The 125,831-nt window shown below is 34.8% G+C and overlaps 6 protein-coding genes across 8 annotated transcripts; 5 read left to right on the top strand and 1 right to left on the bottom strand.

Annotated features, from left to right (window-relative positions):
* LOC109717345 lies at window positions 4,341–15,223 on the top strand. The gene is made up of 9 exons (XM_020243080.1): window positions 4,341–4,489; window positions 5,874–6,047; window positions 7,947–8,355; window positions 9,026–9,312; window positions 9,856–9,924; window positions 10,026–10,082; window positions 12,782–12,834; window positions 12,961–13,036; window positions 13,881–15,223. The coding sequence occupies exons 1-9, from the start codon at window positions 4,446–4,448 to the stop codon at window positions 14,914–14,916; spliced, it is 2,205 nt and encodes a 734-aa protein (XP_020098669.1). The 5' UTR covers window positions 4,341–4,445; the 3' UTR covers window positions 14,917–15,223.
* On the bottom strand, window positions 17,550–38,396 carry LOC109717344 (mediator of RNA polymerase II transcription subunit 25). Of its 2 annotated transcripts, none has more exons than XM_020243079.1 (15): window positions 38,088–38,396; window positions 36,599–36,629; window positions 35,057–35,117; window positions 34,250–34,380; window positions 32,467–32,661; window positions 32,301–32,366; window positions 30,664–30,859; window positions 26,430–26,497; window positions 25,568–26,332; window positions 24,941–24,994; window positions 22,528–22,556; window positions 20,169–20,237; window positions 19,686–19,770; window positions 18,587–18,673; window positions 17,550–18,188 (listed from the first exon to the last, which is right to left on the bottom strand). In XM_020243079.1, the coding sequence occupies exons 1-15, from the start codon at window positions 38,183–38,185 to the stop codon at window positions 17,745–17,747; spliced, it is 2,379 nt and encodes a 792-aa protein (XP_020098668.1). In that variant the 5' UTR covers window positions 38,186–38,396; the 3' UTR covers window positions 17,550–17,744. The 2 variants fall into 2 exon arrangements, with proteins under 2 accessions (XP_020098668.1, XP_020098667.1); XM_020243078.1 differs by having other exon boundaries at window positions 35,057–35,120; window positions 38,088–38,395.
* Window positions 55,905–70,196, top strand: LOC109717506. Its single transcript, XM_020243328.1, has 11 exons — window positions 55,905–56,343; window positions 57,389–57,732; window positions 61,757–61,834; window positions 62,057–62,159; window positions 63,879–63,967; window positions 65,583–65,694; window positions 66,854–66,907; window positions 67,124–67,172; window positions 68,022–68,122; window positions 68,212–68,324; window positions 69,454–70,196. Exons 1-11 carry the CDS (start codon window positions 55,948–55,950, stop codon window positions 69,815–69,817), a joined length of 1,803 nt encoding a protein of 600 aa, XP_020098917.1. The 5' UTR covers window positions 55,905–55,947; the 3' UTR covers window positions 69,818–70,196.
* On the top strand, window positions 79,798–83,109 carry LOC109716977 (transcription factor SRM1-like). 2 transcript variants are annotated; one of them, XR_002218091.1, is made up of 3 exons: window positions 79,798–80,558; window positions 81,585–82,151; window positions 82,182–83,109. XR_002218091.1 is itself a non-coding variant. In XM_020242610.1 (2 exons), the coding sequence occupies exons 1-2, from the start codon at window positions 80,056–80,058 to the stop codon at window positions 82,036–82,038; spliced, it is 957 nt and encodes a 318-aa protein (XP_020098199.1). In that variant the 5' UTR covers window positions 79,798–80,055; the 3' UTR covers window positions 82,039–83,109. The 2 variants fall into 2 exon arrangements, 1 of the variants encoding a protein (XP_020098199.1); XM_020242610.1 differs by having other exon boundaries at window positions 81,585–83,109.
* Window positions 90,297–103,713, top strand: LOC109716976. The gene is made up of 9 exons (XM_020242608.1): window positions 90,297–90,625; window positions 92,948–93,295; window positions 94,000–94,215; window positions 95,758–96,404; window positions 97,746–97,842; window positions 97,934–97,987; window positions 98,067–98,176; window positions 100,709–100,899; window positions 102,787–103,713. Exons 1-9 carry the CDS (start codon window positions 90,422–90,424, stop codon window positions 103,422–103,424), a joined length of 2,505 nt encoding a protein of 834 aa, XP_020098197.1. The 5' UTR covers window positions 90,297–90,421; the 3' UTR covers window positions 103,425–103,713.
* LOC109717870 lies at window positions 125,570–125,780 on the top strand. The gene has a single exon (XM_020243816.1). It carries the CDS (start codon window positions 125,651–125,653, stop codon window positions 125,774–125,776), a length of 126 nt encoding a protein of 41 aa, XP_020099405.1. The 5' UTR covers window positions 125,570–125,650; the 3' UTR covers window positions 125,777–125,780.

The raw sequence follows: 125,831 nt of genomic DNA, 5'->3' as shown, positions 1-125,831 counted from the left end.
TGAAATTTAGTTTCCAAATACTTTCAATAGTGTAGATCAAGTCTAACGGAGCCGATCGTCGATTTGGAAGCTGCATCATCGAAAACAACTTGGTAGCACGGAGCGCTCCGTGCTACCGATAGCATAGTAGCCAGACTCTATATATATATATATTATCATTATATATATTTTATATATTATCATTATCATTAAGTAATTATAAGAGAGCATAACTACACGTACCAAAAAATAACTGCACAGCAATTTTTTTTTTCCTTAACCGTACGACAGTTTTTTTTTTTTTCTAAACTGCACAATAGTTTTTTTTTTTTCTTAACCGCACAACATTTATTTTTTCCCTAAACCACACAACAGTTTTTTTTTTTTCTTAACCGCACAGCAATTATTTTTTTTTCCCTTTTTTCTTTGATTGTGAGGCATATTCATCTTTCACAGTTAATATCTAAAATGTTACAAATTTTATCATCCATATGTATGTATTACAAGTGAATGCCATTGTTTTATTAATGTTATCATCCATATGTATGATAGATGGAGGCAGACTTATTTTCCACCTTTATGCACCACCTTTCTACAAAAGGCAAGTTTATTTCAAAATTTGAAAATAATTACGTGTAATGATTTGGTCGGTTTGTAATGTATATATTATCTTCTTCTTTTTTTCAGGATACATACCACTAGCTTTGGACTTCGTCATAGTATTGAAATTTTCAGAGCGCATAAGTATTTGCCCTTATCCCAAGAAATATTCAATAATTACTTTTGAGAGGTATGTTTGATATTTATATTTAAATTTTTGATTGATTTGTTGAAAATAATTGATAAACATACATGACTAATTATTCACAATAACAAAGACTTTTTAGTTTAAAGAATCATAATATGTCAATGCTCAAGTGGTTGGCTAGAAAATTACTTTCCAAATTTAGTCACTTAAAATTCTTAAAAAATTAAGTTTACAAAATTAGTCATAAAGAATTGAAATGAGATTAATTATATATAAATAAAATTATAGTTAAATATCTAATGGCATTTTGAACCTTTTTGACTTCTTCATTTTAACTTTTAATTTTTAAATATTTACTTCATTCTATTAGTTATATCATGATAGTATATATTTAATTTGAATTCAGATAATATTTTCTAAATAATAAAGCTTAATATGCTAAAAATATTAATATATATTGATATAAAAGTTGTGCATAAAAGATTATTAGAAAAATATAATATATAAAATAGAATTTGAATAAGATTGAATCTTTCTTCATCATTTCATATGTGAGTATTAAAAAATATATAAATAATAATTATGTTAAATTCTAATTGGATTTGAACCTATTTTACTTCTTCATTTTAAAATCTTTTTATGTTTAAATTATTTAATTACATTTATTAGTATATCATGTAGTATATTAATTATAATATTGATTCAATAATAATTTCTAATAAAGTTAATATGAAAAATTAATATTATATATAAAAGTTGTCATTAAAAAGATATTAAAAAATAATTGATTGTAAAAATTAATATATTATTATTATATAAAAAGATGTAATTAAAAGATAAATTAAAAATCGTGCATTGCACGGCTATTTAATGCATGAGTATATATATATATATATATATAATATTATATATATATATTATGTATTTATATATATAAATAACAGAGTATAAAAGTCAAAGTAAAGAAAAAAAAGATTTCTTTGGTACGTGTAGGGAAGATTACAAAAAAATGTATGTAATAAATGGTAGTGATTGTCTCCCCATTCTCAGCAGAAAGAAAGACAGTAGGCTTAGATCAAATAGGAAAATATAGGTATCCAATAGATAGTTATATCGTATTTGATGGTATATCTTTTTTTTGTATTTTTTGCTTATCGAAAGAAAGGGTAACAAAACAAACAATAGGTCTTATATTCCCACATGATTCCATTAGGAGCATCCTTTGCTAATTTTCAAGGAGAAGGTGGTGTATCGATTTTTTACTTAATATTCCCAATTCTACCAGAAATCCTATAAGAATATGTTACGAGCGCGCTAGAATTCTACTATTCTAATAATAGCTGATGGTTTATAAAATTAGGAGAAGAGCAAAAAAGAAAAAAAAATATCTACTGTTGATCCATTTGTGATAGTGTGAAAACATGGGATGGATTAAAGCCTAATAGATCTATTTTAGTTCGGCGAAAATGCGGGACAAAATTCGTATGAACCTTTTTTCTTAATTTGTTAGGTTCAATGTCTGACGAGAATAATATTTCTACGACTTAAATTCATTTATTTTCAACGATCCAATTTTACTACTAATTATTTGATTTTTAACACACATTAGAGTCCGGTCTATTACTCTTTATAGAGTATCGATCCGCCCTCGTACATAAGTTATTTTTTTTATGTAGGCTTTCGAATCGACAAATCACACCACGTTAAACATTATCTAGAGCATTTTAAAACTTTCTAGAAATCAAATTTCATAATTTAATTTAATATCATTTACTTGACGATCAAAAGCTCAACAAACTTAACAATTTTAACGGCCGGTATGATATTGTAGTTTAACGGCGTAAAAGAATCGCGAATAGCATTGATTTTTGATAGAAAATTCTATTCACTATCTGATAAAATCAGTACTTCGATTTTAAAATTGAAGATATCCGAATTTTTTTTTTTATCCATTTTATAGGACGTCATTCGATTTTGACCGTTCCATTTTATACGCTTGATGAGATTATTATTCGTATTTCGAAATTACAAATTTATTTTTTAGAAAGTTTCAATTTTATATTATATATATATATAATAATATATATATATATATATATTATATAATCTCCGATTCGAAAGCTCCATCAGTGAAAACAACTTATAAGTACGAAGGACTTTATAGTCTTATACCGTTTGGTTCGGATATAAGCAAGAACTGGCTCTTACAATGATAGGTACAAGTATGAGGATAAGCAAAATAGCGTTTGGATAAAAATTAGGTTGTTTCCAGTGATAAAAAAAATAGCGTTTGGATAGATAATATGAAATAAAAAAAATAGTGAATAATTATATATAAAAAATGTAGATGTTAGTGGAAATAATTATACCAATTTATTTCAAAGATTCGAGAACTAGTATTTTAGATAAGAAACCCCCCCCCCCTATCATGGTGATGGCTCGAATTTGTGTGAATTTACCAAATTACCCCTGGACATAGTAATGGTGGGGGGTGAGAATATCATCAATTTGAGCATCATCGCGTCGTCGACGTGGCGAGGCGACAACCGACTAAATCCGTACGTTGGGCGGTGGGAGGGTCGGATTAGAAGCAAAGAAAAGCATCTCCACAATCGTACGGAAACACGCATAATAAATTTATATGCGTACGAAACGATCCACCCTCGACGCGAATCACGACGCGTCCGTGGAAGTGTTCCGCATATATTGGTCCTATGCGGTTAATTGGATAGTTTTAGGTGAAAATACACGAAAACCCCTTTATTACAGGATGTTCTGAAATGAGTGCTCCTTTTTTTATTCTTTTAAAACTGGGTTATTTTAGGAGGTGTTTTGGTTTTCTGGAAAATATTTTAGAAAATAATTTTTAGACTGTAAAAATGATTTTTCAAGTGTTTTATATATTAAAAATAAATTTTCAAATTTTGTGAAAAAAGTAGGAAAAATTAAAAATGAAATTCTAGTTTTTATCCAACAATAAAAAATATTTTTTTTCGAAATATTTTTTTGAAAATAATTTTTCATAATTTTTTGAGGACCCAAACACCCCATTAAAGTTTTAACCCACTAGACCCAAAAAATTATTAATTAATTATTTTAAGTAAATAATTAAATTTAGATAAAAAGAATATATGAAACTTATCTTACTATAATCTTAATCTAACTATCTAAATTTGAATAATAATTTGTGATTTTGATACTTAATATTTTAGTTTCTTTGATTTAAATTAATTTGATAATTTTTTATTATAAAAAAAGTACACATATATCCAAATTTTGAATTTCAAAAATCGCCAAAAAATTCAATGCAAATAATTTAAAGATTCAGTTGCAAATTCAAAACTTTTAAATAATAGATACTCACATCGAAATGAGTTATAATTCATTTGAGTTTTGCCCAATATTTATATAAATACTTTAGCCAAATTTTCAACATACAAATATTTCTAATAAATTTCAAATAAAAAAAATTAGAAATTAAAAGGTGCATGTTCATGTATCAATAAGGAGTGAAACGAAAAAAGTTAACGAGCTGATTTCGAAATTCCTATAGTTGAGGGGTCTCCATGCATTTTAACCATTATGCGGTTCCCCAAAGACCAAGTGCCCAACCCCTCTCTCTCTCTCTCTCTCTCTCTCTAAAACCATTTCGATTCCTCGCGTAGAAAATCGTGGGAATTTGTTGGGAATTATTGTTATTTTTAATTTTGTTTTTATTATGTTGCAGCGATTCGTCGATCACGTCCTCGCCGTAACAAAAGAGTAATCCCCATCCCTCCTTTTCCCCAATTTTTCCTTAATTTTTACCATTTTTTCCCGAATTATTTGCCTATTTATCTCGAAAATTTTCGGTTAATTGCGTATTTTTTGGTGTTTTTTATGCTAATTTCTCATGAATTAGGTTTTGGACTCTAAATTAAGGTTATTTTTGTGGGATAGTCGATTGGAAATTTGTTGATTAATGTCGATTTTGATGGATTTTGTTTTGCTAGTTAGTGAATGATGACAACCGGAATATTCCTCATCGAGAACATTTTTTTTTAAAAAAAAAAGCATTTTTTCCGAGTTATTTTGAGGGTAAATGTAGAAATTGCTTACTTAATTACCTTTTCTTTACTTTTCTGGTGTTGATTTATCTCATGAATTTAGTATTGGAATAGGAAATTGCGTAAACTGATGGAAATTTGTTGATTAATGTTGTTTTTTGGTGGGTACGGTGCTAATGATTGATAATAATGACCGAAATATTCCTCATCGAGAACAAATTAACTTGGATTTTGCATTTTTTTTCTGGATATGAACGGAATCAATTAGGTTGTATTGAGTTTGGATCATTAAAATTAGTAGGTAGTGCTTTGCACCAGGTTTTCAAATGATGAATTTTAGGGAAATAGCCCTAAGTTTCGATTTTTATTTGTATATATTTTTCAAACCCTAAATATAATATCTGAGCCTAGATGAATAGTCCTAGGATTTAGAAAAGCCCCTGATATTGTTCATATTTAACTCTCAATGTTTATGTGATTCATCACTTTGCCCTTTCCTTAGCACTTTTCTGTGATAATATGATGCATTAGTGTTTCTATAGCCTGGGTGTGTAATAGACAGTTACTTCGTATCACAGTGTAATCCTATTGAGGAGCTTGGTCGCTCTTCGGTAAAAATGAGATCGTATTTGGAGACAATAGGAAAGTAATAGAATCATTTTGACCATTGAAATGGTAAGATGTGTACTTTTTTTAATGTTAGAGGCGCAAAATGCCAATCGCGAAGATGTTTGGGGGTTTTTATGCATTCAGTCTTTTTGCGAAAATATTCTGTGATCATATTAAGTTTATCTCCTACTAGTAGTTAGTGAGAGAAATGTGGCGGAATGAAGTGAAAGAACGAGGAAGAAAAGGGAAAATTTATATTGGAGAAGTAAGCTATTTTTCCTGAGTTCTCACATGATGCTTGATAGTTCACGTATGATGGGAAATACAAGAGAGTGAAAACAACAAAGTTGGGTTTTGGCATGACCATAGAACCAAAATGTTTGAATTGGGATAGTACAGGGACAATATATATACATAAATAAGTACTCGATTAAGCTCTATTTTATTATAATGATTTTTATAATGTTATATGCGCTCCCTTTGTCCTGCAGATCTGTGAAGACATTCACTTATGAATCCCTGAATAGTATTGCAAGGTTGATAAATGGGGTTTCGGCACTCTTGTTGACAATATTGCCAGGGAAGGCTAACTTGTTAGAGGGAATCCATGGCTGGGAGCTCAGACCTACATTCCGAGGACCTCGCCTTCCTCGGTGGATGGAAAAGTAAGTTTGATGTCTTTTCTGTATTCTGTTGAGCTATGTATACAGTTATCCTTCTTTATTCAGTTTTGTTTCCGTGAAGATGCAAATATTCATATCACTGTTATCATCCTATTGATGAAACTAGAATTACCGTTATGTGGAGACTGAAATTTTCGCTGTTTTTCGCAAAATTATAAATTACTTTTACCAATATTCTGGAGTCCTTGCCTTGCTATCTGGATGGGCAAGAAATTTTAAAATCTGTTCGTTGTTGTTACAACGATTTATATTATATCCAGTTATTACTGTAGTCCCCTTGTACATCTAAATCATTTTTATTGAGTATTATGGAGTCCGCATCATTCTGATATCTAATTTGTAGTCTCTATTTATGCTTTGCATGGTTATTTATTCAATTAGCAGCACTAAAAAGAATGGCATGGTATTTTTGGAAGATGCCCCTTCTAGGTGTGATGATTTCAAGTGGGTATTTCACTAGGGATCAGCTTTACTTGTGGTCATATTAAAAGTCGCACCTAAAGCTCAGGAAATCTCTTTCTACTCTCCTTTGTATTTCTCTTAGTATGTATAGGTACATGAGAACGTTAACTAATACTTTTAAACTTTTCCTTTGATGAAGAGGACAAAAGTATCCAAAGGAGCTATGGTGATTGATTTTCCAAAAGGAGCTATGGTGATTGATTTTCCAAGTAATGGGAGGCATATCATAGTTACTTTCTTCTGTGGCAGTCAATACGTAGTATAATAGATGCTGCTTTAGCTACAACATTTATCGTCACATTCTTGTGCTCTTTGCATAAAGATAGTAAAAACTAAAAGCACATTTTTGATTGGATAAGAAAGAATGTAAAATGTGTTTAGCATATCATTTCTACATTGTGTTACTTTTTGATGAATACAAGATTAAGGGAAAGCCTCAAAAATCACCCTGAAGTTATAAGAGTATGGATTGATTGTGCTCTGCTATGTTGTGGTTCAAGGTGCTACACTTTGAACACCAGGTCACTGAAGTCCATTAGCTGTTGCATGCAGTTGACCAATGGACAGCAGCCAACTTCATTGCTACTTATTTCAACACTTTGAAATCTTTAGCCTGGCTTTGATGATGCTATTTGTTTGGTTCTCATTGTCTCCTTTGGAGCAACACTTTTCTTTCAGTTGAAAAGATTCCTCTGGTTTTCTCCACTCCGGACATGTTTGATTCGAGTTAACTAGATGTCATAAAGTTCTTTTCTGAGTGAAGTGACTTGATCCGTGTGTTTGATATTAGTTTTGTTGAAGTAGTGCGAAAGTCTAGTTAAATGCTATTTTGATTTTGACGAGTTCTAGAAACTATATTGCCTGTCATAAACTTCCAGTCAACCATACAGTCCTTGGAGGAGAAGGGCCTTTGACGAGTTATATTCTGCATCCTCCACAGAGTCCAGTAAACTCTATGGTAGGGATGTAATATCCTAACCTGATTACTAGGCTTAGAAACTATTGCCACTATTCTCTTACTTTTTGTAATAACTGAATATTTGATGTGGTAGAAGGATGACTCTTCCTAAAATCCTTGTGCTGCATCAATATGGAAAAGGCATTTCGTGCAGTGTGTCATGTAATGGTGTTAAAATCTTTATTTTGTAGGGATATGTGGTGGTGTCATGTACTGTTTACTCTTAGTGTGTAGTATTGATTATTAGACAGTATGGCTATGGCTCTATTATCTGCATTACTTTTCGTATTTGACAAAATCAGTCATGTAAAGCTAATTGGTACAAGGATTGCCAATGATTGAGTGGCAAGTCCTTCATTTTGTTGTTTCAATTGATTTTCTTTATGTAGGGAACTTGTTTTCATTTCTTCCATCATGCATAAGAAGTTCCTGCCTTTAACTTTGTTTTGTTGTGATGACAGTGGCGTTTCATCATTCAATGAGTTCATTCATGAGCTTTCTGTGGATTCTGACACTTCATCGACCACTGGTTCCATATCTAGTGAAGATGATAACGATGATAATATTTACCCTGCCTCTCCTTTGTCTCAGTCTTCACGTTTGTCTCATTCAAGCAGTATCACCAGATATGATAGACGCTTAATACGCTCTATACGACGCATACTTTCCTGGATTCTGTGGCCTGCCACAGTTGTTCTTTGGTTGCCATTTATCTTATTCCAATCTGCCAGATCTAGGAGACGTGAATCAGTTTCTCCTGGCAACCCAGAAACTCACCAGCTGTTAGGTCGTCGCATTGCTAGAAGGTCATTTCACATAAAAGACCATGTTGTTCAGCGTACTACTGACAGACGGCGTGGAGTTTTTGAGGTACTTGTTATGTCCAAATTGAATACAATAACGTTTTCTGAATATGTAGCCTTGAAAAATCATTCATCAGGTTTAGCTAAAGAGTTTGCTTAGGCACATGTTAAGAAACATTTGATAAGTGGTTAGGTACACTGATCAGGAATTCATATCGGTTTACAAGTAGAAAAATAATAAATATTTTAGATTCGTGTGGGAAAATTTTGATCAACTTAACGCTCTAACAATTCTAAACAATCTTTTGTATTCCGCATGGCAATACAGAAACATATATATTATCCCGTAAATTAGTATTGTCCTCTTGAAAATGTTTCTTAACATGGGAACTGGTTAGATAAGTCCTCCTATATTTAGTATTTATAATATGTATAAACATCTCTTATGTCTAATTGAATCCCCAACTTAAGATAAGGGTATTTAGTAAGAAACTATACATTAGACAGTATGTCTGAAAATCCAGGTTTGTAGGGGTTATAAATGTTAATATATAATTTTGAAGGGATATTGTCTAAGGCCCAATGTATATTTGTTCTAACTGTTTATTTAATGGAAACTCTTTCCCACGTTGTGCTTTTCTATTATTTTGCAAAATATATTTGTGTTTCTTGGCTGATTTTTTTTCAGAAGACTAAGTTACTTAAAGTTTCTACATCTGTGATTATGCCTCTCCCAGGATCTCCAGCTGGCAATTGAGATATTCATTGAATCAGTTTTCGAGACGGTTCACAATGCAGCACACCTTGTTCTTTCTCCTTCTGAGGTTTGGCAGAAATTATATTCTTTGGTTTCGCTTCGTGGAAGCAGTGGGAAAGTTACCTATGATAGTGATTCCGATGAAGCTGTTGTTCCAACTGCTACCGTTGGCAGTGTTGATCCAACTCCAGCTGAAAGACGGACTACATTTCACCATTCTTTAAACACAGACTCGCGGACATGTGAAGATGTCATAAGTGAGCTTGGGTAAGGACTATCTTTTTGCTATTACTTCTTTGCTTGTACTCTTATAGAGAAGGTATTAGTGATCCAATTACATGAATGAGATTTGATTGTATCAAGATTCTCTTGATTATCTACTGGCAAATTAGTTTTACACTCGTTTAATTTGTCTTTGTCACCGAGTTGTTATAGAGGTAAACTCCACTATTGATCATTGAACTTATTGGGGTGTCTCACTTGGGTCGCCAAACTTAAATTTGTTGCAGTTGATGTATGGGGTCCAATTTCTGTTTAATTAGGTCACTCTTGTGATGGCATGGCTGCTACATATCGTGCAGCTAAATGAGCTGCCATGTTGCTCCTCAAAAAGGAAAATTAAAGGGCCATTGGAAACAGTATCTAAGTTCAGTGCACAATTGTGACAAATTGAAGCTCGGTGACCAAGTATAACTTTAGCAATAAGCACTATGACTGGTGGTGTAATCTACCTGTTATTAGAATTTGGAATTGGCAAGAACCAAAGTTCAGATGAGTTTAACTAAATCTTTTACTCTTTCCATATCTCAGCTATCCTTACGAGGCTATACGTGTGGTTACAGATGATGGATATGTGCTTCTTCTGGAGAGAATTCCTAGGTAAGATAGATGTTTTCTTTAGGTTCACTTTCTCGTGAGCCTCTCAAAAGTATTCTGTTAAATGTTTTTAATGTGTGACTCGTGATACATTTATGTCGCAGGCGTGATTCTCAGAAGGTTGTGTATCTACAACATGGGATATTGGATTCATCGATGGGGTGAGTTGACAAATGACAGATATATTCTGCAAGTTAAAGTTTGCTATTTGACTACAAATAGAATGGTTGCCATGCAACTGCCATACTTGAAAAATGAATAAACACCATTTGGCCTATCTGCAAACAGCTGCCTAAATTCCTAATTTTTTAAATCTGATCCCTGAACTTAACGTAGAGATGTATTTTGTTTTACAACCAGGTAATGTTAGTTTTTTAATATCTCTGTGTTGTGTCTAGCATCAGAGCAATATGACGAACAAAACGAGTCTTGCAAGCTGGATTTTTTTTTGAACAATGTGCTTCAGAGCTAAAATCCCATTAATGGTAATTGTTGAACTTATAAAAGATGAAATGTAGCAAGGTGTTTGTAGATTGCACCTCTATTACAAAGCAGCTAGTAGCAGTTCGATCTTCCTTCTTGTTTCTTGAGTTAGCATAAAATAATACAACAAAAATTTGTGCTCAATTTTAGTTGGATTTTTTAATCGTGTTTGATGCTTTGCTTTCTTTCTTTTGGCGGTTAACAGAAGAGATGGACTTTACCGAATTATAATACATACTTTGGATCAAACCCATATACCAGTCATGTGATGAAAAATGAAGTGGTAGGGGTTTAGGGGCCTATTTGCAAATGGTCAAAATTCAATAACTGTTTGTCCAGTTTTCCTAAATTTTGTACTAAACTACCCAATGTGAAGAAGTTATTTTCTTTTGCAGTGTCTTGGGGAATTCGATGATTTCCATTTTATGATTCAGCTAGTGAATTTCCTATGCTGTGCTGAGTTTGTGCTACTTGGTACCTCTTTTTCGTAAACAACAACAACAACAACAAAAAAAAAAAAAAAAATCAACAAGCTGTTGCAGTTCATTTAGCCAATCCTTCTTTAATATATTGTGAACTTTCCTAGAGCTTTGGAGGGTTTCAGCTGTAAATCAAGTTTAGAAAGAGTGAAAACATAATTTTACTACCGACCTCAATGAGGCTGAGGAGATCCCCAGCCTTGGGGTTTCAATTTCTTGAAAACAATTTCGCTTTCTCCTATATAATGTGCTTTCCTAGAGCTTTAGGGGACCTTTGAATTGACGTAATTGCGATTCAGCTATAAATCAAGTTTAGTAAGAGTGAAAACATTAATTTGCCATCGGCCACAATGAGGTGGAGATCCCTTGAAAACTATTTCACCTTGGGAAGGTCCAAAAGTCATCTTCCATGGAAAGATCCAAAATGTAGACCACGACAAGGCGGCGGATCTTCTTGTAAGCGCCGTGGTAGATGGCATGTTGATGTTTGTACTATTAATAAACTGACTTACAGCCAAACTGCAATTACGTCTATATATTAGCACGATCTGTCAAAGTTGAGCTGTCTCCACATAATAAATGATAATTCGAACTCATTTTGGACTTAACACAGCCCTTTCGAAAAACAGAGGGGGAAGTGATTTTTATAATTACATCTGCCTTTTTTGTTCCAGTTTGTTGTCACCTGCTGCCAGTGAGAAGTTCACCAAAGTTAGTGTAGAAACTTGATTGGTTGAGAGTTGTTGAGACAAACATGAAATTAGTCTTTATTTAAGAAAAATTTTCCAATCTTATACCTTAAATTTGAATTATTCTACCAATATTAAGTAGGAGGTTCCAATGAAAAAATAGTAGCCAGTTCCTTAGTAATAGAGTATATTTGCTGATAGAGTTTTATAAAGTGCTACCTTTTAGTGTTTTGCACAACACTATCTTTGATTAATGAGTGTATCTTGTAATGATTCTTTCGTGAAGTCAATGCTAACTATATTCGTAAAATCTATTTCTCCAGAAGCAATAGTCAAATTATTAAATAATTTGGTCATTCATGAAAACCCAATATATTCCTTAATCATGATCTTCTCGAAGCTAGCAAATTATAATGATTGAACTGGTCAAGAAACACTCACTTCCTTGCGCGTACATTGTCCTACAAGTTAGCAAAAGCATGTGCTGTTATGAGATTTAAATATTGTGCTTTGGTTTCTACTTCCCTAAGGTGACATGATATCTAGTGCATACTTTACGACGCCTTGCCTTGCAAACCTTGTTTCCTTTTTCATTTGCCATCTGCCATCTTTGACAGTGCATGAAATGACATGAAATAAGATGCAGCCAGCAGTTGCCTTTCATTCTTCTGGGCTGTGTTTTCTGGACCATAGCAGCATCCATGCTACTCGCAGCACAAATCAGCACTTCAAATTCTAGTTTATATCTTACGCTTTAAATTAGTCCTGTTCATATATTTTCTATCATAATCTTAAGTGTACTTCTGTATATTCAGTTCATACTGGATGACTACCTTCTTTTACTTCTCTTGATCTGTTTAGAATATGGTTTCCAACAGTTAGTTATAATGTTGAAATATATCTCTCATTATGCTATACAGCTTGCTTCTAATTTTACGCTGTTACTTTTTTCTTTTCCTCCACTTGACACTTGTGAAGATGAATAAAAATTTGTGATTTCTAGATTGCAGGCATAACTAATGATCTATATATATAAGGGAATGGAACTTTTTAAACATCCCTTCGCATTGGCTTGACTACAAAGCATTAGCCAAACGATTTATTAGTATTGTGTGTCTTTGTGCTTGTACGCATGTCTTCATGTCTCTACCGTTTACTATAATCTTCATCTATAATACTTATGTATTGTTATCGTTACTGCTATTGCAGTTGGGTGTCTAATGGTGTTGTTGGTTCTCCGGCATTTGCTGCCTATGATCAAGGTTGGTGCAGTTGTTTCGAAATGCATAGCAGAGACTAAAATTCTATATATGCGTAAAACACCTCACTTCAGTAAGGATCGAGTCAGTCCAGTCAATTCACTATTTTTTTTTCCCCCTTATTTTCAGGTTATGATGTTTTTCTTGGGAATTTACGTGGTTTGGTTTCCAGGGAGCATGTTGACAAGAATATTTCTTCACGCAAGTAAGTTACTCATTTGCAGTTATTGCTGTTTTTCGTTGTTTTAGAGCTGACACTATATGCTTGCTGTCTGAACTTCATTCGAGGAGCCTATGCGAGACTAGATGTCTTGGTTCATTTATCAAAATATTAGTTTTGCCCTTTCGAATCCTTCGAGTGATCTAGTTGTTTGTCTAGCTATTTTCTTAGCTCAAAAAGTAGCTTGAGTTGTAATCTTGCAGTTTCTGCTGCCACTGTGAAAAGGCCTTTACAAGATGCGTATTAATTTTCTTTTTCATTTCTCAAATTTCCAGAAGATTTTATTTTCAATTTTCAACTCAAAAACCCAAAAAAAAAAAGAAAAAAAAAAAACTGATATTTATGTATAATTGGAATTTTGTCAACGAGTAGAAAGAACAGGAAATATTCATATGAAAGGCATGATACCGCCTTCAAGGGAACACATGCCTATGTTGATAAAGAACTAAATACTACCTACCTCGGTTTTGACCTAGTTGTTTGCTACCTAAATGAGCAATTTCCACTAACAATGAATTTCGTTGCTTGCGTTAGCCAACGATCGACCGTTTATGTTTCCAGCTTTGCTTTCAAGACATATCAAAGAGTATCTTTTCCAAGCAAAACATTTTTGTCGGTTGCGTTTGGCTGCTTATCTCCGTTTAGAACAAACTAATGAAGCGTTTTGGGGGAGGGAGTGGGTGGGGTTCCTTTTTTCTTTATTGGTGCTCGTAAGACTTCCCGAGAATCAGTCTCACTTGTAGGTTGCAAAGTGGTATTCGCTTTCTGATCTGTACATATATCAGGGTGTGCCCAGACATGTAACTCCAATTTTTTTTGACAATAACAGGTACTGGAAATACTCGTTGAACGAGCACGGAACAAAAGACGTACCCGCAATAATTGAGAAAATACACGAAATCAAAACTTCAGAGTTAAGCAAAAACCACCAACCCGTTACTGAAGACGACGCCGCCAACAACCAACCCTACAAACTCTGTGCAGTTTGCCACAGTCTAGGAGGAGCGGCGATGCTAATGTACGTAATAACACGTAGAATGGACAGCAAGCCTCACCGCCTATCAAGGTTAATCCTCTTATCTCCTGCCGGCTTCCATGAGGATTCTACCATATTATTCACTATCGTAGAGAAACTAGTACTGCTAATCGGTCCAATACTCGCCCCTGTAGTACCCGGTCTCTATATACCAACTAGATTCTTCCGGATGCTTCTAAACAAGTTGGCTCGAGATTTTCACAACTATCCGGCTTTGGGCGGCCTGGTCCAAACCCTAATGGGCTACGTTGTTGGGGGCGACAGCTCGAATTGGGTCGGAGTTCTTGGATTGCCACACTATAATATGTACGACATGCCGGGGGTGTCATTTTATGTCGCTCTTCACCTCGCGCAAATTAAGCGAGCGAGAAAGTTCATAATGTATGATTACGGAAGTGCTTCTGCGAATATGGAAGCGTACGGTTCACCGGAACCGTTGGATTTGGGGGAGCGGTACAACCTAATTGATATCCCCGTTGATTTGGTTGCGGGGATTAAGGATAGAGTGATTCGGCCTTCGATGGTGAAAAAGCACTTCAAGTTGATGAAAAGGGCCGGAGTGGCGGTGTCCTACAACGAGTTCGAGTATGCTCATTTGGACTTCACTTTCTCGCACAGGGAGGAGCTTTTGGCTTACGTGATGAGTCGGCTAAATCTTATCGAACATCCGCAACAGCAACGAATGAATCCAGCTACCGTGAGGCTTCGGAAATTAAACAAAGCCCAGCCAAAAATCTGCGACGATGACGACAACGGTGCATTGGAAGGTAAGAATGGCACTTTAGGAGGGGATTTACAAAGAAACGACGAAATTACGCCTGATTCATGAAAATTGACACAAATACTCTTTACTGTACTTCATGATGTAGCTTCTTTATGTGAATAGACTCGTGCAACTTTTATCGGTATAGGATGTACCGAGCTGTTGTAAAAGATCTGGGTCGTCAAATGTGCGCGCTGTAAGCATCCCCTTTCAATAGTGGTGATGTCTGCGACCGTAACAGGGGATTGATCTTTTTTCTTGTATCCCTTGAATATATCAGTCATCAGATGTAGTCTTTTGTAAACTTGTACCGAAACTATCAAACACCTTTGTATACGAAGTTGTTAGTGTTCTTTTCAAACATTGTTTATTATAGAGCCGAATCAATACTTGATTGTGTTTTGAGTGTACGTCAGTCGAGTGTTTTATTGTTTAGGGGCTGAGGAAATTTTTTTTGCGGAAAAAAAAAATTCCATGAGAAGTCGTCGTCTTCACTTTTCTTCCGTTTGGTTCTTAAAAAAAACTCAAATCTGGAAAACGAAAAAACTAGTTTTTCATGAAATATAAAACAAAGAAGTTTTCAGAAATACTAGCTTTTTTTTTATGAACCAAACTGGCGAAAAATTTGACGAGAAATTTTCCATGAGAAACTTGTTAAAAGCATCTATTTTTACGTTTTGGAAAGCCAAAAATTTCAAAAGCACTTTCAATTTTCCCTTGTGGGCAATTGCCAATCCAATTTTTATAGCACTCGCGGAAAAAAGATCGGTAGCATTTTTAAATTGTTCTGATCACTAAAAAGTATAAAAACAGATGCGTTCAAAAATACAATTCCAGATTAGGCCTAGTAATAGTAATATGTGAATAGTTAGCCAATTTAATTTTCTAAAATGGTAGATCTGGTGGCTGAAAATGCATGATACAGTAGTTGGGATGTTTGTTTCAGTCGATTCAAGAGAATCTCAGGTCTTCCTGAAAATGACTTTCTGGTGTATGTCTATTTTGATGAAAGACGGAAATTCGGAGGTCAAGTTTGCAGTTTGTTAGCATCCCTTGAACCCTTGTTGCCCAGATGTAGGGTTCCAGTGAACCATGTAATCAATGTCGACTAATTAGTAGCCGATCATTGGTTGATAAAATGACAACATAAGATTTCAAAACTCAAAAACTATGTAGAGCTCCATCCCTTTTCTCCTTCGAAAGATTATGCTTAAGATTATGGTAGACAAAAGTTTCAAAATAGATTAAGCTAACAAAACATACAAAGAGTCTGAAAGACCGAATTACGATGACGACCAACAAACTTAAATAACTTAGGACACTGTTTGTCACACCATACCAAGTATCTTTATTTATATACATGCACTCTTTTAAGACTAGATAAGTTTGATTGAAAATGGATTATAGTATTTTAAGGAAGGAAACCTCCGCCGGGCATGTTAGTCGGCGGCCCTTGCGAGGGCACTTTGCCTTGGGGCATCATCTGAGACCTGCTATGCCCTTGCATGAAGCTCTGGCCCATTCCGGGGCCAACCATTTGCTGCTGCTGCGGCGGCTGCTGCTGCTGCTGCTGCTGCTGCGGAAGTAACTGTGGCTGCTGCTGAAGTTGCTGCTGCTGCTGCTGCTGCTGCTGCTGCTGNTCAAATGTGCGCGCTGTAAGCATCCCCTTTCAATAGTGGTGATGTCTGCGACCGTAACAGGGGATTGATCTTTTTTCTTGTATCCCTTGAATACATCAGATGTAGTCTTTTGTAAACTTGTACCGAAACTATCAAACACCTTTGTATACGAAGTTGGTAGTGTTCTTTCCAAACATTGTTTATTATAGAGCCGAATCAATACTTGATTGTGTTTTGAGTGCACGTCAGTCGAGTTTTTTTATTGTTTAGGGGCTGAGGAAAATTCTTTTGCGGAAAAAAAAAATTCCATGGGAAGTCGTGGTCTTCACTTTTCATCCGTTTGGTTCTTAAAAAAATAACTAAAATCTGGAAAATGTAAAAAAAACTAGTTTTTCATGAAATCTAAAACAAAGAAGTTTTCAGAAATACTAGCTTTTTTTTGTCTGAACCAAACTGGCGAAAAATTGACGAGAAATTTTTCATGAGAAACTTAGTTAAAAGCACCTGTTTTTACGTTTTGGAAAGCCAAAAATTTCAAAAGCACTTTCAATTTCAAAAGCACTTTCAATTTTCCCTTGTGGGCAATTGCCATTCCAATTTTTATATAGCACTGGAGTAAAAAAAATTGGTAGCATTTTTAGATCGTTCTGACCACTAAAAAGTATAAAAGCAGATGCATTTGAAAATACAATTCCAGATTAGGCCTAGTAATAGAAATATGTGAATAGTTAGCTAGTTTAATTTTCTAAAATGGTATATCTGGTAGCTGAAAATGCATGATACAGTAGCAGGGATGTTTGTTTATGTGCCGGTGGATTCAGAGAATCTCAGGTCTTCCTGAAATGACTTTCTGGTGTATGTCTATTTTGATGAAAGACGAAAATTCGGAAGTCAAGTTTGCAGTTTGTTAGCATACCTTGAACCCTTGTTGCCCAGATTTAGGGTTCCAGTTAACCATGTAATCAATGTCAACTAATTAGTAGCCGATCATTGGTTGATAAAATGACAACATTAGATTTGAAAACTCAAAAACTATGTAGAGCTCCATCCCTTTTCTCCTCAGAAAGATTATGCTTAAGATTATGGTAGACAAAAGTTTCAAAATAGATTAAGCTAACAAAACATACAAAGAGTCTGAAAGACCGAATTACGATGACGACCAACAAACTTAAATAACTTAGGACACTGTTTGTCACACCATACCAAGTATCTTTATTTATATACATGCACTCTTTTGAGACTAGATAAGTTTGATTGAAAATGGATTATAGTATTTTAAGGAAGGAAACCTCCGCCTGGCATGTTAGTCGGCGGCCCTTGCGAGGGCACTTTGCCTTGTGGCATCATCTGAGACCTGCCATGCCCTTGCATGAAGCTCTGGCCCATTCCGGGGCCAACCATTTGCTGCTGCTGCGGCGGCTGCTGCTGCTGCTGCTGCTGCTGCGGAAGTAACTGTGGCTGCTGCTGAAGTTGCTGCTGCTGCTGCTGCTGCTGCTGCTGCTGAAGTTGCTGCTGCTGCTGCATCTGTTGTGGCTGGCCCATCTGCTGCTGCAGCTGTTGTGGCTGGCCCATCTGCTGCTGCGGAAGCTGCTGCTGCTGCGGCTGCTGCTGTTGAAGATGGGGGTGTGATTGAGGCTGCGACTGAAGGTGCTGCTGCTGCTGCAGCTGGGGTTGCTGTTGCTGCTGACTAGACACCTGCGGCTTGAATACAACCATATCCTGGACGACGAAAGAATTAGCTTAGAGGAAGTTTTATTGTAAGGAAGACAGTAGGAAAAAAAATGATTCTACAGAAAAGCGATCTTCATTCATCCGAGATGAAATTAAACTAGTTTTCCTTCTTACTGAAAAAAGGTAAACTAGTTTCTCAAATAAGTATTTGTTTCTCGAACAGTAAACTACTTTTTGTTTCCGTAGACAAAAAGAAACGAAAGATCTAGTTATTTGGAAGAATCGGGAGAACTGTTTAATAGGAAATCAAAGTTGTGCTCATCAAAACTTAAAATTAAAGAAAAGACTGTTCTCATAGCTTTGTATGGAAATAACCAGAACCTTGTGGGAGAAGAATCACATGCAAGAGGAAAGAAAAACCAAAAATAAAGTTACTAACAACATACCCCGGGAAAGAGCATTCCAATCAGGCGGCCTGCTTTGTCTGAGACGGACAGTAGTAGCGTCTGGGTAGGTAGCTGGATAACAGCACACTGAAAAAGAAAAATATATATATATAAAATATAAATCCAAATCATGCTATCGATTGTCACAAAACAACTTTAAGATGCCCCAAATCAAGAAATTATATTTCATAGTAAAGATTTGCATATTCTAAGTCTATGCACTCATGTTGCAGTTTCTCACAGGAGCACGAATCAGGAAGTCGAAAAATAGAAAGAATGTAATATTAATCTCGAATTCAACAAGAATCATTGCATTTTCTTAAGCACTGATGTTACCTTCGAACTTTCTAGTCATTGTTTAAGTTATTCGGTATGATGTACTTTGATTATATTTTATTTGGAAACAATAGGTTAGAACATTTTGGCAGAATATTATGAAATAAGCCATTTCTTGAATGGACACTTTGGTTGGTTAGAAGATAGATTGTGAGTATTATATACAGATTTAACATAGGTAATGCCTGATATAACTACAAGGAAAAAAGGAAAGGCAAAAATATACAGAACTTACCTAAACTACGGACTATTTTGATTTGGCTACCCAATCTTTCAAAAATTTGATTTTCTCAATTTGTTTGATTTAAGTCGGTCAATAGCACTTTGATTTCAAAATTTAAATACATCGTTTATCTTTACAGGTTAGTATATTTTATGCAATTTTCGCAACTACAAATTCATTAAAATATTTAGTTTAAAGTTTGAAGTCAAAGTGCCATTGACTGATTCAAATCAAGCAAAATGAAAGGTTAGGTAGTAAGATCAAATTTTACAAGATTGGGTAGCCAAATCAAAATGGTTCATAAGTCTGATAAATTATATACATTTTTACCAAAAAGAAAATCTTTTCTTCAAAAGAAAAAGAAAACTATGAATGCTCCACTTTACTATGAATGCTGCAATTCGCTAAAGCTAATGAGAAAGGAACAAACAATGAAAGGTTACGAAAGTAAAAGTTTCAGCATGTAAAGTGACTTTAAAGTGTGTTACAATAAAATGAAGAAACAATACCCAAAAAAAAGTGTCGAAATATAATACAAACCAGTTTCTTTTCTTGCAGTTGTCCAAGAAAGCCGTGCTGATTTAAGGTCCGAAATACCAGGAAGTCCGCTTTACCAACATATTGCCTGTGTAAGAAAATAAATAATAATAATAATAACAGGATAAATATCTGCTTCAGAGGGATTTCACAAGGAAATAAATCTACATACTGGTTTAACAAAGAAAAGAGAGATTGCCCCTATTTATCCTGGAAGAATTTTGTAATTACATATATTCCCTTCAAAACTTAGTTTATTACACGTATATCCTGGTACTTAAAAAACATCCCTTTAAGGAAATCTATTATATTACGAAACCAACATCTGCCAATAAATCGGCCGATTCTCCAACTTAAGGGTAGTTTGGAAAGAAACAGAACTTCCAAGGGCTATGTATGAAAGTTTGTATTTTAGAAGTGCAGATAATATGTGTAGCGAAGTAAGCAAAATATCCAAAGAAGAAACGGCATATCGTTGAGATTTACTTGTTGTTCATATGCTCTTGAGCTATGAGCCGAACAATTTGCATCGTCGATGGCCAATCTGAGGCGAGCCTGAAATTTGCCAAAACAAAATATCAGCCCCGTGATAGTTCACATAATATATATAGCTTATAAACGTACTATACACTATAGATTTAATCATCGAAACACCAGATAAATATAATGCAAGCTTTATTCAACACAAACATGTAAAGGAAAACATAGCATGCAATAGTATCATAAATTCGACCGATCTCAGATGCAGCTAAGGCAAGGACTTAAGTGCCGGGGCAAGGGATCGTGCCGAAAGCCTGCTAGAACGTGCGTGCCCATGCAGTGATGAGACGTGCTGGTCTGAAAAAATACGTGTGCCGACACGAAATGGCATAATATATTTATTTTATTTGACACAAATATATTCTAATTATTTTTTATATATATTTATTAAAGCTTTTGAACTTTATCGAGGTAACTACTTGCTAATTTCAAATAAAAAAGGGTTGTGGGTCATGCCAACGATATTGGGGGTTGGATTGTGCCGATATATTGTCGGCACGTACGGCATGTTGGATACAGCCCGTGCCGCTGAAATCCTTGAGCTTAGGGAAAAGGAATTAAGTAGTGCGCATTAGCACTTCTCGTCAAGCATAAGGGTAAAATAAACACATTCACGGCAACTATATGCTCTTTTTGGTTTGACTAAAGGGGTCAAGCTTGACCGCTGAAAACTGCTTTTCGATATGAAAACAGATTTTCTACTCATTTTCTCTCAACATAAATAGCGCGGAGTAGTTTCAGTGTATCTAGAAAAAAGAGGTTTCGTTTTCCGTTTTCCTCTACCAGAAAATGAAAAGAAACAGGCCGAAAAAGTAACATGGTGCACATCAATGGGTGACACATGCATGAGATATCATTTATTTGGGCTGGTGCATGGCTTCTGAAGTCTATGTATGGTCTGAACTCTGAACTGCTGCATGTATGGAAAAGAATCAAGGAATCAAAGGCGACAATTGAATTTAGCAACACAGCAACACTTCTTTTTTAACTAATTCTTGATAAGGTCCAATTAGAATCACACAGCTGTAACCATTATCGTGTTTTAATGACATAAGTTTGGTTGGTATATAAATGAAGAAATTGATAATCACATTATACTATTACATTACTACTATATTCATATACTTATATATCTATATAGGTTATGTACCATCATAATATGTACACATACTTAACATATTATACTCTGCAACACATTATATTTTTGGGTAAATTGCACGTTCGGTCCTCAAACTATGAGGCGATGACATTTTAGTCCTTAAAAACTTGCATTTGTTGAAATGTCTAGGTCGAAATTTTAGAATTATTGCAATCCAATCTCACAACCCAGTTTAGTTGACTAAATGTTGACACATCGTAAGTGATGCGACATCTTAATTATTAGCGTATTATCAATCACAACTCTACTACATCACTTTTACATTAATGACACATCAATATTTAATTAACTAAATTGGATTATAGAACTAGATTGCAACAGTTCTGAAAGTTCGTGACAGAAATTGCAACAAATTAAAGTTTAAAAACCAAAGTATCACCCACCTTATAGTTTGAGGACCAAAACGTGCAATTTATCTTATATAATATGTTAAAATATAATATAACATTGTATATTTATACTATATGTACATTACTTTATATCATTTATATTTCAGTTTGTCAAAAAATCAAACTACTGATCGAAAAATGTAAATGGTTTAATATTTCCAGTTCCTACAAACTTAAACTAGTTTGGAAACTGATTTTATTTTTCCAAAAAGCAAGTGTCAAAGAACTAAAACTCCTCCCACACAAAAAACTATTTCACCAAAAACTACTTTCAGCAATTTTACGTGGAACCAAACAATCCCTAACAGAAAAGGAAAATCAAAAAGTAAATAGAGAAGGGGGAAACAAAAGAAAGGAGAAAAACGCAACAACAATTTGGTTGACCTATTTCAACTTTCAACAATTCTAATGAAATTTCTGTAAAAATAGCATGTGGATAATGACAAATCTGAAAAATATATCTGATTTAGCACTGAAAGTTAATAATGATCTTGCTGAACTTCTATCATTCATGTAACATCAACATTTACGGTACCGACCTTTTAAGACTACAATTATTTTTCATCTTGCAGTAATTTGTAGAGATTTCTTCATGAGACCTCACAAATTTGTTCAAATACTTATAAATGTGATCATATTTAAGTTCATGGAAATATGAGGACAATCTACATTGTAAAAAATTAAAACTATAGTGAAAAACAAAAAAAGAACAATAGTCTATATTTGCAAGAAGAACAGAATGTATTGTCCCACTTACGTATCAGCAGCAGATGCACTTCTGTAGCCCTGCAATATGAACATATAAATTCATGATCAAAACAATCAATTAAATTGTAAAATATTGACATAAAATGATCAGAAGTACTTCATGTAAAAGGAGACAACAAAGTTCGATATATAGACAACGAAGTTCAATATACTGCCTATTCTATACATTCTTGCACGCTAACACTATATTAATGCTCTTATATTTCTCCTACCTCAAACCACAGTATTCTTTTTTTTTTTGAGAGATAGGTAGCACGCTACCTACTTCGTTTATTTCATTTAGAAATAAACTTAGCTAGAAATGTGAATCAACTAGGATTCGAACTTGGGTCTCGGGTACCAACCACCAAGCCCTTTGCCACAGTATTCAACATATGCATGTGTAAGAAAAAAGAAAATCTAGAGATTTAACTTCAACAAATGGAAAACAGCATTTGGACATTTATCATTAAACAGGAGAGGTGCATTGTTAGTCCAAGCAAAAATTCTAGAGATCCCAGTGAAGAGTAACATTGGCATCATTTCCAAGCTCATTTGTTAAAGAAAACCCAATAATTAGCATTTCAAAGGGGACTTGCAAAGTAAAACTTTAAAGTTTACAGCTAGAACGGAAGACTTCCAAGCTCACCCATTATAAATTGCCCTTTTGCACTTACACAAAGAAAAATTACTAATTTATTGGTAGTTTGTTCCCTACTTGCTTCCAATGCCTGTTATTCCAAAAGAGGCATGTAACAATGATTTACGAATTTCTAGAAAGGATCGTTATAAATAGAACAGAAAATAAGGCCATGCCAAAGTGCAAATGGCATTCAGATTTGGGGTTTTAATGCCAAACCTTGCACAACTGTTTCGCTACAGAAAAGCCTCCTGAAGTTGATTGTTAATTCAGCAAGTTGCAGAACACGATTCTTTCTTCAAAAGTATATAAAAGAAACATGCAAAGCATAAATATCGACCAACGCATCACCCATTCAGATAGGGTAGTCATCTGTTTTCAGACATCCTTTTTAGACACTCGATCTTTTTCCTTTTAAGGCATGTTTTCACATATCTTGAACACTTTCTAAATCGTTTTTGCCTAAAATCTATACTAATTCTTTCACTAGATGCAAAGCAAGGATTGGCCATGCTGCCGGTGCGGTGCCGCGCCGCGCCGAGGCCGTGCCGGCACGTGGAACGGGGTCGTACCGACATCGTACTGACAAAATAGTTTTTTTTGCATTTTTAAAATCTTTTGAATTTTTTGAGGTGAAAAAGTTTTTGAGAAGGTTTTTCATACTTAAAATATGTAGATCATTTTAAGTCTACTTACATTTGGAGCAATTAATAAGCTCTTTCGCAAATAAAACCAACCTTAAGTTAAAAAATTCAAATAAGAAGATTTCCTCTAATTTGTTTTATCATTTTACATCCAAGGATTCATGGTAGTGTTTTCCTACAAATTTTTATCTAATTTTGATTTTAAGTTTGGTTTCATGCATGTACTCTCATAATATAATATAAAATAATTTTCTTTAGTTCTTATGGTGTCTATGACTCGATTTCCACTAAATAGTGTGAGAAATAATATATAAACTATTTTCTAATCATTAAAGACACTAAACCACTCTATAAAAACTAATTTTCATGATAATTTAATTAAAAAATCTGTGCTAATAACATTGGCACGGCCCATACCGCTGGCACCGCGGCATAAGTCATGCCAGTGGCATGGCAATCCTCAATGCAAAGCACAGAAATTCTAGGCAACGAGGATCGGAACTCAAAAATAAAAACACTCCAAAGGACTTAAAATAAGTTTCGCTGCTTCTCAACCAACATCAACCAGCTAGAAAAATTGATGTGGCATTCCCGGCTCAGGCAAAATCAAAGTATATAGGTGATTGCTGATAAATCTTGGTTACAGACTAGGATCATTTAACACAGATAACTCTCCACAAAAATCTTGGGATATTAGATGGCCCAATTAAGCTACCAAGCCACATCCGAGTTCAATCTAATAGCCAAAGAAATAGAAACACTCACAATCCAAGCTTTCATCATCACCAGTATATAACCCAACTAAGAGGTAATGATAAAGCTCGTTCCATAGCACTTCAAATAGGAACATTGAACAAGTGATTTATCAAAAAATAATGGAGTCGTGGACAGTGAAAAGAACTGCCCAATCAAAGCATGTGGTCACAACAAGATGTCCCAAACTGTAGAAGCAAGTGATCTATTTAACAACAAAGAGACATCGATTGCAGTGAGAGACTAAACATTGTAGGTTTCACTATCATACAAGGAACCAGTAATTAATTTCCCTAAGAAATTACATAAATTTCTACAAAAATGGCAACAACATTTCACGGAAAATTACTTTTAGGGAATGAAATTTAATAAATAAGTAGACTTACTTCGAGTTTACAAATGAAAACAGGTTGGCCCTGCCTTTGTCCAGACAATGTTCCCTGCAGAAGTTGGCAAAGGGAACGATCACTAACGGAAACGTTTAAAAAACATTCCCAAATAAGATCTACCAAGCCAAGCAATAATTTGATATAAAGAGAAGAGATTTAATGACTAAGTGTACCCCTTACAATGCTTCAATAGAAAGTGAAGAATTACATGAGATCGAATAAGCAAAACAATAAAGTTAATTTATTGACTTATTTTCCCTTTTGTTCAAACAGCAGGACAACACAAAATCACGACCCAAATGATAAAGATAAACCAATAACCAATGCTTTTTCACAAACATTTATTACGATGCAATGCTTACAGCATTTATATGCAACAGCTTAATTATGGAATCACAGTAAAGACGCAATTTCATACTACGAAAAACTAATATAAATAGAAAGGAGAGATATCAATTCCACGACTACTAGCTAGGACAGGAATTCAAAAGCTTAAGACTTGCATGTGCCATCATATACTACAACCTTTCTTCTACTGTAAATAATTAAAATTATACTAGATCAACTATCAACATGATAAACGTAAAATCCATAATTTCCTTAAGGATGGCGGCGGTAATGTACCTCCCAAATTTTAACATACTTGGACTGAGACTGTTGAACATTGGGGTGTTGTGTCATAGGCATATTAATGGAGGAATTACCGGTCATGCCTAGAGAATGTACACCTGCCTGTTGAGACATTCCTGGAGTCGGAATCATCGTCCCAGGACCTGTTCCAGAGGAAATACCTGTGGTCCCAAGACCACTCATTATGTTCTGGTTCATGCCAATTCCACTTTGCCCTATTTGCCCTCCTGATGCTAAACTCGCTTGTGCAACATTGGATAGTGACTGGCCCATACTAATATTTCCTTGCAGATTAGCCAACGAAGGTGCAATACCAATATTTGAGTTGCTAGACATATTGGAAGTAGCCGATGTGAATGAACCAAGATTTGTGTTTTGTGTAACACCAGGTAAAGATGATATTCCTGACATCGCAGCTGACGTCATCCCACTCGATATCATGCTCGACATATGCATTGGCAGTCCAATAGAACTGGCTCCTGCTAAAGAGGTCGAGTTCATCATTTGCCGGTGCTGAGAAAGATTGTTCAATATGTTCACATTTGCTGCGGCAGGGCCCACCGGGCGTAATTGTTGGGATACAGGGTTTACTAATGGCTTATGTTCCTGCACATTATCATTAATTGCATTCATTTCTTGTGAAATAGGAGATGGCGAAGAACTCTGCAACGTCGGTATTCCTTGAGAGGTAACATTGCTTATAGCCGGAAGGTGTGAGAAGGTTGGTCCAGGTACCAAAGAAGGTATTGTAGTTGGCTCCTGAGAAGAAACAAAAGTGAGTTAACAATGTTTTAGAGTATGCAAAATAGTCGATGAACATCATATATGATTCACAAATTGAATAAGCGATCCCCACCACTTTAACAGTTGCAGTGGGCATATTTCCACCGGCTAATGCTTGACGACTCATAATAGATCCATTAACTGCAGGAAAAACAAAACAACTGTTAAAATTGGGTAAGATGCAAGATTACAATCTACATGCACCTTAGATAGAACAACCAAATTTAGAAAACGACAAAAACGACAATCTCAAATAAACGAAATTGGCTGCACAACATTGATTGTTTGCGAAATGCAAAAACAACTTAGATATTGTATCTATAATCTTAGCTTCGTTATTACATTTATTATCCTAGTATAATTTCACATTATTATTCACATCCATGGAAAACAAATCAAATTCAGTCTTTAGATATCAAAAAAAATATATTAAATCCACACATATTAAAACAAGTAAAATTACTCCTAGTGTCAGAACCCGTGTTTTGATCTCTTCGTCGAGGTCCCTTTTTAATCAAGAATAACTTTTGAGAGCTATGCAATGTAAACAACAAATTCGTTAGGATCAAATATACATTTATTGTTTGAATGCTCTCATAGTTATGTTTAGCAACATGTTATTTGAAGTTAGAAGGTAAAAATCCAAACCATCAAACATTGAGGGATTGAGTGTGCTCTTTCTTCTTTGAGCTATGATAGCAGCTTAGATAATCTTTACAACTTAAATATAACTTCTATCAGGGAAAAAGAAACTTCACATTAATAACTTTACATTTGCTCACAAGATAACTGATCATCTTTTACGGTGCAAAGGACAATTCCATATATAGACCAGTTATTACCAAATGTAGCCAATGCCACCCCTGCCAGTCGGCAGGAGGCGGCATGTATTATGCCAATCATATATTAATACATTATGGTTGATAAATGTTACTACTAGATTGACGTTGTTGCTCCACCTTCATTAAGACCTACCTACAAATCCTCCGTAACACTACAACCCATATCTTTCTCGATTAAAGTTACCGCTGCATCTTAATTGGCAAAATACAACAAACCCCTTAAAACGAGGAACTGGAGAGCTCCTGTGCTGCAGTACACAATTCCACCCCTTTTATACTTTTGTTTTCCTAGATCTGAGAGCTCTTCAAAGCCCACTTTAATTTTTCTATTTCTTTTTTCATGAAAAGAAGTATTTCCATATCAGCTACTATTCAAAAAATAAACATATTTGCACCAATACAAGCTGCCCACAGGGTGTGCGGCGCAATACACGCCAGTCAGCAATTGATAAGCCCTTGCATCATAGAATACAAAGTTACAAACATTAATTAATTCTCCCAATAGATGCTTGCAGGATTTCCTACATCGTACCTATTACCGTGGCACCTTCAGTTGCCAATCTAGAAGAAAGAATAACATAAAAAACTCCAACTACATTTTACTCTTCAAGATTCAAATACATGCAGAGGATAAATAAGAAACTCAACAAGATCAAGACGTAACAGTAAAATTTGACTACCTCATGCGATCGGTGACCATCTTCTAGCAAGAAATGGTTATCCTTAAATAGGTCTCTAGAAAACTACACCGTTTACGTGGTTAGCTTTATTACCAAAACAATGCGTATGAGCAACAAATAGGCATAACTGAAGTACGTACTCGACAAATCGGGACAGTCCGCCAATAAAGAAAAAATATTGTAAAACACCGGTGACTAAATTTAGTTTTCTAGATTTAGGTAAGTGCAAAGGATAGATAAGAACCTCAACAAGACGTAAGAGCGAAATTGACAAACTCATGCAATCAGTTATAAAATTCTAGCAAGAAATGGTTATCATAATGTAGATCTCTCTATAAAGCTACATTCTTCCTTTATTTACATTATACCACTGAGAAAAGAAGCGTGCAAGCAACAAATGAAACACAACTGCTGTACATACTTAAACAAATCAGGAAAGTTATTCCAATTATTATTATGAGATTTTTGAGTGCTGTACAGGCAGAATTTGTTCTTTGTGCAGTTGCACATTGGTCAATAAAATAGGAGAAGGCATAATAGGTATATGTACTATATGTCTCAATTTACAACATACGGAGTATGGGAAAAGTTATCTATTCCAATTTCAGAGCTACACCTGTTGTACCCTCTTCAAATTCCACTAATTCACTTGCCGTCACTTCATCAAGACCATTAATAGGAGCAATATCGTTGCCTACCTGAGGTATTCTCTATCATATTGTTGCTCAATACATAGATAATATTTCTAATTTCGTCAGCTCTGAAGGTTTACCATTAGCATATCTTATGTTCCTTATCAAAAGCAAACGGAAGTTCAATGGTACATTTATCAATAAAAGACTACTTCATCCTATGAGAAGACGACAGCTAGAAGTTGAATGTCTTTAGAGGTTTACACTGTTGAGCTGAACTTGCGATCATCAACAACATAGTAAGAAATTTAGATTAGCCATGCATTATGCGGATCAAATGCTACGAATTAATAGTCATACTGCAAGAAATTCTCAACAAAACGACAACTAGCAACATAGCAACAGACGTACAGATAATACAGCATAAAATCTGTATAAAAATATTGACTTTTTGATCCATAAAATCTCACATTAATATTGACCGCTGCATAGAACAAACGAGAGCCATTTGCACCAACAGCTCTAGAAATTTTTCTTAGCCTTTAGTACTAAGTAAGGTTGTACATTGTTGCAATATTGCAATAATTTCCACAAGGCTTTCAACATTTTAGGCCCGTTTGGCCAAGTTGTAGAAATAAGTGCGGTTATAGAAGTGGTGTAGGATATAGTGTTGTCCTGTTTGAAAAAGTTTGAGTATTTGATAATTCAGTCGTATAACTGTTGTTTGCAATTGAACCCTATTTGGCAAATATTCGTCTCAAAAGTGGTGTAAAAGATTATAAATTGACAAAATACTACCAAAATATTTTTTTTTTAATAAACTATATTTAGAATATCTAGTAGAGAACACATATTTAAAATAACTTAATTAAAAAAATTCTACTTAATTATTAATTATTTATCTTATTTATTACCTATTAAGAAAATTCAGATTTGCTAAAAAAATAATATTTTGATTAAGAAAATTCTGCTAGAAAATAATATTTATCTTACTTATTACCTATTAATTGTTCTATTTCGATTTGCTAAAAAATTAATTAAAATTATTAACTATGAAGAAAATATAATAATTTGATAATTAAAATTTTTAATTTATTTAATTTTTATTTTTAAAAAATTAACTGATTTTAGTTAAATAAATTAAGAGGTCCAATAACTCTATCAAATTTAATATTTTTTGTTATGATTTAGTGAATAAAATTAAAAATAATTGGTTGATTGTTAATAAAGTTATAAAACTTGATGCAATTGTTAACTTAAATAGTACAAATAATTTAACTTCAGTAAAATCAGAAGTTAATTGAAAAAGGGTAAAGTTTGTTGGGTAATTTCAAAATGGCCTATAGTTGCAGGGCCAATGGACAAGGAGGTGACCTCCCAGACCATGGTCGAAGGAGGTGCCCCTTTCCCTCCTCGAGCTAGACGAGGAGGTGCCCCTCCCCAATGAACCTGAGGAGAAGATAGAGACTAGAGAGTGATGCATATCACCCTCGGGCTCCTCCGGCGAGCCTCCTCTTCTTGTAGAGGAGGAACCTTCCCCCTTTGCAAAGGGGAAAGAGAACAATTTTGCACCGACTTGAATTTTATCATTTATATAAGGACATTACCGTCATTTAGAAAATCTTTTTAAGTTAGACAACTACACTCTGCACCTTCCTAGCCGCAGAAGTTCTGTTCTTTGAACTTCTGTTGTTGGGCTGGGAAAAGCTTATGCGGCCCATTTTAGACTTCTTAAGATGCCAAACAGTATAGTTTAGACCACCGCACTACTCGGCCCAACAGAAGCTGGGCCAAACAGGTACTTAGTTTAATTCTTCACCTTTCCCTTTCCTGGACCTAAAAAGAAGTCCATAAAGTTCATTCAACAAGGGCATATAATCTTTTTTCTCCTCTCACCACCATCCCTTCAACCATACCGAAGGAAAAGTATGAATCTAGAAAAATGTCAAATTTAATGCATTACCTAATGGAAAAAAAGTTTATAGCATAAGTTCATGGTAGAAACCAACGATTGAGTTTTGCATAATTTTAGGATAGAAACCAACGACAGAGTAAAGCATAATTTTATGATAAAAACCAACGACAAAGTAAAGCATCAATACTAAAATTCTACATAACCCGAGCACTGTAAACATCTTTGTTTTGATTATGACCTGAGATATTGGAACTTGTTGGCGCGACTGATGCAGCAGGAGCAGCGGAAGCACCATCCACCTTCACATTGCTTACATTTGGAGGACGAGTTAGAGCAACACGTGCCTCCATGAAATTCTCAGACAGTAAAACAAGGAAATGAGGGTTTTTTGCATGATCCACAGCTGGTTCAGCAGCTCGCGGATTTCTCTTTCCCTATAACAGTACAAAGCTGTGTGAGCACTCACCTCCTATCAAATCAACTCATCTTTGTAAGCAGTTTAGTAAAAGTGCATATAGACCGTAAAGATGACAACAGGAAGGAAAAGACAATCATTCTGTTATTGAACAAAAATGTGGTGGAAATTGCAACAGGACTAGCTAAGTGTATCAGAAGTATTCAACTTTCAACAAAGTTTCAGTTTAGTCCTTAATTTGTTAACGCTTTGCAATTAGGTCCCTAAACTCTGAACTCAGTTGCAATTGTAACCTTTTAGTTGAATTACTCCATTCAATGACGAAGTTCCACAATTGCTATGCAACCACCATGTAAGCAATTGAAAACTTCAATGAAAATTTGACCCCTGGATCAAACTATAATAGCAATAGACATTAAAATATAGGGAATAAAATTTTAGCATAAAACATATACAATTTGTTAATAACTGGTTTCTAACATATATAATTAGAGACAAAATGAACATAAATACCTGGAGGTCCAACTTCAAGATCATCTAATCCACTAAAATAGAGATAATCTAAAATATAATTCTCAGGATACTTGGACAAACTACATAAAATTTGTCAAAATGGTTAGACGTTTGTGAAAGAGTTACACGTCAAATTTTTTACACATTAAATGGTCAATATGGAGTTTTTTGAAGCAAGATTATAAAAAAGGGAACTTGCCAGAATCACATTATCTAAAAATAGTGGAAAGGTAATATAAATAGGATATGAAAGAAGTTTAAAAAAAGGGGTAAACTTCAAATACCACCCCTGTGGTTTCGCACTTTCTCACTTAGTACCCTGTGGTTTAAAGTGTATCAAGTTAGTGTCCTGTGGTTTCATTTTTATCTTTTCGTCAGCTTATCCGTTAATATCTAGTTAAATTATATACAAAAAACTTCAGATACCCCACATAGATTTATCGAATATTCACTTTAGTACCCTTTAGTTTTAACTTTTGTCACTGATTTAAAGAAAAAAAAATTAGTGGAATCGATAATAAAAAGATAAAAATGAAACCACAAGACACTAAATTGATACACTTTAAAGTTTAAACCACATGGTACTAAAGTGAGAAAGTGTAAAACCACAGGGGTGGTATTTGAAGTTTTCCCTAAAAAAATATTTAATGATGTTAACTTTACACTATGAAACAATTATCTATTTATGACATCTTGACAAAAATATTTTAGAACATAGAAATCCAGTAAATACTAAATATCAAATCAATAAACATAAGCACCAGATAGAAAAGTAAATGGTGATATATTTCAAATTGATGAACTTGAAATTATAGGGAAAAAAAAATCCAACAGTAGTCTGTAAAAACATCCCAAGAACTTGCACTATATTCACACTATATGGTCATTGAGAAAAATATGCATGTGAGGCCGAAATATATAGGCACAAAGTTCACTACAAATCTTACCGCATTATATATTGCTTTAAGTTTCGGAAGCTGTTTGGGAGCTATGACTGACAATGATATAGACCACTGCATTCAAAGGAAAAAGGTTAGTATGAACAGAAGAATTCCAGAGCATAATTACATCTAAAACACCATAAACACAAATATGATAGAATTCACATAGGACCTGGCCGAATGATTTTGCTGTTGTTTCAGCATCAGCAAGCCATGATTCTGTCGGCGCTTCAGCATTCTCACTGTGCGGAGGAGGAGGTCGATATACTGGTGTAGGCAAAGGGTAGGGATTACTGGCAGCAACAAGAATGCAATGTTTTTGCATTTCATGATTTTGCTGGCTTGGATTAGGAGGCAGAGGGAACATCTGTTAACAAATTTAACAAAATAATATAATTACAATGCTTAACCTAAAAAGGAATTCCTACACGCTAGGAAATAAAATATCCACAGTAACATGCATAGTGAGAACAAGAAAACAATGGTTGATATGAATAAACTTATATAAAAAGCCAACAACTGTCCAATATCATAATGAACAATCAAGCATGGAAATAATCAAATAAAATAACCTAAACTCAATTATATAACTTCATCTGTTCATTCATAGCCAAATGATCCAGATACATCAAGAAAGAAAACCAAATGTGTACAAAACAGTGAAAATATCAAGTGATGTGACCTCAAGTACTATCTAATCTAGTAATAAACACAAGCCATGTCAGCAAAAGCAAATAACATCATAGATATAAAGAACTTATACTATATTGGTTGTTCTTAGACTTCTGAAATAAAAAATATATATTCTTTCTTGCATTTATTCTGGGAAAAATGGTAAGAGACTAGTTGAAAATAAAAATATATAAACACCGTTCTCTGGAAGCTTAAGCTTTTGGAAAATAATGGTCGTTTCACATTACTTTAACATGGTATCAAAGCAGGAGATCCTGAGTTCGAATCCCGCCAGTCTCCTAACGTCATTTAATTTCCTCTCATTTAATTCAAGTCCACATGTTGGGCCGATCAAAGACTCAAGCCTAGATATGAGGGGGACTTGAATATAAAAATATATAAACACCATTCTCTTGAATCTTAAGCTTCTTGAGAATAATGGTTGTTTCACATTGCTTTAAGAAGACTTTTCTCAAATTCCTCAAAATCTACTACACATGATCAAGCTAGGATTAAGTGCACATCAGCACGAGCTATGCCCATTATGATAAAGAATTTACAATAAGCAATTAGAATATATTGATGCCAAAGAAAATAAATACTTCATGCCATAGTGTATCGGCACACAAAAAATTTTGTCAAAAGCACACATCTGTACGACATGGCTCACACTGTCGTACCATGCCAAGCAGTGCTCGACAAAATCCCGTTCCACGGCACTTAAATAGTTGTGACCAAGCCACTACCAACAAGAATTATCATAAACACAAGATTGAACTGCTAACAGGAAATAGCAGTTCCATAATCTATTAGTAGTCATTAGTAAAAGAATAGCAACATTAGTTTCTACTACATCAATACAAGTAGGGGGAAATACGCATGAGCTCCACAATCATGAGACTAACAAAGAAGCGATAACCAGAAAATGTCCAACAAACAAATTTAAGAACTTTAAGCATTTTAAATTTCTTTAAGAAACATATTAACTAGTAAGTCAGCTCGTATAGTGCACTGGAAAATGCAAAAGCACATTAGAATCAGAAAAAAGTTTACACTAGACAACTTGATGGGCATCTTGTGATCACTAACAATGTACAAAAACAGAGGTTCACCCTTCACTACACTGGTTCCACTTTATGGTCACATTGTTATGGACAGAACCCAAATGGAATCAATGAACATATTAGATATGCAGAAAATAGACACAATTCAAATTAAAATAGTCATTGTTTTCGGATGAAAATCAATAGGGCTACTTTAGTAACCATAATCATATTTCATACCACTAATGCGTCAGCAAGGCCTTCAGCAGTGGCAGTGTCATTGAAACCGCCACCAATAAATGGTATTCCTGACAGCCACCGAAGGAAAACATCTGGATCTTTGGTCCAGCCACTCCGTTGCACAGTGAAAGCTGCATTAAAGAACTTATTCAAGTTTCAGTTCTGGTAGGAAATGTCTATTATATAGTAAGAAAGCTACATAATAAGCTCCCAAGCTAGTACTCCTGTACTGCATATATCTAGGACATATGTCTGCAAATTTCCTAACTTGTTTCCTCCTTAATTAAATAACAATAATCTAAAAACTGTCCTCTTGTGAAATCAACATCATATATGCCATAGAATATCAAAATACTCTTGGCACAAAAAATAATACTGCGCTTCTGATGCTGGGTGGCTTTAGTTTGTGAGAAAAGAAAACCTATTTGTCTGCAAAAAAATTTGTAACTTTAACTAACATTAGTACCAACTCTGAAAACACAAAAATCAAAAGTGAAATTATGCATTCTTCAGAAGAATAGTATTTTGATAGATGAAGCAAAGACGGTCAGATAGTTCCATGTTGGTTCACTATGCTATATCTATATCTACAATGTATAAGATGTTGTCAGGGTATGCGCCATTATCGTAGAATGAACACTACCAATAAGTACAGATCGCTTTGGTCGGTAGCGAGCACTGGTCAACAAACCAAAAAGCAATAGTTGTGATGAGGTTAGAAAGAGCTTTCCAAAATCCAAGATAACGGGGGCCAAAGTACATAATAATTTAGTTTAAGGGGGAAAAAAGAGGAACAATTTGGCATACCACTGAGAGCTCCATGAGTATTAAAGATAACCATAGCAAACTCAGGACCTGCACCAGATATCTTCTGCAAATCAAGGGAAAAAGGTTATCAAATGTAATGCAATAAAAAATGAAGATCAAACTAAAGAAGGGGAAATTGTCTCAACATTGTAAAACATCAAATTTTAATTGAGCATCTTATTTGAAAGGTCAAAATTGCATAGTTACAAATTAGGTCCCAGTTAAATTTGTTTGAATAGATATAGGATAAATACGTATAGTTTAATCCTTCTCCGGCTATAACAATTAGTCTATAGTACTGATGACAATTTTGCATCAGATTGTGTAATGTCAATTAAACTCTATAAGTGTCCGTCAGCATTTCAATCTTATAATTGGTCTTCTTTGTGGATTGAAGCAAGTCATGGCAATTTCTGGCCATTATTAAATCTTGTGACAAGACATCAATAATTGCAACGTAGATAGCTTATAATTGGACTTTTTCTTTACAACTTGAAGCCCACAGCAGCGAAGGGTTGCTACATTTAATGACTAGGTTTCAATGGCCTGTCATATAGCCCGACATAAATATCAAAACTTTCCTAAAAGAGTGCATCTCAATGAGCGAATGGTTTTACTTGTAACATTATGCCTCAATGCCGACCGGCCTTTACATGCCCATAAAACGATAGTCATAGTAAGTAGCAAGATCCTTCATTGGGAGTTATATTCATCCCAAGGAACATGGAATAGCTATAAGTCAGCATGCCTATTTCAGATAGCATTAAACAAGTCTTGACAATATTCTTTGTCAATTTATTTGGATATAATTGAAGATGAATGGTGAACCTAATATGGAATAATGTACATGAAATAATCAAAGCTAATAAAGTCAGTGTGATGTTAGTTGCCGTATGGTTGGTTCCACACTTTCTCACTTCGGAAAGTTTCTTGCGACTAAATATTTAATATGCAATTAATGTCCTATCTTATTACAAAGTGTTTGGCAATACAATCCAAACTAATTAACATTTACAACACTTCCCTAAGAAACATTGTTACTACCAAATCATTAATATGTACTTCATTTTCTATCTCATTACAAATAGTGCCACGCACTACAATCCAAATTAATTAACATTAACAAAGAAAATAGCATGATGAAGAGGAGTAGATTATTAACTTTTTGCTTAACCACTAGCTCAGAGATACTAATATCACTTGTATATATTAGGCTAACTTTAAAAAAAAAAAAAAAAAAAAAAACTTATGCCATAGGGTAAAGAAATTTAAATGCTTCTTGAGAGTGAATATATTCTTCATGCTATTTTCTTTGTTAATGTTAAAAAAAAAAAAAAAAAAAAAACTTATGCCATAGGGTAAAGAAATTTAAATGCTTCTTGAGAGTGAATATATTCTTCATGCTGAAAGAATAACCACCTGCTATTATCAAAACTCAAAAGAGAAAACTAAATTCTCTAGAAAAGGGTCTCAGGCCATCAGTTATCAAAAATAAGCATGCTTTAAAAGAAAGAGAACACAAATAATAGTTGGTGAGAATACCTGTCCATTTAGCTCATTTGCAGAAAAGGACCTACACAAGTTTCATACATTTCGTTAATAAAAGTTTTGTTTAGGACTCATTTAAGCAAACTAATTTAAGCAATATACAGTAATGTCAAATTGAAAAAGAATTTCATTAACAAGAAAGTTAAGGCAAAAACAGGGTCAAGCATGGCGTAAGGAGCATACTGAGCTAGACGCAAAAGAAAATGAAGCATACATACAATGGATAAGAACAGTGGTAGGTATCAGTTGGCATAAGTTGTGCTCGTCTCCAGCAATACTAATGGCAAGTTGACAACTACTGGCCAACTTCTTAATCAAAAGAAATCATCATAGATCATGAGATCCACCTGAATTTCTCCACTAATTCTGTAGAATCAGTATATCACCAGAAGTTCTTAGAGGAAACTAATAAGCTGTTTCGTCTCTAAATACATTACCTTTTAATATCTTATCGACTTAGAGCCTCTTTGGATGCATGAACATCTTGTTCAACTTAGAGCCTCTTTGGATGCCTGAACATCTTGTTCAGCATATTACTCTGTGTTTAATCCCCCGGCATGCAGTAATTGAGATGTCTATAATCACATAGCCTATACAGCATCTAAGTCATTTTCTCCATAATATGATAAATCACATTGGGAGTAAAATGCATTATCTTGAAAAATCCTGATTTGAATACCTTGCAATGGACTAAAATCAAACTTCTACACTGCAATCACAAAAGACATATGCCGAATCATAGGATAACTTGTTCCAATATCCTAACAAGCCCTACAAAGATAATCAGAAAACAATTCCAAAAAGAGGAAAATGGTAGCATTGCCACCTTGCCATAATTTCTCTAAAAACTAATATTGGTGAAATTTTGGGATAGCATAAACCACACTTCAACTTGATTACTGCATATCCCAAACTGCATCCCAAAACTAATTTTTATCCATTTTTATCCAACAAAGGATTACTGTATCCCGAAACTAAAGTTGACCCATTTTGAGTCGACAACTTAAACTTTCAAACTTTTAATTTTGCTACCTAACATACCAATTCATGCTCTTCCATTGAAGAACTTGGATGTGCCATTTACTTTAACGGGCTTAATCGGAGTATTTTACGTGATTCCTCTAACTACATTACCACTAAATCAACCAATTTTTAAAGATCAGGAAGTAAGATAAGTTTCATACATTTTTATCAGGAAAAAAGAAAACGTAAAAAAAAGAACTTTTTTGCTTCTCGATTCGAAAGAACAAACTCTCCCTCACCACCAACAAAAGTTTCTTCTTTAATCAAGTAAACCATTCAATTATCCTTAACCCCCAAAAAAAAAACCCTTGAAATCATCAAAGATTCAAAATCATACGATCCAAACGCCCATGCAAATCCAAATTACCAAGATCACGCGACCTCCGCATCAATCAAACGAAAGGGGACGGCAAAACAAGATTAAAAAAAAAAAAGGATAAAAAAAAATTAGGGTTTTCACCTGATGATCTTCTCGAGGTAATCGGAGAGGATGGTGCTCCAGTAGGGCCCGAGCGCCGCAGTCCCCTCCACCACCACGATGAGTTGCCTCTCCGCCATTGCTCCCCCTCCTCCTCCTCTCCTCCTCCTCCTCCCCCTCTTCTCTCTCTACTCCCCTCTCCTCTTCCGCGCGATATCTGTATAGCGAGAGCGCGAGCGAGAGCGAGAGACTCGTGCGTACATACATATATATAGTGGGAGGGGGGCGAGTGCGTTGTTCTCGTTTCGTTTTGGGGCATGGGAGGGGTGGGGGGTGGGTTTTGGAAAGGAAAACGACGACGAAGAGGAGGGGGAGGGGGATAGTAGTGAATTTAATTGCTTTTAATTTTATAAAAAAAAAAAATTTGAAAAAAAAATTTGAAACGTTTCTGAATTTTGTTTGCGGGTGAAAGTGGACGGCTTTAATTGCTATCCGAGATTGGGTCGAGAGCACTGAATCCACTGAATCTTCCACTGACAGGGCGAGAGGGTGCCCCAAAATAATGTCCTTTTATTACATTGTCTGAATTATTATATGCTCGCTTAGTGCTCGTTTCAAATTTAAATTTTAAATTTTAAATTAAAATATTTAATTTTAAATTTAATAAAAAATTATTATACGTAAATATTAAAAATTTTGCTAAATAATTTTACAAAATCACTTTAGAAAAATCGCTGTTCAATGAACTTTTAATCAAAATTAGGCTTAGTTTGATATTGAGGTCTATCCGACGTTATTAGATAAAATGGAGTTAAGGAAAAAGCATATAGGAATATGCTTCTGCGTTCTCCGGTGGGACCGCACTCGTAACCAACTGATTGCGAAATGCAGAATGTAATATTACGTACGGAAACAAACAGGTATTTTTCCAACGTACTTTCTCACCGCACGTAACGCAATCTCCATGCAATCCTAAACGAAGCCTTAATTTTTCAAGCCAAAATCAATCTTGTAAAAATTACTTTTTCAGAATCTAGAACAAACGGGCCCTTAAAAAATTAATACTTTCAGAAGTGGACTTTTTTTACAAAATAACCCTTTAAAATTTTATAATTTATGAAATAATCCTGTCCAAAATATATTTAGAAAACTAACCCTCTATTCGTCACATAAACGTGAGGGTGGAGATTTCCTCTGAAGAGGCGGTGAAAGATTCACCGTCTTTATAATATAAGTAATGAAAACGGTGAATAGTTCACAGCCTAATGCAACCCTACACTCTTCGAAATCCATTTTTATTCTTATAAGCAAATATATTTGGTGGTTTCGTCTCACCCCACCTCTTTATCGGTAAGTATGTGTAATTACAATTTTACCCTTTCTTTTATTTATTATAGAAGTTATTGAATTTGAAAGTAAATTCTGAAAATACAATTAGTTATTTAATTTCTAATTTGATTTGAATTTGAACTTAAAACTTGAACTAAAGTATTAATTATAAAATTAAGTGTAAATTTTTGTGGTATGAAAAAATTCTAAAAGACATTAAATTTGAATACTGATTATAAATTTAACTTCTAGATATAGCAATTTAATAAAATTTAAATTTAAATTTAAAATTCTACCCTCAATTATACATTTTTGGGTAAACTACAAATGGGCCCCTAGTGCAGAAATTTGATTCGAATTTGAACTTAAAATTTGAACTGTCCGCACAATACACTTCCTGACAAAGTAATAAGTTATTGAATTTGAGATTAAATTTTGAAAATACAATTAGTTGTTTAATTTCTAATTTGATTTGAATTTGAACTTAAAACTTGAACTAAAGTATTAATTATACAATCAAGTGTAAATTTTTGTGGTATAAAAAATTTCTAAAAGACATTCAATTTGAATACTTTTAACTTCTAAATATATAGCAGTTATAAAAATTCTACTATATAAATTTAAATTATAAAAATTAAATTCTAGATATAAAAATTAAATTTAAATTTAAAATTCTACCCTCAATTATAAATTTTTTTTGTCCACACAATACACTTCCTCACAAAATAATAAGTAATAAAAGCCAACATGCACCAGGTGTATCATTATGTGTTGAAATTTGATAGTTAATAGTTTAAATTAACATTTAACTTTATGAAAAATTTCTAAAAAGAATTACAAATACTTTATTTTAATTGTACTTGTTATATTTTTTTCCAATTCTATATTATAAAATATATAGAATTAGTGTACTGTGACCTATACACCATGTACACCGAGTCCAATAAAAGCTTTTCTGAATTTATTTGTGTCAGAGAAGTTGTATACTCCTAAACCCTTCGTGAGGGCTCTTTCCTTGTTTTTTTCCTTTTTTTTTTTTCTCTCTCTCTCTCTAAAGACAAAAAAATAATAATAATAAATCCTATGATAAGATCATAACCCTACTACTCCCATAGGTTCATATGAAAACCCCACCCACCACAGCGACCGAAAAGCCCATCCTTTCCCCTCCACCTAGAACCTCTCTAAATCCCCTGACCCCTCGGAACCCTAACCCTAACCCTAACCGCAAAGGCCGGAGGGCGTGGCACGAGGAGTCGAGAAACGGTGGTTCGGAGCGGAAGCGACGGAGCGGAATCCACGCTTACACAATAAAGAGTTCGTTTTTTAGAGAATAATTGCAAAATTATTAGAGTTTATACACATTTATTTTTCAGTTCTTGGATCATTATTTCAGGTAAATAATTTTCATTAAATTTTTTTATGATATGGGTTATTTAATTCACTAATTAAAGGGTTCCATTTTTAGATAATAACTGCAAAATTATTAGAGTTTATATACAGTTATTCTTGGGTAATTATTCCAGGTAAATACTTGTCATTAAATATTTTTTTTTTCCTGTGTCATTTAATTCACTGATTTAATCTTATTTTTTCTCCTATATAAGAAGCCTTTGTTGCCATGGCCAATGGCATCATTTACCCCTTAAATTTTAACATAAAAAACAAAGGAGGAGGAGATACTAAGAGTACTTTGGCAATTGGAGGCAGAAAAATTTTGCTGTGGGTATTTTCGTTTTGGATTGATCTCTTCGTATAAATACTGAACAATAAGTTTATTCGAATCTGTAATTATTTTTGTCATCTCCTTGATTCTTTTATTTTTATTTTTTTCTTTTAATTATTAATTATTTTATCATTTTTTAAAAGTTAAAAATTAATTTGTTGCATACCTTTGTTGATTTTGTTGATATTAATTTTTTATTACATGTAGTGCAGTAAATTTGAATTTCTATTTGAGTTCATTATATTATAAATAATAAAATAATAAACTAATATCTGCCTATTTTTTTTTCTAAAGTCTTTTTAATAAAAATTGGAAAAATTAAACATACTTCAAAACTTATATGTTACAAATTTTCACTATACAAATCACCAAACTGAATCATGTCAACTAAGATTAGGTGCGTTTAAAATTGAGAGCTAACTTTGAAGGATGGTTAGTATTTTCTCTACCTATGAAGCACATGCATGACAATATCATCGCATAGTATCATTTTTATGACCATGGTTGCTTATATAGCTATAGAGAGAAGCACAACAAGATGGCTGCTAATTCTTTCTCCGCGGCTTTTATCTAAAGTAAATCTTAACTTAAATCTGACAATTAGGCATTTCAAAGAATAACTTCCAAATGTACTACCAATTTTTAAAATTCTATATAATTTTTCCTTAAGGTTTTAAAAAAAGGAAATAAAATGCTACACATTTTTTATTTTATAATGTGCCCAATCCTGCGAATATTCAAAAAACTATTGAAGTGACCACTCAGTTGGCAGCAATTAGAGAAAAAAAAGATCAAAGATTTCTTTTTTATATTATAATTATTATGCAATAAATTTTTTTTATATTTGAATAATATACTCATGCATTTCTGAAATTGAATTGGTTTTCTTCTATGACTTCTGATTTTATAAATTTTTCTATTTCATTTAGAGGATGTCCTTAGTGTATAGTTATTTTCAACATTGGGTTGAGGAGGAGGAAGATGTACGCTTGCCAACTGATATTTTGATGGAGATTTTTACTAGAGTTTCTTTGTCGACTCTTTATGCTTGCCGAGATATCTCTTTTTTCTTCAACAGAGTGACGTACACTTATGAATTTATATTGGGTCGATGTAAAAGATTATTTGGAACTTTCGGACTATTTATGCAACAATTTGACATAAATTTTTCTGCTCAGTTTGTCCCGGCACATAACACCTTGGTTATGGAAGATTTGAATTTAGAATATATTCCAGAGGCAGTTCATGTTCTTTCATCATCGTTAAACGGCTCTCTACTATGTTCAAATAAAAATCTTCAACATCCAAGATTCTATATATGTCGCCCCACTAGCAAAGAATGGGTTAAATTACCGAATCCTAGAACTAGATACCACTCTAAACGTTTTGCTCTAATTGTTCATGGGTCATCACCTCACCACTATCAAATTCTACGATTATGTTGGTGAAATATCCCTAGATCGATTTTGGTTAGTGAGCTATTTGATTCAACGCTATGGAAATGGAGGTGGAGTGGTAAAACTTGCCTAAATGCCACTCATTCTTTAGGATTGGAGGGACCAATTTCATTTGATGGGCACTTATATTGTATGGTGAATCATTCTAAGATCTTTGTGTTTAACTTGCACACATTTAATTCATATTTCAAAGTGCTGTCAAATTGAGCTCGTTATTGTACTACTTATCCTTACAAGAATGAGTTAGCGAGTCGTGATGGAGGTCTTGATTTACTACATACTTGTCTCCATACTTGTCTCCACGTAATGGATATTTGGAACCTACCAACACGCAACTCAGCTTGGATATTTGTTGCTAGAGTGCATCTTAATTTCTTATTGGGAAGTGATATGTTTTACAGTACTACAATTTTTCGAACATATGATAAGATGTTTGTGGTAACTGTAGACGGCATGTATATGATGGATATATATAGCCGTATTGTTGAGATTTTGAGCCTAAGTGGTAATTATCCACTTGGGGCAGAAATTTATATTTACAACTCTGCTTTTTCGGATGAAAGAATTGTTTGGAACGAAAGAACTCCTTCGAACTACAATGGCAACTGGGTTATTCAAGATAATCGCATTCGCTCACAGTGATAAATCAGTCATTGACTCATTGTACCACTGAAACTAATGTCTAGAGAATATTATTATGTTGCTGACAGTTCTTAGGAGTTTTATTTTTCTTTCTGTATGTTTTAGTTTTTAATTTTCTTTTATGATATCGATGTATAAAGAAGTTTCCGTATCAATGGGAATATTAGCTTTGAGAGAAATTCATGCGCTGATTTACTATTTCATTTAAATTGTCATGTTGTATGATCTTATGTGATATACTTTTGCTTCAAAATTAGTTATTAAATCTATTCTCAATAAGGTTAGAGAAATTTGGATTGATGATCTTTAATGCTTTCTCTGATTCGTATGTTATAGCCAGTTAGACTTTTGTGTTAATTTGGTATATATATTTACTAATTTATTTAGTAGCTCAACAACTAAGTTTTATAATCAGTTAGGCTTTTGTGTTTGTTATGTATATTTACTAATGCATTTAGTAGTCCAACACCTCACAAATTCTCCTATATAATATTAAATTTTTTTGTAAATTTTTAAGAAAGAAAATGTATTAGATTATATCTATCAGTTAATTAAATACTAATAAATCTAATTCTGAAGGGGCCAGCACCCTTTCATGTAGTTTTTTACCACATGTAGTGCTTCGGAAAATACCTTGCATGTAGCTTTTTACCACTTGTAGTGCTTCGAAAAATATGGATTCAAAATGTCAAGAGGCGAGAGGCTTATGAATAATTTTGGAAAAGAAATAAGAAACAAAATCAGGCTCCGAATAAGACTTGCACATGAATGCAAGATGAGATATATAGTATTAATATACAGTGATATTGGAGAGTTAAGTTGGAGTAAGTTTTATATGGGGTTTTTTTTTGCAAATAGCCCCCTGAGAAATTTTATTTTAAAATTAGCCCTATCAAATTTGAAATTGCAAAAATGGCCCTGCCCCTGCCATGCGATCGCCACGCGGGCAGGGCTGGGGCCAGGTATGTAAGTTGAATACGGTGAACCATTCACCGTGTTCAAACACGGTGAATGGTTCACCGTGTCCAATGTATTATACGCGCCCCAACTAGTGTGTATAATACATTGGACACGGTGAATTGTTCACCGTGTCTAAACAAAATTTGATAGGGCTAATTTTAAAATAAAATTTTGTCAGAGGGCTATTTGCAAAAAAAGCCCTTTTATATGAAATTTTTCTGTCAAAGATAATTCTGTTTATCAAGCTTTAATTTAGTTCGATTTAAACAGTTAATTTTTTAATATCTAGATGTAATGTTAAACATTTAAACATTTAATCATTTAAAATTTAATTTAGTTTATCTAGATGTAATGTTAAACTCTGCAGTCATGACTCAGTGCTCCAGGATGAGTAAGAATTAATATTTAATTGTTGCATTTAAATTGGCTTGTGATTATTTTAGGCGTTATTTGGTTCCAAAATAAAGGAAGGAAATAAGAAGATTAATGGTCTCATTTCTCTCCTTGTTCCTAAACAAAAAAATAAGGCTTGATAGTTATCTATGTTCGTTTAACTGATTTTTTTTTTTTTTTGTCTTGTTTTCATTGGTGTGGTCCAACTCTCATTCTTTGGTAGAGATGAATACCCCTAATATAAATGCTATGTAAATGTAGTATAGTTATATTTATATCTTGAATGCTATGTTTTTATTCTATTTATTGTCACTCTACAAATTATAAAATTTGTTATGCTACTGGCGGTGTGATTCCAAAGGTGCGGGCGAGCGACCTTGCAATTAGTAAGTATTATTATTTCAAAATTTAAAACTTAATGGTCCGTAGGTCATGATGGATTCTAATAATATCTTTTGACTAGGCTTGCAATGCATGAACTCCCAAAAGACAAAATATATATTGTCCTGTTATAAGTCCTGAGAAAAAAAGGGAGAATGTGCCTTGAGAAAGCGGTGAACTGTTTACTGTTTTCACTAGGTATACCCGACAACCCAGTCCCGACTACTCTTCCTCTCTCTTTAATCTCTCTCTCTTTTTGCCTCTCCCTCTCCTGGAGCACTCGCCGGTCACAGCCACCCCTGCAATCGTCGCCCCTGCGGCTTACCGGTCGCTGTCGCCCCCACCGCCACCCCTGCCAACCCCGTTGCCTCATTATAGAGCCCACATTACTTTTTCTCTCTCTCTCTCCCACTGACTTCGTCGTCAATGAGTGCCGACCTCGCGCTCCTACTGATGTTGGTTTTCTCTCTCACTTTTAAGCAGATAACAATTGGATAAATCAGTATGTTGTGGATTTGACTGAATTCGATGTTAGACGGACCAACACCGGTCTACATATCATTGACAGGACTTGAGTTCGTCGAATCTTTTATGATAAGGCATCTTTATTGGACGCTCTATATCAATGGCACATTGCTCATAATATTTAAATGAAGGTTTTGAAATCCACGAAAGTCCATCAAAATTTTAGAGGGTTATTTGTAAAAGTCCATCAAAAGTATTAGAAGCTTTTTGTATTTCTAAAAAATATATAAATTTTAGAATTCAGAAATTCTTGAATTTTAATATTTAAAAAAATTGATGAGACAAAAACCCATCATTGGGCCTTGGATAAGAATATGTAACATTTACATCCCCATTGCTCAAACAATATATATATATATATATATATATATATATATATATTACTAGTGTAGATACTCGCGATGCGCGGATCACTACAACAAAATTACTTTTTAGCGGCGATTATTTTTAAATTACGGCAATTACAATTGCCGCTAAAATATTTTGTGGCAATTTTAACAATTGCCGCTATGGCAGGGTCGTAAAAGTTTTAGCGGCATTTATTCCGACGGTTGGTAAAAAATCCAAATAAATGCCGCTAAATATTATACAATAACGACTATTATAAATGCCGCTAATAGTGTATGCAATAACAACTATTATAAATGCTAAATAATATACAATAACAACTATTATAAATACCGCTATATTAATTATAATTGCAGCAAAAAATATCATACTAAATGATTGATTAATAAAGCTTATAGCGGCAATTAAATTAATATTAAAATACTTGATTAACAACTAAATACTACAATGAATTGAAATATTAAAAAATATTAGTAACCAAAAAGCATTAATAATTTGTATAACAAATAGTCTCAACTCTCAAAGTACAATCTCAGAATTCAAATTAAATTTCAAACATAAGTTCTAACAAAAAATACTTGTCCAAAATGTAGCAAAAAAATAACAAACACCGCATGTCTTGCTCCCCACTTCAATTTCCGCAGCTCCAGCTGATCTGGATCAACCAAAAAGAAGTCATAAAATTAGTATCTGAAATTACCAAATAAAATCATCATATCAAATTTCTGAAAAATATAGAAGTTAGGTTGTACTGTTCATCAACAAATAAGAAGACAATAGTTAATAATATATAAATACCATAAAGCATATCCGCACAATAATTAATAATGTAAAAGACCAAGTTCTGATTGATGGTTAATCCTATTTGTGCTTGGTTGAGGAATAAAGATTGTTCCGCTATGGGGGATAGTAATAACTGATTACAAAGTCAATTTTGTGGACGGTGCTGAAAGGCAGAACAGAATAGAGCAGCTCTTTCAATGTGAACATTCTGACTTTCACATCACTCGACGTATTTTAGTAATATTTGACAAGATCAAGGGATTGAAGCTTTGAGGTAAACCCCCGCACAAAAGCTTGTAGCTGTGGGCTATGCAAGCTAGCAAGACAGTTCATATTTCTACAATTCTAGTGATAGAAAATTCTACCAATAGTTGATATATTTCTGAAGTATAATTTGCTAATTAAACTTTTTAGATGAGATATAAAGCAATTGGTAAGACTAGACAAACAATTACATCATAGAACTCATTATCTTCAATAAAGAGATACTTGAAACCCACAGGACTCAATACTTCCTCATAGCTACACATAAGACAAGAACAAGGAATTGCTATGCCATTAGATACCTTTGACTCCAATTAGCTAGTTGAAGTTGGCGTGTCAAAGTATTAATATTGAACCTTGTTGCATATCTACCAAACACTCCATTAAGGGCAGAAATATACTTGCTCGGCGACAGTTGTATTGTAAGGCGGTCCTTCTTGCTGATCAGTAATCTGCTGTCCACAATATGTAAATGCTAACATTAAATTCTTAAGGTAAAGAACATAGGGGAAAAGAAACAAGTCTAATAGCCCTTGATCAGAACTGATCTTAGTGGGGAAAAGAAAGAAATTTCATACTACATTGGCGAAGATAATGAGTTTAATCACGCAAGAGCTAATTTTGATAGTTGATAAAATGTCGCCAAACAATAACAAAATCCAGAGAAAAGATCATCATCTTAGCCTAGAACTCAAAATGACATCCTTTCAGGTTAACACTAATCGCTAACCAATTTTTATAATGGGATAAAGGGGAAACGATTTTAAAAGTTAAGCTAGAGAGAGCTTTGAAACCCACAGGACTCAATACTTCCTCATAGCTAAAAGTTGATTATTCCAATCATAGGCCGCACACTATTTTATCTGCCCACAATAAATCCATATTATATCAAGACAAATTGGTTGGCAGATTTCAATTATTTCACAACATATTTGCAAGACCACTTGGATTGAGCATTAATATAAAAAAAATATAGAGCATCTAATAAATCAACTCTGCCTTGAGTCTTTTGAAAATCAGCATGGCAAATAAGTTGATTCCTCATCTGATAAATTAACAACATAAGCACGAGATCCATGGAGAAAGGTAGCATATAAGCATTCGTAATATTTCTAAACCAATCTTCAGAATATCAAATGTCATTTGGCTAGAGTAAAATACTCTCTCAAACAGGGCAATGTAAGTAGAAAGATTCAGACCATAACTAAATCCATGCTTTTGAACTCCATCCTATAATACCAACACCAAAAATCTTAAGGACCAGGACTTAAGCCATGTAATTTTTCAAAGCTCAGTTAGACAAAGCTAACTAACCACGAAGACTAGCAAGAAACCACTTTCCTCTTCACTACGGAGCACATTTCTCAAGTAATAAATTTAGTGGTTCAACATATCAATCTATTCCAACAGCTTTACAAATTCACTGTAAGCAGCAAATTTAGACTAGAGCAGCAATAAGTTCCGTGCTCAAATCTCTTCCAACAGCTTTACAAAAACAAAGAAAGACAGAACGAAAATCCTACAAGAGCAACAGGACTACTGTGTGTTTACCGACATATCTCAAAGCTTATAACAAGTGTTGATCAAACCCTTCCTCAGATAGCTGGAAACTTTAAAATACAACCTGGATATATCAATGAAGGTATATCTCGCAAAAAGCCAGGCTTTTGATGATAGTAAAATCTTCCAATATGTTGAATCCGAAAATGCCAGGCAAAAATAAACGTTTAGTGGTAAATTGATAATACCATTTCCAGAATACCCGTGGTGCCAGTTGATCCAAACAAGTCTAGATTTCTAACAGTAAGAGGAGCAACAAATCAAAAGAAATGCTGATAGACACACCATTCCTCTAGAATGTGAATGCTTAAAATGTGTGAAGAAGCATTATGGAGACTAGATGACAGAAACATCATCTAGTCTCCTTAGGAATGCTTAAATTATAATTGCCGCTAGATGCTTAAATTGTAATTGCCGCTAGAATCGATCCTAGAGGATTTAAATTGACTATCAATCTCATTGCTTGCAATTTTGAGTATTAGTGAGTAAAACTAATAATTTGTCACTGAGTTTCACCTATGCATCAAGTGGTCTCCCAATTGACACTTGACGATTAATAGAGCATGCTTGCTCCTTTAATTGTTAAAGAGCACAATGGAGTTTATTTTCAGATGCCAAGACCAAAAATAATCACTTAACATTTTCGATTGGGAACACCTAAACAAAGCTTAAGAAGGCTATTTAATTTGCACCGTTCATTTTGTCTCCACTAATGCATTAGTAAGAACATCCAAACCAATTAAATTTGGTTTCTAATAATTTCATACACTCTGGATCATCTCCAATGGTATGGATAGTCAATCTAGATCCTCCAGCATCGCTTTTCTGAAGTATTGGAACCCAAATCCTTTTGAATGTGGCCTGGTCGTTCTCTACAAATAAACTGTCGATCAAATATGAAATCCCTGTATATAGAATTACCCAAGAGCACAAAAAATTCAATGTCGAGAGAACAAGGTGGTTCAAAAGTGCTCAACTTCCTACAGGGGCTCTTGAACTAAGCCTAGCAAATCAGCCATGGCCTACAGGTGTGTTCAGTTTATATTAAGAAAACTAAACAGAAACTGACAACAAAATTGCTGAACCCCTTTGCTTCATAAACACACTACAACAGAATTAGGTTATAGGGACACATGTTTGGGACACTTTTGAGTAAGTGTTCAATTTATACTAAAACTTAAAAAAACATCTACTACTGTCTAAATATAAAGCCCAATCCAACCAAAAATAAAAGATTACTCTACTTAACCCACCACACCCAGTCCATTTGACCCGATTACAAACGGAAAAGAAAAAAAAAAAGAAAAATCAATTACCATATTTTCTTCTCTCTTTACTCAATCCACTAAAATTCTAGACGAAGAGCCATTCCTGTCGTTCTTCTCCGCCACCGCAGCCAACGAGATAGAGTTTCGGCGGTTGCTAAATGCTTAAATAAGTTGTTGGTAAATTAGCAGCACTTTTTTAGGTTATAGCGACACTATTTAACTGTCACTATATACCTAGCGACCCCACATATAGTAACACTTTTTAAAAGTGTCGGTAATTTTAGCTAGCAGCATTTTTTTGACATATACCTACATTTAAAAGTGTCGCTATAGACCGTTTTTGTTGTAGTGACATCATCTGATAATACAAAGACCATAATTTCTAATTTAGCATCTTCAATATTGTCACATGCAAACAAATCATTTCATCAGGAGATAAGTTGCAAGTTGAAACTAAGTTCTAGTGAATATAAACAATATTTTCATTTGGAGAAAATATATAGCTTTTTGCTGTCTACGAGGCCATAAAAACTTTCAAGACTTCAAATCAACAAAGAAAACGCCTGTGTTGCAAAAGTTTCAGGAAAGCCAGTCACGAAATGAACTTCTCAAAGTAATGTACAAATATAAAACAATTATTCAGAGCAGCAAACATGTCCGTATAATTACAAAGCCTGTCCATATTACTGTCCGGGTAATATTTCTGTCATCCAGTCTCCGTAATGCTTAAATTGTCATGCTTAAATTTTTTAAATTAGCGGCAGAGGAGTGGCTGAGGAATGGTGTGTCTATCAACAAAATTACAATTTAGCGGCGATTATTATTGTACGGCGTTCTCTAAGTTAGGCCACAAATGAGACAAAAAATGAAAAATAAAAGCCATAAAGAACCCCCCTATTCGCTCTAAACTGGGTCAAACTTCACTTTAGTACCAGAAGCTCCAATAATTCGAAACCGCAAAGTTCCCTCTTTAACATTTCTTGTTCTATTACTAGAGCGAAAGCTCAAAGCTCAAATTACTTTCAGTTTGCACATCAGATAGACAAAATATTAAAAAAGAAGCTTGTATAACTAGCCTAGAACAAAAACTCCCAAAAAACCTACCCTCATCTATTTAGATAATATGAGATTGATATGTCTTTATTACAAGAAATCATTCTAAAGCTTTAGTTAAATGAAAAGTTGTACTCGTTCATGTTAAACATTTCAAACCGGAACCGCAGCTAAGAGACGATAACAGAAACCACAACTAAGAGACGATAACAATCCATCTAGTTGTGCAATAGTTTCATCTTTTCTTATGCAAACTAAAAGATAACGGTAAGACAGAAGTGAAAGAGGAGCGACAGTCTCCAAGATAATTACCTTAACGAGTAATTTGTACATCCATATCGTGATAAGAACTAGAAGCATCAGAAACCTATTTCATGAACATTATGAGAATAAAAAATTAGTTATGATAACAAGAAAATATTAATGATTTAAAGTAATTTGCTTCAAATATTACCAACCACACTATACCAAATAAGTAATTTACTAGTTCAAAAATGACCTAAAAGTATATATAAAAATATTAAAAAGAAGAAGGAACAAAAAAATTTCAAATAGTAAAACTCTTTTACCTTTCCTTGGGATCGAGAACAACAAGATACCGAATCTTCGGGAAATCGTCTACTTATGATCGACCTCATCATTGCAACTTCAGCCTCTAAACGATCTTGATTTTCTTTCATAGTTTTCATCTCCTTCACACGCTATTGCTCCATCAGTTTAATTTCTCTCTCCAGTTCTTTTATTTTCTCAAAATCCTTTGAAGATGATTGATATACGGAACCGGGAGACCATAAGCTAGTTGGCGTCGGACCAAGTCCTAATCCACGCACCTGTCCATGTCTCTCCTCCCCAATTACTTGAGAGTATATATCACCTTCCCAAGCTACGTGTCCTTGATCATTGTGTTCAGTGGAGTTTGGAAGCTTTTCAATCTTCTCCATTATCAAATTATGCACACCATAATGTAGAAAGATGTAGAAAGCCTTAGCATATGGTTAATAAATTAATAACGACTCTAAAATTCTATCTCACCCTTCCATTTCGCCAAGGGAGTATTTGATTCGCAGCATTCATTGGATTGTTTTTAAGTAAAAAGAAAGATAATAGACTTTCCAGATGTCAATAAGAAGTATGGAACTCAAGATTCTATGGAAATCAATAGATAATTTTGAAGGGTTTTTGGGTTATAAGCCTACGGAACTTTTTAATTGTAAGAATAGACATCTAAATTTTTATTTATAAAATTATACATACACAACGAATAATTCACCACTTTCTAAAAACGATAAATCATTCACCGCTTTTTCCTAACTTATATATTTTTTACATCAAAACTCTAAAAGATGTATAATATTAAATACTAAAAATAATATTAATTCTTTAAAAAAAGTAGTGAATAATTTGCTGCATTTAAAAAGAAGTGAGTCATTCATGGCGTAAGCTTAATTTTGCAAATAAATTTTTTAAAATGCCATTTTTATAATTATAATATTTGCTAACTCTATTAAAATTCAAATTTTAATGAGTTCATGCATGCTCTCTAAGGACAATTTGGTATTGAGAGATATATAATGTTATTAAAAGAAAATGAGTTGGAATGAAAACATGTAGAGATTAATTCTTCGTTTTCAGTAAGATTGCAAAAATCATACCTTTATCAAAAGCAATAGAATCGACACAGCATGCTTATCCTTACGGAAAAAATTGAGATACTTGCCTAATGCACTTTTCTACTATATGTAGTTCATACTGTTTGTAATCCCAAATAGAACATCATAGCGCCATGAATTTACTAGTGTATCAACAACTAATGAAAGAGATGTTTTAGAGAATCCAAACTATTATCTTAGCTTCATGCATCTACTCGTATAAATTGATGTTTTCCAATCACTTGTGTAACTCTTCAGAGAGAAAAATCTACTATGTGATACAGAAAACAGTTAAAGAGCAAGTGGCTATATTTTTATATATATTATTGAAAATTGCAAGTAATCGAACAATTAAAAAACGTTTTCATCGTGGCGGAGAAAACTATTAGTCAACATTTTCGAAGAGTTCTCAAAGTTATTATACGTTTTCATCATTTGTCTTCCGCTACTAACGAGCTAGGCTGGTATACTATCGGTAGCACGGAGGCCTCCGTAATACCAAGTTGTTTTCAATGATGCGGGTTCCAAATTGACGATCGGCTCCATTAGACTTAATCTATATTATTAACAGTATTTGAAACTAAATTTCATAATTTTTCGGTATTATTTGGCTAGTGATTAAAAGGTCTCAAAATTGACAATTTTAATGATGAATGTGATGCGTTTGTGAATTTAACAGTGTAAAACACTCTAAATCTGATGAAATTTTTATAAAAAATTCTTTTCACTATTTAGAGTAAGATCAATACCTCTAATCTTAAATTCAAGTCTTTTATCATCATTTTTTATGAGATTTTTATTTTCAGTCGTTCATTTTTAGACTACTTATTTGATAGGTAAAATGAGTAGTCTAAATAAATTTCACTAGTTAATAATTATAAAATTTTCTAGGTGTGTCTTGTAGATAGGCTCAAACGCATACAACTCATTGAGATCTCTCTTTCTCTCACTCTCTCTCCCTTCAATCTCTGCCGTCATTGTTAGCCTCTTTGAGCTCCTTCTCGTTCGTCATCCTCGTCGTCTTCTTCTTCGCCCCCCTCTCATAGAAGCGGATGTTTCAATCCACTCAATTTGGGATGCTCAGGTGGGGTTTTTTCTCTCTCAAACATAGTAAAATTCAATTTTTTTTTCGAAAATTTCACACATTTTCCAGTTTCCGCGCTTACCAGGTTGTAAAAGCCCTCGCCTTAGATCTTTTCCCTAACTTCCCAATTTAATTGTTTAAATTATGCGTGGATTTGTAGGTTTGGGATGGGCCGCAGGGTATAAGCAAGCTAGGGATTTGTTGATTAGGCGTGGGGTATTTTTTGGGAGAAAAAAAGGAGCTCTTTTTAGGGTTTTGAGGAGATGGGGATGGTATTTGTTATGCTTGTTATATCTATATTAGAAAAAATATTATGATTTTATGTTTGAATATAAAATTTTATGTTTGTTTTTATGTCTAACTGCTTCTAAACACAAACTCCTTCACTAGCATATATATGTAGAGAGTTGGAGCATAGTGTCATTAGTATATACTAGTTAAGGACCCGCGCTTCGCAGCGGGTAGGCACTATTAAAATTTATTAATATCGTATTTTTATTGGATGCTTCTCTTTTAAAGTTATTGTAGAATGCAACAGAAGTATTCAGTCGTATCTTTTGCGGAAACGACTCACACTAAAATGCAATGAGCCTAGATTGTAGATATTGATTTACGTGTCCTCGGATCGTCCATGCAGGTCTTTTAAAGCTCCAAACCTGTGGTAGATTAAACTACGAACGATTACGATTTTTAATCCATCATTCAAGACCCTCTATAACAATAAGTTAATAGAGGATGTGGCTTCTCTTTCTCACAAGAGAGCTCACAAATTACTCACGAATTTATAAATATTTTTCTCTATTTTTTTTTGTGTTCTTTTCTATGAGAGAATAACCCGTATAGCAGGTGGAGCCAGCGGAGTTGAGTTGAAATTGGGGTTGAGGGAGGCATGAAGGATGGAGGAGAAGAGACTGCGGATAGGGTTAAGTTCAGGGTTAAGGTGGGGTAGAGTAATTTTGTGTTTGGTTGAGAATTGGGTTTAGTCCAGGTATAAACAAAATAGTGTTTGGTAGGAATAAGTGGAATAAGAAGGATATTGGGTAGTTATAAATAGAAAATAATGATATTGCCCCAATTATTATATTTGAATTTAAATTTTTTATTTTATATTTAAAATTTCAAATTTATAAGATAACTTTTAAAATTAAAAAATTCAAAATTAAAATCTATATTTTTAAATCTCAAATTTAAAAATTTAAAGTTATAAATTTTAAATCAAATCTAACAAATATAAAATTTCACATATAAAATACCAAATTTAAAATTTAAATATAATAATNTCCTCGTGTTTGCCCCTCTATTAATAAATTTGGGAATCCAATATAGATTATGACTTGGATCAAATCGATTTTTTTTTGAATTGTTATACGTGCAATTCCTTCGAAACCTGAGGATATTTTCCTATTTTTTTGTACATAGTTCTTGATACAATTCCGTATTTTTTCATCTTCCTGTAGACCCGCGGAATAATTTTTTGGTTGTGTGAACCAAAAGGAATGATGACTTTGAGTTGTACCAAGTCTGAAACCAAGTGGATTCATTTTTTGTCCCATATTTTTCTATTATATATATATATTTTTTTTTTTTTATATGAATCTAAATCTTAGATTGATCTAAAAATGATTTCGATTTATCTTTTAATACAATTGTTATATGACATGTCGGTCTTTTTATCAGATAACTACGTCCTCGAGCCCGGGGTCTTAACTTTTTCACAATAGTACTCCTATTGGCTTCGGCTTTACTAATGAATAAATCAGCTTCGTTCAAACCCATATTATGATTAGCATTTGCTGCTGCGGAATAAACCAATTTTAGAATGGGATAAGATGCTCGATAAGGCATGAGTTCCAGTATCATAAGTGTTTCCTCATAGGAACGCCCGCGAATCTGATCAATTACTCTTCGTGCTTTTAAAATAGACATACATATATGTTGAGCTAAAACTTTTACTTCTTTACTTGAACTTGAGTTCTTTATCATAGGGTTATTCCCTACCTTTTTGAAATTTGTCATAAATAAGGCTATCCCCCGCCTTTGTTTGATTCACATCTATTTTTTCTTCCCAATTTTTCTATTCAAAATTTCAAATTCTAATTAACTTAATTAACGGCGAGATTTATTATCGTTTCTTGCATGTCTCGCGAAAGTCAGAGTAGGCGCGAATTTTCCCAATTTGTGACCAAACCTCACTCCCATTTGTTTCCGTTTGGGGATAAAAGGGGTTAACCCGCTAACACCTTTTTTATTTTCGAACCAAACGGTGTGTAGAAAAATAAAGGGTAGTTTTTTAAATTACAGAGAAAGAAAATAAAAACTACAGATTTTGACCGAGGGTTTTTCAGTAATTTAGCCTAGAAATTATCCAATCTGACTCACGTGCGTTCCACGTGACTACGCCGACCCATTCCCCTCGAAACGCCAATACCCCCTCCTCTCTCTCTCTCTCTCTCTCTCTCTAAACAACAAGAAACAAAAAAATGGCGAGGGATTTCGAACCCAAGCACCGCCGCAGCACCAGGCGATCCCACTCCTCTTCCCCCTCCTCTTCCTCTTCCTCCGAGATCGAAAACCCTAGCGCTCGCCATCGTAGTCGGAAGCGCGAGAGGTCGAGCGCCCGAAGCAGCAGCCGCAAGCATCGTCACGAGAAGAGGAGCAGCGGTACCCGCAGATCCGAGAAGAAGAGGAGCTCTCGCGACGACGACGACGATCGGCGTCGGCGGCGGCGGCGGCGGCGAAGCAAGAGGTCGTCTAGGGCTTCTTCTTCTTCTTCTTCTTCTTCTTCTTCTTCTTCGGATTGTGATGTATCGGAGCCGCAGGAGATCGTTCGGTCCATCCTCCGCAAGTTCCCGAGCGTGGCCGGGGAGCTTCAACAGGTATGGAGCAGATTTTGATGAGCTGTTGATGAATTGGCCAAATAATTAGCAGTTATTGAAGTGTTAGTTTGGTATATTGTTAGCAAAATTTGATCTTTGTTACTTAGGTCATTGATTTCCAAGCATGTAATTGGATATATATTCTGGGAGAAAATTCTGCTTAGAATGATTCGATATAGGTTGAATTATAACTTTTAAGGCCTTTTGATCGTAAGTAATATGATGTCAAAAGATCACGAAATTCGGTTTTCGGAATGTTTAAATACTCTAAAGTTTGTCTACTGGTATGGATCGTCAGTTTGTAAGCTATTTCATCTAAAACGATTTATGAGTTCAAACACGATCGTACCCATAATAGTATACTAACTAGAATCTATAAAGAGATATATTGATTTCCAAGCATGTAATTTGATATATATTCTGGGAGAAAATTCTGGTTTAGAATGATTCGATGTAGGTTGGATTAGAAAAATTAGACTGTATGGGGTTAAGAATGTTTTGATGAAGGCGAAAATGGGAAATTATAGGAAAATTGATGGTGGTCAGAAGAAAAGGAATTATTCTGGAATATGTAACAAAATTATTAAAAGAAAGATATTGAATTATTGAAGGAAAAGTTGCCATTAATTGAATTATTGAAGAAAAAGTTGCCATTATATTATATGATACGACAAATTTTGCTGATCGCTATAGAGGTATGTGTAGTTGTTCTAACTTGTTGGATTGGTAAAATGTTGTTTATTGCAGAAACTATTGCCTTTGCTACTTAGGCTTAGTTTGGTATCGAGGTATATCTAACGCTATTAGATAAAATGGAGTTGAGGAAAAAGCATATAGGAATATGCTTCTGCGTTCTCCGGTGGAACCGCAGAAAATATATCGTAACCGACTCATCGCGATATGCGGAACGCAATATTACGTATTGAAACAAACATAGTATTTTTCCAACGTACTTTCTCACCGCACGTAACGCAATCTCCCTGCAATCCCAAACGAAGCCTTACTATCAGTCGCATTTTGACAAATGATATACTTACTCTTGCAGCTTCTTCAAATGATTGAAAATGGCCAAGGTGTTGATATAACTGGAATTTCTGACAAGTCATTGGTTGCACTCTTAAAGAAACTTTTCCGGTCAATGAAGCTAAAACAAAATGAAAGTGGGATTTACTTGCCGCGCCAGATGGGTCTTCCTACCCTTGATCTTACTGGATCACCATCTCCACATCTTGAACCTTCAGGCAATCAACTTTCAAACTCTGGGCTTCTACATGAAGAACAATCTCTGCCATCTAATGCAGAATTCACGGAAAATAGAAATGACCATGCCACTGTAGATTTGAGAGGACCTAGTGAGAAAGAAGAATCTCCACGTCCTACTAAAAGAAGGTAAGATCATCTGTTCTTTTCTCATGTTTCCTTTTTAGAAACTCAAAAATGTGATTATGTGGGTAACTTATGAATAGTTTCGTTGCACATATATTTACCTTAATGTGCCTAGCTAAAATTCTTGTGCTTTCTCCTTTATACATACTGATTTTTCTCATCTCCACCAGTGACATTGCTTTCTTCCTTGTTTTGTTATCACAAAACTAGTGTAGCCCACACTATGCAATGGGTGGAATACAGTTGAACACCAATTTGGACAGTTTACGGACAATTAATTATAGACATTTTTTTATACTAGAAATCTTTGAGGTTAAAAATCAAGTAATTCATATTAGTGTAATTTCCATAATTAACTTATTTACAGGGTCCTATATGTAAGAGTGCATTTCACAAATATTATGTCGATGCAGGGAACGGAAGTAATGTATACATGACTGTATCTTAATACTTTAACATAATATTATATGATATTGAGAAAAAAATTTCAAAAAATTGAGAAAATCTATGACTTTCTCCTTTCATATATATCATAGGATTAAGCCAAATTACTTAAAATGTAATATCTTCTTGTTAGCTGATGGTTTTGACCTTTGAAAATAATTGTGAAGCTTTTTCAAGTATACATATGACTTAGCTGATAAGGGCCGTGCTATCAATCCATGGCGTCGCTTGTCACGCAATTAAACTACGAATGCACTCAGATTATCTTAGAGGCGTGTTTGGTTCATGCTATCTTGCCAATATTATGGAAAATCTTGCAAGAATCTTTTTAGATAATTGTATTTGGTTCATCCCGCATGTAATCTCGTACGTAATATAGGATTCCTAATAAAGTAACAATACAGGATTAACCCAAAAATATTACGGGGGAGGTTGGTAGGTATTATTGGTTGCGGGTTATCCTGCAACTTCTAAAAAATTTCAAAATTACCCCTCCCCCCAACCCAAAAAACCTCTTCTTGGCTCTTTATCTTCATCTTAGTTTGAATTTGTGTATCTCTCTATCTCCCGATCCTACTCTCCACCTCTCCATTCTCTAGGGATTTATAGTACTCTCTCTCCATCTCTCTCCCTTTATTTTCCTATTTCTTCTCTATCCCCATCTCCTCTCCCTTTATCTACCCCTTTTTCTCTATCGGACTATCCCCCTTCGGAGTCGGCCAGGACTTGGCCGCGGGGGCCAAACACAGTAATCTTGCATGTGCAATAATCTAAACATTGCAATATTCTAACATTGCCTTCAGTGTTTGAGAAGGCGCCTTGGCGCGAGGCGAGGGCCTTAGCGCCTTCGAGAATTTGAGGTGCAACGCCCTCTTTGAGGTGCCCGCCTAGATTTTGAGGCACACACCTCAGGCCAGGCATGAGGTGCAGTTGAGGCGCGCGCCTCGTGATATGTAAGTTAAAAAGGCCTAGCGTTTGGGTTCTTGGGTCTCGGACTCATCAGTATATTCTAATTCGTAAAGGAATTTAGAAAATCCTAATGAGAACCCTTTTCTTCTTTTTCTTTGTCGTTCTCTCTCTCTCTCTCTCGTTCTCCCTACCTCCCATCTCTCTCTAATGGCAAGTTGGCAACAAAGCAGCAACAGTAGGCGGCAGCGGCAATAGCAAGCAACAATAGTTTTGGTGTGGTCTCTATACTCCAATTCTCTAAATAATTCTATCTTGAACCTTTTTTTTTTTAAGTTCTTTTGATAGGATATGATGTTTTGGTGAGGCTTTTTCTTTTTTACTTCTTCATATTTCTTTGAATTGGTGGGAAAAAATTCTTCTCTTTCTTTCTATCAGATGTACATGTGTGATACCTTTTTTGCGTTCTTTGTGTGATTCTTCTCTTAATTTTCTTTTTGGACTCTTTGAGAACATTTATGCATGTGATTTGCTTTTCATGGTTATTTTACTTTCGTATAGTTGTTTTGGAATCTTTTTTATGTAGCAATCAATTAAACTAGGCTAGTTAAGAATTTTTTAAAATTAAATATGCGCCTCACCTTTTTGAGGCGCGCGCCTCATGGTGCGCCTTAAGCCTAGGCTCTGGGAGGACTGCACTTTTTTGTGCCTCGCACTTTTTTAAAACATTGATTGCAATGATCTAACATACAATTAGTGCATTGAACCGTCCACAGTAACACAACATTAGTAGTAATTTGATTCATAGGAATCATATTCTTGGTTATGTTGAAATAATCAAGAATGTTGCATAGCGCGAACCAAATGTGCCCTAATGGTTAAGTTGGCTAGAATGAATCTATTTTGACCCAGACTACTCTTTATTGATTTTGCATGCATAATTTGAGTTCCCACAAGCTAACACCAGCCAATGAATTATAACAAATGCAGTAATTCTTTTTAACGAAAATGCGCAAATAAAAGTAATACTGGTATTTCAATGTTCAAATTATCGGCATAAGATAATTTAATCGTACACAAAAAATGATTCTTTAGTAAAGGAGAGTAATAGTGCTCCATGCTGAAACTAACGTTGAAATGTCATACATCAATACAAACATTCTATAATATCATATCATGTGGGAAATGGATTTCTCATGAAGTCTCAAGTAACTTGCATTCATGATAACATGGAAAAACATGTTTTCATCTTAACAAAGACTCGACATATCCACACATATTAAAACCAACCAAGATATATCGGCGTTATACATCACTCTTAAAGAACATTTTGTTCTTTCACCATTGTAATAATTCTTCCCCAATCTTTCAAAGAAACTTATCGCTGTACCTTTAGTTTTTCGTGCTTCTTGAAACCACTCATGCTGACTGATTAATTTGTCTAACCTTCCATAGAGTTTATTCTAGGAGGACCATGCTTGAAAACATCACTCATGCTTGAAAACATTTTGCTTCTTGAAACCACTCATGCTGACTGATTAACTTATCGCTGTACCTCTTAAAGAACATTTTGTTCTTTCACCATTGTAATAATTCTTCCCCAATCTTTCAAAGAAACTTATCGCTGTACCTTTAGTTTTTCGTGCTTCTTGAAACCACTCATGTTGACTGATTAATTTGTCTAACCTTCCATAGAGTTTATTCTAGGAGGACCATGCTTGAAAACATCACTCATGCTTGAAAACATTTTGCTTCTTGAAACCACTCATGCTGACTGATTAACTTATCGCTGTACCTCTTAAAGAACATTTTGTTCTTTCACCATTGTAATAATTCTTCCCCAATCTTTCAAAGAAACTTATCGCTGTACCTTTAGTTTTTCGTGCTTCTTGAAACCACTCATGCTGACTGATTAATTTGTCTAACCTTCCATAGAGTTTATTCTAGGAGGACCATGCTTGAAAACATCACTCATGCTTGAAAACATTTTGCTTCTTGAAACCACTCATGCTGACTGATTAACTTATCGCTGTACCTCTTAAAGAACATTTTGTTCTTTCACCATTGTAATAATTCTTCCCCAATCTTTCAAAGAAACTTATCGCTGTACCTTTAGTTTTTCGTGCTTCTTGAAACCACTCATGCTGACTGATTAATTTGTCTAACCTTCCATAGAGTTTATTCTAGGAGGACCATGCTTGAAAACATCACTCATGCTTGAAAACATTTTGCTTCTTGAAACCACTCATGCTGACTGATTAACTTATCGCTGTACCTCTTAAAGAACATTTTGTTCTTTCACCATTGTAATAATTCTTCCCCAATCTTTCAAAGAAACTTATCACTGTACCTTTAGTTTTTCGTGCTTCTTGAAACCACTCATGTTGACTGATTAATTTGTCTAACCTTCCATAGAGTTTATTCTAGGACGACCATGCTTGATTTCATATCCTCAATCTCTCTGCTTGAGAAAGAATTTGTATCCCCTAGGCATTGTGTCTTTCAAAACTTGATGATTATCTACTCCAGTGCTTCCCATTTCCATTTTCGCCTAAATTGCTGTAGTTCCCTAATAACCCACTAAGAAACCTACTTGTAGTACGTCCTCTACTTCTTTCTGAATTGAATTTAGATTGTCGTTAGTACTCTACTTCTCTTATATTGTATGTTCCTGCAGGGTTATTGGTCCTGAAATGCCCTCTCGCGAGTTACTGGCTGCAGCAGCTGAGTTGACTGAGGCTGAGAATTTGCTAAGGTACTTCTGCAAATTTGCTTTAGTTTTAGTTTATAGCATTAAAATCTTTTTCGTGTATCATATTATTTTGTAGATCTTTACGACATTGCCTTTTGTATATTATTAGTTTGCAGTAATGGTTTCTTGTATGTTTATTATTTTAAAGCTGGTAGCATATACTATGAATACAGCCACGATAGTGCATACTTTCAGTTTTGAGGTAATATTGTTTATGATTTCCAGGGATGCTGACTTGGAAGTTGACAATGATTTGCTAATAGGTCCCCCTCCACCTGCCATGGTTGCTGAGGTTGAATCTGCAAATGAAGCTGAGCGCTTTGAGGAGGTATTATTTCCTTTTCAAAACTGATAATTATAATGTGAGCAAATTGCACTCCTTGTAATGCTTCTTTGCATCCTTTATTTCTAGGAATATGAGCTATTACTTTGATTTTTTTTTTTGTCTTAAAACACAATAATCTTGACTCAATGTAGCGGAACTGCTTAAATAGTCTGCCCTTTAGAATTTTGACCTGAGATATTTCATCCTGTTCCGGTGACCAGAAAAGGCAGTTGATTTATATAATTTGTGCATCTCTTTTCTTGAATTTTGTACGATTTTACAGTCTGCCTTTTCTCATGCTTTTATTGGTCCATTTTTACTCCTAACATGAAGCTCTTCTGTTTTTGTGTTTTTTGCTTTGGTATTTTAATGATGTACTTTGAGCCAATTGGTGAAAACATTGGAATTCGTAGTTGATTTTCTTTTGAAGTGCTCTTGGAGAGTAGTTCTACTCATAGGGCCATCACACTTGTGTTTTTTATGGAACTCGATGTGTGATTAGTACATTCCTTTTTTTCCCCCTCAAGTAATTCTACTCTCTGCTCTGTATTCTTCTTACCATAGAGATTTCTTGTGATCTTTTTCTCAACGACAACTGAAGCCATGCTAGGAGTTTCCTGAATTCTTAACCTGTTATAAAAGTTTGCAAGGGAATATTGGTTGCATTTGCATTTAAATCTTAATTAGATTGTCTATTATCAAATACTGTTTTCCGTCCTTTTTTTGCTGGCGCTACCTCAGTCTTAGGAAGTTACGTTGTCAGATGGTGGAACTTCTCTGATTTTATCACTTCATGCTCTATCTGGTTTACATGTTGCATCCTATGAAGACTTATAGTTATCTACCCATTTGTGCCTGTGAAAGGAACACTTCACCTGTAGGAAAAAAAAAACCTATGCCTCAGATTGTTGACGACAAAATTTCTTGAGCATTACGTCTCGGTACTTAGTCACACCTACGTGGCTAAACCTGGAAGTGTCAGTGTGCCACCAATAAGTAGTTCGTGACTTGTAAAATACCCTCAAATGCAGCCTACAGCTTTCATCCTTTTCTTTCTGCTATTTTGAAAGTAGCTTCTTCAACCAAATGTATCTCCGCATTTAATCAAAAAGTAAGTCCCCTATGTGGCGCCAAATCTAGTTAGGGTTCCTAGTTATTATTGTCAAGTTTTTGAAGAGTTCCTTACAGAGTGCATTGTAGCTCTTCTGTTTTCTTATATTAAAAGTAGTTATACTGTAGAGACCCTTCATCTTCATTGTGGTGTTGATAGTAGCGGTGGTTGTCGACTGTTGGGGAGTTATTAAGGTTAAAGTCTAGCTAAGTAGGCATGGGGGCAGAAAAGCCATGAAATTTCTTACCTCTATAATTCATTGTGTTAGAATTAAAAAATAGTAGTTATAAATGGAGTCGTAAAGGCTGGTCAAGTCCTAACTGGATCTGTACTAGTCCAAGCTGTGTGTAAATGAAGCTAAGTGCATCAATTTGCAAGCGTTTTCTTATTTATCCTGATCGAATAAACTATTTTCTCATGGTGTTAGATGTTGTATTTTTAAAGTTTCAACAGTGATTAATGCTGATCATTTATGTGCAATGTGTAAGCTTTTTATTTGACAATTTACAAGAATTGATAAATTGATTCCATTTTCTTTTTCAAATCTGAGACGACATATCACTCGTTAGGGCCTTTGTTTACTTATCAATTTCTTCCCTTGTTTTTATAAGGTAGCTCGAATTGCTGGGGCTGATACTGATTCACCATATGATGTGCTTGGAATAAATTGGAAGATGTCATCTGATAACATCAAGAAAAGGTGATGAATCTTTTATCCTTTTTCTACTTGTTGTCGTGTAGCCATACTCCCTTTTTGTTGTATCCTTAGTTTTAATCTGTGCAGTGTCTAGTTGTTACTTGTCCACATATCTAATTGGTGTGTAGCTTGTGCTGTATCTTATTGTGGATTCATTTCATAGCCTGAGTAACGGTACCTCTTATGAGTACTATCTTAATTCTTGCCTGCTACCATTTTGGTTGATTACTTCTCTTCCATGCATTTAGATCTTTGGCCATAATTTTCATTAAACTTATTAGTTTCTCATACAAATTTTCTTTTACTATGTATCTTTTCCCTTGTTATGGGTCATTATATTTGTTAGATCTTATGTCTTCTTTTATCGTTAAAGGTATTGGTTTCTCATACAATCTCTTGCATGATATGGAGAGATCTGAAATTACTCAAATTCAACAGGGTTAATGATTTGAATTAATTGATATCTTAAAATTTAACTTTAAAAAAAACATCTTTAGCAAATTACATGATTATTTAAACTAAGCAGATAAGGCAACTATAAATATGTGCTTATTCTATTTATGGTATGCAAAGTATCGAGTATGCATTTGTTTCTATCCAGTTATGGACGACGTGAACCAAGAGATTTGAAGGGAGAATTATCAAAACTAAAATTTAATTTAAAATCAGCAAGTAGAATAACCTTCAAAGTGCAAAGCAATTTTGATTTATATTTAGCAACATTTATAGTTATTTAATGGAAAAAGTAATAATGAGTTAGGCCAAATCAGCACAAATGGTCTATTATAAATCTCTTCAGGAGTTAAGTTAAAATGGTAAAATAAAACAGAAAACAAATGGAATTCTTCCAACTAATATTACCCCTAATAAACTTCTTCAATCAATCTAGACCAGAACACCAAGGTCGGTTGTGTAGGGAATTTAGCTGCAGACTTCTTGGCCTTGAGGCTTCAGACAGCGGGTTTGTAGAAGATTATGGAAAAGATATTATCTGATATTTTTTTGACACAAGTCCTGTGACCCTTAATATTTGGGATAATGGAATTGCTTAGTTTAGGAATGCCATCCAATAAATAGCAAAGGGGCAAAGGTTTGAGCTGCCTTGCCTCATCAGTCCATTTTTAGTTAGAATCAGGTAGTATTATTTTTATTGTTAAGGGTAACATTTTATCGCCAATTGGCTGGCAAAGGAGTTAGTTGTATTGTATGGTATATTGGTATGTAGTGCAGGTTAAGCCAGAATTGGGCAGAGATCTCAGGGCTGAGATTTGGATTTGGATTCTACAGGATCCAAGTAAATTTTCTTGGTTACCAGCTGCCAGCCTAGTTGTTGTGATAGTCTTATGCCATCCCGATTGTGATAATCTTATGGTGTACCAAATTAAAGCCAGTTCCTTGAAAATCTTAACAATTCAGGAAATGCTGCATAATCTGGAACACTGTATGTTACTGTCATTATTTTCTGTGTGTATATTGTGTTTTGGCAATCAATCACTTTATTTTGTGTAGTCTGTGATTTTGTTTTCTTGTAACTACTTTGGAATTGTTTATTAACTGAAAATGGTTGTGAAGATAATTCTGTTATTTTCCTTGTTTTCTAATGCATTTGTCGGTACAGGTATTGGAAATTATCTCTTATGGTACATCCAGATAAATGTTCGCATCCACAGGCACACCAAGCATTTGTTATATTGAACAAGGCTTTCAAAGATTTACAAGATCCTGATAAGGTATGAATAGGAAGCAATTTTTGGTTTGGAATTTTCTTAAAAGTGTTTTTTCCAGCTTACCCTATGTTTGGTTCCTTGGAAGAGCGTGGAAAACTATTTTCTGGGAAAAGGTTTTCCATGGAAAACACCCTTTTCCATATTTTTTATTTTGTCGATTCAAAATTCAGAAAACAAAAAACACTACTCCATGAATCCCAGGAAAACTATTTTTCCTAGGATCAAATGGGCCGAAAATACATTTCCAGCTAGAAAACTGTTTTTTAGGAAACCAAATACCCCTTAGGTTTTTTGGCAAAGAAACAATCAAGGACATGTTGCTTTATGCTCTTTTACTATTGCATACTGTTCTTTTGGCAAAGAAAACAAAAGGACATGTTGCTTTTAGCTCTTTTTTAATTACATACATGGTTCATTCTTGTAGGATTGCTAGCAAAGTATAATAACCTAATGTTCGCAACTTCTGAGAACTATGAACATAATGTATGAGACTAGAAAATTTGCTTTATTATGTTTATCAACTAGTAGCATGCATGCTCCATGCATGTCCTCGCATCTTATAAAATACTATGCTATAAAGCATCAAGCTATTAAATGTTTATTGTTTTCTGTCAATTTCGGATGTTCCTTTACCTGACAACCATTTCAGTTTCTTTGTCAGAATTTTTCTTTTTATGAATGACCGTATCTTCGCAATCCGCTAGTCAAGAGCAATAGGAACGATATAGTGGTTCAAATCATGGTCTTAGCCTCATCATTTTTGTCTCTTACTCTACCAAAATCCTGCAACCTCCTCCCATACTAATTTGATTCAACCAAGCCTACCAGGAGAGAACTTAGCATAAGCAGAATACGTGTCGGAAAATAAATGAATGTTCATTGTATATATGTACCACATGCCCTTGCATAAAACATCTTGATCTTTTAGGAAAATATATGAACTCACATTCCAAATAAGCGTAACACTCACAATGGCATGAAACTTATTGATCTTCACTTATGCATTGTTTTTTACTTAGTAAGACTAACTGGGTTTTCGAGTAATACATAAACATGCCAGAGAACTTCACTGTTCTGTCATGGCTATCACACTGTTATTGTATTTAATTATTTCTGGTGTTTTAAGTTGATGAGCTTTTAATGCGGCCATGCTTGTTTGCAGAGAAAAGCTATAGATCAGAAAATTGAAGAAAAAGAAGAGCAGGAAAAGTTTAAGGTATGGTTTCTTGACATTAATGCTTGGTTGTATCGAGACTACCTGTTCCTCTGTTGATACTTAAATGTCTTAGTTACCATTAGTCGATGGTCATGACTTAATGACTAAATACTATATCGAAATTCAGTATTAGATTGTGATGTTTTTTTTTTTTTTGATGTTGCATGTGTCATTTTCGTTGATCATTCTTTTTCTTTCTAAATTACTGTGATGTAGGTGGAACTGAAAGCTCTCCAGGAAGCTGCACAATGGAGGCGGCTGCAAGGTAACTATTTGGAATGATCAGCGGAAAGAAATGGCATAAAGATTCTGTTTTTTGTAGTACATTGGTGCCATATATCCATAGTTCTTATGATATAATCATATCGGGTTTCATTCAATATTATTAATTTAGCTTTTTCACCATCAAATGTTAGACCCTTGACTAGTTCCTTATTAACAGCTTGACTGCTAGCCTGGATGAGAAATTTTTAACTGCACCCATGATATATTAGGACAGCGAGAAGCCATGCAAATTAGGTCAGATTAGTAAAGTTGACAAGTGGTGCAAGCAGTTAACAGCGAACTTTTTGATGTGTAGATTGAATACCCTTCGTTTGGGGATTTTAAATGAACTATTGTAGAATTTCCTTCCCTTTCATACATACGGTGAGGCCTAAAGAGTGAGGTAGTCGAAGTACTTTGTCTGGTAAAATGAGAGATTTAGGTCACTACGTGTTTTATATTTTCACTTAATTTAGGCAATAGCTATCAATGAATTGCCGCACAAAGGATATAGGACTTCATGTTATTCACTTAAGCGTAGTATTTTGTCTTTTTTATTTCATTCCTGTCCTTTTATTTTATTTCATTCTTGTCCTACTATAATATATATGATAATCATTTCCTCAACCCGTTTAGCAGTGATATTCTGAAATAGCATGAAAAATAACCGCATGTCTTTACTCATGGTTGTGGCGTTGTGCTACCTATTTCCTTTGAGCGCTGCCTCCATGTTTTTCAGCTTTTCTTCTCTTAAAATGTAATACCTTTTATTGTTATTTGACATATTTAATATCTTCTTGATCTATTTTGAGTTAACTCATAAGCTTTATCATTTGTTATTACATTACAGGTATATCAATTGAAGGTGATGAAGAGCTTCTTGCGGTCGGAAAAGAGGCACCCAAACCCTCGAGAGATGAGTGGATGACAACATTACCCCCTGAAAGAAAAGTATTTGCCTTCTTTCCACTCCAATTTATTATTTTACTTTAATCTCACTCAACACCCATTTTAACTATTTTCCCCTAATCTCATCTCAGCCGGGAATGACCATGCATTCGACGTCATTTAGTAGGACAGGTAAAGAAGGACGAGGTGATACTAGCATGTGGACCGATAATCCTCTCGACAAAGCACAGAAAGCAAAACAGAAGTATGGCCGTGTTAATCCATTCGTATTTAATGATTTATCTACTTGTTTTAAGCTTAACCACTCATTTATCATGATTTAACTTCTAATTCAGAATGTCAATTTAAAATTTTCCAGTAACGTTAACAATCCTATAGATTGATTGTAGTTATACTTGATCTAAAAAGACCTGTACCCCCTGACTTGGATGATTCGCCCTGTTTTTTCGCTGGTCAGTTTTGATCTGGTTCTCAAATAGACACCTTAAAAAATTCTCTCATACTGGGCTCGTGTCTTTGGTTTCTTTTAGTGACCTGGCCCTGCCTTATAATTTATTAGTTGATTGCCCGGCCCGACCCCTCCTGACCCAACCCAACCTGACCCTACTAGTCCAGCCATTTTGGACCAGCCCTCAGTTGGGACCGTGCAATTATCTCAACCTGACACCTTGGCTGGGCACTATTATTGGCTTATCTGACTATTGTCACTGTTCTGTGGTAGAGCTTTTGGAGAAAAACGGTTGTTTCGTATAATTTAATATGGTATCAAAACAGGAGGTCCCGAGTTCAAGTTTGCCCCCAGTGTTATTTAATTTCCTGTCATTTAATTGAGTCCTCGTCTTGGGCTTATCAAAATATCTCAAGTCCAGACGTGAGGGGCAGTGTTGAATATAAATATTAAAAATATCCTTTTTGTTGGCTTAAACTTTTGGAGAAAAACGGTTGTTTTGTATAATTTAAAGAGTAGTGCGCTACAAGGAGGAAGCAATGCTACATTGCTTCTTCTCATTTAAACTGTACAGTCGCTTGAGCATTCTATTGTTGTCCGAGTGAAACTGTTTGGAGAAGCAGTAACAGTTTTTCCATTAACATCCACAGATGCAGCTTCCTGCTGCAGCAGAAGCAGAAGCTGCATTTCGAGTTTCTGCCCTCAACCTTGAAATGAGCTTCCTGCTTGAACAAAAGCTGCAGAATTTTCATTTAACCAATGCTTGACCCTTGCTTCTTGGAGTTGGAAGCTACTCTAGAAAATGGGCCAAACAGGCTGTAGGGCTGCAATTTATTGTTGCATTTGTAGTTTCAGTTGTTACGCCAAGTTAACACTCATTTCCAATTCTTGAATAAAACTTACAATTAATGTATATGTGGTGCAGCTATATAGAGGCTTACAACAAAGCCAAAGCGCTTGCCGAAGCGGATGACGAAAATAAAAAAACCTCCTCAGATGCCGCATTGGTTGACAAGTATAACTCTTCCAAACGATCTGTACCTCTTGTGCAGAAGCACCGAGAGGAGAGCAGCAGCAAGCAGAAGAATCAGAAGCAGAAGCGGAAGCAGCAAAAGCAGCAGCAGGAATCAGAGAAAGAGGAGTGGGAGGGTAACCACCCCTGGAAACCGTGGGATCGCGAGAAGGATCTGGTGGCGGGACGACAAAGGGTCAATTTCGACCAAGAGAGCATGGTGCAGGGATTGACCTCTCGCTTCTCGTCGGGCTCCGTGCAGAGGAACTTCCTATAAAATCTTGGTGGTGGTTTTATGTCGTTGATCTTAAAAAAAACGCGCGCACACAAAAAAAGTGATTCATGTCATTAGTCTTAAGAAGAATACAGAAAGGAAGCAAGATGCCGGTTTACGTTTCTCGCGGTCTACGAATTATTAAAGCAAGATGCTGGTTGTCTCACACAAGCCGTATTTATAGGAATACAACTTAATACCGGCTCTTCAAATTGTATGAAAAAATGTAGTGACCTCGTAAGTGATCTCGTAATTTCTTGTATATTTTCAAACTCTTTTGGGTTAATCTACCTATGAAATGTGTGCGGCATGTAACATTTCATTTTTGTACTTCCTACAAGCAGCTCTTAAGGTCTAAATCCAATTGTCCTTCATCTTGTACCATCTTCGTGTTATATTTTGTAGTTGCAGGTGATATTTGATGTGTGTAAAGTGTTAAGTGTTGGATCATTGGTGCTAACCATAATTGTAAATGGTAGTGTTGATAAAAAGGGAGCAATCAATTTCCTTAAAATGTACAAACAAAATCACATAGTAGGATGCATGTGGGAATTGAACTTGCGACCTGCTCTGGTGTTAATGTCGGATCGACGGTGCTAATCATAAATTTTAAAAGCTCGAGCTTATATAAAAGGGACAGTTAATTCACTTGGGGTTCGTTTGGTTGGATGTAATTGTTAATATAATACAGTTCGAGATGAAAGTAATTGTAAATGTGGTAATTATAATTACATATATTTTGTTTTGTTGGATATGAGTATAAATTATAATAATTATAAATATTGTTTGGTTATGTACAGTTGACAAGCGTATTTTTAAAATGATGAGATTACGCTCTCTATAAAGAAAAAAGGTATTTTCTATTTGGAAGATTGTTAGAGAAGTAAGTTTACCTTTATTTAATATTACTCTTTTCAATTGTTTTTTGCTTTCGCTTCGTTTATTTTTTTTAGAAATAAATTTAGCTAAAAATGTGAATCAACTAGAATTCGAACTTGGGACCTCGGGTGCTAATCACCAAGCCTTTTACCATTTGATTTGGGACGATCGGTTACTCTTTTCAATTGTTGCAGTTAAAACTGTCGCCGATTTGGGTGGAATTTCAATTGCTACATTTGAGCCTACTCGTGCCGTTCCAACTGCAACAGTTAAATTCAAATGCATGAAACCAAACGACAATTTGAATTTATATGTAGTTACAATTGTAGTACAGTTATAACTATATACAATCAACAATTAAATAGTTCTTTAAAACATACAGATATTGTGCCCACGGATTTTAACTATGACTCTGTCTGCTTCGTCCTCCGCCACCTAAGAAGGATGCAGACATTGCGCCCACAGGTTTTAATTATGGCTTTGTCTGCTCCGTCGTCCTCCATGTCAGCAGGATGTTGGTCTACTGGCCAATAAAAAGGACTAAAGGACTAGGGTGCTTTGCTGTGATATTTTTTGCCCTTCATTTGCATTTTAAGCCACAACTCTCGGTCGGGTACGACCGAATCCAGTTTGTACTAAAATTTGATTTTTTTTTTCTATTTTTTTTTAGGAGTTGTTAGGATTTGGAAAGCCTTCCAGCTATATGTCGAAAAAGAGAACAAAAAAGTTGATTGATCAAATATCGTTATTAGCGCAAAAGTGGTGGACAAGATACATAATATGGTTATTAGTTTGATTCATCAATTTTAGATTATAAAATTCGAATTAGATTCATTCATTTTTATTTTCACTATGAAATGAAAAGACTCCACCCTAGTAATAATAACTGAGCTTAAATATTTTGGATAGATGGTTTTGATCCAACGAGTTATTATTGCCTATTACATTCTATTTCGCAACCCAAAACCGTAAAATTCTAAAGAAACAGATTGGTAGCATTAAGTAGATGGAAATTCAATTCATCCAGATAAATTTGATGGGATTTCTCATATAACAAAATGATTCTTATCCAATTTGCATAATTGGGGGATGGATAATGGTGAGAATTTATTTGCGATTAGTTATACTTTATTAATAACTCTAAAGTATTCCTCATGTTAGCTATAATATCTTGGATAAATTACACGTTTGGTCCTCAAACTATGAGTTCGGTGACACTTAATCCTCAAATTTTAATTTATTGTAATTTCCAGCTTGAACTTTTAGAATTGCTATAATCAAATCCCACAATCCAATTTAGTCGACTAAATATTGACAAATTATCCAAGTAGAAGTGATGCTGTATTTTAATTATTGTTGCATCATCAATTACATTACTTTTATATTGTTTCTATATCAATAATTTGTTAATATTTAGGCAACAAAATTGAGTTGTGAGATTGCAACAATTTAAAAAGTTTGGGCAAGCAATTACTAGAATAAATTAATTTTTGAGTACCAAAATGTCACACACTTTATAGTTTGAGAACCAAATGCGCAATTTACCTAAACTATATAAAGTGAAAATTGAATGGAAAAAGTAATCGCATTAAAAAAATTTCTCATCTTTTAACAAACAATAAATTAGAATACAATTCTATTGAACTTTGATCTAATCTAAGTAAAAAGAAAACATTTATTTCTAATTGAATTCAACTGAATTCTTCTCATGTGAAATCTATTGAGTTCTCTTTTGATTTGCTGCTAGCATGATCTTTATGTTCTTTAAATTTTAATAAATGTGTCAAACTAGCCTATTTTATCACGTGATGTTAAGCTAAGTGACATAAAGATGATGTGGGAAAGCTACATTTCTTTTTTCTCAAATTCCATTCAAAAGTTTCCATATGTTTCCACATCCTCTTTTATAGATATTGAAAAATATAATTGACAAATTCCTATGTTAGGTGAGCTTCTTTTTGACAAGAATAAAGGAACTTAGCGCCAGAGGTTTCATTTTACCTTGTAACGACGGTATTTACTTTAAGGGCTGTTTGGTTGTACGTAAGAGTAACTGCACTGCAGTTGTAACTGTACATAAGAAGTCTCAACTGTAACAGTCGGAACTACGCCCAAATTGAAACTGCAGCACTTGAAAAAAGTACACGTAAGCTTACCTTTCTAATAACCTTTTAAAAAGTTTCACTTTTCACTCCTACATAGGGGATAACATCACAACTCTATATATAAAATGGTAAAAATTCGTTAGTATACTTCTCAGCCGCATACAACCAAACAAAGTATTTATAACTGTAATACTTTCTACTGCATCCAACTAAACAAGATCAATATAACTATAATTGCTGCATTTCTAACTAATGTATCTCCAACTACACTGTATTTATAATTACATACGGTCTAAAGTGCGTTTTGTTCTGATAAGCTTTAAGTCACACCTTTGGTGAATACATGGATTGAAAAAAAAAAATTATTTGCTTATTTAACATTCAAGTTATTTCTTATTTGTAAAATTAACACCAAATTACTGGATGAACTTCATTTGGTATATTTATAGAAGTTTTAGGGGTATTAAGTTCTTTTTCTTTAAAAAAATTAGGGAACAAATTGACATTTTTGTAGAAGTTTGGGGCCATCAATGCAATTTACCCAAACTCTATTGTTCATACATTTATTATTTGTTATAAAATAATAGAACACGGAAAGTGCTTTGGGTAACTTAAAATATTGTCTTTAGGGTTTGTTAATATGTTTGTAAATGCATGCGATACTATGTAAATTACGAAATGCATGTATTAACTAATCTTACTCTTCGAATCTTCACCAATTGTACCTAGTATAGTTGACTAAGTGATTGATGATTGATTCTCAAGATCCCAAGTTTGAAGCCAAGTTACTTAACATTTCTAGCTGACTTTATTTCTAATAATTGTATGAAGCAGGTAACTTACTATCTTTCTCTCTCACTTACTATCTTTCTCTTTCTATATATAAACTAATTGAAACTTTTTATGTTATTAAAGCCAAAACATTGGCAACATAGAAGCCAACATTCTAAAAAACCATACAGACTCATAGTTTTTTTTTTTGTTTTTTTTTTATTTTTATCGCAACACATAATTAGGTTCTAAAGACAGTCTTAAGTAGTACACATTGGATATTGACTTACTTTATTTGCGAGAAATGCTTTGAATTTTTCATACCTGTTCTTTATTATATTGTCGATGTGTTGACACCATAATAAAAAGGACTGTGATTGAATTATATACGTACTTTGAGATATCACATTGATTTGCCAACATATCAACATTACACAAGGCAACATTATGGGGCACTTATAGCGGCACTATTGTTCACACTGCTAAAGCATAGTGCTTAGTGCAGTACTGCTACAGATAGCCAAAAATGTTATCATTATAGGTTATTATATATTAACATATATGATATGAAGAGATTTTTTTAATTGGTTCAGAATCGTTACTTGTTCTAAGGTGCCATATACGATTCTCAGCATACATAGAATTGTTTGTGAGCGAATCCAAACCATTTCTTGATGCAAGTAGTTCAATCTCTACTGCTAATGATGGATGGAAGAGCAAACATAGACAAACAAACGCATTGACAAAGATCAAATAATTTTGCATCTTAGAAAACGAAACCCAAATTTTCTGATAGTTGGTATGTGTTTTTAGATAACCAGAAGTTTAGGCTAGTCCTAAACTCACTATTGTGCGAAGGAAATTGGGTTAATATCTAATATGCTCTTCGAAACTTCAAAATTTTTTTATTTATTTCTGGATGACCAAAGTACCCCTGCTGATTTCAGAATTTTTTTTTTTTCAAATATCCGATTTCCTTATAGGGTTTACCAATGGAATTGGATTTTAGAAAAGTATTTTGAGTATTGAGTAGTAAATTTGAAACTTTTTTGTAGTAGTAAGAAACATGTAAGAAAAAGTCTTACGAATTCATCAACTGCATTTCAGGAGATCTTCTAATTTTTTTTTAATTAATAGTTTTGTTAGGAACTGAATTTCCTGATCCTTGACCTGGTCAAAGATCTCTCTTGGGAAGAATATAGGGATGCGGAATGACTGTGACTAGTGACCCTCGAAGTTTGCGCCCTTCAATTGGATCAAGCGATTTGGCTGATGAGGGATCGGATCAGCCGAGTTCGAGAATTTTTACTACAGATTTGGTTCCGGTGGATGAGCCGACTGTACGAGATACATAGTATTTTGGGTCGGCTGAGGAGCCGAATGCCTTTATATATTGGAATTAATAGGTGAAACTAGTACAAAGGACGAGTATGCTTGAAGGCATACAAACTCGGTTGATCTGACCTGAACTACTTCTAGGAAAAACAGTAAGTACGGGAAAGTAAAAGGTTACAAGTAGACTACTCCTAAAAAATGCGAGAAAAATGCAGAGGAAATAAATGTGGTCTTCTATTTTCGGGAAAAAGACCTCTCTCTTGGGCTTTATTTGGCTATTTATAGCCCACCTCTGTTGATCAGTTATTGCTCCATCCATGATCGGCCACTACCCTATCTTTAAGGGTCACTTCAAGCCGATCAAAACTGCATATAACCGCTTGCGGTTACACCTAGCAGTTACTTAATTATTTTGCCAATGCTCCCGGTGCACACCAAAATCTCTTTTAATCCTTGACCCTAACAATTTGGGTTTAATGGTGCACCGACATGCCACGTGGCCACCCATTATTGGTCTAACAAGTTCATTCATTGCTTTCTTCAAAGCATTATAATTATTTTTACAGTCTAATACTATACATTTTTCAAAATTCGGATATAGAAAGTATATAAGTTTTGTAAAATATGAGAAATCATTCACCGCTTAGACCTATTTTAGAAATAAAAATGTCAGATCCCCATTCTTTAAAAAAGATATAATATCCAATATACCCTTGATTGACCAAAATATCCTCTTTAATTATTAAAAATTCTTTTAAATATGGCTAAACACTTTTTGGTTCTGGGATAAAGCGGGGATAATGAAAGTTATCCCTACTATTCTGCCCAGTGGGGTTTTTTTGGCAGAGATATTTTATCCAGATCAAACCTTGATATCCTCGATTATCCTAGAATAGCTTGGGATTAACTTTTCCATCCTTTCGGCGAAATAGTGCTATTCCAAAATTTAATTTCAAGCTTTATTAAGACTATATATTGAATTAAAACTAAATTATATGGATATAATATGTTATATATTATAATAAATTATTTTTATTAAATTTAAATTTAATTATAATTTTAATATATATATATATATTAGTTTTATTAAATAATATAATGAATTATTTTTATAAATTATTTTACACTAAATTACTTTTATTAAATTATATTTTATATCAAATTCAACCATCACTTTTTTTTCACTATCCTCTACTCTTCCATAAAATTAACTAAACACAATCTTAGCTATTTTTAGTAACAGCAACATTACAAACCAAACACAATTTTATTTTTATTTATGACTATTTTGGAATAGTAAGTTATCCTAGGAATAAAAAAATTTATCCCAATGCTCGTTATCTCCGGACCAAATGGGGCCTTAGTAGAGTTTACTAAGGGGAATTGGAGTTTAGAAGAGTATATTGGTAGTTTCAGAATAAATTTAAAACTTTTGAATAATAGCTAGAGATAAATAAGCGAAAGCCCCTTCTTAAAATTTTTTAAAAAATTATAAGCCTAGTCATCCAAAAATCTCAGTCTTTTGAGGTATACCAAAGATTGCTATTTTGGTAATGGTTGTGGGGTGCATGAAGCATTTCGATCTTCTGGAGTACATGAAGCACCGGAGTTTAAAAGGATGTTTTCATAATTTCAGAATAAATTTAAAAATTTTGAATAGTAGTCGAGAATAAATAAGCCTAGTCATTCAAAAATCTCGATCTTCTTGATGCATGAAGCATTGCTATTTCCTCCGACACCCCCAACAAAAAAAAAAAAAGAAAAAAACTTCAAATACCACCCTTGTGGTTTCACACTTTCTCACTTTAGTAGCCTGTGGTTTAAAGTGTATCAATTTAGGGTATGTTTGGTTCGAAGTCGGAATCGAAATCAGAAATGGAATAGAAATAAGCTGGAATCGGAATCGGAATGACTCATTACCTCATTCTGTTTGGTTCGCCACCTGAATCGGAATCGAAATGAATCATTCCCATTGTTGATGTTTGGTTCAGATAGTTATCAGAAACGGAATTAAATTAATATACGAATTTTACCCTTTTAATATATTTTAATTACTTGTAACTAGTTTGAATAATCTATTTAAAATATAAAAGAAAAAAAAAAGCATGCTTAGAAGTTTTTTTTTTAGAAGGACAAAAGAAAAGGCATGACCTCATAATTACTAGTGTTCATATGACCTTTTGTTCTTCTTAATTTTTTTCTTTTTTTTTTTATTTTTTTTTTGAGAAAGTCCAAAGTTCATGTAACTTTTGAGAATAAAGAAAAAAAATAAGAGAGAGATTCGAGAGAAAAGTTGGCGGGGAGGGGAGGAGGAATTACTTACGGGATGAAGCTTGGGAGGGGAGAGTTGAGCGGCCGCGGAGAGGCGAGCGGTTTTTTTTTTTTTTTCTTTTTTTTAAGTCTAATGGATGAAGGTTATTTTAATAATAAAATAATTAAGTCCGGATTCAATTTTTAATCTGGGGTACGAGGCCCGTTTCTACTCGGATTAGCCGATTCCTATTCCGGAATGGAAACGGAATCGGAATGAGATTACGGCATACCAAACATCTAGAATCGGAATGGATCATTCCGATTCCGATTTCGGGGTTATTATCGATTCCACTAATTTTTATTATCGATTCCACTAATTTTTTTAGTTAAATTAGTGACAAAGTTAAAACTAAATGGTACTAAAGTGAATATTCGATAAACCTAGGTGGGGTATCTAAAGTTTTTTGTATATAATTTAACGAAATATTAACAGAAAAAGTTGAGGAAAAGATACAAATAAAACCACAGGACACTAACTTGATACACTTTAAATCACATGGCACTAAAATGAGAAAGAGAAAGTGAGAAACCACAGAGGTGATATTTAGGGCTTGGCTCGAAGTCGGAATCGGAATCAGAATCAGAATCGGAATCGAAATAAGTTGGAATCAGAATCGGAATACCTAATTCTGTTTGTTTGATTCATAACCTGAATCGGGCTGGGAATAAATCATTCCCATTGTCGGTGTTTGGTTCAGGATCTCAAGTAGATATAAAAAACGTAATCAAATTAATATACTAACTTTATCTTTATAATATATTAATTTAAATTCAAATTCATAAATTAGATTCGAAATACTTAATTAAATTTTAATTTTTAATTCAAGTTCAAATTAAAATTTAAAATTATATATATTTAATTTCTAAATTTAAACTCATATTTTAATTAAAAAATTAAAAAAGTTGAAAAAATAAATTTAATTCGAATAAATATCTATTCCGCCCGGATTCAACTTCCAATCCAGCCTCCTAGGCTGGATTGGAAAAAGAGGTGATTGGGGATTCCCATTCCACTCGGGAATCGGAATCGAAATTGGACTCATGCGTACCAAACACCCACAAACGGATTCGCCCATTCCGATTTCGATTCCAGGGTGCAAAATAGCGAGCCAAACATGCCCTTAAACTTATATTTTAATTAACAAAGTTGAAAAAATAAATTTAAGTCAAATAAATATCTATTCCGTCCGGATTCAACTTCCAATCCGACTTGCTAGGCCGGATTGAAAAAAGAGATGATTGGAGGATTCCCATCCCACTGGGGAATCGGAATCGGAGTTGGACTCCCATGTACCAAACACCGACAAATGAATTCACCCATTCCGATTTCGATTCCAGGGTACCAAAAAAAAAGCGAATCAAACACGCCCTTAAACTCATATTTTAACTAAAAAAGTTGAAAAAATAAATTTAAGTCAAATAAATATTCATTCCGTCCGGATTCAACTTCCAATCCGGCCTGTTAGGCCGGATTGGAAAAAGAGGTGATTGGGAGATTCCCATCCCACTAGGGAATCGGAATCGGAATTGGACTCCTGCGTACCAAACACCCATAAATAAATTCGCCCATTCCGATTCCGATTCCAGAATACCAAAAAAAACGAAACAAACACGCCCTAAAAATTTATTAAAAAAAAAAAAGAAAAGGAAAAGAAAGGTCTTATTCAACATTGGGGAAAGGGACACAAGAGGGTTGGGGAAGTGGGAGGGACCAATGAGCCAACTAGGCTGTGGATTATGTTTGGCAAAATCCCCCCTCGGAATGAGAAATGGAGAATCGCCCACGTTTCCCACCAACTCATTCCCCCTCTCTCCACCACTCATCACCATCTCACATGCCGACTATTTATATACATACAATACACTACCATTTGGACCTTTTTTTTTTTTTTTTTTTTTTTTTTTTTTTTTTTTTAAGCTAAATTACAGATAACCTCCTCAATATATTACACGTTACATTTTACGTCCTATTAGGTAACTAGGTATAATTGCCTATTTACCCTTTAAACTTTTGAAATATTTTACACACCCCTTACTTTTTTTTTTGTTTTTCAAATAAATCCCCTCATACATGCCCACTATTTATAATTTAGGGGCCTATTTCCAAATATTCCGTAGTTTAAGCCGTCATAGTACAATTTTGCCATATATGGGTTAATTGGATATATGTCCCCGTAAACATAGTGAATTGCAAATATATTCCTGTAAAGTTCAACTTTTATAAATTATTTCTGCATAAATTCTAATATTTTTAGATATGTCCCTCTGGTTTGTAATCGTTAGAGAACCGTTAGAAAGCTGTTTATATTTCCAATTTTGCCACACAAATATGTCCCTTCAAAAAGTTATAACAGTATAATATAAGAGATATAAAAATGTCAAAAATTAATCCGGGTGAAGCATTTAACCTATAGTTAACTAAACTTTTCTAAACGGCAGAGATGTATTTGAAAACATTATAACTTTTGCAGAAATAATTTATGAAAGTTAAATTTTACAGAAATATATTTATAATTCACTATGTTTGCAGTGAACTGTATGCAATTGACCCCTATATAAATAAATACACATACATATACAATAATATCTCCCTCCTCACTCTCCCCGAGTCCACAACCTCAATAATATCCAAAGTCGGCGCCGGTGACCGTATTCCGATATCTCCGTTGCCGACTCCTACCTTCGGGTCCCGTCACCTCCCCATGAATGTATAGTAACTCTCACCGCCCAATATTTAGTATATATATATAATTAGATCGATTCGTTATGGAAACGAGCGGTTAGGGTTAGGTTACCTTATCCTGCGCCGGGACCCCCCTTATCGTGCGCACCACCGCCATGGCCGGAACTGCGGCGGCGGCGGCGGCAGCGGCGGCGGAGGAGGAAGAGGAGGTGGCGGGGTGGAGTCGGGACGACAACAAGGCGTTCGAGAACGCGGTGGCGGCGGTGGCGCCGCCGGAGGTGGCGGGGGCGGAGCGGGGCGGAGGAGGAGGAGGGGGAAGCGAGGAGGGCGGCGGAGGGGACGGGAAATGGTGGGACATGATCGCGGCTAGGGTTCCGGGGAAAACGGCGGCGGAGGTGCGGCGGCACTACGAGATTTTGGTGGAGGACGTGAGGGCGATCGAGGCCGGGAGGGTCCCGATCCCGCGCTACTCCGGCGAGGAGGCGGCGCCGCCGCATCCTCCGGCGGCGGGGAAGGAGGGGCACGGGCACGGGCACGGGCACGGGCAGGGGCAAGGGGTTGGGGAGAAGAAGGGATTAGGGTTTGAGGTGGGGAAGGGTTGCTCCAAATCGGAGCAGGAGAGGAAGAAGGGGATCCCGTGGACCGAAGAAGAACACAGGTTCGTCCCAATTATCTAATCTCTTTGTAACTTTTTGAAGGGAAAAATTTGGAGATTTTTTGGATGAAATTGTGATTAAATATGGAAGTAAATTGAAGATTTTGAGCTTAAAATGAGGAAATTGGGATCAAATTGTAATACGGATGATATGTTTGAAAAATGGATGTAAAATTTAGTAAAAATCTGTAATTTATTCAATCGAGATGAAATGGTATGTTTACATAGTGAGGTAATAAATTCACGGTAAAAACGTACCGAACTTACGGAAACTATAGACCATTTTGAGTTAGCTATCGAACTTTTCAAAATTTTGATTTTACTATTCAAACTTTTAATTTGTTTGATTTGAGCCAGATAAAGACACTTAGACTTCAAAATTTGAATGTATCATTTATCTTTACAGGTTTCGACTGTATATTTTATAAAATTCTCGCAACTATAAATCAAATTAAGTAATTAGCTAAATTTTTGAAGTCAAATCACCATTGACTGGCTCAAAATCAAACAAATTGAAGAGGTGGGTGGCTGACTCAAAATGGTCCATAGTTCTGGTAAATTGTGTACATTTTTACCTAAATTCATTTGTTATGCATAGAATTTGGAATGCTTAATACCATATGATTAAATAACTGTATGATTCAAGCATGATGGTATTTGTGCAACAAGCTAGCATATTGAAATTGTGAAGAGAAATTTAAAAGAGAGATTTAAATTCTAATTTTCCTCTTTGAGGTGTAGGTCTCAGTTAAAATTATTGTTTCTATTTTTCTTTCATAATTGTTTCTGCGAGAATTTTACATAAAAACTCTTTTAGTTGTTGCAAATGGTTTAGAATACTTCTTCTTCCACTTAGATAGGCTTTCTTTAATTTCCGTTACCCGAATTTGGCTTGGTGAATTCGCGTGGTGAATCTCGGTAAGCCGATATTGCTTGAGAAAAGTCTAAATTTGAATCTACACCGCAAGTGAAATTGAAGCTACTGATGTTCTTGAGATGTGGACTTATGATGTTCCCGATATTGTGCAGGTTGTTCTTGCTTGGCCTCGACAAATTTGGCAAGGGAGACTGGAGGAGCATATCGAGAAACTTCGTCATCTCAAGAACTCCGACCCAAGTAGCGAGCCACGCCCAGAAGTACTTCATCCGCCTCAACTCGATAAACAGAGACCGCCGGAGATCGAGCATCCACGACATCACGAGCGTGAACTCCGGCGAGGTCTCTTCTTCACCACAAGGCCCGATCACCGGCCAGGGCAATGGCACCCACCCTGCGACCATACGTCCGCCTATGGCTCACCAACCTCTCCCTTCTCAGCCTCCGATCCCGGCAGTCGGAATGTACGGGCCGCCGTTAGGGCATCCTGTGCCCGGCCATATGATATCTGCAATTGGAACTCCGGTTATGCTCCCTCCTCCTGGACATGTGCCCTATGTCGTGCCGGTTGCCCACCCGGTGCTCTCCCCAAAAATCCACCAATGACAGTAATAGCCTTCTCTCCAGTTGCCCTTGATTTTTTTTTTTTAGCTTCCTCAAAACTATCTTGGGTGAATTGCACTAATGGTCCCTAAACTAATTGCTAAGGTCTTATTTGGTATTGTTGCCGTCATTCTTTTTGTTCTTGCATTTGTTAATTCTGCGCGATAGAATGCGCGTGCGGATGGTGGACTGCGTGCAGTCTGTACATCTATACTGTGTCTGTTTGGCAACAAAAGGCAAATACTTGGAAGTAACCTTTTTTTCAAGTTCTTTGCTTGTTTGAGGAAGACACTACTCTTAGCGTCCAATCAGGTCACATTGCGAGCTAGCCAATGATGACCATAGAAGAAAAGTCCATCCGCAGGCGTATCGAATCACATAGAATTTTAAAAAAAAAAAAAAAATAACGGCATCAATACCAAATAGGTCCTAAGTTTCAGTTTTAGTACTTGACCTTCGAATGTAAGCATTTTGCCTCTGAACTTTTATATTTAATCGTAGTCTTTCCGTGTATGATACACTCGAAAGCCACATCCAAATCAAAAAATTCGACCTCGTACACAATTTTCTTGCTTCAAACATTCCCTTTCAAATTTTGGTAGATACTCTCAGTATCATGACAAGTTGCAGTGAAGTTGCTTGTAAGTGTTTCATAAATAGCGGCGTAGTTGGCCTTTCGGTTAATTCCACTAAAGGTGATTGATTAGAACGGTTACAATGAGAAATTCAATCTGCTCAAGATGTTGAGCGCGTAAATTTGAAGGTCGGGTACTCGTAATGTTCCAGGATCATTTGTGCAATTCAGCAGTTGTAAAGGTTCAGTTTGAGGGCTATTGATTGTTTTTGTATCTGTCGGCTCAATAAGCAAGGGAAGGTGAATGTTTATTGTTATTGTAAATAGCAAAGCCTCCACGATTTCGAGTTCTCGAGTGTAAGGATGTAATATTTTTTTTTTTTTTTTGCTATTTGGTCTTGCTGTTGTGGATACTCGCCTTTTTGGTTGCTTGTGCATTTGTAAACTTTTCTGGAGTAAATAATACCTTAATGTCGGCTGTTTGCTTCTTTTTTTATCAACTTTTTCTGTTCGTTGCGATGTTGCTTCAAACTATCAACTGACAATGAAAAACCATGTCCATCTCTTCCTTTCTCTATAAGATCTGATTCGAGCCCGTCACTGTGGTTCTCTATGTTCTGTAGTTGTTAAATATGAGGTTTTTATGATCTGCAGATCAGCTAATTCCTGCTTTTACATGTTCTCTTTTCTGATCTTACGATTTTCGACTATGATAAATTCATCTTTGGGTTGTTGTACTTCGACTCTCTTGAGATCTGTTACTAGCTACTGTGTTTGCAGGTATCCAGTGTCTTGGTGCAAAATTGATCCTGTAATTTTTCTAATTAGTTTTCGCATGTTATAAACTGCTAATTAAACTAGTTTTTCTGTCAATTCATGTAGAGTTGTTATTACTAGTGAGTCTGATCGTTATATTTGATATCAGAGCCGATTCTGGTTTACTGGCCGAAACTGTGAGGTAGGCCTCACATCGTCTCGTGATTTTGGACTGTGTGTGTACTCACCGAAAGTGTGAGGTAAGCCTCACATCGTCTGGTGATCTTGGACTGTGTGTGTGATTGGACTGACGAAGATGTTAGAATCTAAAGGGCTGTTTGGTTGCATGTAGTTGCCTGTACGGCAGTTGTAACTGTATGCAAATGCAAATTCGGTGTTTGGTTTGATGTATTTAAATCCAATTGCTGCAGTAGGAACTGCAGGAGGAGGTCCAACTGCAGCAGTTGGAACTACGCCCAAATCGGCCGCAGTTTCAACTGCAGCAGTTAGAGAGTGCAACTTTAAACAAAAGGTAACTTTACCTCTTTAAATATTTTTTAAACAAAAAATAAAATTTTTTTACATTGGAGGTAATCTTACCATCATATAGATATATAATGATAAAATTTTAAAAATTATTTCTCGACTGCATGCAATCAAACAAATTATTTATAGTTACAGCGCTTTCCACTACATCCAACCAAACATGATGCATGTAGTTGTAACTGCTCCATTTTCAACTGCATGCATCTTCAATTACACTGCATTTGTAATTACATTTAACCAAATGGCTCCTAAAAGGATTAAACAGATTTTGCTTATTTACTCTTGGCTACTATTCAAAATTTTCAAATTTAACCTAAATTATCTAAGTACCCTTCTAAATCCCAATTTCCATTACTAAATCTCAGATGTTTGGATTTTTGAAGAAACTTTTGAAAATTAATAAAGGTATTTTGATTAATAAGATATATGTTAGATATTTTGAAAGTTTTGAAGGGCAATATTAGATATGAATTGTGCTCATCTATAAACATATATTATTTTCCAATAATTTTGCTGACATGGCGCAACATCTATAAACATATATTATTTCCTAATTATATATAAACATATATTATTTTCCAATAATTTTGCTGATGTGGCGCAACATCCTTGCTTTAAGAGTTTTTTTTTTCTCATTTAGATGGCTTGCTTACCCTCTCTCTCTATGTAACTCCCGTGACTCCGTCTTCTCTTTCCCTCCCTGTGTCACTTCATTTTCCTCTTCTCTATAACTCCTCATTCTTCTCCACAACCATCTATATAACTCATGTGTCATCCCCTTTCCTTTCTTCTTCCTGTGTCCCTTCGTCTTCCCCCTTTTCTGTAACTCCCCATCTTCCCTAACCACTACGAGTCTTTGCAAAAGAGACACCACACATCAGTTTTAATCCAAACCCTTACAATTTTCAATTGAACGATCGATATAAACCGATCATTTCCTCATCAATATATTCAATGGTCGAGACCATACGAGATTTGTTGGTACTTTTTCCACACGTTTTTTATAAACCCTATCTTCTTTATCTCTCACACTCCTTTTAGGATTTTTGCCTCTTCTGTACCCTCCAAAGCTATACTCAAAGTGGTGTTATGGAATGATCCTCTTCGGGATCGACAGAGCTCTCTAGCTGAAGAGGGACTTCATTTGCTTCGTGAAGTGGCCGAAGGTGGTGCGGATCCAGTGACAAAGTAGAATTCTCAAGCAGAGGTTGAAAGTGCTCCCCACTTTGAACCAGTTCATCAAGACTCTTGATAAAAACCTTGCTAAATTACTAATATTCTTTTTTTTTTTTTGTTTTAGAGATTTTGTTAATATAATTGTCTCATCTCTATTGAATTATTAGTAATATTTATCCGTCACTAATCTCTCTCTCTACGTATGCTCAAGAAATTTTGGCAAATCTTGCCCACGGTTCAAAATCGCCTCGAATTGGTAAGGTTTCGCATTATTTTCTATTGATTTTGTCTTTGATCGATCTAATTTTCGACTCTATAGATCGGATCCTTGAGGTGGGGAACAAGGTGTCAAATGTCGTTTGGGAGGTTCTTTACAAGTATTTTCGCCAAAGGTTCAACATCATCGACAAGGAGGATCTCAAAATTTTGGTACCCTTATTGCTCCTCTACACAAGGGAGAACCCATAAATTTTGGACATATTTTGTGATTTATTTGTATGTACGATTGTTTACGTTATTCATGTTTCCTGTATACTGTTTAATTCTAAAGATTTTATATCTTGCAGACGTGTATTTATCTTTTTTTTATAGTTTAATCACTTTCTTCACTTTGAGTTTAATTGTATAGATTGTTGAGTGAATACATATAAAAAATTATTTTTAGTAGTTTTTTACCAATTCTTGCGAACTATTTAAACTAACGTTCTTCATTTCATATTTAGAGTATTATTTTCTATATATTTGATGAACTGTATATTTTAGGCTTACTTCTCTGAAATATTATCGATGATCAACAATGACTAAAAAAAATAATTATTTTGATAATATCTACCCGTCACATCGTGCGGGTAACTACACTAGTGTACTTTTAAACTAAAAATATCTGTGCTTGTGATTTTAACCGTCGAATTGACTCAAAATTTTTATAGTACTATTAATTGTGTATCCTATTAAGATTTTTTTTTTTACTAGTACTGTACGAATCTTGAGACGATTCAACGATTAAAAAATTATAAGCATAGATGTTTTTGTGCTTTTAAAAGAATTTTTTTATAAATAATCCTATCAATTTTTATAATTGTAAAAATAAATTTTTTTAAAAAATAATTATAAAAATAGACCTCTAAATGCGGTGAATGATTCACCGCATTCATAACTCTTCTCACCGACCATCCCTAGAGCAAGTGGCGAAAGGCTTGATGGTTGGTACTGAGGTCCCAAGTTCGAATCATAGTTGATTCACATTTCNAGATAAATAATTTAGTAATAACTGGCCAATTTGCATAAAGAAGTCACTGGTCTTGCGTTTCTGCAAAAATATATCATTTTTTTGGTCTTGCATTTCTGCAAAAATATATCATTTTTTTAAGTTTTGCAAATTAGAATTGAATTTTAGTAAACTAACCAAAATATATTTATTCCTCTTTTTCTTGCCTTTCTCTGTAATTCGTTTTTCTCTTGCCTCTTCGCTGTTCCTTTTTCTCTTTCTCCTCCCACTTCCCTTCCCTCCTCCACCACCTCCATGTTAATGCCGTGCTTCTCTCTCCTATTTTGCCCACACCTCCGCCGACGCCGGAGTTAATGCAGTATAGATTGTTGAGGTGAGACTTTGGTGGAGGGCGTAGCCATGAGCGGTGGCAACGACAGTGATAGTGACGGTGATGAGGGTGTTGCGGTATTTGAGGACGACGGTGAGAGAGAGAGAGCACGTCTGGATAGGGGCGGCAGTTGTGGCAAAGGGCAAGGGAGGGGTGCAGTAGCAGAAAAGAATGCGTATAGTGAAAGAAAAGAAAAAAAAAAAAGAAAAAGATTGGATTGTACTAACTAAATATATCTAACGACACAGAATAATTCGTATAATTCTCTTAAAAATCTAAGCTATTATTTATTTTAATAAATGTATAGTAGCGCAAGTTACATGAATTATACTAACTAAATCTACAAAATGCGTTTAAATTTTAAGGTCAAAGTGTCGTTGACAACTGAAATCAAATAAATCGAAAAGTTGGGTAGTAAAGTTAAAATTTTCACAGATTGAATTGTCGAATCAAAATGATCCATAGTATAAATAAGTTCTGTAATTTTATACCAAAAAAGAAGGATTTTGCTTATTTACTCTTGGCTACTATTCAAAATTTTCAAATTTAACCTAAAATTATCTAAGTACCCTTCTAAATCCCAATTTCCATTACTAAATCTCAGATGTTTGGATTTTTGAAGAAACTTTTGAAAATTAATAAAGGTATTTTGATTAATAGATATATGTTAGATATTTTGAAAGTTTTGAAGGGCAATATTAGATATGAATTGTGCTCATCTTTAAACATATATTATTTCTCAATAATTTTGCTGACATGGCGCAACATCTATAAACATATATTATTTCCCAATAATCTATAAATCTATAAACATATATTATTTCCCAATAATTTTGCTGACGTGGCGCAACATCCTTGTTTTAAGAGTTTTTTTTTTCTCATTTAGATGGCTCGCTTACCCTCTCTCTCTATGTAACTCCCGTGACTCCGTCTTCTCTTTCCCTCCCTGTGTCACTTCATTTTCCTCCTCTGTATAACTCCTCATTCTTCTCCACAACCATCTATATAACTCATGTGTCATCCCTTTTCCTTTCTTCTTCCTGCGTCCCTCCGTCTTCCCCCTTTTCTGTAACTCCCCATTCTTCCCTAACCACTACGAGTCTTTGCAAAAGAGACACCACACATCAATTTAATCCAAACCCTTACAATCTTCAATCGAACGATCGACATAAACCGATCATTTCCTCATCAATATATTCAATGGTCGAGACCATACGAGATTTGTTGGTACTTTTTCCACACGTTTTTTATAAACCCTCTCTTCTTTATCTCTCACACTCCTTTTAGGATTTCTGCCTCTTCTGTACCCTCCAAAGCTATACTCAAAGTGGTGTCATGGAATGATCCTCTTCGGGATCGGCAGAGCTCTCTAGCTGAAGAGGGACTTCATTTGCTTCGTGAAGTGCTGAAGGTGGTGCGCATCTAGTGACAGAGTAGAATTCTCAAGCAGAGGTTGAAGGTGCTCCCCACTTTGAACCAGTTCATCAAGACTCTTGATAAAAACTTTGCTAAATTACTAATATTCTTTTTTTTTTGTGTTTTAGAGATTTTGTTAATATAATTGTCTCATCTCTATTGAGTTAATATAATTGTCTCATCTCTATTGAATTATTAGTAATATTTATCCGTCACTAATCTCTCTCTCTACGTATGCTCAAGAAGTTTTGGCAAATCTTGCCCACGGTTCAAAATCGCCTCGAATTGGTAGGGTTTTGCATTATTTTCTATTGATTTTGTCTTTGATCGATCTAATTTTCGACTCTATAGATCAGATCCTTGAGGTGGGGAACAAGGTGTCCAATGTCGTTTGGGAGGTTCTTCACAAGTATTTTCGCCAGAGGTTCAACATCATCGACAAGGAGGATCTTAGAATTTTGGTACCCTTATTGCTCCTCTATACAAGGGAGAACCCATAAATTTTGGACATATTCTGTGATTTATTTGTATGTACGATTGTTTACGTTATTTATGTTTCCTGTATACTGTTTAATTCTAAAGATTTTATATCTTGTAGACGTGTATTTATCTTTTTTTTATAGTTTAATCACTTTCTTCACTTTGAGTTTAATTGTATAGATTGTTGAGTGAATACATATAAAAAATTATTTTTAGTAGTTTTTTACCAATTCTTGCGAACTATTTAAACTAATGTTCTTCATTTCATATTTAGAGTATTATTTTCTATGTATTTGATGAACTGTATATTTTAGACTTATTTCTCCAAAATATTATCGACGATCAACAATGACTAAAAAAAATAATTATTTTGATAATATCTACTCGTCGCATCGTGCGGGTAACTACACTAGTGTACTTTTAAACTAAAAATATCTGTGCTTGTGATTTTAATCGTCGAATTGACTCAAAATTTTTATAGTACTATTAATTGTGTATCCTATTAAGATTTTTTTTTTTTACTAGTACTGTACGAATCCTGAGACGATTCAACGGTTAAAAAATTATAAGCATGGATGTTTTTGTGCTTTTAAAAGAATTTTTTTTATAAATAATCCTATTGATTTTTATAATTGTAAAAATAATTTTTTTTAAAAAATAATTATAAAATAGACCTCTAAATGCGATGAATGATTCACCGCATTCATAACTCTTCTCTAGAAGTAGAAAAAGAATAAAAGCGGTGAACCATTCACCGCTTTTACCATCGTAGAAATATAGAAAAAAGTGAGAAAGAGAAAGAAAGCGGTGAATGATTCACCGCTTTTATAGGACCATATTTACAAATTAAAATTTAACGGGTCTATTTTTAAAATAAAATTTTAGGGGAGGGTTATTGCACTAAAAATCGCCTTTTAAAAGCATAGCAACTCAACTCCATATCGAAAGACTAAATTATGGAAAACTCCTTATAAATACTTTTTTTTTAAATTTTCTCTTTCTAACTTTCAAAAATCTATATTTTACCCTCTCAACATTTTAAGTTATTGCATTTAGCTCCCCTCCTTCAGTGTTCCATCACTTTTCCGATCATTTTTTATAATTTATACTAAAAATTTCTTTTAAAATGACGAAAATGTATTAAAAAATAATTTTTCTTTCATAATTTGGTTATTTTGCCCTCTACATTAACGCCGTACCCCTCTGAAAAATATTTTTAAAATTTTTAGGAGACAAATATAGATTTTTAAAAATAAAAAAATAAAAAAATAAAAAATAATTATTTACAGAGTAATTTAGCCTTATCCCCGTCCCAAAAAAAGAAAACTAATTAGAGACAAAGCTAGAGACCGAAGTGGAAAGTAGGGATACAAACACGGTGGATTGGAGGAGGGTTCTCCACCTCTCGCTCCATTTCTTGCCCGGGCGGGGCGGATTCGAGACGGATTATTTTTTATTTTATTTTTTGCTCTCACTTACCGCCCTATTTGGGACGGGAGTGAATTTTTGCCGGATTTTTAACAGATCGGGACGGATTGAAGGAAGAAAAGAATCTCCTGTCTTTCGTTTTATTTACTTGGTGGCACGGAATGGATTCAGAATAGATTATATTTTTTTTTATATTTTTTTTGTTCTCACAGGGCGGAAGCTTTACAAACCCGGATCCATTTGCATCCATTGGGTTAGAAGCGTCTAGATTTATCTGTTGGCGGTCGTTGGGTAATCCCCATTTCTCCTCTCCTCAGTCCTCACAAGAGGGGGAGAAACGAAGAGCGTGCGTGTTTCTTCTTGTACTTCTCTTCTAACTACTACTACTGCTGCTACTATTACGACGATTACGATGCTCGCTCTCTCTTCCTTAATCCTCCCTCTTCCTCTTCCTCTTCCTCCTCTTCCCCCCTCCAAACCCTTCTTCCTCACCCCTCCACACTCTCCTCACCTCCGCCTCCGCCGCCCCCCGGATGTTCCCCTCCTCCGCCGCCGCCGCCGCCTACTGGCGGGTGCCACCGCCGACGACGGCGGCGGTGCCGGGTCCTCTCCCCAGGTGAGAGAAACTGGTGTTTGGTTATTCGTTGTTGTCGTGGATATGATTCGAATGTGAAAGTGGTGTTAGTTGTTGTGGCTTTGATTAGTTGTAGGATTCTGTGGGGAATATCGTCGAACATGTGAGGGGCATCTTGTTTTTGAAGGTTACCTAATATGGTAGTCAGGAGGAAATTGATGTTGGTTGTTTTATTGTTTTTGTGGATATGATTCGAATGTGAAAGTGGTGTTAGTTGTTGTTGCTTTGATTAGTCGTAGGATTCTGTGGGGAGTAGTGTCGAACATGTGAGAGGCATTGGTGTTAGTCGTTGTTGCTTCGATTAGTCGTAGGATTCTGTGGGGAGTATCGTCGAACATGTGAGAGGCATCATGCTTTTGAAAGTTACCTAATATGGTAGTCAGGAGGAAATTGATGTTGGTTGTTTTATTGTTTTCGTGTATATGATTAGAATGTGAAAGTGGTGTTAGTTGTTGTTGCTTTGATTACTCGCAGGATTCTGTCGGGAGTATCGTCGACATGTGAGAGGAATCATGTTTTTGAAGGTTACCTAATATGGTGGCCAGGAGGAAATTGATGTTGGTTGTTTTATTGTTTTCGTGGATATGATTTGAATGTGAAAGTGGTGTTATTTGTTGTGTATTCGATTGGTCGTAGGATTCTGTGGGGAATATCGTCGAACATGTGAGAGGCGTTTGTTTTGGAAGTTATGCAATATAATAGCCAGGAGGGTTTAGCTACTGAATCGATTGAGGTTTGAGAGCTTGGTGAAGTGTTTTTTGAGTAGTGTTGTTTGGAGAATTACTATATTGCAAATTTTCAAATAGATTCTCTGTGCAGCAGAATTGAAATCTTTGAATTGGTTTAGCTACTGAATCGATTGAGGTTTGAGAGTTTGGTGAAGTGTTTTTTGAGTAGTGTTGTTTGGAGAATTACTATATTGCAAATTTACAAATAGATTCTCTGTGCAGCAGAATTGAAATCTCTGAATTGGTTGGTCTTTTCTGCTTTTGTGCCTCAAAATTAGGGTTGTCAATGGGTACAGATACCCGAAATTTTATTCGAATCCGAACCCGAAAGGAGCGGATTTACCCGATGCTAAGCGGATATGGCTTTGGATATTGATATAAAAACCAAATGCCTGACGGATATGGATTCGGATATGGATTTTGATTGTACCCGACCCGAACCCGAATTTATTTTACATTGTATATAATATGTATATAAAATTTGTATTTTAAAAATTTAGATTTAATGTAATATATTTGAAATATTGAAAAGTGAAATAATTTTTTCGGGTTCGGATTTTCGGGTTTGGGTTTGGGGGTTTGGGTATGGATTTTTAAAATCCGTCGGGTTCGGGTTTGGGTTCGGGTTTGGAGTCGGGTTCGGGTTCGGATTTTTGAAAATCTACCCGGCATCCGACCCGTTGACATCCCTACTCAAAATTGCATTTCTGTTTCTCACCGCAATCGAAGTTATGGGCTTATTGCTGAACACTTTGGAAGGTGACTGCAACTAAAAACAGAAGTAGAAGTGGGACGAACTGGCACTTATTTTGAAACTATTATGCTTTTATTTAGTCCCGAGTGACCTTACTTTGAGTTGTAAAGTGACATTCCTTTGAGTTGTAAAATGACATAATTTTGAGTTGTAAATGATGGAATTTTGGATGTGTCTTAGGAGGGACCTCATGAAATATGGGATATTACGGAAATTTTTTTTGTCGAAGCAGCTTTAAGCCAATGTTTCTCCCGTTTCTTGTAGCAACCTCAACATTGGATGTAGGGAGGATGAAAACAATTCGGACCTATATATATATATATATGCAAAATAAGCTCTGGGGTTCCTGTGAAATTTACATGGAGAACTCCATCCTAACTATTGAACTCATGTGGTATGGCAATGATTTGATTCTTGGACCATCAATTTGTTCATCACCTGTTTCTTGGAGCACTGGTGTGGCAAGTGAACGTTGTTCGACAATGATATTAGATGAGTAAATGGAAACATAGAGATTTTATTGCCTCGGTTACTTGTTTAGGGTGTTTTAGCTATTCCCTCAGTTACTTGTTTTAGGTGCTGTATTTCCACCTAGTATCTATAATAAGAGCGAATCTTGTTCTTGAAGAAGTATCAATTCATAGAGTTTCATGTCGAGATGATACTTTTATTTGAATGCTGGATTGAGTTGTTTTGTACTGCAGATTTTGTTAACTTTCAACGTTACAATGCTTTTCATTCTTTCTTATGCTTTTCTAGTCAGTATATCATTAAGCAAATGATTCCCTTTAAATTAATGTGTCCTTGAATATTTTTGATCAGGATATTGAACAATTGAGCAGAACTGTGACTTCTGGGGAAGCCTACATAGGTCTTTTTGTTCGAATGCTTGGCCTAGACAATGACCCGTTAGACCGGGAGCATGCCATTATTACACTCTGGCAATACTCACAAGGAGGACGGAAGTGTATTGATGATATCATGCAGTTTCCTGGCTGTATTAATCTTGTCACCAGCCTTCTCAAATCCGAGTCTTGTTCTACATGTGAAGCTGCCGCAGGTCTTCTACGAAATGTAACTTCTGTAAAGTTATACAGGGATGCTGTTGCCGAAAGTGGAGCAATAGAGGAAATTTCTAGTCTTCTTTGCCAATCTTCAATTGCCCCAGAGGTACTTAAAATTGGGTTTTTATGTATGTAACCTTGCGAAATCACCTAGAAACTTGTATACCCTTGTAAATAAGGTTTTAAGTGCCTGTCGGCACGGGCCGTATCCATTGTGCTGTACCGTGCCAACAAGATAGCGGCACGATACAGACCCCGTGCCGATGGCACAGCTCAAAACCCTCTATTCTTTAAATTAGTAAGTAATTTTCTCAATAATGTTCAAAAGATGTGATAAAAAGACATAATAAATGGTTAGAATATTTTATTGCTAAAGAAAATAAATATTTCATACTATTATGTGTCGGCACACAAGAATTTTTTTGATTGGCACGCATCGGCACGGCTCGGCACTCACCGTGCCGTACCGTGCCGGCAAGTTTCCGGCACGATCCCGTGCTATGGCACTTAAATCCTTACTTGTAAATTCTGAATTTCCATATGTACCCTTTGACAGTGCATGTTCTTACGAAACTATTCTGGAGTTTGGATGTTATTAAATTCGTGGGAAGAAGTTGGTTTTATATTAGAATAAAGTTTCTAAAGAGGGGAGCTTTTTCCAAGTACAAGGGTGGGCATATATGAACATCCAGATTTTGCAGCTATAGATGTATATAAATGATCTTGCTGAGTATATAAAGAGATATATTTAAGCATCTCTTCAAAATTTGTCGCTGATAGAGCTGATCTGTTGCCGGCATGTATCTGCAGGTTAAGGAGCAAGGTTTATTTGCTTTGTGGAATTTATCTGTGGACGAGAAGCTTAGACCGAAGATCGTAGAAAGTGATCTTCTACCGAAGCTTGTTAGGTTTCTTGATGATGAAGAGATAAAAGTTAAAGAGGCAGCTGGTGGGATCCTTGCAAATTTGGCTTTAAGTCATGCCAATCATGGCATTATGGTCGAAGTGGGGGTAATACCAAAATTGGTAAGTCTCTCTTTAGACTGTTTAAACATTTAATGCTTGTCTATTCAAAATTGGTAAGTCTCTCTTTAGACTGTTTAAACATTTAATGCTTGTCTATTCAATTCAAGTAAGCTCATAGTTCAAACTGATACAAGGAGGCTTGCAATGTCTTAGCATTTGTTATTACAGCCTTTGATGAGTATTAGTCTTGAGAAAACTTCATCGAACAAATGATACTATTTGTGCAATATATGTCCTTAGTGACTTACCAAAGCCAACCCATGTTTCAAATCTTCTTCTAGGGGCTGTTTGGTTGTCTGCATCTAAAAACTACATTGTAGGTGCAGCTGCTAACATGCCCTGAAATTCTGCTTGGTTTGTTGTTGTTGTACTAAGATCAAGGTTTTCTTTTACCATTGGGTACTTTCTTGTTTAACGTTTTTTCAATTATTGCCAGCTGGCACAGGTGGGCATGATTGATGTGTGCTGTTCATGCTGCCTGTGCCGTGATAGAAAAGAGGGTTTGTGCTGAGGTGTGCCAGTGTGTCTTGTCATGCCACGACAAGTCCTGTGTTAGTGGCATGACAACCCTTGACGTAGATGTAGTTAGACCTACTAATGAAGGCCCAACTGCTAAATCTTGTCCTGCACTCAAATTGAATGTAAGTAGAATTAAAACGGTTCGAAAGAGTTACTCTATGATAGGAGACCTCATTAACAAGAAAGGGAAACTTTTTTGCCATTGAGGTAATTCCACTATCCCATATCTAAAATGACAAGATTTGCAAGTGCAGCTTTGAACTGCATCCAAACAAATGAATTGTAATTGCAAAAATCTCAACTAACAAGCAATGCTACCTGTACACCTTAGGTTTTTAGACCCTAGCCTCTGAAAGGCTAGGATCTACTCGCTTGTCTTATCAAACTTCACACACACTGCCTGCGCNCCCCCCCCCCAACCCCGTCCCTCCCCCTCTCTCTAAATATTAAAAAGGGGTCTAAATGCAAGGGTATAAGATGTACACCCCTATATGGAGTTAACAGGTAGCATTTTATCTTAACTAAGTATCATCAAATTATTAGAATGATTAGCATATCAGTCGGAAGAAATGGTGCTTATAGTGCTCAAGTTCATTGTTGTCATAATTGTAAACTCCGGACATTGCTTTTCACCTTTTTTTCCTTCCAAGTTATCAACATGTCCAAATTTTCTGTATACGTTACTATTGCTTGTGGGAGATGCCCGCCCAAAGTGAAGTGCCGGTTAGTTGCTATTCCAACATCTTGAAAGAGTGCCTGTAAGTTAGCTTCAGTCTTACATTAGTTTGTAATCTAGGTTCAGAGCTACTGATTGAGAATAAATTTTTGTTTTTACAGTAAGTCCAATGTAAAAGTAATGTATATGAATTGTGTACAAACAAAATTCAGTGAATATTATGCTATCTTGAGAAAACCGTTAGATTAATCTGATTGCTTATATGTACTGTTCATTCTCTCATCTGTATCAACAACTATCCTGTTTCTCTTGTTTTTTGCATTCTAAACATGAATAATCGTTTGCAGGCTGATCTTCTAAAAGGCAAACAGGAAGGCTATAAAGTCATCAGAAAGGAAGCTAAAACCGCATTACTTGAGCTTTGCAAGGATGAATACTACAGAATTCTCATAATTGAAGAGGGTTTAGTTAGGGTTCCTGTTGTGGGTTCTGCAGCATATAAAGCTTTCAAACCCTCAACTCATTCGTGGCCCTCTTTACCTGATGGAACTGAAATTCAGCGAAATTCGCGCCCTTCAAGATATGGTGCGTCTGAGTTACTTGTTGGATTGAATATTGAAGAGAAGAACTTGAAACTTGAAGAGGCTAAGATGAATGCAATAGTCGGGCGTTCTCAACAGCAATTTCTTGTACGAATCGGTGCAATTGAGATGGAGGATGGAGAAAAAATTCAAAATGAATCTCCACAGAAAGAACAGTATACTCTTTTGCCCTGGATAGATGGTGTTGCAAGATTGGTTTTGATTCTTGGGCTTGAAGATACTTCTGCTATTATACGGGCAGCTTATTCAGTTGCTGATGCATCTGTAAATGAGCACATGCGTAATTCTTTCAAGGAAGCTGGAGCTGTTAGACAATTAGTTCAGCTACTGCACCATGATAGATTGACTGTCAGAGAAGCTGTTGCTCATGCATTGGACAAGCTAAGTATCAGGTGGTTATACCCTGCCTTTTCCTTTTCGTTGTTTTATTCAAATAGACTGCAACACCTTGCATGCACTAGACGTAAGTTTTCTTGAACAAAATTTTGAACTTCACTATTAAGAACCTTGGAACCATGGCCAAAATGAACATGACCTAAAATCAGCAAAAGAAATGTTGTTTACATTCATCTCTAGAGAACTTAGCAGATACAACTATTTGCTTCAATTGGTTATGCTTGACTCATTTAATAGGCTTGTTGAATTACTTGGAAGACGATATGGGATTCCTCCAGGAACTCAGTGTAGTGACTTGTATATTACTACTTTTAGGGCTTACAAATTTGTGGGTATTGAGTTAATACTTGATTATTAAGTGATTTGAGGTGTTTTGGGTCATCGAAGCTGTGTACACCTTCCATCTTCATCGCCTTTTCTTCTTCCTCATTGTGAGGTCCTCATTTTCTCTAATGCTTCTTCTCTCTTCATGAATACTCTGCCCTTTTTGGATGTGTTTGTATCATCAACAGATGCCAATTGACCCCCTGAATTGACCAGAGTTTCTATGATGTTCCAGTTGAAGATCAGAAAAATTTCAGCACAGAACACAAACTGGTGGATAATTTGTTGATCTCACCTTTGCCGACTCGTCAACCACTTGTTTATTTAACCCGAAAATAAATTTTTGTCAGAAACCTCTGAAATTCATGCTTTAGCAAGCTCTACCAAATTGATTGACAACACCTTGGTGCATGCTGCTTATTAGTCATGGAAAATTATGCTTTGGTTCCTCAAAGACTGAGCTGTGCTATTTTCTCCGTCCTTTGAAGTAGTGTTAAGACGATGAAAATACTATGTGATCACAGATTACCTTATGGCTTGTTTGAGTGAGGGTTGCAGAAATTGTAGTATGACGAACATCTTCATTAGCTTTATTATTATTTTTTTTAATGCTTTGTCTGCTTATTCTCTCTATTTTTTCGTGTTTTGGATTTTTGAAATAACCTTTCTTTATATCCTATTTGTCTATGTGATGGCATTGGTATTTAACAAATTAACAATGTATGGTTCTACGCAGCTAGTTCAACCTGATGAATTCTTAGATTTGATTTTCAAATCACATACTTCGGCTTCCTTTTGACTAGTTCTACAGAGCCTCAAAGCCTATCATTGTAAGCATGTTGGTCTTGATCTTAATGTGCACTGAATTCTCTTGCCTTGTTAAAGTGTTGAACCATGACATTCCATTGAAAACTGACCCTGATAACGATTCACTTGGCAGTTCTGAAACTTTAAAATTAAATATACTCTGATAATATTACCCTCTTAGCTTATTCTTTGTTTTTTTTCTGCAGCAATATAGTTTGCAGGACAATTGAAGCAGAAGGTGCTCTGGAGCCTCTAATTAATATTTTGAAGGACCCAAGTACACCAGTCGCCCTACTCGAAAAGGTTATTCAGTACCTGAGCTAACTTATCCTTTATAAACCCTGATAAGTTTAGCTTATCTGGTCCAAATGCTCACAGAAAATCTTTATTGCAGACTATTGATATACTTTCTCGAATTTTTGATACAGGCAATGGCTTGAAAAGAATGGTAAGTGAGATGGTAACTATCATGAAAACTTTTGATTGTTATCCTTTTAATAGTAAGACGTCTGTGATGAATTTGACAGTTTGATGACAAAGTTGTCAATGGAACTGAGGGAAAGGTGAATTCGGCAAATAGTTCTGATGATGCTGGCGGGTTTCTTCAAACCTTATTGAAGCAAGAACCTATGACGAGGTTGGTTATTGTTGTTTCCCTGATATGGTGTTTTGCATTGCATTCGCTTGAAGGTCCATTATTTACCAGATTTATTTTGCCCTTGATTGAGCCAACCATTTTTCTGTACTAATTAATTTCTCTTGTTCAAGAACTACTTAACTGAATCTTCACTGGTAAACCCTTTTTATACATTGCTGTACTAAGTTGAGAAAAAGCCCAATCTGGAAAGCAGTTTGACTTCAAATAGCTGCAGTTGTCACTTCTCATGGGGAAAGGAAGTGTAACTATTTGGTATTTATTGTTGGTGTTTGTGACTTTTCTTGACTGAATTTGCATAAATTTATAAGATGGTAATGCTGCAGAAGTTTTTCATCTGGGTAGTGTTATTACGTGTTCAGTGAAGCACTACTATTTGATTATATAGATTTTTTTTTTATTTTATTTATTATCTAGCTACCAGAAAGATCCATGGAAATAAATGCTATTTGAAGATGCCAATGCTGCTATATAGAAGTTGCCAATTTGGCTTCAACTGTATCTCTTTTGCTGGAAGGGCTAGGTTCCACTTTTAAGTTTTTATTACTGGTTATTGACAGGATAAAGAGAATTTTTTTTTTCTTTTTTTTTTGGGAGAAAGGTAGCATGCTACCTGCTTCGTTCATTTTTAAGAAATGAATTTAGCTGGAAATGTAAAGCAACTAGGTTTCAAACTTGGGACCACGGGTATCAACCATCAAGTCCTTTGCCACTTGCGCTGGGAACGATTACTAAAGAGAATAAAGGGAAAGGTTATTATTCCTTTAATAATATGGTATAATTATATAGGGTTAATTTCAGTCATGTCCCTGTAAAGATATTGAATAGCAAATATCTCCCTATAAAATTTTAAGTTATCAGATTTGCCCCTCTTGAAGTTCTAACATGTTTACATTTGTCTCTCTAGTTTGTTGCCGTTAGTCTATTGTTTGTTTATTAACAGTTGGTAAGTAAAATGACAGTTTTGCAATTGCAAATTTGCTCCTCTAAAAAGTCCTAACAGTTAGGAGTGTGCAAATATGCACTCCCGAAAAGTCCCAACAGTCATCTTCTTCCTCTATTAAAATCCATCCAACCCCTCGTTGTTGGCATCTCTTCTCTTGCTCCTCTTCTTCACCCAACTCCCACCCCTCCTGCACCTATCACTTCTCCTTCACTTATCTCCTCTTCTTAATAAAGTTAATTTTGCACGAGGACTACATCGGAGGGCTTCGTGGAACGATAGGAACGTTCGTCCCCTAGCAGCTTCCTCTTTGTCACACCCTTTGACTTCACATGTAACCTAGGACCCATTAGTTAATGAGAATTATATATAACAAGAGTGAAAAGGTCATTTTACTTCTTGACTATGATTAATATTTTTACCATGGTTAATCAAATTTTTTTTATAGGGACTAATAATAGGGATATATATGCAACAAGATTAAACTTTAGAGGGACAAATCTGATAACTTAAAACTTTGTAGAGATATATTTGCTATTTGGTATCTTTACAGGGACACGTATGAAATTAACCGTATTATATAACAAACATCGAGATGTTGGATATTACTTGGTATGATGGGCTATAAATAAATCTGTTTTCTTTCTTTTTTTTAGTGATGTTAAGCGCTGAATAATGAATAATGATGTTAAAGTTGAACAATGAAATTAAGTGTATTACTAAATATTATAGTAAAAAGTCCCCTCTGAAGGAAAGATCTGAGGCATCTCATTCCCTTTAAATGGTGAGACGTCTGGTAGGGAATGATTGAACTCTAATGGTAAACCCTACATTGATGGAAGGTGCATGTACCTAGACGATTTTTTCTTTAACAGTAAGTGTTGAGGATTATTGCAACCATAAAACTGTGGCGATTAACCTATCTCATGGCACCTTGCTTTTGAAGGATTTCTTTCCTTTCATAAGTAGTGTACAAACTTAAGGACTAGCGATTTGTTGCAAGAACAAAATAGTTGACTCTTGGGCCATGTCATGGGACATAGAGTTTGTGATATAGTGATAAACTGATAGTGAACCTTTCGTCATCAGTTTTTTGCTTTATCATATGTTTGAAGAAGGGTTATGCCTAGACTTATGCGGAAAGGGGTGGAAGATAAATTAGCAAGAACAGTCTAACTTGAAATATTATGTTAACAAGCATTTCTTGCTGTTTTATCTAGCGGTTGAGCTTTCAAATTTGTAGTTAGTAAATGACCCTTAGAAGAATTGATGAAGTGTGATGACTTTCTTCTGCTCGCTAAAGATTGGATATTATTGCTCTATCGTTCATAACTTGTTCAAATGCTACCAAATGCATATCTTAGAGCATTTCATTATTATATAAATCCCACTGTCCAAACCTTCTTAAAAGTACTAACCCCTGCAAATGCTTTTTATACCCCAATTTACATATTTCTTTTGTCATTATTTTTATATCTTTGCAATGAACATCTATTTTGAAGGAACCTTCCTTTCGTCCCTAACTTTTCTATGTAATGCTACACTAACAGTTTGCTCTTAAATGCTCATAGGATGGAGATTATTGGCTTTGGTATTATATCACGCTTAATTGATCTTCTGAGGAAAGCATCACCAAGTGTGCAAACAAAAGTTGCTTCTTTCCTCGAGTATTTAGCAAATTTTGAACCACATACTACCTCAATGACTGCTGCTGGAATTGAGTCGGGACTCGATGCTGTTTTTCAAAAGGGAGTTCTGAATGGTACACGTTCTCTCTCTTTAGAGGCCTAGATTTCTTATAATGCACAGATTATGCTTCTTCATCGATCTATCGGGGGTTGTTTTGTTTGATAATAATTTGGGGGGAGAATTGTGTAAGCTAATCTAGAAATCACTATTTTGGTAGAGGAAGGATCCATTATGTCGAAATCTAATGGAATACAAAGAATGCACTTTTTCTTGAATATTTATATTGTTCTGTAACTAAGCTACAGTGTAACAACCTGTATCAAGTATTCTGCTCGGATCACTTTGGTCACTTGGAGAGCTTTGTTACAATATGTGATTTATTTAACATTTCATACAAGAAAAGTAAAATGCAATATATTGAAAAGGAAAACCTTATTAAACAACCAAACCGGACTTATATAGTAATTTGCATATAAGAGTCATAGGGAGGGAAAAGATAAAAGATGAAGTTGAAAACATACTTATTTGATTTGTAGTTTAGGGTGTAATGTCGGCAGTGCTGGGCTAGCACGATCCACATTTATCCGGTTTGTGTCGCGCCGAGCTGAATTTCTTGGATCGTCTGTCCAATACGTCCACCTAGCCTAAACGGCATGGGCAGTGCCACGTTGGGCCACGCTCTATTCTGGCCCTTTTATTTATTTTATTTATTTGTCTTTTTAAAATTTTATTAAATCTAAAATAAAACTATAAAATTAAAAAGTATTTATAGAGATAAAAAATTTAAAAAATTGATTTTTTTTTAAAAAATATATAGACCGAAATACCCTTCCCACTAGTATGATTTTTGACTGTCGGGAAGGATATTTTGATCCACTTAAATAGATTTTGATATATTTAAATGAACCAAAATAAGGTCTTACCCTTAGGAGAAGGGGTAGCGCTTGGTCCCTATTTGGTCTTGAGGGCTTAAAAAGGCAAATGTTTAGTCTTTAGTCTTGGGCCTAAGGCCTTGGTAGAAGGGCTTAGCCATAATGGCTAGGCCTTTCTCTTGAGGGAGCTAGGGAGACTAGGTCTCTAAGGCTAGGTCAAAGCCGTGCTGGCCTGGCAAATACAATCCTTACAGGAAATTTCGTGTCGGGCTACGGGCCAATCCCCTGGCACGACACAGCCCAGCCTATTGTGGGTTGTGCTATGCCGGGCCGACAGGCCTTGGGGAGTCGGCCTAGCATGGCCCACACATTCGGGCTAGGCCAGCACAGCACGGGTGAAGTACTCGTGCGGTGCCCGGTTGGGCCAAGGTGGCCCGCTTTACACCTCTACCTACAGTCTATCTTGAAATGAGTACCTAAACTTTAAAATTTTGATTTTAGTAAACTAACCTTTCTTTAGTTTTGGAAACTTTGCTATCCAAAAATTTCGGGCACCGTCGGTTCTAATAAAATCTGTACTTTTTATTTTTTATTTTATTTTATTTTTTTCCTTTTTCTTCTTGGCTGTCTTTCCCATTTTGTCCGTCTACAGCTGTCAGAATCACTCATGGATGCCTTTTGAGCATCGTTACTAATACAACTTGTTAAGCCTCACCATCTGTCATATCCGATTGCCTCCTTGGTTGGAGGCCAAAGGAAGAGCTAAGTCTAGATGCCCTGGATCTTTCCAACCAAAGGAAAGGCTAATGCTGAGACACCCCAGATCCACCACCAACCATCCATATTTTCTTCCCAGATTTCTTTCTCGTTCGTGTGGAAGAACTGACGGGGGGAAATGAGAAGAGTGAACTGAAAAAAATGTTAAAAAGAGAAGGATTAACTAAACTGCCAACAGTATTTTGCTTTTTGTTTTTGATTATTTTTTCACATAAATCTGGTTAATCTAATACTGAACTTCTCTTACTATTCCATAATTTGGTCAATACAATACTAATTTAACACATTTGATTTACTTGACTTTTGTGCAGTGGAGGAGGATGATACTGAGAACCAGCCTGAGCCAACTATCGTTGAAATAGAAGAAATTGGCCTCGCAACTTCTGCTGCCGCTAGACTACTCACAAAGTTGTTAAATTTTGACCAATTCAATCGTACGATAGACCCTGCAAAATACGTAATTCAACTTCGGAAAATCCTAAAATCTGATATTCCGCTCCGCACGAAGGACTGGGTGGCAGCATGCCTTGTGAAGCTCGAATCTAAGTTTGGTTCCGCCTTAAATAATGTAAATTTTACTGTCGACAAGGAAGTAATCATCTACGAAACAATTCCGAGACTCATTGAGCAGATTAGAACTTCATTTTCCTACGAATCGAAAAGAGCTGCGGTATTGGAATTGAAGAGGATAATTTCCGGAGGATCAATGGAATTTGCAAAGGCGGTTGCAAATGCCGGTGGGATATTTCATTTAGTGAAGCTTATTGAAGAGGGAAAGGGTGATGTTATTGAATCTAGTTTGGCTATTTTATACAATCTAAGCATGGATGCAGAGAACCACCCGGCAATAATTTCTGCAGGGGCGGTACCAGTGCTAAAGAGGATCATTCTCTCTGAGGGTCCACAGTGGACTCGCGCGCTTCATTTGCTGAGGACATTGCCGATATGATCTATATGCAGTTCTTGGTCGATAACCGGTTAACTGTCTTTGGTTACAGTACATTCTATCTTTCACAATTTTTGTAGATGTATTTAAGTGAGACTAAAACTTGTAAGGTTTCCTTTTACTGTTTTTTCGAGGAAGAATGTACATGCAAAATCTGCAGATAATAGGAGAAAATATCAGAAATTTGGAATCAATCACTCTGTTACAACTAGATTGTCTGTTTTGCCATGTATTTTGTAATCTTTTTGTTTTTAAGGGTGAACATCAATTTATCTCGCTGTGGTCTAGTATATTTTTTACTTTGTCACTCAATGTTTAAAAAGTTGTACTTAACTATTGTAGGGTTTAGCGCGTTTTTACTTTGCTAACTTGTTACTTTTGTTTTATTGTGAGCATTTCTATGATCTTGTGGTTTTCGAAAAACTTTGCTTAGAACAAAAATAAAGTCATGGATAGGTTTCTACAATTTTTTAGATCACAAGATGACAACGTGAAAATGTGCTATAGTTTGAGATAATATGATGTATAATATTTCATTTTTACATGATTTCCTATCCTATCTGTAAACGGTATTTATTATTGCAGCTTAATATAAGAAATTCGACAAATAATTTGAAGAGTCTTAAAGTGATTTTACAATATCAGTTTGATATGTAAAAACATTGAACATAATGCAATCGACTCTAAAATTGAACAACAGTTTAGTTTATTCCTGATAATTTGTGAAACTACAATCTCATAGCAACGTAATTGACAATTGTAAGCATGTAAGTTCATTCATGTGGAAGAAACATATTTTAGAAACAAAAACCAACATCTGGAGGATCTTGTAGGAAGTTCAACTTTTGTTCTGTGGTACCAAATACCTCCAAGCTCAGATTTGTCACATCCTGAGTATTGTACCACTCTTTAACCCAGTGCTTTATACTGCATAATTTGCCAATTGTGTTTTGATTCTAAGGTGCAAGTCTAGATCTTGGTAAGATCAGCAGCCATTGTTTGGACGCTTCGATGCCCGTCGAAAGTTTAGATTTTCATCTGGTTGATCGTGAGGAAGAAAGTACTGATAAAAAAAAAAAATCTGTCTAAAAAGGAATGGTAGGAAAAGCTGGAATGTATGATGTGTCAAAACGAACTATAGATTGCTGATCACTCTTTTGTAGGTTGCGTGATCAGCAAATGTATGATGGAGGCGCCCCTGATGCCAAACAAGTGGGAGATCTAAATGTGCTCAACAGTTGATATCTACGGGAGATGTGTATTATGAGTTGAGAACCTTCAAAAGGGGAGCTTGTTTCTAGTAGTGCCAGCTAGTGGGTTTTGTGGTTGCAAAAAAAAAAAAAAGAAGAAATATTTCACAGGACAGCTATTGCATGTCATTAAGAATTTTAGAAGACTTTAATTAAAGTCTATAGGAATGAGGCAACTAGGCCTCAACACATGCACAAAAAAGTAAAAAAAAAAGAAAAAAAAGAAACCCTACACATTAGAGCCGTAATAAATTTATCATAAATTTATAACTGTAATATATTAATACATATTATTCATATTAAATATTTATAAAAGAATTATAATAAATTATATTTAATATTATAATAAATTCGTTTTATTAAATTTAAGTTTAAGTAGAATTTTTAAAAAAAAATTTATAAATTTATTATAATAAATTATTTTTATTAATTGTTCCACTCCAATACTTATTTTAAAATTTTAAAAATTTAAAATTTAAAATTTTAAAATTTATAATTTATAATCTCAAAATTAAAGTTTATAATTTTAAATTATAAATTTTAAAATTTAAATTTAAATTTTGATATTTTAATTTTGAAATTTAAAATTTGATATTTTATATTTTTCAAATTTAAATTTGATCTTAAATTTAAAGTTTGAAATTTAAAATTTAAAATTTTGAATTTAAAATTTGAGATTTTAAATTTTAAAATTTAAAATTTCAAAGTTAAAATTTTAAATTTAAAAATATAAATTTAAAATTTTAAAAATTTAAATTCAAATATAATAAGAGGATAATATGATTATTTTTTATTTGTAAAAACTCACTATCTTTCTTATTCCATCTTACCTAACCAAACGCTATTTTTTTTATTCTCAGGAATAACCCAATTTTCATCCAAACGCAAAATTGATCTAATCCTCGCTTGGAATAGCCATTTTTTGCTTATCCCTAAACCAAACGATACCTAAGGTGTCATACTTTATGAATGAAATGGGTAATATGCTACCGTTTTCTTAGAAAAAAAAGAAAAAGAAGTTGTATATGAAATCTCTTGCTCGTAGGCACACTTCCCACTAAAAGCGGGATTCAATCTTGGGTCACAATACTGAGAGCACAAGCAGTATGTATATATATCAATTGTCTTAGAAAGTTATTAATCGTCATGAGACCGAATGAGACCCAACACTAAATTCAAATTTAGAAACCACTCATTTTAGTTGTAAACAACTTAATTTCTAGGGTTAATTTCACCAATACCTTTCAAAAGTTGAAAATATCATAAATACTCTTACAAAATCAGTAATATCATGCTTACCTATCTAAATATATACATTCTTTCAAATTTAACCTTATTTGTAAACTCCGTTAAACATTGTAATTGTTTCATTGAATTAAAAATTAAATTACCGACTCTACCCGTGACCCTTAAAAGGTGTTGAAGGATATGGTGAGAAAATATATATTCAACCCCCTCAAAACTATAGGCTATTTTGAAGAAGATAAACAATCAATAGATGAAATATTGGAGAAAAAAAAAGAAAGAAAATATATTCTGAATTTATTAATGTGACTAGAAACTAAAAAGCATTGTGGGGATCTAAGAAAAGCTAAGAAGATTTTCGGAGGCCAAAAGTATAAGCTTTGCTTCAGCTTCATCATCTCTGGCTTCTGCTGCAACAAAAAGCTATATTAGAAGATGTTGATGAAGCAGTTGATACCTGATAAGCAACTCTACCCAAAAAGTACTTTCTCACAGACAAGCCAATCAACAATAATTATATATTTAATAATGAAAGATTTATGAATGCCTAATGCATGGTAGGATGGTTAATTCCCTCCAATGAACAATGAATTATTATCATTGTAAAATCATTTCTTAATTTAGGAAAGAAATATTGTAGCTAAAAAGTTGGTGGTGTCACATTGCATGGCATTGTACCATAGATTCTCCACTGCCTAAAACGTGACAAACTATATGCATGCTTCTTTTTTTTTTTTTTCTAATTAAAGTTATTCATTAATGTGTCATCACACATGCGCCTAATTATAACCTCAAAATAATCCTCTCTTTAACAATCATTTTTTTTATTAGTTATATCCCTTTGCATTAATCAGCTGTTTGATTATCTACATTGTAAGCTATAATATAGGTACAATTGTACGCAAGCTCCAAAAATTCTATTTAATTACCTATAGTGTAGGACTTAGATACAATAATTGGATTTATACAGATAAAGGCTTGATTGTTGCATTTCGTCCTATATCGAAATTAGATGTAAATCATAATTTAGCAGCTGGAGAAAGTAACTCTACTCGATAAATAATTAATTACTTATCTTTTGCCTCATCAGGAAAAGAAAAGAGAAAAGATTGCTTCTTTGAGGTTAATCTCACCATCTCGCATTTAAAATAGAAAGATGCACGAATATTGCTTTCAATTGCAAGTAACCAAAACTTAAAATCCGTAGTCGCAACATTCTCAACTAAATAGTACCATGCGTGTTAAATGCAAATGTTATAACTACATATATCCGACCAAACAAAACACCAGTTTTATTTAAGAGCTTTTTTGGATGCTTGAACATGCGGTTTAGTATCATGTGGCTTAACCGACCGTCCCTACAGCAAGTGGCAAAAGGGTTGGTGGTTGGTACCCGAGACCTAAGTTCGAATACTAATTGATTCACATTTCCAGCTAAATTTATTTCTAAATGAAATAAACGAAGCGGGTAGCGTGCTACCTATCTCTCTCTCAAAAAAAGTATCATGTGGCTTAGTTTACTCAAGGATCATGCAACAATTGACAGATGAATACACTACAACAGAATTAGGTTATAGGGACACATGTTTGGAACACTTTTGTGTAAGTGTCTCATTTATGCCAAAACTTTAAAAAAAATCTACTAATGGCTAAATATAAAGCCCAATCCAACCAAAAATAAAAGTTTACTCCACTCAACTCACCCCACTAAGCCATTCGGCCCGATTACAAATAGAAAAAAAAAAGAAAAAGAAAAATTGATTACCATCTACCATTCTTCCTTTACTCAATCCACTGAAATCCTAGACGAAAAGCCCTTCCCTCTCCTTCTCCTCCGCCACCGTAGCCAACGAGCTAGAATTCCGACGGTTGCTAAATACTTAAATAAGTGTTGGTAAATTAGCATGACTCTTTTTAGATTATGGAGACACTCTTTAACTATTACTATATACCTAGCGACTCCACATATAACAACACTTTTAAAAGTGTTGGTAATTTAGCCAGCAACACTTTTTTTGACCTGTACCAACATTTAAAAGTGTCGCTATATACCGTTTTTGTTGTAATGATAGTATACTTAGATATATGTTGCTTCTAAATTATTATTCTGAAAAAAGAAAAACTAATCATAAGTGCCTTTAGAGACTTTGATCCAAGTTCTAGTATTCAAACATTCAAATAGTTTCTAAAAGAAACTGATCTATAAAGTGTGGAGAGTGATTGGCCTTATACCAAAGAATTCTTAAATTAAAAGTGTTACGACGAGTACACAAACAAAAACGAAAGACGGCAAACGTGAAATAAACAAAGTACAAGCAGAAAATAAAATGAACACAAAGATTTACGCGAAAAATTCTTTTAAGGAAAAAAAATCATGGATGAAAGAGGAGAGAATTTTACTATGAAAAAGAAAGTACAATGTTATGAAGATTACAATACGCTACATCAGATCAAGGTCTCCGCTACCCACCACAAACATCCATTTTTCTTCCACAATTCATTTCCCAAAAATTCTATCGCACTACGAAATTGTCAATAAATCATGGACCCAAAATCAAAGTTGATAATCAAATTTCGAGGCACCTCTAATTTGCAACCACTTACTCAATTAGTGAGGCTGGTATGATTCCGGAAGCACGAAACCCTCCATACTTCTAAGTGCATGGTTTTCGATGTTGAGATTTTCGAATCGACAATTGGCTCTGTTAGACTTGATCAAGAGTATTTGAATTACCTGAAAAATAAATTTTGTGATTTTTCGATATCATTTGCCTAATGATCGAAGGGGCTCAAAATTAATAATTTTAATGGCCGTGGTGAGCCGTTTGCAAGTTTAACGGTGTAAAAATGTTCAAATCATGTAAAATTTTGATAGAAAATTTTTTTATACTATATAAAACAAGATCAATATCTTTGATCTAAAATTTTAATATCATATCATCACATTTTGTAAGATTTTTATTTTTAGCCGTTGATTTTGAGCCCCTTCGATCACTAGGCAAATGATATTGAAAAATCAAAAAATTTATTTTCTATCCAAATAATCTAGATCAAGTTTAACGGAGCCGATCGTCGATTTGAAAGTCCCAACATCGAAAATAATTGGGAAGCACGAAGGGCTCCGTGCTTCCAGAAGCATACCAACCGTAATCTCTCATATAGAGAGAGAGAGAGAGAGAGAGAGAGAGAGAGCGCAAGGCTGCTGTGCTCTTAGAAGCACAGAAGCCTCCGCCCTTTGTGCTCCTGAGCCGTTTTCAATGATGAAATTTTCGAATTAACGATCGGCTCCGTTAAATTTGATCTAGCGTATTTGAAGTTTGGGATAATTGCCTATATACCCCTCATATGTTTGAAAATATCCAATTTACCCATATTTTTTTCTTTCTAAAATACCCCTTATATGTTCCACCGTTATTGCAAAATACTCCCGCAGTTATCTCATGTTAAGTTAACTTGAGTTAAACGTGAGTTAAACATCTACCGCAGTTAAAAAAAATTAAAATGCCAATTTTGCCCTTAACTTAAGGGCAAATAAGAAATGTTGGTGACAGTAGAGGGGTATATATTGGAAAAGACCAAAAGTTAAAATAATTTTTGTGCCCCTGGCTTTAAGGGCAAATAAGAAAGTCAGTGATGGTGGAAGGGTATATTTGAAAGGGCAAAATAGTAATTTTACAGAGTTAACAGAGTTAATTAATAGATTTTAACTCTAGGGGTATATTAGAAATAGGTTGGAACGTAAAGAGGGTATTTTCAATATTAGCATTCTAAGAGGGGTAAATAGGAAAGTCGGAAACTTTTCACGGGTATATAAGCAATTGCCCCTTGAAGTTTCTAGAAAATAATTTTTGTGATTTTTCGATATTATTTACCTAGTGATCAAAAGGGTTCAAAATCAATAGTTTTTAATGATTGATGTTTGCCGTTTCAAGTTTAACGGGGTAGAAGTATTTAAATCAGATAAAATTTTGATACAAAATTCTTTATATTATCTACAACAGGATCAATAACTTTGATCGAAAATTTTAATGCTATATCACAACTTTTTGTAGAATTTTTATTTTCAGCCGTTGATGTTAAATCCTTCCGATTGCTAAGTAAATAATATCAAAAAACTGTAAAAATTATTTTCTAGAAACTTCAAATATGCTAGATCAAGTCTAATGGAGCCGTTTGTCGATTCGAAGATTCTATCATCGAAAACAGCTCAGAAGCACTGAGACCTCCATGCTCCTAAGAGCATAGCAATCCTCTCTCTTTCCCCCCCTCTCTCTCTCTAGATCTCTTTCTCTCTCTTTCTCTCTATATATATAAATTATATATAGAGCTAGGCTGGTATACTATTGGTAACACAGAGGCCTCCGTACTGCTAAGTTGTTTTCAATGATGCGGCTTCCAAATCGACAATCGACTCCCTTAGACTTGTATTTACACTATTAAAAGTATTTGAAAATTAAATTTCATAATTTTTCGACATCATTTGACTAGTGATCAAAATGTCTCAAAATTGACAATTTTAATGGTATATGTGATGCGTTTGTGAATTTAACGGTGTAAAATAATTCAAATCTGATAAAATTTTTATAGAAAATTCTTTCACTATTTAGAGTAAGATCAGTATCTCTGATCTTAAATTCAAGTCTTTTATCATCATTTTTTTGAGATTTTTATTTTCAGCTTTTTATTTTTAGACTACTCGTTTGATAGGTAAATGATATCGAAAAATTATGAAATTTTGTTTCCAAATACTTTCAATAATATAGATCAAGTCTAATGGAGTCGATCGTCGATTTGGAAACTACATCATTGAAAATAATTTGGTAGTATAAAGGCCTCTGTGCTACCGATAGTATACCAGCCTAGCTTTCTATATATATTTATATGATTGAAATTAGAAGCATAACGGTAATAGTATATAGAGGAGTCCCAGTTTGATAAGAGTAACAATAGTTTAGAGCTAGACTCCTGTACTTTCGAAAGTACGGAGGTCTCCATACTTATAAGTTGTTTTTGAAGATGGGACATCTGATTCAACGATTGGCTCTATTAGGCATAATCCATGTTATTAGAACTATTTAGAATCCAAATTTCACAATTTTTTTAGCTTTGTTTGCATAGTAAACGAGTAGTCTCAAAATAAACGGCTGAAAATAAAAATCTTACAAAAAATAGTAATAAAAAATTTAAATTTCAAATCGGAATTATTGATTTTACTCTTAATATTAAGTAAAATTTTCTATTAAAGTTTAGGCTAAATTACAGAAAACCCCCTCTGTAAAAATTTGATTTTTCACTTTTTTTCTCCTGTCATTTAAAAACCTATACTTTGCCCCCCTGTAAAATGAAAAAAATTCACTTTATCCTCTACCGTTAGTGATCCGTTAGGATTTCGTTATAAAATATTTTTTTATGTCAAAAATACCCTCCGCCCTCTCTACTGATGCTTTACCCTCCTCCGCCTCGCCGCGTCGCCCTCCTCCACTGTCTCGCCCTCGCCCACATCTCCGTCCGCACCCACAAACACCCCTTCGCTCTCCTCCACCGCCTCGCCTTCGCCCTCGTTGCCCTTGCCCACCTCTCCCTCCACGCCCACCTCGATTTCCTCCCTACTGTCGCTGAAATGGAGGGGCGACGAGGGTATAGGAGGAGAAGGGAAGTAGGTGAAGAAGAAAATGGAGAGGAACTGCGGTCGATTGAGGCGCGAACCGCAGCCGATCAAGGCGGCGGATGAGCAAGATGAGGGAGGAGACGAAAATGGTGAGGGGCAAAATGGTCATTTTGTTATCACTGTTCACACCGTACCACCCGGTGAACATTTTTCATTTTATAAGGGGACAAACTGTAGGTTTTTAAATGAGAGGGGGGAAAAGTGAAAAATCAGGTTTTGACTGGGTTTTTATGTAATTTAGCCAAAGTTTTATGTAATTTGAATTGTTATATATCGTTGAACTTACAAACGTGCCACATCGGCCATTAAAATAGTCATTTTTTAGACCCATTGATTACTTGCTAAATGATATCGAAAAATTATGAAATTTAGTTTCTAAATAGTTCTAATAGTATAGATCATTCACAATAGAGCTGATCATCAAATTAGATATCCCATCATAAAAAATAACTTACAAGTACGGAGGCTTCCGTAATTTCAAAAACTTAGGAGATGTACTTCAATATTTTATATCTATCTAATGTTCTTTTAGGATATTTTAAAGCAAGAAATGAGAAAAAAAAATGCTGCAGCATTGAACACTATATAGCTTGCCAACTATTTCAAATGCAGCAAAAATTTGTGTCGAGCAGCGACAGCATTTGCTTAAAAATTACCTAAAATATTCCTTTATTTTGGTATTTGCATGTCATTGTTATTTCAACATGACAAGAACTGAACAAACAGAGACCATGAAGGAGAGGGCAAGTAAAGAAACTAACAAAATTACGTACAAATGAAAATCATGATTGTTTTAAGCATCCTAGGCATAGAAACTTGGTGTCCACAAGAAGGTGAAGAGAATTTAATGTGAAAGGAGGCAAAGAAAGTAGCTAGGGATTTAATTAAAAAAATAATGCTACAATTGGCATGGATTTGTGAGTAAAGAATTGTCAAGCCATGTACTACAACAGTATATATATGAAAAGCCATTCTAGGAATTAATAAACAAGTATATATACTCTGATCAGGAGACATGCTCCATGCAACTTGTTATTGAATATTAGGAGGGGAACAAAAAAAAGCATTTTCCGTGCAGTCGAAGGACAGATACAAGAGACTGATCACTGATCAAGAACAGTTAGCTCGCAAAAATATTCTAGTGCACGCTCGGATCTCGACATAATGTAGTCGAATTTAGCTTTTCATTAGGGTTTAGGGTTTCATTAACACGAGAGGCCACTCGATTTTCCTTTTTATGCGACGATGAGTGCGACTGCCTCGATAGGCCAACAAAGCCTGTCACTTGCTCTAGTAAAACTCTCGTTGCGAGCGCCATGATAGGTTAGGTTGCATGTGCCAACTGAGAGAAAAAAGAAAATGCGTGCGTACGAATGTAATGTTGGCTTAAATAAGCCAGCACTTGTCCTGTGGCAGAAGGTCACGTTGGGTCGAGTCATGTTCGAAGTGGCGTGAGGCTTGTTGGGCCGAGTCACAATCGAGACTCGTGGGCACTGTATCTGTATGTTTTAAGTGAATTGGTTGTATGTTTCTAACAGCACGTGCTTTTGGAATGAATGGTTACCGCCAACGATTCGACAAGTGGTATCAGAGCCAGAGATCGCGAGTTCGATTCCCCAATACTGCAAATGTGTGCAGATGCTAGAGAGGGGATTGTTGGCTTAAATGAGTTAGCATTCTGTTCTATGGCGAGAGGCTATGTTGGGCTGAGTTGAGTCATGTTCGAAGTGACATGAGGCTGGTTGGACCGAGTCATGTTCGAAGTGACATGAGGCTGGTTGGACCGAGTCATAACCGAGACCTGTGGGCGCTGTATCTGTACGCTTTAAGTGAATTGGTTACGTATTTCTACAGCTCGAGCTTTTGGGATTAATGGTTAGCGCTAACGATCCGACAAGTAATATTTTATCAACATTGTTTTCTTCAAGCAATCGATCGGCGAGGAAGTACTTCTCAGTACAGTCAAAGAGGCGCGCAGGAGAGACAAATATACCTCAATATCTGATGCTTGCTTAAGGCCACAATTTCTATAGCTTAAAGAAAACAAAACAATTATAGGCAAAAGAAGCAAGAAAGATAAAACAATATACATGAATTCAGAGCCTTGTCTCCTAAGTAACAATCAAGATACTACACTTGTGTGAAAGCACCTCTTAATTAACAAGCCCTCTAGGTGTTGGACCACTCCCTTAATTTCCCCCCATTTTCCCTGATCTCTCTATAAAATCCATATGTGAATCCCCTCAAACTATTCAATCCAACTACAATTGATAGCAAAGAGTACCCTCTACTTCTCTCTCTCTCACTTATTGTTTCTCAACACACTATTTTCTCCTCTCCACTTTACAACTGTTCAAGCTAATTAAGCCATGACAATGAAGCTACATAGCCAGGAGAAGCAAAGAGGAGGGCTCAGCAGAGCTCTAAGGGAGCAAAGAGCCAAACTATACATTATACGACGTTGCGTCGTGATGCTTCTTTGTTGGCACGATTGACCATAATCAAGCACCATTTTCTTTTTCTTGTTCTTGTTCTTGTTCTTTTTTTTTTTTCCCTGCCAACATGGTGGTGTTTGTAGTTGAACCACTCTATTTGTACACATACTAGTCATAGTTTTTCTCCTTTTCTTACTCTAAGGATGCGATATCAGTACCATTCGTATGGTGAGAAAGAAACTCCGAGAGGGATTAGTACTGCAAAATTTTAGATGAAACATTCTTCATTACTTGCATTTTTCAGTTTTTGTTACAATTTCAATTTTTCTCTTTGGATCTATTGCGGATAAATGAAATGAACAAGTAAGATCAATCGACTGCTTATGATCAAATCAAACAAATTTAGCAACGTATGCATCTGCATACTTTGTTTCTGAAAAATTTGAATAAATCAAATTACATGATCACTAACCAAACAAACTTTAAATTCAAACAGTCCCTAAATGGTAATGCAACTCCACAAGATACAAAAGTATAAAGAGGAAACGAATTGATGCTGTACTGTAATTAAGTTTCCTACTTTCTAAATGGTAACAAGAATGTATCAAAAGGCGACATTCTTCTAGTATATGATCTTTTCCAAATAACGCAACCTAATGACCTTTTTCATGTTTCCTCACTTTGCCCTAGCTAATCCTCAATTAGAATGAAGGCAATCAATACTTCTCGCATAGACTCTATCATTATAAAGCAATCTACAATTTCTTTTCAGATAAAGCCCATAAACTATATGTTTTGAATGATTGATATATATATATATATATATAAATATATAGTATATATACTATATATAGAGTTAGTTAGAATACTACTCGGTAGTAAATCGGAGCCACTTTTTACTACGCGATTTCGTTTTCGATGATAGAGCTTCCCAAATTGATCCGATGCGGTCTCGCGTTAAATATGATCTAAACCATTTAAACTACCTAGAAATCAAATTTCACGCACTTTCGATATTGTTCTTTGTTCTTTTATCCATCAAGTGAACAGAAAAATGAATGGCTGAAAATGAATACTCTTTAGAAAATGATGATAGGAGTCTTGTAATCAAGATCAAAGTATAGATCTTGTTTTAAATAGTTTAAAAATTTCTAACAAAAATTCAATTGATTTGGATATCTTTACGCCGTTAAACGAGAAAACGCTTCTTATCGACCATTAAAATTACAAATTTTGAAACCCTTTGATCATTAGGCAAATGATGTCGAAAAGATTTAAAATTTGATTTCTAAACACTTTAAGTGGTATAGATCATGTTCAACGGAGCCGATCGTCAATTTGGAAATTCTATCATCGAAAACAAATCGGTAGTAAAACGGCTCGTTTACTACCGATAGTATTCTAGCTCAACTATATATATATATATAAAATTAGGCTGGAATATATTGATAGCAAAACGCTCTTTTTGTTATCAAGTTTTTAACCATTGGATGAGAAATTGTAGGGTTAGGATGATATTAGTCAGTTAGAGTTGAGTGGTCCCCTAGGGTTGAGTGGTCCCCACTGGTTTATAGTATTTAATCCAATGATTAGAAATGATGAAAGGAGTTGATCCAATGGCTGAAAACTTGATAGCAAAAATGACGTTTTGCTATTAATAGTATTCTAGCCCAACTCTCTCTCTCTCTCTCTCTCTCTCTCTCTCTCTCTCTCTCTCTATATATATATATATATATATATATATATATAGTGCAGAGCTGCTGTGCTCTCAGGAGCACGGAGGCCTCCGTGCTCCTGAGTTGTTTTCGATGATGGAATTTTCGAATCGACGATCGGCTCCGTTAGACTTGATCTAGCGCATTTGAAGTTTCTAGAAAATAATTTTTGCGATTTTTCGATATCATTTACCTAGTGATCGAAAGGATTCAAAATCCATAATTTTTAATGGTTGATATCTGCCGTTTTCAAGTTTAACGGTGTAGAAGTATTCAAATCAGATGAAATTTTGATACAAAATTCTTTATACTATTTATAACAAGATCAATAATTTTGATCGAAAATTTTAGTGCTATATCACCACTTTTTATAGAATTTTTATTTTAAGCTGTTAAAAATTATTGATTTTGAATCATTTCGATTGCTAGGTAAATGATAACGAAAAATCGCAAAAATTATTTCTAGAAACTTCAAATATACTAGATCAAGTTTAACGGAGCCGATCGTCGATTCGAAAACTCCATCATCGAAAACGGCTCAGGAGCACGGACGTGCTCCTCCGTGCTCCTGAGAGCACAGCAGCCCTGCTCTATATATATATATAACTAGGCTGGAATATTATTAATAGCACATATCATCAATAGTGAAGGATCTATTTTGTTATAATTAGTCAATCGATTAAAACATGAATATTCTCATTTGAACTTATCGCCTTTTTGTAGCTCGAAGCGCTAAAAGCGAGTGGAGAGTTGATTAACATTTGGTCTAATAAATTGACTGTCGACTTAAGTGTTAGCAGGCATAATTAGTATTATATTAGTGGTTTTGAGCTTTTTTTAGAGTAATTAAATAATAGGTTATCGCTGATCAAATATTTTGAACTTGTTTAGTGCACGTGAACATAGATCATGAAGATAAAGCAAATTGTTGCTTTTTTTAAAATACAAACAATAATAACAATAACTAATGATGCTAAAATTAAGCAAACCGATAAATTTTTTTTCATCTCACGTGCGCGCAGATGCAATTTTAATCATCAGACATAAATTACAACTTCATCAAACTCAGAAGCAGTAGATCCATTAATTAGATATGACAACTTAAGATAGTAATAACAGGAAATGATTTATAACTTGTAAAAGCAATGATATATTCATAGAATTTAATTAATTGTTTGTTGAACATTTCTTGTCAATAATTGTAAGATTGGTGTTTGATTATACCTTGCAGTAGTCAAAAGTTTTCACATGAATAAAGAAGCTCTTATAAGAAGTCATTTGTGGGTTCATAATTTCTAATCCTTGGCAGATCAATTGAGTGATTACTTGGTGCAAAAACAAACATATTTGCAGCATTCATCTTCGACAGTCATGTTATTTTTCTCAATTAATTAACAGGTTTGTGTCTGAGAGTCTCCAACTTGGTATACTTATGTTCAAAATATTTTAACTTTTTTCTTTACTGCGCCATATATCTATCATGTTAGTTTTTTGCATTTATAGGTAAGACTATAGCTCATGCCGTGTTGAGTTGGGACTTCTCTCAAAAGTCCCCATGGCATGTTGTCACATTAGATAAGTTGTATTTGCAACCTTCGTGTGTGTGTGTGTGATATATATAAGTTGTATTTGCAACCTTCGTGTGTGTGTGTGTGTGTGTGTGTGTGTGTGTGTGTGTGTGTGTGTGTGTGTGTGATATATATATATATATAGGCCATGGCTACTATACTATTATGAGTATTGGAGCCATCGTACTCATAAGTTATTTTTAATGATGGAGCTTCCGAATCGACAATCCACTCCGTTAAATATGATCTAGAGTATTTGAAACTTCTAGAAAATAAATTTCGTAAATTTTCGAAATCATAATTAAATCCATCAAGTGGGCATAAAATGAATGGTCAAAATCGAACGACGTCCTAAAAAAGGATAATCGGATTCTTCAATTCAAGATCGGAGTTATTGATCTTTATCTATGTAGTGAATAGAATTTTCTATCAAAAATTCAACAAATTTCGATTCTTTTACACCGTTAAACTAGCNCTTCAAAGATCTTTTATTAAAAATGTCAAAAAACTATAATAAATGAATCGTTAGTCTTCCTAAATTGTAGTTGCCGATTTTTATTTTTAAGATATTTTTCAACACTATATTGTAATTTTAAAAGCTAGTTTCAATAACTACGACAACATCTATTATATTTCTTAAAACATAGTTTTAAAATAGACTAAATTTATGAAGATGGGGCAATTTGAACTTTGCCGTCTGTAGTTAATAATTTTTGATAACTAAAACTTGGGAAAACTAGTGATCCATTTATTATAGCTTTTTAGTGTTTTTAATAAAAGATCTTTGAAATTCCCCGTTAACGAATATATGGGCACTTTTCAAAGGCTGAAAGGTTAAATGGGGAGAATCTTACGATTATAACTTTTATGGGAGAAATGCAAGGTTGGATAAAGATTATATAATTTTAAACAATTAATTGAGATAATTGAGACATTTTAATGATAAAACGGGAAAGTTTATATGGGAAGGTGGTAGTGACTGAAAGAATAATCGGGAATTTCGGTCCCCATGTTTTTAATGAAATTGAAAACCAGAAAAGGTTATATATGGGGAGATGACAGTGGTTGTAAAGAATAAACGGGAATTCAATTCCCGTTTTAACCGTAAAATTAAAAAAAATTGACGCCATCTACAAATTGAGTGCAAATTGGGTTCAATTGAATTGTCCTCTATTGACGCCCTCATAAAACGTGATTGCCACCTTGTATATTCCCCATAAAATCTTTCTTTTTTTTTTATCCCCATTTAACCTATAAAAGTTTGTATACTGCCCATATATCCGTTAATAGGGTTTGAAGTTTATGCGATCTAGTTTAAATTGCCTCGGCTAGCAATTAAGCTTTTAAAGTAGTAACTTTTACCGAGTCCTCGTGCTTCCCGCCTCAGAAGACACGAAGATTCTCGTGTCGTCGGAACGCGAGAGAGAAAGGGGGGAGAGAGAGAGAGAGAGAGAGATATATATATATATATATATATATATATATATATCTCTCTCTCTCTCTCTCTCTCTCTCTCTCTCTCTCTCTCTCTCTCTAATGCCAACCATACGAAGACCTTCGTGCCTCGGGAGGCACGAAGGTTCAGTAAAAGCTATAACCCTGAAAGTTTAGCTGCTAGCCACCGAGACAATTTGAATTAGATCTAATAAAACTATCTTTTATTAAAAAAACTAAAAGTTATAGTAAACGGATTACTAGCTTCCCCCAGTTTTAGTTGCCGATTTTTATTTTTAGAATGTTTTACACTACTATATTATAATTTTAAAATCTAGTTTCTATAACTAGAACAAAATATATCATATTTTTTAAAAGATAGTTTTAAAATGTACTAAACTTATAAAAATGTGGCAATTTGAACGTTTGCCGAGTGGTGCCGGTAATTTTAATAATTAAAACTCGGGGAAGCTAGTAATCCGTTTACTATAGCTTTTTAGTGTTTTAAATAAAAAGTCCATTAAGTTTATGTGAACTAGTTCAGATTGTCTCGTTTAACAACTAAGCTTTTAGAGTTGTAGCTTTTGGTACGTGAATCTTCATACCTCCCAAAACACGAAGGCCTTAGTATGGTCGGAGTGATTAACTCATTCACCAACGTTTAATCTCCACGGAGCTTTAAACTAATAGTTGAAACTAAAACCCGGGTACTAAATAACTGTTAAAGCATCACGCTATCTTAAAAACCCTTTACTTAACACCTTCTTTTTATCTACAGACACCACCCATCGCCTCTGGAACCAGACTACATCGCATAACATTAGAAGTATTGTAATATGAAAAAAAAAGTATCATTTTAAGAGAGGAGAAAGTAGGTATTAAAAAAAGGACTTTTCTTAAAAAGTGCATTTAGAAACACAAATAAAATAAAAGACGAACATGAAACAAATAAAGTGCAAACGGCAGAAAGCAAAAACAAACACGTGAGCAGCATTGTGAAAATTAAATTCTTAAGAAACCATATTCTGGTTAGTGAGAGGTGTGAAATATCTAGTCAAAGAAAATCTTTGATAAACTTACAAACTTATGATCTTGAACCTAGTTTCAGAGATTTCCGTGAATACTAATCAAAAAGAAAAAAGTCTTATTATTAAATCTTCGTTGTATATAGATTCATATGATAAGTAGACAGTTAACAACGTACTAGGAACTCATTTGATTCGGTGTACTATGAAAAAAAAACTCTCTCTCTATTCATCGTGCATGCGATGGGCGAAGCAAATAAAGTAAATCTTTATTTAAATCGACCTTTACACTTAGTTGATCCTAAGCTTGAATCCAGAGCCCATGGTTGGTGGTTTGGAAAACGGTGAACGAGATCCCTGCCAGCCAATTCGGTGTACTATGATTTGGCGTACAAGTTCGTAGGTTTTTTCGAGAATTTATTTTGACCACAAAACAAACCAGCCTACATCAATATTGTAAACGTAAATTGAGCGTGCCATGATAAATTAACTCTTACAACGCTGATGCCTAAAATTCAAAACCAATGAACGTTAACTTTCGTTATAAGCATGTAGAAAGATAAAATTTATGCTCTACCACTCTAATTGGAGTTTCTTCGTTTGAAAAGAGAAAAGAAAAGGACTACTCCGCTTTCTATTCATTAATTAATAAATAGCTCATCTCAATGAGAGAGGTCGACGATTTAATACTAAATGTAGATTAAAGCTATATCCTGCTTTACGTTGTTAGTTCGGAAATAGATATATTTAGGTTAATAACATAGATTCAGGATGTGATATCCATTAATTTATCTGAAAAAGCTCGAACACATGTTAACATGGATATAATATCGAATGTTACATCTATTAGTTTGTCGACTAATTACGTTTACCTATATTGATTAATTTTTTTTTACTAACAGTTTCTCTCCTAATAAAACTCCAATATTAATCCGCGTACACACTACTGTGTAATTACTTAATGAAATTAATCTTTTTTTTTTTTTCGTACGTATATCAAACAGTGCAAAATCCGTCACCTCTTAGATACCATGTTACGGTACGTTGCACTGTGGTGGTTGAAAAATCGATGTTATAAAGAAAGGATTTAATTCTTTACTAAAATGTTACTATTATTAAGTAACAATTAACCTCCCTTAATTAGTAGGATGGTACGTAGTCCGTAAGTATTTAGAAAGTAATAATTTATATATTAATAAGAACTAACCGAACAGACACTCTTTCATGAAAAACCTATCTCTACGAATAGTCCATAGTCAACGAAGTAGTTGTAGAAGATTATATCTAAAAACAACGTCGTCTGCGGTTTCTACTTCTTCGACTTCGTTTCGAATATGAAAACCGGAGGCTTTTAGAAGAATCGAAAAGAATCTAGGGGTGTTACGAAAAATCAAAGATCAGTGTAATTATTTAAGTCTTATATAAAAGAAAGAAAAAAAAAGAGGTTATAAAGTAGATAACTAACAACTAGAAGAAGTTTTGTCGGATATCAAAACTCCCCCAACTTATATATAAAAGAGTGATATAGGAAGTTGTGGAAAATTCCCAGTTCCCATCTCAGCCATTAAATTAAAAATTAGGTTACTTTGTTAATGTTACAAATTGCCTCAAATGTTTATTCCCATTTAAACTTTCTTACATATATAAATCTATCCATTCGTACTATAATGACTAAAACATTCTCATAAATACTATAAAAGTTGAAAACTTTCCATAACCACTTTAATTGGGATCTTTAATTCAACAAATGTTGATTTTAGTCACCAAAGATTTAAACTTAAATCCCAAACCCAGAGTAACCCAGAGTACTGCTAATTATTGAAAGATTCTATTAATTATGTATGATGAGCGAGAGTCATAACACTGGGTTCTAACTTAGGGCGAAAATCACCCTTCACACGGATGCTTGTTCTATAAAGTATACGTTGAAGAAAAAGAAAAAAAAGATTCTTTTGCCATCGTATAATGGGCAAAGTAAGTATCTCATACTGTGGAATTTCAGATATCCTTACTCCGAAATATGCTAGATCAAGTCTAACGGAGCCGTTTGTCGATTCCAAGATTCTATCATCGAAAACAGCTCAGAAGCACTGAGACCTCCATGCTCCTAAGAGCATAGCAATCCTCTCTCTTTCCCTCTCTCTCTCTCTCTAGATCTCTCTCTCTCTCTCTCTCTCTATATATATATATATATATAAATATATATATAGAGCTAGGCTGGTATACTATTGGTAGCACGGAGGCCTCCGTACTGCTAAGTTGTTTTTAATGATGCGGCTTCCAAATCGACGATCGACTCCCTTAGACTTGTATTTACACTATTAAAAGTATTTGAAAATTAAATTTCATAATTTTTCGACATCATTTGACTAGTGATCAAAAGGTCTCAAAATTGACAATTTTAATGGTATATGTGATGCGTTTGTGAATTTAACGGTGTAAAATAATTCAAATCTGATAAAATTTTTATAGAAAATTCTTTCACTATTTAGAGTAAGATCAGTACCCCTGATCTTAAATTCAAGTCTTTTATCATCATTTTTTATGAGATTTTTATTTTCAGCTTTTCATTTTTAGACTACTCGTTTGATAGGTAAATGATATCGAAAATTATGAAATTTTGTTTCCAAATACTTTCAATAATATAGATCAAGTCTAATGGAGTCGATCATCGAGTTGGAAGCTACATCATTGAAAATAATTTGGTAGTATAAAGGCCTCTGTGTTATCGATAATATACCAGCCTAACTTTTTATATATATTTATATGATTGAAATTAGAAGCATAACGGGAATAGTATATAGAGGAGTCCCAGATTGATAAGAGTAACAATAGTTTAGAGCTAGACTCCTGTACTTTCGAAAGTACGGAGGTCTCCATACTTATAAGTTGTTTTTGATAATAGGACATCTGATTCAACGATTGGCTCTATTAGGCATAATCCATATTATTAGAACTATTTAGAATCCAAATTTCACAATTTTTTAGCTTTGTTTGCATAGTAAGCTTGTAGTCTCAAAATAAACGGCTGAAAATAAAAATCTTACAAAAAATAGTAATAAAAAATTTAAATTTCAAACCGGAATTATTGATTTTACTCTTAATATTAAGTAAAATTTTCTATTAAAGTTTTAGGCTAAATTACAGAAAACCCCCCTGTAAAAATTTAATTTTTCAGTTTTTTCTCCTGTCATTTAAAAACCTACACTTTGCCCCCCTGTAAAATGAAAAAAATTCACTTTATCCCCTACCGTTAGTGATCCGTTAGGGTTCCGTTATAAAATATTTTTTTATGTCAAAAATACCCTCCACCCTCTCTACTGATGCTTAACCCTCCTCCGCCTTGCCGCCTCGCCCTCCTCCACTGTCTCGCCCTCGCCTACATCTCCGTCCGCACCCACAAACACCCCCTCGCTCTCCTCCACCGCCTCGCCTTCGCCCTCGTTGCCCTTGCCCACCTCTCCCTCCACGCCCACCTCGATTTCCTCCCTACTGTCGCTGAAATGGAGGGGCGACGAAGGTGTAGGAGGAGAAGGGAAGTAGGTGAAGAAGAAAATGGAAAGGCACTGCGGTCGATTGAGGCGCGAACTGCGGCCGATCGAGGCGGCGGATGAGCAAGATGAGGGAGGAGACGAAAATGGTGAGGGGCAAAATGGTCATTTTGTCATCACTGTTCACATCGTACAACCCCGTGAACATTTTTCATTTTATAAGGGGACAAAGTGTAGGTTTTTAAATGACAGGGGGGAAAAGTGAAAAATCAGGTTTTGACTGGGTTTTTATGTAATTTAGCCAAAGTTTTATGTAATTTGAATTGTTCTATATCGTTGAACTTACAAACGTGCCACATCGGCCATTAAAATAGTCATTTTTTAGACTTATTGATTACTTGCTAAATGATGTCGAAAAATTATGAAATTTAATTTCTAAATAGTTCTAATAGTATAGATCATTCACAATAGAGTTGATCATCGAATTAGATATCCCATCATAAAAAATAACTTATAAGTACGGAGGCTTCCGTAATTTCAAAAACTTAGGAGATGTACTTCAATATTTTATATCTATCTAATGTTCTTTTATTAGGATATTTTTAAGCAAGAAATGAGAAAAAAAAATGCTGCAGCATTGAACACTATATAGCTTGCCAACTGTTTCAAATGCAGCAAAAATTTGTGTCGAACAGCGACAGCATTTGCTTAAAATTACATAAAATATTCCTTTATTTTGGTATTTGCATGTCATTGTTATTTCAACATGACAAGAACTGAACAAACAGAGACCATGAAGGAGAGGGCAAGTAAAGAAACTAACAAAATTAGGTACAAATGAAAATCATGATTGTTTTAAGCATCCTAGGCATAGAAACTTTGTGTCCACAGGAAGGTGGTGAAGAGAATTGAATGTGAAAGGAGGCAAAGAAAGTAGGGATTTAATTAAAAAATTAATGCTACAAATGGCATGGATTTGTGAGTAAAGAATTGTCAAGCCATGTACTACAACAGTATATATATGAAAAGCCATTCTAGGAATTAATAAACAAGTATATATACTCTGATCAGGAGACATGCTCCATGCAACTTGTTATTGAATATTAGGAGGGGAACAAAAAAAAGCATTTTCCGTGCAGTCGAAGGACAGATACAAGAGACTGATCAGTGATCAAGAACAGTTAGCTCGCAAAAATATTCTAGTGCACGCTCGGATCTCGACATAATATAGTCGAATTTAGCTTTTCATTCACACAAGAGGCCAGTCGATTTTCTTTTTTATGTGACGATGAGTGCGACTGCCTCGATAGGCAAACAAAACCTGTCACTTGCTCTAGTAAAGCTCTCGTTGCGAGCGCCATGATAGGATAGGTTGCATGTGCCAACTGAGAGAAAAAAGAAAATGCGTGCGTACGTACCTAATGTTGGCTTAAATAAGTCAGCATCTTGTCCTGTGGCGGAAGGTCATGTTGGGCCGAGTCATGTTCGAAGTGACGTGAGGCCTGTTAGGTCGAGTCACAATCGAGACTCGTGAGCGCTGTATCTGTATGTTTTAAGTGAATTGGTTTTATATTTCTAACGGCACGTGCTTTTGGAATTAATGGTTAGCGCTAACGATTCGACAAGTGGTATCAGAGCCAGAAATCGCGAGTTCGATTCCCCAATACTGCAAATGTGTGCAGATGCTAGAGAGGGGATTGCTGGCTTAAATGAGTTAGCATTTTGCTTTATGGCGAAAGGCTATGTTGGGCTGAGTTATGTTCGAAATAGCGTGAGGGTGAGTTGAGTCATGTTCGAAGTGGCATGAGGCTGGTTGGACCCAGTCATAATCGAGACCTGTGGGCGCTGTATCTGTACGTTTTAAGTGAATTGGTTACGTATTTCTACAGCTCGAGCTTTTGGGATTAATGATTAGCGCTAACGATCCGACAAGTAATATTTTATCAACATTGTTTTCTTCAAGCAATCGATCGGCGAGGAAGTACTTCTCAGTACAGTGAAAGAGGCAGGAGAGACAAATATACCTGAATTTGATGCTTGCTTAAGGCCACAATTTCTATAGCTTAAAGAAAACAAAACAATTATAGGCAAAAGAAGCAAGAAAGATAAAACAATATACATGAATTCAGAGCCTTGTCTCCTAAGTAACAATCAAGATACTACACTTGTGTGAAAGCACCTCTTAATTAACAAGCCCTCTAGGTGTTGGACCACTCCCTTAATTTCCCCCCATTTTCTCTGATCTCTCTATAAAATCCATATGTGAATCCCCTCAAACTATTCAATCCAACTACAATTGCTAGCAAAGAGTACCCTCTACTTCTCTCTCTCTCACTTATTGTTTCTCAACACACTATTTTCTCCTCTCCACTTTACAACTATTCAAGCTAATTACGCCATGACAATGAAGCTACATAGCCAGGAGAAGCAAAAAGGAGGGCTCAGCAGAGCTCTAAGGGAGCAAAGAGCCAAACTATACATTATACGACGCTGCGTCGTGATGCTTCTTTGTTGGCACGATTGACCATAATCAAGCACCATTTTCTTTTTCTTGTTCTTGTTCTTGTTCTTTTCTTTTT

The sequence above is a fragment of the Ananas comosus genome, linkage group 11, assembly GCF_001540865.1.
Source record: "Ananas comosus cultivar F153 linkage group 11, ASM154086v1, whole genome shotgun sequence".
In the NCBI taxonomy this organism is placed as follows: domain Eukaryota; kingdom Viridiplantae; phylum Streptophyta; class Magnoliopsida; order Poales; family Bromeliaceae; genus Ananas; species Ananas comosus.
Note: the sequence above shows the minus strand (reverse complement) of the source record. Positions and strands in the feature narration are given on the sequence as shown.

Bases quoted from the DNA above. Each gene is read 5' to 3' on its own strand.
- LOC109717345 (XM_020243080.1), top strand. From the start codon at position 4,446: ATGTTGCAGCGATTCGTCGATCACGTCCTCGCCGTAACAAAAGA. The intron at 6,048-7,946 runs GTAAGTTTGATG...TTGTGATGACAG, and splicing joins CTTCCTCGGTGGATGGAAAA to TGGCGTTTCATCATTCAATG. The intron at 10,083-12,781 runs GTGAGTTGACAA...CTGCTATTGCAG, and splicing joins ATATTGGATTCATCGATGGG to TTGGGTGTCTAATGGTGTTG.
- LOC109717344 (XM_020243078.1), bottom strand. From the start codon at position 38,185: ATGGCGGAGAGGCAACTCATCGTGGTGGTGGAGGGGACTGCGGCGCTC. The intron at 35,121-36,598 runs GTATTCTCACCA...CTTGATTTGCAG, and splicing joins CAAATGAGCTAAATGGACAG to AAGATATCTGGTGCAGGTCC. The intron at 18,189-18,586 runs GTATGTTGTTAG...TTCGTCGTCCAG, and splicing joins TTGGAATGCTCTTTCCCGGG to GATATGGTTGTATTCAAGCC.
- LOC109717506 (XM_020243328.1), top strand. From the start codon at position 55,948: ATGGCGAGGGATTTCGAACCCAAGCACCGCCGCAGCACCAGGCGATCC. The intron at 61,835-62,056 runs GTACTTCTGCAA...TATGATTTCCAG, and splicing joins GAGGCTGAGAATTTGCTAAG to GGATGCTGACTTGGAAGTTG. The intron at 66,908-67,123 runs GTATGGTTTCTT...ACTGTGATGTAG, and splicing joins AAGAGCAGGAAAAGTTTAAG to GTGGAACTGAAAGCTCTCCA.
- LOC109716977 (XM_020242610.1), top strand. From the start codon at position 80,056: ATGGCCGGAACTGCGGCGGCGGCGGCGGCAGCGGCGGCGGAGGAGGAA. The intron at 80,559-81,584 runs GTTCGTCCCAAT...GATATTGTGCAG, and splicing joins TGGACCGAAGAAGAACACAG to GTTGTTCTTGCTTGGCCTCG.
- LOC109716976 (XM_020242608.1), top strand. From the start codon at position 90,422: ATGCTCGCTCTCTCTTCCTTAATCCTCCCTCTTCCTCTTCCTCTTCCT. The intron at 90,626-92,947 runs GTGAGAGAAACT...ATTTTTGATCAG, and splicing joins GTGCCGGGTCCTCTCCCCAG to GATATTGAACAATTGAGCAG. The intron at 93,296-93,999 runs GTACTTAAAATT...ATGTATCTGCAG, and splicing joins AATCTTCAATTGCCCCAGAG to GTTAAGGAGCAAGGTTTATT.
- LOC109717870 (XM_020243816.1), top strand. From the start codon at position 125,651: ATGACAATGAAGCTACATAGCCAGGAGAAGCAAAAAGGAGGGCTCAGC.